At 49.8% G+C, this 128584-nt stretch overlaps 2 protein-coding genes across 4 annotated transcripts; both read right to left on the reverse strand.

Annotated features, from left to right (window-relative positions):
* Nucleotides 1-11647: 11647 nt before the first annotated feature.
* On the reverse strand, nt 11648-29717 carry SCRT1 (scratch family transcriptional repressor 1). Of its 2 annotated transcripts, XR_014225287.1 has the most exons (3): nt 27813-29717; nt 12029-13963; nt 11648-11993 (listed from the first exon to the last, which is right to left on the reverse strand). XR_014225287.1 is itself a non-coding variant. In XM_082258115.1 (2 exons), the coding sequence occupies exons 1-2, from the start codon at nt 27922-27924 to the stop codon at nt 13239-13241; spliced, it is 837 nt and encodes a 278-aa protein (XP_082114241.1). In that variant the 5' UTR covers nt 27925-29717; the 3' UTR covers nt 12004-13238. The 2 variants fall into 2 exon arrangements, 1 of the variants encoding a protein (XP_082114241.1); XM_082258115.1 differs by lacking the exon at nt 11648-11993 and having other exon boundaries at nt 12004-13963.
* A 24532-nt stretch (nt 29718-54249) lies between these two features.
* On the reverse strand, nt 54250-100526 carry LOC309556770 (F-box/LRR-repeat protein 6-like). 2 transcript variants are annotated; one of them, XM_082259267.1, is made up of 10 exons: nt 100439-100526; nt 74802-75106; nt 74562-74720; nt 73097-73160; nt 72500-72631; nt 70405-70512; nt 66210-66323; nt 55551-55782; nt 54590-54836; nt 54250-54512 (listed from the first exon to the last, which is right to left on the reverse strand). In XM_082259267.1, exons 2-10 carry the CDS (start codon nt 75104-75106, stop codon nt 54356-54358), a joined length of 1518 nt encoding a protein of 505 aa, XP_082115393.1. In that variant the 5' UTR covers nt 100439-100526; the 3' UTR covers nt 54250-54355. The 2 variants fall into 2 exon arrangements, with proteins under 2 accessions (XP_082115393.1, XP_082115394.1); XM_082259268.1 differs by lacking the exon at nt 100439-100526 and adding an exon at nt 100387-100403.
* Between the last annotated feature and the right edge of the window lie 28058 nt (nt 100527-128584).

Below are 128584 nucleotides of genomic sequence, written 5' to 3' on the forward strand. Positions count from 1 at the left end.
ACTGCAGAGATGTGTTTGTGATGTGGCATTCTTATTGTTTTACCATCTGGGGCCCTGGATATTCACAGCGGAGATGTACTTTCCACCACTGCGGGGTCCACACATACAATAAAGGGGGCAAAATCCACCCACACACAATGAAGGGGGCGGAGTCCACACATACAACAAAGGGGGCGGAGTCACTGATTGCTTCAATACTTTATTGGAGGTGCAATAAAAGGCCTATGATAATAGTACATTGTGCTTTCATACTGCTAACAGCTTCCCCCTCAAACTGCGCAAAAATAGAAGACCGCCAGGTGACCCTCCCGGGGGCCGGAGGGCCGGAATCCAAAAATCCCTCAAGAAACAAATTGCCGCAAACCTCCAAACTAACGCGCCTGAAAAAAGAGGCGGCTGAGGGACTAGACAGAGGAAGGCTGCCGGCGGCGTACAACCTCCCCCTCCCCTACAAAATCCCCAAATCCAACTTTTTTTATTCCATTTTTTAAAATTATTTTTTTGAAATCAATGAAAGAAGTGCAGAAATACCTGAAGAATTCGCCGCCCCTTCCTTGCCCGAGGCGCCTCCGGAGTCCCCGCCCCCGCTGACCTGTGTGCGTCATTGTACCTGGATACCAGATGGGAGTGCTGGCTGAGGGCCCCGCCCTGGAGGAACCGTCCAATGAGATTGGTCCCCGGTGCTCCGCGCACGCTCAGGCCGGGAAGGAGCGCCGAGGTTTATTTCATAGTCTTATTGGTAATATTTGTGCTGCGTTCACATTATTTTCTTCTTCTTATTATCGTTAGATTAAACATTATCGCTATAATAAGAGCAATACAAGTGCTAACCGTAAAAAGAGATGCGCATGGCTTTTCTGGAATACTATCAAACGCCCAAAACTCCCGCTCTTTTGTCCATAAAATTACATTTTTTTTTACATTTTTTTATTTGTTTTTTTTTTGTGAAAAATAAAAATGACTTCCAGTCACATCATCACCATCCATCGGCTTCATCATGATGCAAAGATCCGTCTGGCACTAAAAGCTAGAATCATTTCCATTAAAAATTCAGAAGTAAGTTCTATGTTCCTATCTCTAAGTTGAGCTACTATGCAGGCAATGCATTACATGGAAGAGAAGAAAAGAAGAGAAAAAAGATGGCCGCTTTCCTGGCGAGGTGGAAGGCGACAACCGCTCTGCCAGAGAAAGGGGAGCTCAGCACTTCATGTGTCCAACCGGGATCCCTGTACATGGGTGGCTTCTATTGCTAGATAGGTGATTAGATAAGTGGGTGTCCCTCCTTCCCGTCTGGGCTCTAAGAAGGCCCTTCAGTTCCAAAGAGCCGTTGAATGCAAATATTCAGTAACAACGAGGAGGACATGATAGCCATCAATCACAAAGCTACCAAACTGGGTCACTGCTTTCTGCACTAATATGTGTATTGAAGAGTTGGCCCACCCAAGAGTCAGTTCACCCAAGAATGATACAGAAGAGTCAGTCTGTCCAAGATGGATACTGAAGAGTCAATCCATCCAAGATGGATATCGAAGAGTCAGTCCACCTAAGATGGATACTGAAGAGTGAGTCCATCCATGATGGATATTGAAGAGTGAGTCCACCCAAGATGGATACTGAAGAGTCAGTCCACCCAAGATGGATATTGAAGAGTCAGTCCACCCAAGATGGATATTGAAAAGTCAGTCCACCAAAGATGGATACTGAAGAGTCAGTCCACCAAAGATGGCTATTGAGGAGTCAGTCCACCCAGGATGGATATTGATGAGTCAGTCCACCCAAGAGCCAGTCTACCCAAGATGGATATTGAAGAGTCTGTCCACCCAAGAGCCAGTCCACCCAAGATGGATATCGAAGAGTGAGTCCATCCATGATGGATATTGAAGAGTGAGTCCACCCAAGATGGATACTGAAGAGTCAGTCCACCCAAGATGGATATTGAAGAGTGAGTCCATCCAAGATGGATATTGAAAAGTCAGTCCACCCAAGATGGATACTGAAGAGTCAGTCCACCCAAGATGGCTATTGAGGAGTCAGTCCACCCAGGATGGATATTGATGAGTCAGTCCACCCAAGAGCCAGTCTACCCAAGATGGATATTGAAGAGTCTGTCCACCCAAGAGCCAGTCCACCCAAGATGGATATCGAAGAGTGAGTCCATCCATGATGGATATTGAAGAGTGAGTCCACCCAAGATGGATACTGAAGAGTGAGTCCAGCCATGATGGATATTGAAGAGTGAGTCCACCCAAGATGGATACTGAAGAGTGAGTCCATCCAAGATGGATATTGAAAAGTGAGTCCATCCAAGATGGATATTGAAAAGTGAGTCCATCCAAGATGGGTATTGAAGAGTCAGTCCACCCAAGATGGATACTGAAGAGTGAGTCCATCCAAGATGGATATTGAAAAGTGAGTCCATCCATGATGGATATTGAAGAGTGAGTCCACCCAAGATGGAAACTGAAGAGTGAGTCCATCCAAGATGGATATTGAAAAGTGAGTCCATCCATGATGGATATTGAAGAGTGAGTCCACCCAAGATGGATACTGAAGAGTGAGTCCATCCAAGATGGATATTGAAAAGTGAGTCCACCCAAGATGGATATTGATGAGTCAGTCCACCCAAGAGCCAGTCTACCCAAGATGGATATTGAAGAGTCTGTCCACCCAAGAGCCAGTCCACCCAAGATGGATATCGAAGAGTGAGTCCATCCATGATGGATATTGAAGAGTGAGTCCACCCAAGATGGATACTGAAGAGTGAGTCCATCCATGATGGATATTGAAGAGTGAATCCACCCAAGATGGATACTGAAGAGTCAGTCCACCCAAGATGGATATTGAAGAGTGAGTCCATCCAAGATGGATATTGAAAAGTCAGTCCACCCAAGATGGATACTGAAGAGTCAGTCCACCCAAGATGGCTATTGAGGAGTCAGTCCACCCAGGATGGATATTGATGAGTCAGTCCACCCAAGAGCCAGTCTACCCAAGATGGATATTGAAGAGTCTGTCCACCCAAGAGCCAGTCCACCCAAGATGGATATCGAAGAGTGAGTCCATCCATGATGGATATTGAAGAGTGAGTCCACCCAAGATGGATACTGAAGAGTGAGTCCAGCCATGATGGATATTGAAGAGTGAGTCCACCCAAGATGGATACTGAAGAGTGAGTCCATCCAAGATGGATATTGAAAAGTGAGTCCATCCAAGATGGGTATTGAAGAGTCAGTCCACCCAAGATGGATACTGAAGAGTGAGTCCATCCAAGATGGATATTGAAAAGTGAGTCCATCCATGATGGATATTGAAGAGTGAGTCCACCCAAGATGGATACTGAAGAGTGAGTCCATCCAAGATGGATATTGAAAAGTGAGTCCATCCATGATGGATATTGAAGAGTGAGTCCACCCAAGATGGATACTGAAGAGTGAGTCCATCCAAGATGGATATTGAAAAGTGAGTCCACCCAAGATGGATACTGAAGAGTCAGTCCACCCAAGATGGCTATTGAGGAGTCGGTCCACCCAGGATGGATATTGATGAGTCAGTCCACCCAAGAGCCAGTCTACTCAAGATGGATATTGAAGAGTCTGTCCACCCAAGAGCCAGTCCACCCAAGATGGATATTGAAGTTAGTCCACCCAAGATGGGTATTAAAGAGTCTGTCCACCCAAGAGTCAGTCCACCCAAGATGAATACTGAAGAGTCGGCCCACCCAAGATGAATACTGAAGAGTCGGCCCACCAGTGATGAATACTGAACAGTCCCCTCCCGACATAAACACTGAAGAGTCGTCCCAACCCAAGATGAATACTGAAGAGTCGGCCCAACCTATGATTAATACTGATGAGTCGGCCCAACCCATGATTAATACTGATGAGTTGGTCCACCCAAGATGGATGTTTCAGTGTTTGTTGGATGCTGTGTCTTGGGACTGGTTGTAAAGTCTCTGTCTTGATTTCCCCTTCTTCACACCTGCCCTTGAGGAAGGAAGGGGGTGTCTATCTCTTAGATTTTAAAAGCTCAACTCTATAGAGGTCTTGAAACTTTGGTAGAGGTCTATAAGGGCTCCCCCCAATTTAAAACACAGTACTCACCTTCTCAATGCTCCAGTGGTGCATTCCTCATTCTCCAGTTCTAGCTGCTGCTCCTCTTCTGAGTTGCATGACGCCCAGCATCATTCAACCCACCTCTGGTGAGCCAAGGGTGTCAAAGACTTGGGGAACATCATCCAGTCATCATGGATTTATGTCATTAGATGGCACCATCCTCTGACTATCCAAAGACCACTCACTGGTCACAAAAAGAAGCCTGACTCTATAGAGATTTATTTAAAATCTCCTCCCTTCCCACTTAAAAAAAGGGTCCTAATGCAGTACTTACCTTCCCGCACTCCACCTCCACAATCCTTATCTTCCTCTGACCTTCGCTGCTGCTCCTCTTCTGGGTTGCTTGATGCCCATTATTATTATTCGACTCACCTCTAGTGAGCCCATGGTGTCATAGAATTGTCTCCTTGGGAAGCATCATCCAGACATCAAGGATTCATAAGTAAATGATGCAGAGAACAGAATCCATGTCAATACATGGCACCAACCATCCTCTGCACCATTATAAACCACCCATTGTGGCCACAAGCAGAAGCCTATCTCTATTGAGGATTATTTCAAATATCTCTTCCTTCCCCACTTAAATAAAAAGGGTACCAACCCATTACTCACCTTCTCCGTTCTCCAGCACCACAATCCTCATCCTCCTCCAGTCCTGGACGCTACTCCTCTTCTGGGTTGCGTGATGACCAGCATCCTTTAACCCATCTCTGGTGAGCCCAAAGACACACCCCCTTGGGGAGCATCATCCAGTCACCATGGATTCATAGATGAATGATGCATTGAATAGAACCCATGTCATTACATGGCACCATCCTCTGCATCATTAAAGACCACTACTGTGGCCACAAGAAGAAGCCCATCTCCTTAGAGGTTTATTTCTAATATCTCTTTCCTCTCCACTTAAATAAAAAGGGTAGGGAATAGGGTCAGCCCAACCTGAAGTTGGACTTTAATGGTCATCTGTAACAGCTGGAGTGAACAAGAAAGAACCAGGAACTACGGAGTGGCAAGGAGACCTCACTAGTCCTCAAAGAGGAATAGGCCAGCCTACCCCCAAAACATCACCCTGTCTTGGAATAACAAGACCAGAGACTTTTATCCTTCCTTGGACCTCTACCAAAATTTTTATTGGAAACCTAGAAAGCGTTAAGCCTCGTACAAACGCACCGATTGTTGGCCGTGAATTTTCGGCCAACGTCCGATCGGCCGATTGTCAGCTTGTTAGTATGATGATTCCGACAACCGACTGCGACTTTTCGGCCGAACAAAATCTGGTGTGCATGCTTTAAAATTTTTGTTGGCCGTCAACACAATGGCCGATTTTCCATCAGTCAGTACAGATTTCGGCAGACAAAAATCAGATGAGCAAGACTGGGCATGCTCAGAGAAGAAAAAACACACGGAAAGTCAACCATCACATGACATCACTTCTGAAGTTGGTTGTTGTTGGCCGAGAAAATTTGTGTGCAGTCTAGAGCACATTTCAACCAACACAACAACACTCGACAAAAGACGGCCGATCGGTCGGCCAACAACCGGTGCGTGTGTACGAGGCTTTAGGCTTTAAATTCAAATTATTACGATGTCCAGTCACACGAGTCAAAGGTTCCTGAGCATCAAACGGTAAATGTGTGGCCAGCTATTCCGTATGGGGGATAAGGTTGCTATTCTGCCACTTGGGTCGTCTAGTGGTAAGGGTTAGTTTGGTGGTTAGCATAGTGTTTAGTAGAATGTAGGGTTAGGTTAGAGTAAGGTTAGGTTTCTTAGGTTAACATCTCAGGTAAGGTTGAGTTAGGTGGCAGATTTAGGATTTTCCTGCCCTTGGCTGCCGTAACCCAGGACTCATGTACCCACCCAGTTGGGGGGGGTCAGTAAACTTTGGTGTATTTCTGAAAGATTGAATTGTCTGAAGATCTGATGATACATTATTAGTTTGGGGGTGATGTTTATAGCTTCATTTTTCTTTGGCTCATCAAATAACACATGATATGGAGTGAAGAAGACCTTCTCCATCCCTATTATAGGAGGCCACACATTTCTGAAAGGCCTGTCCTGGGTTTCTATATGGTTCACCTAATTTTAATGAAAGTGCTATAGAGTGTTATTTGTAGATGAACAGGAAATTGATGACACCATTGGAGGGAGGAGTAGAAGCTACAGTAAGTGTCCAGTCCTTCCCTATGGCTCCACCAGGGTGGACCAAGGACAATACCGTTCTTCACCTATAATAGGCACATTGACCCATAACTAGCCTTCCATACTTTATGGGCTTAATGAATGCCATGTTGTCCATATTGGATGATTTATTGCATTAGGTTACTGAACATTTGCACGGTGCCCGGAGACCTCCGCTGCGGGCTTACTTCTCCCCGGGGAACATGCAGTGCTGAGCAGAAGAGTAATATTCCCCAAAACACAATATCATTCAGTAAATCCCTGATACAAGAATAATTGAGGCAGTACCTGATTACTCAGAATCGCCACATCTTCTAGAAACAGCATGCATTAATTTGTGATTATTATTATTATTATTATTATTATTGCTTTACGTTAAGTATAGGATTCCTTGCAGGAATATATTGCAACTAAGCTCTAACATTTGGCAGAAACCCCCCAAAAACCCTACAAAATTGGCATAGATTCAAAACTCTGGCATGCAAAACCCCAAAAAATAACATGACATGGATCAAAAATCCCAAAATCCATGTCCAGTCCCTAAGTTTTTTTTTGTCAAGTCATTTCTGTTTTTTTTTTTTTTTTACCATGTGACCATTTCATTTTTTTGCCTAAATTTAAAAATTTTCTGAACAAAAAGTGACTTATGCTTTGGCATAGTTATAGAATACTGGGGAAGTCCATTAAGTTTAACCCAGACCTACAACTGGTCAGCGCCTGAGGCCACCATCCACCTAGATGGTTGGTCAGCCACTGACTTTGAACACAGGTCAACTCCTGAGGTTACCATCTACCTATAGTACTGGTCAGTTACTGACCTTTCATATCCAATACTGGTCAGACCATAAGGCCACTACCTGCCTACATTATTGGACAGCCACTGACCTTCAACACAGGTCAACTCCTGAGGTTACCATCTACCTATAGTACTGGTCAGTCACTGACCTTTCATATCCAATACTGGTCAGACCATAAGGCCACTACCCACCTACATTATTGGACAGCCACTGACCTTCAACACAGGTCAACTCCTGAGGTTACCATCTACCTACAGTACTGGTCAGTCATTGACCTTTTACATCCAATACTGGTCAGACCATAAGGCCACCACCCTCCTACAGTACTGGTCAGTCATTGACCTTTTAAATCCAATACTGGTCAGCCTCTAAGGCCACCACCCTCCTAGAGTATTGGTCAGTCACTGACCTTCAACACAGGTCAACTCCTGAGGGTACCATCTACCTACAGTACTGGTCAGTCATTGACCTTTTACATCCTATACTGGTCAGACCCTAAGGCCACCACCTGACTACATTATTGGACAAGCACTGACATTCCACAACAAGGTCAACTCCTGAGGTTACCATCTACCTACAGTATAGTACTGGTCAGTCACTGACCTTTCATATCCAATAGTGCTTAACCCCCTAAGATCTCAATCCACCTAGATTATAGCAGTCACTGACTCCTAGAACTCCTACAGAGGTCAACCCATCTAGAACATTGATCATTCACTCACCTTCAGGCCTCCTACACTGGTTATCCTCAATGGTCACATTCATCTACAGTACTGGTCAATAGCTGACTGTACACAGCCAGTACTGGTCAGCCCCTAAGGACACTCCCATCTATAATGTTAGTAAGTCACTGACCTCTAAACCTCAAATACTGGTCAACCTCCAAGGTCACCATCTACATAGAGTACTAGACATCCACTGATCTCCTACACAGGTCAACTGCTGAGGTTACCACCTACCTACAGCACTGGTCAGTCACTGATGTTTCACATCCGATACTGGTCAGTTTTTAAGTCCACCACTCACCTAGAGTATTTGACCTCCTACAAAGGTCAACTCATTTTACAGTACTGGTGAGTCACTGACCTTTCACTTCCAATAAGGTCACCACCCACCTAGAGTATTAGACAGTCACTGACTCCAAGAATTCCTACATAGGTCACCACCTGTCTAGAATATTAACAAGTTGCTGACCTCCAGGCTTCAACCCCAATGGTCACAGTACTGGTCAATAACTGACCTCAAAACATTCAATACTGACCAGTCTCTGATGCCACCCTCTATCTAGAATATTGGTAAGTCATTGACCTTCAGACATCAAATACTGGTCAAGCCTTGGGGTTACCACCCACCTACAATATTGGTCCATCACTGACTTCCACACCTCCAATACAGGTCAGATTCTATATTTTACTTCGGTCAGTCACTGCCCAAAACTGTAGCTGTGGTCTGTTATACATGGACATGCAGATTAGTCAGACTGACCCCCATATCTGCAATCATGGGCAATCCCTGCACCCCCCCCCCCCCCAATACCTATAATACTGGCCTTTCCAGGCCTGTAAAACTGATCAATCACTGGTGTCCCCAACACCTGCCCAGACACTCCCCAGCATTGCAGTATGGGTTTATCATTGGCCTCTGCAGATCTGCAGTACTGGTCAATGCTGCATTCCTTCAATGATGGCCAATCATTAACAGTCTGACCAATAATTCCTACAAGATTTTCAAGGAGATAAAATAAAGAAGTCACTGTTTGCTGACATACAGTATAGTACTGGCCAACAACAGTATTTAAATCCCAACGACTCTCCAGATCCACAGACTATAACACTGATAAGTCATGACCTCGAAGCCTAACCAAACGCTGACCTAAGGACTGATGTTCTAGACACGATTATCCAGTCTGCATCAGATATTACCCCCCCACAGCAAGCAGCACGTTTAAGACTAAAAGAAAGGACTGGGAGTCAAGAAAACATCTGGTCACCATGCTATTGTTATGACAATGGATGGATTTATATGTTATTATTGAAAATGGAGCGTAACCTACTTGCTGCCACTTGCATGCAATGTTCCTGTGATATTTGGAGTTTTTCTGCTGTACATGCAATGTAGACTGAGGTCAACCCCTCCAAACACTTAGAATAGAATTGTGGGAGGTGCAGGAGGAGGCAAATCCCTGATGCTTTATAGCCTTACCTTGACTGTGCCAATCCCATGATCCGCTGACTTCTTCTGCATCGCACCTCTGTTTGGATGGAGAGATGGTCAGGTGACTCTGAGGCCATCTGGAAATTGTCTCTCTATACAAGCAGAGGAGATAAGCAATGGAAGTCCTCACTAGGAATGAATTAGAACTGCTTGGACCGGTGATGTAACTGCCTCATTGTGAGAGGTAGTCATGACCCTACGATGGTGGGATGGAGGTGACAGATTGTCTGTGTGGAGGTAGAGGATTGCTGTGGAGCAGGTGGAGGATTGTCTTGGTGGAAGAAGAAGAAATGAACATGGCGGAGCTTGGAGGTAGACTGACATGAAAGACGAGCAGGCTTGTAAAATTCGAGGTAGACTGACACCAAGGAATCCATGGTGCTCCTGACGTTATAAAACAAATATCTCCATTTATTGGTAAAATGACGTAGCTCTGCATTTAGGGGTCGGGCTTTGAATGGGATCCCAATTATCCCCCAACAACAAAATAGCTGTCAAATGCAGAAAAATTAGACATATACCAATAAAGAAGGATTTCTGCTCAAGCGTATTTAAACCCAAGAACAAAAATGTAATCTATTTCAGTTTAGCAATCCTTAGATGTGGTGGCATTCATTTTCTTTTTAAGGCTAAATTATTTTATTTTCCCTGGTGATTCTCAGGGCTGTCTTAGTAGCATCATGGGCCCCTGGGCAAAGTAATGCACTGGGGCTCCTACCAGCCTGCCCCACTTCATGCAACTACTCTCAATAATAAATAAAAAGGAGCAACAAGGGCGGAGGTAGAGGGGGGAGAAATGTCATTCCATTAGTAGATTTAGCCCTGTGACAGGTGGCTGCTGTCCCCACAACCCAGGTGCCAGAACATGGCCATCCCAGGCCAGCTTAGTAAAAATTGTGATTGTCCCGGCAAATCAGGGACAGTTGGCAAGAATTATATAATGCAAGATTATTATGGGGCCCATATGCACCTGGGGCCCCTGGGTAGTGCCTATGCAATAAGACAGCCCCGGTGATACTACCAGTAACACACTTCTTGTCCTAGGATGACAACAATCTATGTCTTTATCTATGGAGGAATCCATGATGGTCACCCAGGCTGAACTCAAAACTTGTCTGCCATTGTTCATCTCCATTACATTTCTGGCAGGATAAACTGGTATTTTCTGTCATTGTTGAATGTTGAAATATTCTTAGCCTGAAGAAAAGTCAACCGAATGCAGCCACCACATCGAAGTACTGATAAGCGGCAACGTATTACATTTTTGTTCTTGGGTTTAGTTGTGATTCTTCTGTAACCCTCACAGACTCTGATCATGAGTACTGGTCAGAAATGAGTGCTCTACACTTGGTTTGCATTCAACCCATATTGCAGCCCCTCTCAACCAAAATTAAGTGGGACCCCAGGGTTCCTCCATAGGTTGTTGAGGGGTTCCTTAAGCTGTGGTCCCACCAATTGATGGTGCCTGCAAAGTTCCTGGGTCAGCAGCATGACCCAAATGATCTTTGAAGCTGTCTGTAAGGGACCCCATTGGGCATTTTTCCCAATGACTCTCACTAAATTGGTTTTAGTAAGGGTTCCTCAAAACCTGAAAATTAGGGGTTCCTCTGGGGTAAAAGGGTTGAGTAAGGCTGCCTTAGAGAGTCAAACTTGTGTTCCTATCTCTATGTGTTTCCAACTTTAAATGGAATTATTGTGTTTTCACCAATAGACTTGAGTGAACGCACCCCCAGGGTGTAAAACACAAATATGCAATGGAATACATAAACTGGGGCTTATATTAAGAAGACACCCCAAACTGAACTGTGACATATGTTTCTCTAATGGTTATTTATGAGCCTCCACCAACATGACTGGAAACATCAGCAAAGATTTGGGATACAGAATCTAAAGCTCAGCCTGGTAATATGTGGATCTTGCTATACCTAGATGGTCAGCGATGGAAATAGAGAGCTCCAACTTGATGGACAGCTATGGAAATAGGGGGTTTCAACCTAGATGGACAGCTTTGGAAATAGGGGGCTCCAACCTAGACTGACAGCTATGGAAATAGTGGGTTCCAACTTGATGGACAACTATGGAAATAGGGGCTCCAACCTAGATGGACAGCTATGGAAATAGGAGGCTCCAACCTAGATGGACAGCTATGGAAATAGGGGATTACAACCTAGATGGACAGCTGTGGAAATAGGAGGGTTTAACCTCGATGGACAGCTGTGGAATTAGGGGGCTCCAACCTAGACTGATAGCTATGGAAATAGTGGGTTCCAACATAGATGGACAACTTTGGAACTAGGGGGCTCCAACCTAGACTGACAGCTATGGAAATAGTGGGTTCCAACCTAGATGGACAGCTATGGAAATAGGGGGCTCCAACCTAGACTGACAGCTATGGAAATAGTGGGTTGCAACCTAGATGAACAGCTATGGAAATAGGGGGCTCCAACCTAGATGGACAGCTATGGAAATAGTGGGTTCCAACCTAGATGGACAGCTATGGAAATAGTGGGTTCCAACCTAGATGGACAGCTATGGAAATAGGAGGCTCCAACCTAGATGGACAGCTATGGAAATAGGGGGCTCCAACCTAGATGGACAGCTATGGAAATAGGGGGCTCCAACCTAGATGGACAGCTATGGAAATAGGGGGCTTCAAACTAGATGGACAGCTATGGAAATAGGGGGCTCCAACCTAGATGGATAGCTATGGAAATAGGGGGGTTTAACCTCGATGGACAGCTATGGAAATAGGGGGCTCCATAAATATAATTAGAAAACATGGATGTTATGTAAAAGATTGGCAACTGGATCTCCAGATATGTAGCTCCTATCATGAACTTCGAGCTGTCCTCCAACAACATATCTGGATATGGACTCCACCAATGACTGGAAATAACATTAAAGTCTAAGTGTTCTGTTTGAGGGTGGATATGACTGTGTTTCCTCCTTTCTGATCTGTAGAGTTATGTGTGACAGTATGTAATGAAGAAAGATGAACCAGACTTGTACAGTGCCAACAGCATAAGGTTACCGCTAAAAAACTATTGTTCAGACTTCTGGCAGATACAATCACTTAATGGGCCAACATAATGCTGCTCTAGACACGCCCCTCAATGACTAAAGACGAGGAGGTGTCCAGTGTGCGTAAAAAATAAATAATATTGTATATAGTATGTACAAGACACAACTGGGCCCATTGGCCACCGGTAGTCATGTGACTCAACCATAAAACCCCTCCGCTCCATCACCGATCTACAACTCCTGGAGTGAGATTCTTATTGCTCCTTAGAATCCTTCAACCTTCCATTTTATTATTCCTTCCATATCTCATACTACCCATTTGTCTTATTGCTGCAGGTAGCATATGTATGTACGTTAGGATGAATGGTTCATCTTAATTCTGATATCCCACATTGGAAATTAAAACCTAGCTGTGGAAGTAAATGCTGAGAACGCGGGTCTATTCAACCCTACAAAATGGGGACCTTCTAGACCACCCAATGAAGGCCTCTGAACTGCCTGTTCCCCCACACCCTAAAAACAGGAGTAGCACATGACACCTTGCCCCGTCCCTTTCCTAGCTTCCATGACTGATAGTTTATACTTAAAAATGATTGGATAAATCATAAGCAAATATTAATCATAAGAGTTCTGTGCGTGACTTTGTAAAAACAATTGCTTGGGATTTCTCCACACTTCACCCGTGAGAAGTTTCCATCAGCCTTGGAAGAACATTTGAATAAAACCAACTCATTTTGGTGACCAAAAGTGGAATAAGAGGAACGATCATCATCCAATTCTTGCGAAGAATGAATGGAAGTGGGCTGCATGAGATCTGGCTCGTTGCCACTGAAAGGGGAAAGGATGCAAGAAGAAGCCAGAGACCAGAGGGTGCCATAACGGTGTTGAGTGTGGAATGGTGATGTCGGTACCATCCTCAATCTTCCATTGGGCTGAGCGGAGGCGCTACCCCCTTGAAGCAGGCTGACTCGTAATGTTTGTTGAGATATGACTTGAGTGCGAAGGTCTTGCTGCATCGTTTGCACTTGTAGTGTTTGAAGGCGGAGTGCGTCTGCATGTGCGCGCGGAGGTTGGAGCGGTCAGCAAAGGCTTTTCCACAATGGGCGCAACCAAAGGGCTTCTCTCCGGTGTGGGATCTCATATGGCCCTGGAGAAGCCATGGTCGGCTGAAGGCTTTGCCGCACGTATCACACTTGTGCTTGAGGTCATGGGTGAGTAGATGCATGGCCATGGCCGGCATGGACACGTATACTTTGCCACAGGTGGGGCACTTCTTGGCGAGCTTACTATCCAGACTGCGGTGAGTCTGCTTGTGCCTGCTTAAATTGGAAGACGTGGCATAACTCTTCCCGCACTCACTACAGCTGTGCCTCTGGATGGCACGACCCGCAGCCAAAACCTTACGACGTGACCGGCCATCGGTGATGAAGAAGGCATCCACTGAGTAACCCTCACTGACCGCTGCGTCTCCATTGATGTAGCCCCCATTGATCTCTGAGCGCGGGCTGTCCGGTGGTTCTGAGTCAGGAGCTCCATATTCACTGTGCACTGCTGTATAAAGGGTGTCTGGAGAGGGGACTTTAATAGCTCCATCGCTGTCCCCGTCATATACGGAGGGGGTGATATATTCAGTGATGTAACCTGGAATAGAAAATTGCATGAGGGTCATTCCAGCAAAACAAGAATTACTGGACATCATAATTAGATCCTTCTTCCCTCCCCCACCGTTTCTACTGGACATCGCTATTAGATCCTTCTCCCCTCCCCCACCACCCGTACTGAACATCATTATTAGATCCTTCTCCCCTCCCCCACCACCCGTACTGAACATCATTATTAGATCCTTCTCCCCTCCCCCACCACCCGTACTGAACATCATTATTAGATCCTTCTCCCCTTCCCCCACCATCCCTACTGGACATCATTATTAGATCCTTCTAACCTCCCCCACCACCCCTACCGAACATTATCATTAGATCCTTCTCCCCATCCCCACCACACCTACTGGACATCATTGTTAGATCCTTCTCCCCATCCCCACCACCCCTACTGGACATCATGATTAGATCCTTCTCCCCTCCTCCACCACCCCTACTGAACATTATCATTAGATCCTTCTCCCCATCCCCACCACCCCTACTGGACATCATTATTAGATTCTTCTCCCCTCCCCCACCACTCCTATTGGACACACGTACCCCCAGGGTGTAAAACAGATATCCAAGAATCCAATGTAAGGAGCATTCTTCCCACTGACCCCCAATTTAAGGAGCATTCTTCTCACTGACCACCAATGTAAGGAGCATTCCTCCCACTGACCACCAATGTAAGGAGCATTCTTCCCACTGACCACCAATGTAAGGAGCATTCTTCCCACTGACCACTAATGTAAGGAGCATTCTTCCCACTGACCACCAATGTAAGGAGCATTCTTCCCACTGACCACCAATGTAAGGAGCATTCTTCCCACTGACCACCAATGTAAGGGACATTCTTCCCACTGACCACCAATGTAAGGAACATTCTTCCCACTGACCACCAATGTAAGGGACATTCTTCCCACTGACCACCAATATAAGGAACATTCTTCCCACTGACCACCAATGTAAGGGACATTCTTCCCACTGACCACCAATGTAAGGAACATTCTTCCCACTGACCTACAATGTAAGGGACATTCTTCCCACTGACCACCAATATAAGGAACATTCTTCCCACTGACCACCAATGTAAGGGACATTCCTCCCACTGACCACCAATGTAAGGGGCATTCCTCCCACTGACCACCAATGTAAGGAGCATTCCTCCCACTGACCACCAATGTAAGGGGCATTCCTCCCACTGACCCCTAATGAATCAGTTTTATTGGGATTCCCTAAGACAATTATTTCAAAGGTCCCTCTGTGGGTAAAAAAGTTGGGAAAGGCTGATCTAGTGTTTAAATTGTGTCCAAAAGAAGAGAAAACCTTAAACACGATCACAGGGCATAGTGACCGGAAATTCTATCTGGAATAGGGAAAGGAAGGGCCTCATTATTGGGCTTCCAAATTCTTCTACAGACTAATAGAAGAGACACAGATGAAGAGGACCACCATGGGCCACACCAGTCACACCGAGAGCCTCCATGGGCCACAGAAATCGCACAAAAGGCCTCCATGGGTCATACCAGTCATACCAAGGGCCTCCATGGGTCATACCAGTCACACCAAGGGCCTCCATGGGTCATACCAGTCACACCAAGGGCCTTCATGTGTCATACCAGTCATACCAAGGGCTTCCATGGGTCATACCAGTCACACCAAGGGCCTCCATGGGTCATACCAGTCACACCAAGGGCCTTCATGTGTCATACCAGTCATACCAAGGGCTTCCATGGGTAATACCAGTCACACCAAGGGTCTCCATGGGTCATACCAGTCACACCAAGGGCCTCCATGGGTCATACAAGTCATACCAAGGGCCTCCATGGGTCATACCAGTCACACAAAGGGACTTCCTTTACAACAATAATTTCCTCTATATATATATATATATATATATATATATATATATATATATATATATATATATATATAGAATGCCCACAAGATAAAGGCCTGGTCTGTCTCCATGGATGGTGGGCTTCATATCTTTTTCTCTGATGAGGAGAAGGAGGGGCGCAGGCTTGGGCTTTCTCTCCATGGGGGAATCGAACATTTGAGTTGTGTACCTTCTGCTTGCTTACAGACTGTATCACCACCCTCCACTATAACCCCCTCCCCCACTATCAACCGCAATAGAGAAAGTCTTCAGATGGGGTATTTGCGTTATTTTTTTTTTTTCAGGCTAAATACATTTTCTGCAAGTACAGAAAATACATGTTGAGCCTACCAGAAACCCAGCGTCCGTCCATGTACCTTCATGTGGACTGAGCTGAAATCCCAATTAATGTTATCAGCTATCTGCTGAGAACTACACCTCCATATGTTATGGAGATGAGAAGAGGAGGAAGTGTTCTGCAGTCCTTCCCAAAGGTGACAACGCTGCTCCTCCATAGATACATTACAGCGAGTGAGCGTTGTCACCCCAGGGCAGGAAGTGTGTTACTGGCAGGATCACCAAGTCAAAAGGAAAGAAGCCTGGAAAAGAGAGAACTAATGCGGCTATCATATCGAAAGGTTGAAGTACACCATATCAATAGAAAAGTCTATCCACTGTGACAGTACGAGGCTCTGGCAATATAAGAATGTAGGAGAAAATGACGCAGGATTGGCATTAAGCCGTAATGTTAGGTTCCAGACTATCGTTTCTGAGAAAGCTGTGTTTTTGGCTTTCTCTGGATTTTGTAAACCTGGATTAGTGCCTGGAGCTTGAAGGCTCCTAAGTGTATTGGGTGGGACAAAACCTTCAATCCTGTGCCTGGATTTTACTGAATGCCGGCAGCCTGCAGGGTCGTTATATGCTCAAGCCTGAGGATAGTTCAGAGCTCCCAGTATGGGAGGCAAAATGTCTCACCCAGGGGTCAGTGGAGCTCCAGCCAGGATTTAAGAGACAGGAGGACTCACCCCGGGGTCAGAGGAGCCCCAGCCAGGAGTCAGGGGATAGAATGTCTTACCCAGCGTTCAGAGGGGCCACAGCAACTAGCCAGGAGACAGGAGGCCTCACCCAAGGGTCAGAGAAGTCCCAGACAGGAGTCAAGAGACTAACGGTCTCACCCAGGGGTCAGTGGAGCCTCAGCCAGGAGTCAAGAGACAGGAGGTCCCACCCAGGGGTCAATGGAGCCCTAACCAGAAGTCAAGAGACAGGAGGTCTTACCCAGCGTTCAGAGGAGCCCCAGCCGGGGTCAGGGGAGCCCCAGTTAGGAGTCAGGGGATGCAAGCTCTCACATAGGGGTTAGAGGAGCCCCAGACAGAAGACAGTAGGTCCCACCCAGTGATCAGAAGAGCCCCAGCAAGAAGACTAGAGACAGAGGGTCTCACCCAGGGGTCAGAGGTGCCTCAGCCAGGAGTCAAGAGACAGGAGATCTCACCCAGGGTTCAGAGGTGCCCCAGCCAGGTGTCCACAGACAGAGGGTCTCAGAGGTGCCCCAGCCTAGAGTCAAGAGATAGGAGATCTCACCCAGGGGTCAGGGGAGCCCCAGCCAGGTGTCAAGAGATGGGAGGTCTTACCCAGGGGTCAGAGAAGCCCCAGCCAGGAGTCAAGAGACAGAGGGTCTCAGAGGTGCACCAGCCAAGATTCAATAGATGGGAGGTCTCACCCAGGGATCAGAGAAGCCCCAGCCAGGAGTCAAGAGACAGGGGGTCTCACCCAGGGGTCAGAGGAGCTCCAGCCAGGGATCAAGAGACAGGAGGTCTCACCAAGGGGTCCGAAGAGCCCCAGCCAGGATTCCAGAGACAATGGTTCTCACCCAGGGGACAGAGGTGCCCCAAACAGGAGTCTAGAGACAGAGGGTCTTACCCAGGGGTCAGAGGTTCCCCAGCCAGGGGTCAAGAGACAGGATGTCTCACCCGGGGATCACAGGTGCCCCAGCCAGGAGTCCAGAGACAGAGGGTCTCAGAGAAGCCCCAGTCAGAACACAGGAGGTCTCACCCAGGGATCAGAGGAGCCCCAGCCAGGAGTCCAGAGACAGAGGGCCTCATCCAGGGGTCAGAGGTGCCCCAGCCAGGAGTCAAGAGACAGAGGGTTTCAGAGGTGCCCCAGCCAAGAGTCAAGAGATAGGAGGTCTCACCCAGGTGTGAGAGGAGCCCCAGCCAGGAGTCAAGATATGGGAGGTGTCATCCAGGGGTCAGAAGAGCCCCAGCCAGGAGTCAAGAGACAGAAGGTCTGACCCAGGCTTCAGAAGTGCCCCGGCAAGGAGTCCAGAGACAAGGGGTCTTACCCAGGGGTCAAAGGAGCCCCGACCAGCAGTCAATAGACAGGAGGTTCAATCCAGGGGTCAGAGTAGCCCTAGCAAAGAGTCAAGAGACAGGAGGTCTCACCCAGGGGTCAGAGGAGCTCCAACCAGGAGTCAAGAGACAGGAGGTCTCACCCAGAAGTCAAAGGAGCCCCAACCAGGAGTCAAGAGACAGGAGGTCTCACCCAGGGGTCAGAGGAGCTCCAGCCAGGAGTCAAGAGACAGGAGGTCTCACCCAGAAGTCAAAGGAGCCCCAACCAGGAGTCAAGAGACAGGAGGTCTCACCCAGGGGTCAGAGGAGCTCCAGCCAGGAGTCAAGAGACAGGAGATCTTACCCAGGAGTCAGAGGAGCCCCAACTAGGAGTCAAGAGATGGGAGGTCTCACCCAGGGGTCAGAGGAGCCCCAGACATAGGTCAAGAGACAGGAGGTCTCACCCAGGGGTCAGAGGAGCCCCTGCATAGAGTCAAGAGACAGGAGGTCTCACCCAGGGGTCAGAGGAGCCCCTGCATAGAGTCAAGAGACAGGAGGTATCACCCAGTGGTCAGAGAAGCCCCAGCCAAGAGTCAATAAACATGAAGTCTCACCCAGGGGTCAGAGGAGCCCCAGCCAGAAATCAAGAAATCGAGAGAGGGGGTCTCACCCAGGGGTCAGAGGAGCCCCAGTCAGGAGTCAAGAGACAGGAGGTCTCACCCAGGGTTCAGAGGAGCCCCAGCCAGGAGTCAAGAGGCAGGAGATCTCACCCAGAAGTCAAAGGAGCCCCGACCAGCAGTCAATAGACAGGAGGTTCAATCCAGGGGTCAGAGTAGCCCTAGCAAAGAGTCAAGAGACAGGAGGTCTCACCCAGGGGTCAGAGGAGCTCCAACCAGGAGTCAAGAGACAGGAGGTCTCACCCAGAAGTCAAAGGAGCCCCAACCAGGAGTCAAGAGACAGGAGGTCTCACCCAGGGGTCAGAGGAGCTCCAGCCAGGAGTCAAGAGACAGGAGATCTTACCCAGGAGTCAGAGGAGCCCCAACTAGGAGTCAAGAGATGGGAGGTCTCACCCAGGGGTCAGAGGAGCCCCAGACATAGGTCAAGAGACAGGAGGTCTCACCCAGGGGTCAGAGGAGCCCCTGCATAGAGTCAAGAGACAGGAGGTCTCACCCAGGGGTCAGAGGAGCCCCTGCATAGAGTCAAGAGACAGGAGGTATCACCCAGTGGTCAGAGGAGCCCCAGCCAAGAGTCAATAAACATGAAGTCTCACCCAGGGGTCAGAGGAGCCCCAGCCAGAAATCAAGAAATCGAGAGAGGGGGTCTCACCCAGGGGTCAGAGGAGCCCCAGTCAGGAGTCAAGAGACAGGAGGTCTCACCCAGGGGTCAGAGGAGCCCCAGCTAGAAGTTAGGGGACAGAACGTCTCACCCAGGGGTCAGAAAAAGAGACAGTAGCCAGGAGGTCTCCTCCCAGGAGTCAGGTGGGCTCCTTTTGGGGTGTCAGAAAAACCCCTATCCAGAGTGAAATTGAACCAGGAGAGCTAAGCTTCTTGCTCTAAGCCCTCTCATTGGGTTCCCTCACTGGAATCTCATCCATTCATTGTGCATACCTTGCTTATGTGACCTATTCATTTTTATAAAAGTCAATAAATATTGAACCAGGGCAGAGTTTAATTTTTTGTTGGCATGTTTCTCTGGCACGCTGTTGTTTGGTCACTCAGGCTCCAGTGACCGACTCCCTGTAGAGAGGATTGCAATGTACTGAATAGGTAGTTAGTGGTAGGTTCAAGACCACCTTTGATGAGTGGACTGATCTTCGTGTCAACAACTGCAGAAGAAGCTGACTGTGGAAGTTAGGGATGTAGGATGAGAAGGTCCCCCCCGAGGGGAGGGTCTTTTCATCATTCAAAGAGTTCAGGTAGCAAAAATAACAGTGTATTTGTGAAAATGCCTAAACTTTTCTTCTTTCTCTTGCAGGTAACATAAAGTTTAGAGATAGTCAGTCAGGTTGATCAAATTACTCACCAGAGCAGGCTTTGCTTGGTGGGGGCTGCATTGCTACAAATGCACTTGAAATGTATTATATTGTATAAAGAGCTACCTATATTTTTACACTTAATTTATTGGCTGTACATTTGTTTATTTCCCTTTTCCCCCTTTCCAGGTTTGTGGGATACTTCTGAAGTTTTGATAGGATTTTTGTAGTGGGCGGCTGCCCCAGAGCCAATGGGACGTGGCTCAATTTTGGTGGGGGGTGAATGTAGACCCCTCCTAGGTAGGTAGGTGCTAGGCAAAAGCATCTATCGCTCCTTCTGCTTATCAGGGGAGCTTGATCTATTAGGTTGCCTGCCACATGTTTCCAGGTGTGATTCACTGGTTCTGAGGGAGTGTCCCCACTGTATCCAATGAGGGAGCTTGTTGGACAATGGAGGAAACCCAGCCAGTGACACATTGGCTTCTGTGGGAATCCCAGTGGGAGGACATTCTTGCAATCCTGGGATTGCTCATAAAAACCGGGGGGGGGGGGGGGGGGACATGTGACAGGGAGTCTTTGGCGGGAAGCAGAGTACCAGGAGGAGGCAGACGGCTGTCTCTCCACTCCAGCAAAGTCAGGGGATCAGGGAGCCAGATCACACAGAGAGAGTTACAGTAAAGGGGGTGCCATGTAGAGAACCCTGAAGATCAGGGTCAAAGGGGGTGCCTAGTTGGGCCCTGAAGAGTGATTCACAGAGAAATACAAGTTCATTAAATTCTTCTTCACTGCTAGTGACAAGGTGAAGCAGCAGCCTTGCCGCACTCAGCTATATCTAGACGTCCCAGCAAATTGTGCATAGTTCATTCAAGTTGGAGTATCCCACTCATCCCTTCTCCTATCCAAGTTCTCATTGAGAAGAATGCCCCTCTTACATTGGTGGCCATTGAGAAGAATGTCCCTTACTTTGGTGGCAATTGAGAAGAATTCCCCTCTTACAGTGGTTGTCATTGAAATTAATGCCTCCCTTACAGTGGTGTCCATTGAGAAGAATGCTACTATTACATTGGTGGCCATTGAGAAGAATGCCCCTCAAACAGTGGTGGTCATTGTGAAGAATGCCCCTCTTACAGTGGTGGTCATTGAGAAGAATGCTCTCTTACAGTGGTGGCCATTGAGAAGAATGCTCCTCTTCTATTGGTGGCCATTGAGAAGAATGCTCTCTTACAGTGGTGGCCATTGAGAAGAATGCTCTCTTTACAGTGGTGGCCATTGAGAAGAATGCTCTCTTTACAGTGGTGGCCATTGAGAAGAATGCTCTCTTTACAGTGGTGGCCATTGAGAAGAATGCTCTCTTTACAGTGGTGGCCATTGAGAAGAATGCTCTCTTTACAGTGGTGGCCATTGAGAAGAATGCTCTCTTACAGTGGTGGCAATTGAGAAAAATGCTCTTTTTCAATGGTGGCCATTGAGAAAAATGCTCCTCTTATATTGGTGGCCATTGAGAAGAATGCCCCCTTACAGTGATGGCCATTGAGAAGAATGCCCCTCTTACATTGGAGGCCATTGAGAAGAATGCCCCCTTACAGTGATGGCCATTGAGAAGAATGCTTCTCTTACATTGGTGGCCATCAAGAAGAACGTCCCTTTACAGTGGTGGCCATTGAGAAGAATGCTTCTCTTACATTGGTGGCCATCAAGAAGAACGTCCCTTTACAGTGGTGGCCATTGAGAAGAATGCTTCTCTTACATTGGTGGCCATCAAGAAGAACGTCCCCTTACAGTGGTGGCCTGTCAAATGGAGGGCTCAAGATCACCAGCAAGCTGCTGGTAAACGTAAACAGTCTTTATTGGTCTCTCAAGACAGGCAAACACAAATAGCTTTCTTTAACAAAAGTAAAGCAAAGAGTTCATAGTCCTGGTATTGAAAAATTCACACAAGGCGCTCACCACCAGACTCTCAGTCCCACACTAGGTTTAGAGTTCCCAATTGCCTCAAGGTGTTGTAAAGACTGCAGGGGTTTAGCCATAAATGCCTCAGTAACCAGAGGGTTCACATTTGCTCACAGCTTATAAACCATCCACTCTGTCTCAGTGACACAGGTGTTGCTCCTTCCTGCTGCTTGTCAAGACTCCCTTGCCTGTGGCTTAAACCCCTTCAGGACCAGATTTGGAGGTTTTTACTACCCCAAAACTCTTCAAACCTGTGAAATTCTGGGTTGCTAAAAAGGACCTAACAGTTTTGAGAGTACTTAAAGTCAGTCCTCTCTAGCCAGACTCTCTGGAACACCTCACCGTGCATGGGTGAGAACCTCTGAGTACACAACCATGTCTTCAAAACTATCCCCCTTAAAGGGATCACAACTCAAATACTAGGGGAGTATACCTGCTGTCCAGGATGGATTCTCTGTGTCCTGTATTGGCCATTGAGAAGAATGCACCCCTTGCAGTGGTGGCCATTGAGAAGAATGCACCCATCACAGTGGTGGCCATTGAGAAGTATGCACCCCTCACAATGGTGGTCATTGAGAAGAATGCACCCCTCACAGTGGTGGCCATTGAGAAGAATGCACCCCTCACAGTGATGACCATAGAGAAAAATGCCCCTCTTACAGTGGTGGCCATTGAGAAGAATGCCCCTCTTACAGTGGTCGCCATTGAGAAGAATGCCCCTCTCACAGTGGTGGCCATTGAGAAGAATGCACCCCTCACAGTGGTGGCCATTGAGAAGAATGCCCCTCTCACAGTGGTCGCCATTGAGAAGAATGCCCCTCTCAAAGTGGTGGCCATTGAGAAGAATGCCCCTCTCAAAGTGGTGGCCATTGAGAAGAATGCCCCTCTCACAGTGGTCGCCATTGAGAAGAATGCCCCTCTCAAAGTGGTGGCCATTGAGAAGAATGCCCCTCTCAAAGTGGTGGCCATTGAGAAGAATGCCCCTCTCACAGTGGTCGCCATTGAGAAGAATGCCCCTCTCAAAGTGGTGGCCATTGAGAAGAATGCCCCTCTTACAGTGGTGGCCATTGAGAAAAATGGGCCCCTTACATTGGTGGCCAGAATACCACCCTTAAAGATAGCTGAAAAGATCATTGATGTCATGCAACTGACTCTGCCAAGTGGTTTTGGCCCAGGAACTATACAGGCACCATCAAATTAAAGACCAAGCAGCCACAGCTCAAGGAACACCAAGAAACCTCTGGAGCAGAAGTGGACAACTGTGGCCCTTCTGCTATTGTAAAACTACATGTCCCATGAGGCAGTTTAAAGCTGACAGTTGCAAGCATGACTCCCAAAGGCAAAAGCGTGATGGGACTTGTAGTTCTACAACAACTGGAGGGTAAAACAGCTGAAGTTTCCCACCCCTGCTTTGGAGGAACCATAAGGTCCTATGGAACCTAGGTTTACAATAGCTGCTATAAACTATAAACTCGCTCTGGAAATCCCTCTTGTGGGGTATGTTTTATGGGGTAGTTATACCTTTTCCCGGGAATTTTTTAATAATTGAAATAAAGTGACTTCTAGAGGGACCCGGTCCCACCTTTTTAGAGTTGTTTTGGTCATCTCAGAGGGTTGGTGGTCACCTTTGAAGCTGTTATATGCTTTTCCTTTGAGTTGCTTCTCCCATATTCTATCAATCCAAGACACGAAGTGTAACCTAGACCCAGATCCTGCCTCGTGCTCCTCTCCGGGGACAGTTCTGGGACAGTTCTCCTATCATTGTCACAGTCTTGTGATGTCCCTGTGTGCTCAATGACCTTAATGATGTCCTTCCTGCTGATGATGAATCCTACAGATCCAGCTGTGTGGACACAGCGCATGGCAACCCCTACTGTGGACAAGTGGCCAAGAAAGCGTGGAAGAGCTGAAAATTGTTATGGCTGCATTGCAGTAATGGAGAGCCACCTGCATGGATGGTATGGCCCAATACATGGCAGTATTATCCCTAATATGACATCCTATGGGAGGATAGACATGGAGGGGGGTCCATGTGATACAAGCACTGCACAGAATATTATTTGGCTGAACATTCTGTATGGTTTTCATACATTCCTGGCCTGGATGACCAGTGTTATGCACCTTTATGTAATGCATTCAGTACTGCCCCCTTGTGCCCTCTCTCAGCAGATGTTGGCTCCCCCCCCCCCCCCCATTGCCTCAGTCTCTCTGCTGCTTCTCGATTTCCCTCACCTCAGCAGATTCTCTCCGCCGTGTAGCCTACCGCTCCTCTCACTGGTGTCAGCACTCCCCTCCTTCATCCCACCACCGATTCCATGACCCACTTCTGCATGTACCCCCCAGATGTGATGAGGGGTGCACCGTATGGCCAAGCTGTGTGAGATATCCATGCATTATGTGATGTCCATCTACTGCAGAGTGGAGGATTCCTCCGCATAGCAGAGGGCAATCAGGACATACACAGGCAGCAGCTGGGGAAGGGGTGACCTTGGCACCGGGGGGGGGGGCAGGAAGAGCGGCTGCCGGCTATGGAGTTGAGCTAAGCCCTGTTGCTTGCCTTGGCATCCATCTTTGTTCCTTCTTCATAAAAGACACAAAAGAAATGACTTCTCCCCCTTTCTATTTACCCCCAGCGGGGGGTTGGAGGGGGGGTGGAGGGGGTCTCGGCGCTGGGATCTGAGTCGTGATGTGATTCCGGCAGCCCGCCGGCCAAAAACAGGTTAAATTTTGTTCTGCAATGCCCAAAGCTGCGCAATCAGCGAATTTCCCAAAATAGCATCTCGCCTGAGTCTTTTTTTTTCACTCCAAAACAATGAAATTCCAGCAGTTCTGAGCCCCCTCTCCCCCCCCCCCTCCTCCGCCTCCCTCCCTCCTCTCCCTCCGGAATATCTCAAGGTCAGAAGCAGAATGGTGGGACCCCCCATGTCCATGCACAACATCTGGGACAGGGACATTGGTCAGGAAGTCATTTGATGTGATTATCCCCATTATAATTAGGGGAAAGGATCCGGCCCCCCCCCCTCACTCCCGGTGCCCTTGAATGGATGCAGATAGCGGGGGCTGCAGATAATATTCTCCCCCCACCTTCTCCTCACCCAGCTGCCGTTCTCCCCAAGCTCTAAATATAGTTCTGCATTCAAAACACAGGCCGCAGATCCGCTGCAGAGCATTCTGTGTACATGTCAGAGGCTGCAAAGCATTGCAATGTATTTAGGACCCATATCAGGGCATTCTCTGTATAGGTGACCCATTGCAGAGCATTGCATGTATATATGACCCATATCATAGCATTGCATTTATAGATAACCCATGGCAGAGCATTCTCTGTATAGATAACTAATTGCAGAGCATTATATGTATAGGTGACGCATGGCAGAGCATTCTATGTATGGGTGACCCATTGCAGAGCATTCTATGTATAGGTAACCCATGGCAGAGCATTCTATGTATAGGTGATCTATGGCAGAGCATTATACGTATAGGTAACCCTTGGCAGAGCATTCTACGTATAGGTGACCCATGGCAGAGCATTCAATGTATAGGTGACCTATGGCAGAGGATTCAATGTATAGGTGACCCATGGCAGAGCATTCTATGTACAGGTGACCCATGGCAGAGCATTCTATGTATAAGTGACCCATGGCAGAGCATTCTATGTATAGGTAACCCATGGCAGAGCATTCTATGTATAGGTGAATTATGGCAGAGCATTCTACAAATAGGTAACCCTTGGCAGAGCATTCTACGTATAGGTGACCCATGGCAGAGCATTCAATGTATAGGTGACCTATGGCAGAGCATTCAATGTATAGGTGACCCATGGCGGAGCATTCAATGTATAGGTGACCTATGGCAGAGCATTCTAGGTTTAGGTGACCCATAGCAGAGTTCTCTATGTATATATGACCCATAGCAGGGCATTCTCTGTATAGGTGACTAGGTGACGCATAGCAGAGCATTCCATGCATAGGTGAACCATGGCAGAACATTCTACGTATAGGTGACCCATTGCAGAGCATTCTACGTATAGGTGAACCATGGCAGAGTATTCTATGTATAGGTGAACCATGGCAGAACATTCTACGTATAGGTGAACCATGGCAGAGCATTCTACGTATAGGTGACCCATTGCAGAGAATTCTATGTATGGGTGACCCATTGTAGAGCATTCTATGTATAGGTGACGCATGGTGGAGCATTCTATGTATAGGTGACCCATTGCAGAGCATTCTTTGTATAGGTGATGCATGGTGGAGCATTCTACGTATAGGTGAACCATGGCAGAGCATTCTACGTATAGGTGACCCATTGCAGAGCATTCTATGTATAGGTTACCCATTGTAAAGCATTCCACGTATAGGTGAACCATGGCAGAGCATTCTACGTATAGGTGAACCATGGCAGAGCATTCTACGTATAGGTGACCCATTGCAGAGAATTCTATGTATGGGTGACCCATTGTAAAGCATTCTATGTATAGGTGACGCATGGTGGAGCATTCTATGTATAGGTGACCCTTTGCAGAGCATTCTATATATAAGTGATGCATGGTGGAGCATTCTATGTATAGGTGACCCATTGCAGAGCATTTTAAGTATAAGTGATCCATGACAGAGAATTCTATGTATAGGTGACTCATATCAGAGCAATCTCTGTGTAGGTGATCCATATCAGAGAATTCTATGTATAGGTGCCCCATTGCAGAGCATTCTTTGTATAAGTGATCCATGGCAGAGAATTCTATGTATAGGTGACCCATGGCAGAGCATTCTATGTATAGGTGACCCATTTCAGAGCATTCTATGTATAGGTGACTCATATCAGAGCATTCTATGTATAGGTGACCCATTGCAGAGCATTCTATGTATAGGTGACCCATTGCAGAGCATTCTTTGTATAAGTGATCCATATCAGAGCATTCTATGTATAGGTGACTCATATCAGAGCAATCTCTGTGTAGGTGATCCATATCAGAGCATTCTATGTATAGGTGCCCCTTAGCAGAGCACTTTGTGTACAGGTGGCCCATGGCGGAGCATTGTATGTGCGGTGGTGGAACACTGCGGAGGACTGTGCTGGGGTAGGAGTGACTGTAGATTTTTGTATGTGTCAGGGATTGCAGGGCTCTGCGTGTGTTTGCAGCGTAATATCTTTGGAGCACATGGTGTGTGGATCCCGGGACATGCTGCAGTCAGCTGTTTGCTGGGTACTGCAGAGTTGTGTCCTCACATGTGCAGTGCAGGGACTTTAGGAACACAGCCATGAGTGATCAGCACTGTTGGCTACAGTGGGGGCGATTTTGCCAACATCGATGTACTGTGCAATGGTCCGTAATGACCAATCAGTGATGGAGGGCCTAGGGGGAGATCAACTAATGAGAGCACAACTGGTGCTTGGGGTCACTGCTGCTCCAAGGGGATGACCCCCAATTATCGCCACATGGGATAAAAGCTGTGTCAGATATCTGCCCCCCCCCCCCACCAACCCCGCTGTCTGATCTCATGTTCCTTCATGTGTGTGAACTCAGTTTACCCCTTCGCTATGTATGTGTCATCGTGTGTTTGGTTGGGTTCTCCCAGTTGATGTGATGCGTTGTCTACTTGTCTTGGCCATTTTAGGTCACATACATGTAAAGCCATGTGCCCTGTGAGGGTCTCCCATCTACCAATGCCCAGTACTGGCCCCTGGGGGTTTATAGGGTTTGGGGAGTGGAGATGGCGCTCACCTTTGTCGGAGATGTGTGCAGTGAAGTCTGACCGATGCCTGACATAAGCACTCTCGCTGTCAGTCGAGCAGAAGCCGTCCTTTACCTTTTTCACCAGAAAGGACCTTGGCATTGTTCCTCTTCCCCTCCAGAGGTGAAAGGTCAGAGCAGGGTCAGGGAGGAGGAGGAGGAGGAGAGGGTTATGGAAGTGAAAAGAAGAATGAAGAAAGATACTGAAGGAGGGACATCAACTGCAGTTCTCCTCCACACTCCCCAGCACGGGACACCAAATGTTCTGTTGGGTCAGAGAGATGGAACCAGTGGAGGGAAAGGGGTAGAGTCCCAGCCCTCAGAATAAGGAGAACCTCTGCTGGGCACCATCAGGTCTCTGGAGGTTAGCACTGGACAGTAGTTTAGATGTTGCCCCAGACACCGGCAGGAGCTTGGATGGTCCCCCAAATTCAGCCACAGGACAGTAGTTTGGATGATCTCCCAGATTCTGGCACTGGACAGCAGCCTGAAAGACTGTCTAGACTTCAGCACTGGACAGGAACTCGGATGGTCCCCCTGATTCTGGCACGGGACAGTAGTTTGGATAGTCCCCCAGATTCCGACACTGGACAGCAGCTTGAAAGACCCTCTAGATTTTAGCACTGGACAGTAGTTTGGACAGACCCCCAGATCTCGGGAAGGAATAGCAGCTTGGATGATCCCCCAGATTCCAGCACTGGACAGCAGCTTGACGATTCCCCAGATTTTAGCACTGAATAGCAGCTTGGATGATCCCTCAGATTTCAGCACTGAACAGCGGTTTGGATGATCCCTCAGATTTCAGCACTGAACAGCAGTTTGCTCGATGATTCCCCAGATTTCAGCTTTGGATGCAACCTTGGATTAACTCTTAGATTTCAGCAGTGGACAACAACTTGATGATCCCCCAGATTTCAGCAGTGGACAACAACTTGATGATCCCCCAGATTTCAGCATTGGACAGCAGCTTGGATGATCCCCCAGATTTCAACAATGGACAGCAATCTTGATGATTCTCCAAATTTCAGCATGGGACAGCAGCTTGGATGTTCCCCCCCAGATGTCAGCATTGGACAGCAGCTTGGATGTTCCCCCAAATGTCAGCATTGGACAGCAGCTTGGATGTTCCCCCCAGATGTCAGCATTGGACAGCAGCTTGGATGTTCCCCCAGATGTCAGCATTGGACAGCAGTTTAGACATGTCCCCAGATTTCAGCACTGGACAGCAGCCTGGATGACCCTCCAGGTTTCAGCACTGGACAGCTCCCAGGACCAGCATGTCCCGCATTCCTCTGTACCTGTGCTTTCTTTCTAGCTGTGTTGTCCTGGTGGTCTCCCAGGTGTCTCAGTTGGGGGGTCTGTCTCTCTTGCCTTGCTCTGTATCTTCTGCTGTCTCGGTATCCTTGTCAGTCTGTTGCTATTTGTGCCTCTCTTCATCAATTCTGCATCATTCCTTTTTTTTTTTTGCTGTCTTCCTCCCTCCTGGTTTTCTGTTTTCTCCCAGCTCCTCCTTCTTCCACTGATCTCTCCTTCTATAGAGCTGTCATCCCCTCACACGGCTTCCATCCCTCCTTTCCGAGGCGTTTTCCTCTGCTACCTTCCTGCTTCAGTGCTCAGGATGTGTGAAGGCTTTCCACTTCAGCTGGTCCATTTAAAGGGCTGTGATCAGGTGCTGCTGCGGGATGGCCTGCCATAATATCCCAGAATTCCCGGGGGAGCCCCACATCTTTATTACTGCTGCTCACATCTTCCTCCCTATCTCTGCAGACGGATTTTCCCTGAAAAACAGAAGGGGAAAAAATGAGCCCAAGGGAGGAAGAGGAGCTCCAACGGGAGGGGGGGAAGATTCCCCCCGAAAAACCATTCCGTCTCTTTGTCTTGGCTTTTCTCGTCTCCCCAGTGTGACATCTGTCTGTCCTTCCCATCACCACATTCTCCAGATGATTATTTGGTGCATTGTAATTAGGATAAAAAAAAGCTTTGCAGTGAATGAAATGAAGGCCTCTGGATGATACGTATCACCATCAGACTATGGCCTCCATCACTTCAGAGTTAGTCTATGGGACTTAGTTCACTTTAAGGGTTAAGTTGGCCAATCTCCGTACGATGCCCTTTAGATTTACAAACCATGTAATTTTTGGCCTACCTCAACAGTCTGATGATCTTCAGTCAGGCCGGCCCTTCCGTAGATCTAAAAGGGATTGTACAATTAGATTGCAATGTGAGTGGTCTGGGTTAGGCTGGCACGGTTGCATGCCGCCATTTCAATCAGCTTTTATTAGGAAAAATGGCCAAAGAGATGAAGACGAGGGAACGCCAGCAGCTTCTTTTTGGATAATACGTATCACCATCAGACTATGGCCTCCATCACTTTAGAGTTAGTGTATGGGACTTAGTTCACGTTAAGTTGGCCATACACATTACAATCTCCGTACGATGCCCTATAGATTTACAGAAGATTTACAGACCATGAAATTCTGGGCCTACCTCAGCAGTCTGATGGTCGGCCCTTCCCTAGATCTAAAAGGGATTGTACAATTAGATTACAATGTGAGTGGTCAGCCTCAGTTTTCTGGGTTAGGTTGGCGTGGTTGCATGCCAACATTTCAATCAGCTTTTATTAGAACAAATGGCCAAATAGATGAAGACGAGGGAACGGCAGCAGTTTATTTTTGGATAATACGTATCACCATCAGAAGATGGCCTCCATCACTTTAGAGTTAGTCTATGGGACTTAGTTCACTTTAAGGGTTAAGTTGGCCAATCTCCGTACGATGCCCTTTAGAGTTACAAACCATTAAATTCTGGGCCTACCTCAGCAGTCTGATGGTCTTCAATCAGGCCGGCCCTTCCGTAGATCTAAAAGGGATTGTACAATTAGATTGCAATGTGAGTGGTCAGCCTCAGTTTTCTGGGTTAGGTTGGCGCGGTTGCATGCCACCATTTCAATCAGCCCCCACTACAATCCCTCCCCGCTACAATCCCCCCCCACTACAATCCCTCCCCGCTACAATCCCCCCCCCACTACAATCCCTCCCCGCTACAATCCCCCCCCCACTACAATCCCTCCCCGCTACAATCCCCCCCCCCTCCCCTCTACAATCCCTCCCCGCTACAATCCCCCCCTCCCCTCTACAATCCCTCCCCGCTACAATCCCCCCCCACTACAATACCTCCCCGCTACAATCCCCCCCCACTACAATCCCTCCCTGCTACAATCCCCCCCCTCCCCACTACAATCCCTCCCCGCTACAATCCCCCCCCCCACTACAATCCCTCCCTGCTACAATCCCCCCCCTCCCCACTACAATCCCTCCCCGCTACAATCCCCCCTCCTCCACTACAATCCCTCCCTGCTACAATCCCTCCCCACTAGAATTCCCCCCCCCCCCCCCGGCTACAATCCCAACACCAATTTCCATATATATCTGGCTTATGTATCATTTATCATCTGCTCTCATATACACTACATGACCCCCTGACCATCCCACAGATGAGCTTATCAGACATCCCAATCCAGAACAAGGACATTCATGGGGAGTAGACCCCCCCCCCAATAGCCAGCACCTTTGGGATGTGGTGGAGATTGGTATCATGGATGTGCAGCCGACAAATCTGCAGCAACTGTGTGATGTTATCATGTCACTATGGAGCAAAATCTCTGAGGAAAGTTTCCCGCACCTTGTTGTATCTATGCCACCAAGAATGAAGGCAAAAGGGGGTCCAACCCGTTATTAGCAAGGTGTACCTAATAAAGTGAGCGGGGAGTGAATGGGGGGGGGGGGGGTGAGTGTATATTTGAAAGCATTTGTACTTGACATTATTTCTTCATACCTGATCTGTCACGATTCGACCACGCCCACGGCGACTAGCTAACCGAGACGTGGTTTCGTGACTGGGATTTATACGGGAATAAGGGAAAATTCCTACTAAGTAATAAGATTGACTGTGATACTTTCACAGCCTGCACTGCCTTTGGTCACCACTAGAGGGAGACTCCACTCCAATCCAGCTGGCTGACCACACACAAATCTTACATACAATCTGGTGCACTCTAAGGGTTGGGGAGCAGTCTAGCAATTACCACACACTACTAGGATTCCTCCAGCTATCCTACAAGCTAGAACCCCGGTGTTAATCACTCTTCCCACTGTCCCCACACCCACACACCACAAACGATAGCCTGCCACCACCCAACAGTTTGTCCGCAGACTGGTCTGCTGGGACACCACACACACGCAGATCTCCATCTGGTTTACAATCTGCATGCAATCTGCCAACACACAGTGCAATTGCATACAGATTGGCATGTAGCGTAGACCAAGCAATTAGGCAATAAAATGCAACAATTTCTTCAGAGATATGAGTCCTAGCTTAGTACACAGAAGTCACTTATTAATTTTATAATTTAATATCCCATAAGTGGGCAGTGCATAAGAAATATATACAAAGCAAAAGGAGTTACAAAAAAATACACAAAAAGATAAAAAGACACACAATTGGCAATTTACTATGAAAATAAAAAGGAATAAAACAGAAATAAACTTTACCGAAGCTTATCCCGTTGGCAGAAGCATGCCGGAAATTGTGCGGGAACTCCTCAGTTCAGAACTGGCTTCAAGGAAGAACAATGAACCAATCTCAGGTTTCCCAATTTATTGGAATATGAATCTGGGCTGGACTTTAGCCCTTGGCCAATCAACCCCAGGGGGTTGTCCCCGTCTCAGCCCACAGGAGGTTTTGTGTTCTGAACTGACCAGAGATGAATTAGCCCAGAACGGCGCTGACCGATGGGTCAGGGATAGGAATTCTGACACCAGCGCATCGGTCTGATCGCGACAGTACTAAACACTGCCTGCCTGCCGCAATCAGGCGCCATAGAACGTTTTTTTGCAATTTTCTAGGATTCGACACACACTACAGACACAGATTTACATGTACTTGTAGCCCAACACGTGAGCTATAAGAAGGAATTATTTTCATCTCTCTGCCACTAATATTTTAACTTTTATGAGAGATAAAATACATTCCTCAGATCTGATGATAGTAATAAACGCTTGTAATAATGTTTAAGTACAGCGCCACCTGAAGAGAAACCCTAGATCTGAAAGAAAATAAACAGAGTCCATAAAGTCCGTCTGAGGCTGATTATTCAGGTGTAGAAAGATGTGCTCGTATATTCCAACACCAATCGTGCAAATATATTCCTGACGATCACCACGTGCAAAAAATGAATGGTTGTCTCCTTACCAGAAATTTAGACCCCCTGTTAAGGAAGGTCCGCCAAGCATGAAGTGTAAATGGTCATCAAGAAAAACCCGCACCAAATCTTCCTCCAATCCTCCACGGAATATTCAGACAGGACCATGGACTCAGTCAACTTCATATACCCCAAGTATTAAACATTGGTGTTCCTCCAAAGATACAAATGGAGGCGCACATAGTGAAGTATGTACAGATTTATTGATAAAACAATGGTAAAAGCACTCACATGTTAGCTGCTTGATACAGGCATGTAGTAATAAAGATGATGGCCGTGGCTACAAACGTGTCTGCATGGGGGCTGGCTTTTCTGACGCGTTTCGTCCTGCTATAGGCGTTGTCAAACGCTTGTAGACTGTTTGGAGCCTATGGCCGCCCCCTGCTGATTTCCGCAGCCAAGGTGACCAGCAGTCTTCTTTTGAAGCTTCCGGGAGGGTGACAGCTTTTGTCCATTTGTCTGGGAGGCTTCATTGGCATTTAGGTGTCAACTCTATCCTAGAGAATGGTCCTGTCTCTTTCAGATGCTAAAACCAGGACATATGTGTGTGTGACTGATACTACATTAATTAACCCAAAATGACACTACATCTACAATTCACTATTTCTACAGATCACTTCATATTTCGCTAACGCAAAGCTACCCTATATCTGACATTTATGTTACACCTGCCTAAGACTTTTGCACAGATGTACAGCAGAAGTTTGAATTCCGATATTTCCTTTATAATACGGAACATTTCACATATTTGAAATAAATTTAGTGATACAAATGTAAACAAATCCTCCGAAATAACGAAATTCTAATTTAAATGCCAATTTGATTATTTTTGATTCGCTTGAATTTTAACCACTTCAGCCCCGGAGGATTTGGCTGCTCAAAGACCAGGCCCTATTTTGCGATTCGGCACTGCGTGACTTTAACGGACAATTGAGCGGTCGTGCGACGCTGTACCCAAATTAAAATGACGTCCTTTTTTTCCCACAAACAGAGCTTTCTTTTGGTGGTATTTCATCACCTGTGCAATTTTTATTTTTTTGCGCTATATAGAAAAAAAAAGAGCGAAAATTTTGAAAAAATAACATTTTTCACATTTTTTTATATGAAATTCCCCCCAAAAAATGTAAAAATCTGAATTTTTTAACATTTTAGGCCAATTTGTTTTCTGCTACATATGTTTGGTAAAAAAAATCGCAATAAGCGTATTTTGATTGGTTTGCGGGACTGCGACATTGCGGCGGACAGATCGGACCCCTGACTGACATTTTTTGACACTTTTGGGGGTACCAGTGACATTACTACAGTAATCAGTGCTAAAAATATGTAAACTTGCTGCTAAAAATATGCACTGTCACTGTACTAATGACACTGGCAGGGAAGGGGTTAACTTTATTAGTGATCCAGGGGTTAAGTGTGTCCCTAGGGGCGTGATTCTAACTGTAAAGGGGAGTGGCTAATGATGTAACCACAGAGACATACGATCTTACATAGCAGGACCGTATGATCTCTGCACTTACACCAGGGAGAATGACAGACGGCTTTGTTTACATCATCCGCCTGCCTTTCTCCCTCTCCAGCGGGAGATCGCGGTCACACGCGTAAGAATGTCGCGCGCTCGCCCCCTAGAGGCTCGTGGGTGAGCGATGTACCGGTACGTTGCTTTGCCCAGGAGGGGCTGACTGCCGCAGTAAATAGTCGTGCAGTGGTCGGCAAGTGGTTAAAAAGCATGTCGGGGAACTGGAGAAAGTGCAGAGAAGGGCAACCAAACTGATAAGAGGCATGGAGGAGCTCAGCTATGAGGAGAGATTAGAGGAACTGAATTTATTCTCTCTTGAGAAGAGGAGATTAAGGGGGGGATATTATCACCATGATCTCCATGTATAAATACATAAGGGGGGATATGATCTCCATGTATAAATACATAAGGGGGGATATGATCTCCATGTATAAATACATAAGGGGGGATAGGATCTCCATGTATAAATAGATAAGGGGGGATATGATCTCAATGTATAAATACATAAGGGGGGATATGATCTCCATGTATAAATACATAAGGGGGGATATGATCTCCATGTGTAAATACATAAGGGGGGATATGATCTCCATGTATAAATAAATAAGGGGGGATATGATCTCCATGTATAAATAGATAAGGGGGGATATGATCTCCATGTGTAAAGACATAAGGGGGGATATGATCTCCATGTGTAAAGACATAAGAGGGGATGTTATCTCCATGTATAAATACATAAGGGGGGGATATGATCTCCATGTATAAATAGATAAGGGGGGATATGATCTCCATGTATAAATAGATAAGGGGGGATATGATCTACATGTATAAATACATAAGGGGGGGATATGATCTCCATGTATAAATACATAAGGGGGGATATGATCTCCATGTATAAATACATAAGGGGGGATATGATCTCCATGTATAAATACATAAAGGGGGATATGATCTCCATGTATAAATGCATAAGGGGGGGATATGATCTCCATGTATAAATACATAAGGGCTCCATATAGTGATCTTGGTGTTGAGTTGTTCACTTTAAGATCATCACAGAGGACAAGGGGGCGCTCTTTACGTTTAGAGGAAAAGAGATTTCGTCTCCAAATACGGAAAGGTCTCTTCACTGTAAGAGCTGTGAAAATGTGGAATAGACTCCCTCCAGAGGTGGTTCTGGCCAGCTCACTAGATTGCTTTATAAAAGTCCTGGATTCTTTCCTGGGTGTACATAATATAACTGGGTACTAATATTTACAGGTAAAGGTGATCCAGGGAATATCCGATTGCCTCTCGGGGGATCAGGAAGGAATTTTTTACCCTGCTGTAGTAAATTGGTTCATGCTTTGCTGGGGGGTTTCACCTTCCTATGTGACTCTGTATCTATGTATGCCACTATGTAACTATGTAACGGGGTAACTATGTATGTAACTATGTAACTATGTATACACGTCCCGGGAAACGGCTTTATACCGTAGACAGGTTGTGATAGGTTTGCCGTATTGGATGTGAAGTGGGAATATTTTATTAGGAGTTTTCCTATGCGCAGACTATAGTGGGATCCTTTGTTATGGGGGTCCCGGGTGGGTCAGAGGTGGGGAGCAGATGTGACAGGAGGACATTATCACACACAGAGGACACAGGCGGCTGCTCCCACATGCTCCCCGCTCTATAATGAGCCCCTCTCCCCCCAGGCTGATTAACCCCCCCCCCCATAACATCAATCACACATTCCTGGGACAGGAGACATCAGGGGGCACCACAGGAGGGGGGCTCAGCCAGACACAACAATGGCGGGAATAAAAGAGAAATCTCCGTCCTACAAAGTCAGATCAACGTCCCACCAAACATCACCACTGACACCCGGGGAAGATCCGCCACCATATCCTGCAATCCTCTGAGGAGGAGCTCACCCATTGGACGAGCCAATCGCCATTCCAGCAAATACACAGCGAGCGACGGCTTCCCCTAATCCCAGATCGCTCTTCAATGAAACAACGCAATCACCTCCATCAACTAAACATCAACCGTATCCACCTCTTAACCCCTTCAATACCGGACCCCCCCCCCCCCCCCCACACACACACACACTTCCTGCCCACACCAATACTCAGCTGTCAGCGCTGTCACATTTTGAATGACAATTGCGCGGTCATACAACACTGTACCCATATCACACTTTTTGGGCTATCTGTCTATTACACTTAGACAGATAGAGCTTTCTTTTGGTGGTACTTAATCACCTCTGGGTGGTTTTATTTTTTGCGCTACAAATTAAAAAAGACATTTTTGGGGAAAAAATGCATTTTTTTTAGTTTTTGTTATTAAATTAATTTTGCAAATCAGTAATTTTTCTTCTTCACTGATGGACACTAATAGGCTGCACTGATAGACTGCACTGATGGACACTGATAGACTGCACTGATGGGCACTAATAGACTGCACTGATGGACACTGATAGACTGCACTGATGGGCACTAATAGGCTGCACTGATGGGCACTAATAGGCTGCACTGATAGACTGCACTGATGGGCACTAATAGGCTGCACTGATGAGCACTTGTAGGTTGCACTGAATGGCACTGATAGGCTGCACTAATAGGCTGCACTGATGGATACTGATAGGCTGGACTGATGGGCACAAATAGGCTGTTCTTAGGGGTGTACTCACTTTTGTTGCCAGCGGTTTAGACATTAATGGCTGTGTGTTGAGTTATTTTGAGGGGACAGCAAATTTACACTGTTATACAAGCTGTACACTCACTACTTTACATTGTAGCAAAGTGTCATTTCTTCAGTGTTGTCACATGAAAAGATAGAATAAAATGTGAGGGGTGTACTTACTTTTGTGAGATACTGTATGTATATATATATATATATACATATATATAAATATATGTAGCACTGCCCCCTAGAGGACTGCTGAGAATGACACTTTCTGGAATCTCCTGGGTTACCCTTAGCAACTAATAGCAGATAAACAGCAATGAAAGTCCTTGGCTCAGTCAATAATCAATCCGGGGGATTTGGTTTTCGTGTTTTTATTGAGAACTTGGATAGGAGAAGGAATGAGTGGGATACTCCAACTATTAACTATTCACAGTCTTGAGGACAGCTAACTATAGAATGCGGCAAGGCCGCTGTTTCACCTTGCCACTGAAGTGAAGATACTTTAAAGGTTCCTATTCTCTTCAGGGTTCTAAACTTGGCACCCTCTTTACTCTCACTCTCTGTATGCTGACACCCGTCTGCTGACTCTAGCCTCTGGAGTGGTCCCCTTTCTGACAGACCCTTGGGCAAGTTCCTCTGTACTCACGGACACTGTTTTCCAGAACAACCGTTGCCTCCAACTCCACCAGTCAGCTTCCACCGGACCTCTGTGTCCAGCCACACTTTCTGGTTCACTAGGCCAACTGCCTGTGACCACCTTCCACAGCTTCAGAAGAGGAGACAGCCGTCACCCTCCTATTGGGACTTGGCTTCCCGCCCAAAGACCCCCTGCCACATGTGTCCTCGGCTTTGATAGCATGACACAGTGGGGACACTCCCTCAGCCCAGATGAATCACACATCAGACACACTGAACAGGCCTAACTAGTGATCATGCTCAGCTATATTTTGCCTGCTTCTCTCCTGATAGGCAGGCAGAGTCAAAACTGCTCTCCCTACCTAGCACTTATATAGGAGGGTGCTACATTCACCCCCACACCAAACAAAGCCGTGTCCCCATTGGCTCTGGGGAAGCCGCCCCCTACAAAAATCCTGTCAATATTGACAAGGAGTATCCCACAAAACCTGGAAAGGGGAAAAAGGAAAGAACAAATGTTACATTTCATAAATGACGTAGAAATAATAGACATATATCTTTGCTGTACATTATATACATACTAGGTGCATTAATGGAATGTACCCCCCCACCAAACAAAACTTTGTTGGGGTGAGTAACAGAACATCCTAACTGACTATGGCTATGTCAGCCCTAAACAACCTGTGAAGGAGGGCGCCTAGGAGGGTGCTACATCTATAATACATTATACGGCTGCTAAACAATCAATATTCATCATAAAGCATATCTTCTGCATAAATCAAACTAAATAAAACTCTAAATTACACTCTCACCTAAAACTGATGTCTTAAATCCACATGACTATATAAAGCATTCTATAAAATCTGTTATATTATAAAGAAAAAAAAAGAAAAAATGATTAAAAATGTCCATATTAAAATCAATAATGTTAAATCCTCCCCCAGCCCCAAACTATGAAAACTACATTTACCCTCTTTAAACAAAGCTAACGAATAAATACCTATTTACTCCCTCTAGTGGTGTCTAACAAAACTGGAACTTAAAATCCTCAATAAAAACTGTAAGGGCTCTTTCACACGGGCGGTCCGATCAGATCCGCCTGTCAGTTTTTTAGGCAGATCTGATCGGATGCCCCATTCAGCCCTATGGAGCAGCGGATGTCAGCGGTGACATGTCCGCTGACACCCGCTGCCATCCGTATCCGATCCTGTCCGTGAAATCCGGATGGATGGAAACCCTATTTTCCATCCGTCCTGGGGATCGGATCGGATGAGAGTGGACAGGCGGTCCGCTCTCATCCGATCCCCCATAGAGAGCAGCGGGGGCTGTGACACCTCCCTCTACACATTGCAAGCGGAGACGGAGCTGTCATCCGCCGGCTCAGCGGGGATCGATCCCCGCTGAGCAGCACGGATCCGCCTACGGAGGCGGACCGTGTGAAAGAGCCCTAATCCTTCTACTCGGTTGGAGGCTGCGGTATTGAACTCTTTGGAGGCGCTCCGGTTCCTTTTATTTAGGGGTTCCAGGGCACCTTATAACTTAACCACTTAAGCCCCGGAAGATTTGGCTGCTCAAAGACCAGGCCCTATTTTGCGATTCGGCACTGCGTGACTTTAACGGACAATTGTGTGATCCTGTGACGCTGTACCTAAATGAAATTGACGTCCTTTTTTTCCCACAAACAGAGCTTTATTTTGGTGGTATTTGATCACCTGTGCGATTTTTATTTTTTGAGCTATAAACAAAAAAAAGCGACAATTTGGAAAAAATAACAATATTTTAAACATTTTCTTATATGAAATTCTCAAAAAAACATACATATTTTTGGTAAAAAAAATCTCAATAAGCGTATTTTGATTGGTTTGCGCAAAAGTTATTGCGTTTACTAACTATGGCAAAGATTTATGTAATTTTTATTGTTTTTTTTTAACTAGTAATAGCGGCGATCTGCGATTTTTTTTTGCGGGACTGCGACATTGCGGCTGACAGATCGGACCCCTGACTGACATTTTTGACACTTTTGGGGGTACCGGTGACATTACTACAGTAATCAGTGCTAAAAATATGCACTGTTACTGTACTAATAACACTGGCAGGGAGTAAGTGACGTACCACTACGTCACTTTGCCAGCAGCGGCTGCCTGCCGCAGTATATTTGCGGTGGGCGGTCAATATGTGGTTAACTCCTTCTTTGCTTACCACTATTCGTGTTTGGGATACGGGCTTGAGATGTGAGTGTTATCCGAGGGGGGGGGGAAGTTTCCCCGAATACCCCTTTGAGGTTGAGTCCCGCCCTTCCCCAGTTTTATACGTTTCCAGACCCAATAGTATGGACTAAATATAATATCAAACTGGTTTTGCAGATTGTCGATGGTCGGGCTTTATTACCTTGGTGTTCACTGAGCCAGACCTTTAACATACCCAATTCAATGATTGCGCAGTCATCACTGGAGACGGATGTGTGGTCTCATTGCTCGGAGAGATCCACCTCCAGACTGTAGTCTCACCTTCTTTCGTTTTCTCTCCCGCCGTTGGAGAGACTAAGGACTAGATGGCAGTTGGATATACCTTATTTGGACAATGATGACTGGGATGATGTGTGGGATTCCCCCTTTCGATCCTTGGTCTCTTTAGGGGGCCAGTTAATTAAATTTAAAATGGTGCATCGTGCATATCTTACACCATATGGACTCCACAAAATGAACCCCACACTCTCTTCTGGGTGTTGGAGGTGTGGTGGGATCCCGGGGGATTTCTCACACATCTTTTGGACTTATCCTTTGGTGGTGGGATTTTGGGAGGAAGTTTGTAGCCTTTTGAACCCCTTTGTTTCCAACCCCTTGCAGGTTTCAATTAGAGATCGACCGATTATCGGCAGGGCCGATATATCGAGGGGCAATATGCACTTTCCCCGATATATCGGAATCGGCCTCTGGATTTACCGAAATTGCCGAGACGTCATCGCATAAGTTGCGCCACACGCCTCCACGCACTGGGCAGCTACTGCGGCCTTCTTAGGCCACCTCCCTTAGCCTGGTTACAGTATGTTTTCCCACCGCAGCCACACTGGAGTCTGCTCTGCATGCTGTGTTGGTTGGGACAGTGAGTGATCTAGTTCTATCAAAGACCAGTCACAGACACAGACATAGTGCACGTTTGTAACACAGCTGCCGCGGCCACCCACCGCCTACAGCTGCCCGGTGCCAGCCAGCCACCCAGTCCCACACACCCACAGGCCTACCAGCCAGCCAGCCACAGGCCCTGCCTGACTGTAACTGCCAGCCACCCACCGGCCCTGGGCCTGTAACTGCCAGCCACCCACCACACAGGGTGCCAGCCAGCCACCAAAGGGTGCCAGCCAGCCAGACACCAAAGTGTTCCAGCCACACACCCACCACAGGGTGCCAGCCAGCCACCAAAGGGTGCCACACCACCCACGCATCAAGGGGTGCCTGCCAGCCACCAAAGCATGCCAGCCAGCCACCCACCCACCACAGGGTGCCAGCCAGCCACCCACCAGAGGGTGCCAGCCAGTCACTCACCACAGGGTGCCAGCCACCCACCAAAGGGTACCAGCCAGCCACCCACCACAGGGTGCCAGCCAGCCACCCCTGTGAAAGCCAGCCATCCACCACAGGGTGCCATTCAGCCACCTACCACAGGGTGCCAGCCAGCCACCAAAGGGTGCCAGCCAGCCACCCACCCACCACAGGGTGCCAGCCAGCCACCCACCAAAGGGTGTCTGCCAGCCACCACAGGGTGCCAGCCAGCCACCCACCAAAGGGTTCCAGCCAGCCAGCCAGCCACCAAAAGGTGCCAGCCAGCCACCCACCCACCACAGGGTGCCAACCAGCCACCCACCACAGGGTGCCATTCAGCCACCAAAGGGTGCCAGCCAGCCACCCACCAAAGGGTGCCAGCCAGCCACCCACCACAGGGTGCCAGCCAGCCACCCACCCACCACAGGGTGCCAGCCATCCACCCACCACAGGGTGCCAGCCAACCATTGTTTTCAAGCCTATGGTGTCTTTCAAGTTTCATTGGAGTTGGATGGAGATAGAAAAATTAAAAGTGTGGTCTGAGAGTATTTCTCTTCTCCATTTCCAGGAAAATCAGCATCACTGTGCAACACTTGCACAAACAATGTATACATGGGATCAATAACTGCAAAAACTAAAAATACGTCTAATCTTTGGGCCCATCTAAGAGTTCATCATCTTGAATTGTATAATGCAGCACAGAAAAAAACAAAATGAATCACAAGGTGAATCATCCCTATCCCAGGCAACAATAACAGATATGTTTCAGAAAAAAAACAGGTGGCTAAAATCTGATGGAAGATCTCAACTGCTGGACAGAGTAATCACTAAGGTGATGGTAACTGATAACCAGCCATTTACAATGGTGTCTGACTCTGGATTTCAGCGGTTGATGTCCATAGTTGAGCCAAGCTACACACTGAAGAGTGACAAATTTTATCGTACTGAAATGCTGCAAAAGATTCACCAAAAGGTCATTGACAAAGTAAAGACTATGCTGCACCCAGAGAATGCCGGCAACTCACTCTCATTCACGACTGATTGCTGGTCAGGACAAACAGAATCACTAATGAGTCTTACATGCCACTACATTGACAGCGGATGGACAAGAAGGCATTTGGTGTTGAATACAAAAGTGATGCAAGGATCCCACACTGGGGAGTAGATTAAAGAAATGTTTCTAGGCATGCTAGAAGAATAGGGAATCACCAAAGACTGAGTGATGCTTGTGCTGCGAGACAGCGGAGCGAACATGGCTAAAGGTATGAGACTTGTTGAAATGTCAGACCTCAGTTGCATGGCACACACACCCTCCAACTGGTGGTAAATGATGGTCTGTCAAACCAGAAAGCTTTGCTGGACATTATTAGCATGCTGAAGAAGTGTGCAGGCCATTTCCACCATTCTGTTCTTGCCAAGCAGCGACTGAGGTGCATTCAGGAAGACCTTGGCCTACCCAAAAACAACCTGATACAGGCTGTTCCAACACGATGGAACTCAACGCTACACATGTTACAGAGGATGCTGGAAGCGAGCTCTCACCATATATTCTGGTGAATATGGACTTGGAGGACATTCTTGTCCTACTGCAGATCAGTGGGACATAGTAGCCAACATCATTGAGACCCTCCTAGCCATTGAGGAAGTGACACTGGAGGTGAGTCATTACGACCAGGGCCGGCGCTACCACTAGGCAACTTAGGCAGTCGCCTAGAGCGCCTGGCCGCTGGTTTCCCCTTCTTAGTCACTCCCTCTCCCAGTCCCACCGCTGTCTGTGCTGTGCAGCCGCTCTGAGCGTGTAGTTACGACTAAGCGGACGTCTATCCGTGAAACGCGTCAACTACTATGCGTTCATCTCTTGTCTCTGACTATATTATGGATGCACTTTGAATCAGTGAAATACAGACAGGTGACAGCTTGTATCTCTCACTGCTCCATCCACTCCAGCATGCCTGCAGCCTGCCCTGAGCTTCACACATCTCCCCTCCCCCTCCTGTGTGCTCCATCTGTGAGGGAAAGGTGGGCGGGAAGATTAAAAAGAAGCAGCCGAGCCGACAGCCACACTGAAAAGCTGCTGAATGAGCCCAAGGATCATTCCAAGTGAGTGATCGCTGTCACTGACCAGACCCTCCACACCTTGCTCTCCCCTCTCTCCTTGCCCCCCCCTTCTCTCCCTGTTGCCCCTCTGTCTTCCTGAACTCCCCCCTCTGTCTCCCTGAACTCCCCCTCCCCTTCTGTCTCCCTGAACTCCCCCCCTCTGTCTCCCTGACTCCCCCCCTCTGTCTCCCTGACTCCCCCCCTCTGTCTCCCTGAACTCCCCCTCCGTCTCCCTGAACTCCCCCCTCCTCTGTCTCCCCCTCCTCTGTCTCCCTGAACTCCCCCCCTCTGTCTCCCTGACTCCCCCCTCTGTCTCCCTGAACTCCCCCCTTCTGTCTCCCTGAATTCACCCCCCCCTGTCTCTGTGGACTCCCCCCTCTGTCTCTCTGAACCCCCCCCTCTGTCTCCGTGAACTCACCCCCCCTCTGTCTCCGTGGACTCCCCCCTCTGTCTCCCTGGACTTCCCACCCTCTGTCTCCCTGAACCCCCCGTCTCCCTTAACTCCCCCCCTCTGTCTACCTGAACCCCCCCTCTGTCTCCCTGAACTCCCCCCCACTCTGTCTCCCTGACCCTCCCCCCCTGTCTTCCTGAACTCCCCCCCTCTGTCTCCCTGAACTCCCCCCCACTCTGTCTCCCTGAACCCCCTGTCTCCCTGAACTCCCCCCCTCTGTCTCCCTGAACTCCCCTCCACTCTGTCTCCCTGAACTCCCCTCCCACTCTGTCTCCCTGATCCTCCCCTTCTGTCTCCCCGAACTCCCTCCCCCCACATTGTCTCTCTGAACTCCCCTCCCACTCTGTCTCCCTGATCCTCCCCCTCTGTCTCCCTGAACTCCCTCCCCCCACATTGTCTCTCTGAACTCCCCCCCCACTCTGTCTCCCTGAACTCCCCCCCTCTGTCTCCCTGAACTCCCCCCCCTGTCTCCCTGACCCCCCCTCTGTCTCCCTGAACTCCCCCCCACATTGTCTCCCTGAACTCCTCCCCCTCTGTCTCCCTGAACTCCCCCCCACATTGTCTCCCTGAACTCCCCCCACTCTGTCTCCCTGAACTCCCCCCAATCTGTCTCCCTAAAGTCCCCCCTCTTCCTCCCTGACTCTCCCCCCTTCTGTCTCCCTGAACTCCCCCCCTCTATGTCCCTGAACCCCCCCTCTGTCTCCCTGAACTCCCCCCCTCTGTCTCCCTGAACCCCCCCCCCCCTCTGTCTCCCTGAACTCCCCCCCCCCCCGGGAGTGCGAAGCTCTACCCGAATAAAATTGATGTCCATTTTTCCCCACAAATAGAGATTTCTTTTGGTGGTATTTGATCACCTCTGCGATTTTTTGCGCTATAAACAAAAAAAGAGCGACAATTTTGAAAAAAAAATTGAAAAATTTTTCATCCTTTTAGTCCAATTTGTTTTCTGCTACATATTTTTGGTAAAAAAAAATCCAAATAAGCGTATATTGATTGGTTTGCGCAAAAGTTATCGCGTCTACAAACTAGGGCAAATATTTATATCATTTTTATTTTTTACTAGTAATGGCAGCAATCTGCGATTTTTAGCGGGACTGTGACTTTGCGGCGGACAGATCGGACCCCTAACTGACATTTTTGACACTTTTGGGGGGACCAGTGACATTACTACAGTAATCAGTGCTAAAAATATGCACTGTCACTGTACTAATGACACTGGCAGGGAAGGGGTTAACACCAGGGGCGATCAAAGGGTTAAATGTGAGCCTGGGGGTGCTTTCTAACTGTGGGGGGGCGTGGCTTGTGAAATGATCATAGTGACCTGTGTTCCTATATAGAAGGATCACAGGAGCTCTATGATCATTCCAGAGAGAAGAACAGTCAGCTATGTTTACATCAGCAGACCATCCTTCTCTCTCAGTGGGTAGCGATTGCAGGTGTCCATCGGCATTTGCGGCTGCATGCCCCGTGGATCGGCATCCCTGCTACCTAGTGGGGAGCATGCCAACGGCAGTGCGGGCTTGCCCCCCAGCACCACGCGCACGATTGACATAGAGCTACGTCGTTTCGCGCAGCCGAGCCAGCCTGCCGCAGTAAAACTGCTGCGGGTGGCCGGCAAGTGGTTAAAGCAAAGCAAAATATTTATTGTACTGCAGCTTACTAGTTCTTAGATGGGTGGCTGCATTCGTTTTTCTTTTTAGCTTTTCTCACTTTTGTTTTCACATACTGATCCTGCTAGTAAGTCAATTGTTTTTTAAAAGAACAAGCCGTCTTGCAGATGTAGCAGTTAGAGGGTTGAATAAAACCATTTAACACTGACAAAGGGGGTGGAGTCAGGGGGCGGCAAAATTAAGTTTTGCCTAGGGTGTCAAAAATCCTTGCACCAGCCCTGATTACGACTCATCTGTGTCCTCTGTCATCCCATGTGTGAGAGTGCTGAAGATGCTTCTTCAACGGGAAGGACCCAACACACGTGGGATCAAAGCATGTAGGCAGGCCATGAGGGACAGCCTCGCCAAACGGTTTAAGAAGCATGAGGAGAAGAAAAATGTTGTGCTTGCATGTCTTTTGGATCCTCGATACAAGAACCATCCCTTCTCTTCTGATGATGTATTGGCCAAGGCAAAACAATGGCTGATAGAAGGAACGATGGAACTCAACAAGCTCTTACCATATATTCAGGTGAATATGGACTTGGAGGACATTCTTGTCCTACTGCTGATCAGTAGGACATAGTAGCCAACATCATTGAGACCCTCCTACCCATTGAGGAAGTGACACTGGAGGTGAGTCATTACGACTCATCTGTGTCCTCTGTCATCCCATGTGTGAGAGTCCTGAAGATGCTTCTTCAACAGAATGAAGGACCCAACACACGTGGCATCAAAGCATGTAGGCAGGCCATGAGGGACAGCCTCGCCAAACGTTTTGAGAAGCATGAGGAGAATTAAAATGTTGTGCTTGATGTCTTTTGGATCCTCGATACAAGAACCATCCCTTCTCTTCTGATGATGTATTGGCCAAGGCAAAGCAATGGCTGACAGAAGAGATTCAGCAGGAGGTTCCTCCTGAGGAAAAGAAAAGTCAAGAAGAGAAGGTTTCTGATGTGGAAGAGCAGGATGCAGGAGAAATACGTCCAAAAAGACAACCAGAAGAAGAGAAAATTCATCGTGGTCAAATAGATGCAATGTTCAGCGTTTTATTGGGGCCTCATGCAGAGGATTCGTCAGAATCGGCAATAATGAGCCTGGATGATGAACTTCATCTCTATTTGAAGGAACCAGTAATGGACAGAAGAAGTGATCCTCTTCAGTGGTGGAAAGAAAATGAGGCACGCTACAAAAGACTTTCTTCTCATGCTAGAAGATACCTTTCTGCTCCTCCTTCCTCGGTACCAAGTGAGCGTGTTTTTAGTGGAGTGGCAGCAATTTATGAAAAGAAAAGAAGCCGTTTAATTGGTGAACATGCTGAAATGTTCTGCTTTCTGCACTATAATATTGTTCTACTTAACTGGGAGTATTGATTTGAAAGTGTAGCTAGTCTATAGTAGTGTCTGTCCACCACCAGTCCACTGAGTCTGTCCAATCCACTGTCTAGCTATTTTTTCTAGCAATTTTGCGCTGCACTGCAGTCAGTGCAAAACTGCTAGGATAAAAGCTAGACAGTGGATTGGAGTCAGTGGACTACTGCTGCAGTAGTGATTTAAAACGATTGCAGTGAGTGCCCTACTGCAGCAGTAGTCCACTGACTCCAATCCACTGCCTAGCTTTTATCCTAGCAGTTTTGCACTGACTGCACTGAAGTAGTGAATTAAAATTATTGCAGTGAGCGAGTGCAGTACTGCAGCACTTTAATATACATTAATGCACAATCAGAATGATGTGAAACTAAATGTCCCTGGAAGTGAAGTTTTCCTATCAGTTCTCATGCAGTTAAGGTGTGAAGTACGAGACATTAATGTTAAAAATGTTAATAAAGTTTTACATGTTCAGTAACGGATTTGTGTCAAAATTTGTGTTTATTTTACAAAATTTTAAATGTGTGAAAATATCGGCCAATACCGATATGCCAAAATATCGGTATCGGCAATGAAAAAACGATATCGGCCGATCACTAGTTTCGATGTCTATATGCCTGTTGAGGTTGGTAGATTCTATCTTGCCCACAAGGGTGGGGCGTTTGTTGGCGACTGTTGCGTTATTTTACGCTAGAAAGGCCATTGCTCTCTATTACAAAAAAACCTACGCTTCCGCCACTTGCATTTTGGAAACAATTGATAAATAATAATCTGCCATTATATAGGGACACCTATGCCAATAGGGGGTGCCCTCGTAAGGTTAATAAGATTTGGTCTAAATCATGGGTGTCCAACCTTTTGGCTTCTCTGGGCCACATTGAGTGTAGAGAAATGTTCTCGGGTCGCATATAAAATATATACTATAATTAAGGTATATAAGTAAGAAAATGCCGCTGCGCCATTCCCGCGCCGCCGCGCCCCCCGCACTAATATAACACAACTAGAGGATGATCGAATGAAATGGAATCAGTATACAGAGATTTACTTCTTCTGAGAGATAATAAAGGAACACTCTAACCACCACGACCACTTCAGTGATTTGAAGTGGTCATGGTGGTAGGAGTCAGAAACACTGCACATGCTCGCCCCCCACTCCCCTCTGAGGCAGCCTCTGTCTATCGTTAGTTGGAAGCTGCTGTGGCCGTGCCCCCGACGCGACTTCCTTCCTCCCCAGCAAAAATAAAATTGTCAGGGGGCAGTGGGCCGCATTGCCTGCGGTTCCGGGCCGCATGCGGCCCTCTGGCCGCAGGTTGGACATGCCTGGTCTAAATGGTTGGCAGAGCCCTCCACGGCTTAAAGCACCCCCACACATCCTAATTCATAGGCATTTTATTTTTTAGAGGACATTACCTAAGTGTAGATGATGCTTTGATTTCATTGAATTTAAATATATTTGGTATGGTGTAGCGGGTATTTGACTATGTGTATGCTTCTGTACGAATGTAACTCTATGTGTCTTCTCATTAATATGATATGCTCAGCGTGTGTTATGTGTTGTTTATGTTTTTTTTGTTATTATATATAATAGAGATTCATAAAAAAAAAAAAAACAGTTTAGGTCCAATACTTTTTTTAAACCTTCCAGGACAAGACAAGACTTTTGCCCCGTACACACGTACCGATCGGCCGTCTTTTGTCCCCGGGCTGTCGGTGTTGGTTGAAAACTGCAAAAGACTGCACAAGAATTTTGTCGGCCAACAACAGCCGACTGCAGAAGTGATGTCATGTGATGGTTAACTTTCCGTGTGTTTTTTCTTTTCTGAGCATGCCCAGTCTTGCAAATCTGCTGTCTGTCGGCCGAATTCTGTACTGACTGGCGAACAATCGGCCGTTCTGGTGTTGGCCAACAAAAATTTTAATGCCTGCACAACAGATTCTGTTCGGCCGAAAATGCGCTGTCGGCTGTCGGAAGCATCATACTAACAAGCCTACAACAAGCCAACAATCGGTAGGTGTGTACGGGGCATTTGTAGTGTGTGTACTGTGTACTTTGTCATGGATCCACTTGGACTCTCGCAGTTTGTTATTACTCCTTCGTTTGGTAAACTTTTTCAACCCCCAAAACTGCATCCCTGGTGGAATTCTGTTATGGTGTAAAAAGAAATGTTTAGATTATTCATGTTTTTCTACAATCTTTAATATAATATATGTAGCACCCTCCTAGGTAGGTGCTAGTGAGGACATGGCTCGGTTTGGTGGGGGGTGAGTGTAGCTCCCTCCTAGGTAGGTGCTAGTGAGAGAGTATAGTTTTTGGCTCTGTCTGCCTATCAGGGGAGCAGCAGGGAAATCTATATTGCTTTCTGCCTACCAGAGAGCAGGATCTGCGAGTTAGGTCTGCGCATCTGCTCAGTGTGTGATTCATTGGGTCTAGAGAGTGTTTCACACTGATCCAATAGGGAGGCATATTGGACAGTGGGAGGAAACCTAACCAATGGGTACATAGGCTTTGATACAGTCCTGGGGATTGGTAGAGACAGGCTGTCTCAGGGCATTCTGGGATACTGTATAAAAGGCAGGAGCACATGTGCTGTGGGGTCTTTGGCTGGCGAGCAGAGTCCGGGAGGGAGGGTGGCGGCTGCCTCCTCCTCTGTAGTGGTGGCACGTGGGCGCAGGCGGTCGGCCTGAGGATCAAAGGAACGGAACTGAACCCAGAGGTCCAGGAGAATTGACTAAAGGGGGAGAGACACTGGAGACCCTCAAAAAAATAGTATGGTGAGTAGAGAGGATCGTGTCAAGGGGCCTGACCTGAGGGGGGCCACCCCGGAGTAGGATAGTCAGAGAACAGGTGTCAGTGTGTCAAGTGAAAGGGGATACTAGGAGAGTATCCTGAAGAGAATTAGCTTGTCAAGTCTTCTGGATAGAGACTTAATCCAAATTCACATAGTGGCAGGGTGAATCAGCAGCCTGGCTGCATCATCAGACAGGAGTCCTCATATCTTGTGAATATTTCTGGAGTTATTCTGGAGTATCCCACTATTCCCTTCACCCATCCCTATTTAAAACAAAACACCAAAAACAACTACAAACCCCTGGACTGATCATTGAGTGAGCCAAGAAGTAAAGTGTTAAATTGTAAATACCAGAATACGGTAATCCAGGGGGACCCGAACGTGTAATATCCAGCAGTCCTCAAGTGGGCAGTGCTACATTTGGGGGCGTCGTCCGGGATGCACCCCTGGGTTACCGCAACAGTTGTTAGCGGCAAACGCATAGCAGTCCCGACAAGTAACGTTATGCGGTCCCAAGTGATGTGCTGGAGTGTCAGTGAAGAGGATAACGTCTGCTTTACAGTGATCAGTGAAAGTGTGCTGACAAGTCAAGCTAGTAACGGTGGATACCCTGGGCAACGAATGGACATTTACCCAAGAAACAGTATGTGTTTTTAAAGCGGAGTTCCACCCTACAAAAAAATTTTTCACCGTCCACTAGCTTAGATTACCTGAAAAAGAATTGGATAATTAAATTTTTTTTCCCACTTACCTTGTTTTTAAAGAAAATATACTTACCTTCCTTCCTCTGCGGCCGTGGCTTCACTTCCTCCTTGCATTGACTCCTGGGAGATGAGCATCATCGATCCCAGGAGTCAATGCGCCTGCACTGGCCCCGCTCGTCACTTCCAGTGCAGGCATGTAATTCCCCGCTGAATAGCTTCTGGGCATGCCCAGAAGCTGTGCAGGGATGATGTGCCTGCACCGGAAGTGACGAGCAGGGCCTTCTGCAACTCCGACCTCACCGAAGAGGAAACCAAAGAGGACGCTCCGGCTTCAGCCTCCCACACCTGAGATGGCAGCGCTGGACAAGACATTTTCAAGGTAAGTATTTCTTCTAAAAGGTAAGTGAAAAAGGGTACAGTTCAGAGGCTATGGTTGCTTAAATGCACTAGCCCTGACTGTTCCAGGGGTATTTTTAGGTAAAAAAAAAATTTTAGGTTGGAACTCTTTAAGTAAGGTGCAGGAGAGTTGATGGAGAAGAAATGCACTGTATTGTACAAAAGCACTGTGTCTGCTTTACAGTATTTGGTGTGGATGAGGAGTATGGATGAGAGTGGTGACCCAGGACACAGGGATCAGTGTGGATGAGGAGAGTGGTGATCCGGGACACAGGGATCGGTGTGGATGAGGAGAGTGGTGATCCGGGACACAGGGATCGGTGTGTCGTGTCGGGGGTCATGTCTGTACAAGTACTGTGAAGAAAAATGTTGACTGTGCAATTCATGACAGCGGGACAGTTTTCCTAGACAGTGTGGGAGGTCAGCTGGCCTGGGAAAAGAGGTGCAGCTGAGGCCCAGGTACAGACGGAAAGGACGGATGTATGTGTCGGTGAACACAATCGACCACGCAGTGACATTCGTGCTGGCTAGGCAGAGTTGAAGCAGCAGCGAAGAGATTACTGTGCCGCGCGGGAAAGCGCACGCTGAAGGGATCTGCCTAACAGGAGGTGCCACCGCCGAAGAGTCAGCTAGCCTGGAGTTGTGGGCGGGGTTGGCACCCATAGACTGCCAGTCTGAAAGAAGGAAGAGAGTTGAAACATCACTTCCGCCTTCGGGTGTAGCTGAGTAGCAGACACGTGTAGAAGAGCAAGATGGCGCTGGCCGGAGTGAGCCAGAGCACAGGGGCTATCCCACATGTTGACGGAGTACCTGAGAAGCTGATGGGCACCAACCGAACTCCGGTGTCCCACAGGACTAACTCTGGTGATTCCAACAGAAGACTGGCGCTGTGCAGTTGAGGAAGCAAGGAACATCTCGGGCTGGTATGTGGCGGGTGCTTGAATGTGTCCTTGCGGCTGCAGGCCTGGAGTCAGTGTTGACGCTGCGTTGAACTACTTGTGCAGGTGGTGCAGAGTGATTGTCGGCCCAGGAAGCTGTGTGTGAGTTGGGAGACAAGATTCACTCAGGAAGCGCTGGTGCCTCTGAGGATCTCTGTGGGCAGAGGAAGGGTAGTATTAGGAGCGTTACTGGAGTCGGGGCCAGTGGGGCAGACTTACACTACCATATGCCAGACCAGGGAGACTCCCACCTCGGAGGTGAAATGTACCCAGGTGATACAGGCCGAGTTGCGGCCAGGAAGAGGGCTAGCTATACCTGCACAGGCAGAATCCACGGCTTCAATCAAGGCAGAGGAGAATCAATGGACTCCCGAGAGAGAGGCTTCCAGTGTGTCCAGTGGGGAGGAGGCCGGAGCCATTGATGTAGGGTCACCCAGCTTCCAGCATTGGTTCGGGTCCTTGGAAGAAGGAATAGATGTGTGGAAGTCGGAGGAAGAGAAAGAGTGGGACTGGGGAGCAGATGAAAGGAGCAGCTCTGCAAGTCCCAGCTTACCTGATGAGGAGACAAGGGATTTTGTGGTACGCATGCAGTGTGCCAGGAATTTGGGGTTCTGTGAGGCCTATGCTACGAGGTTTCCAGATTTGTCCCCACCTCATACCTACACCCGGGATCGGGATCAGAACGAGAACTACTCAAAGCTCATCCGGAGAACAGAGACCCTATACTCCCCATCTGGAAGAGGAAATCGACAGACCCTTCCCAGGTTCTCAAGATGTCAATGTTTCATACAGAGGAAGGTGGCCCTGGATTAAAGGTACAATCACCCCTACGCTCCTTGGGAGATTGTTGGAGATCGAGGGCAGAAGAGAAGAGTGTTGCAACGATGCGATTAGGGAGTTCCTTTACATCCCCTAGCCTTATCAGAACAAAGAAAGGCCTGAGCTATGGGACAGCTTCTGCTCTGTAAAGACCAATTGGAACCTAGGGAGGGCCATCTACATATACTGTGTGTAGGTCCGCCGCCCAAACAGAACTGGCCAGGCTGGGTCTGTTTGTGTCCAGGACTTTGAGAGGAAGTCTTTCCGGATCCCTCATCCTGACCGTTACTGCTAAAGATGTAGGATCTCGCCCTTGCAGAGATACTATTGTTACAAAGCTGGCTAGCCTAAAAGTTGTTGAAAGCAAAGGGGCTGGTGAGCCCGAAGTTCAAGTGCAAGTTCCAGCACAAGTTCAAGCTGTTGTTGCCAGGGCCAAAGCCCTATTCCCATATCCCCTTTCCCTTCTATCCTTACAAAAGGGATTAGGAAATCAGCAGAAATGCTACCACTGTGTAGTACCACCAAAAGACGGCCGACCCTCTAACGCACAACAGACTTTCTGTTCGGAGGACTTCAGTAGTCACTTGGTGTCATGCTTCTGTTACTATCAGAAGCCAGCTTTACCAAATGTTTTAACAAGATCCTTTGGGCCATCAGGCCGAGATCCCTCATTTGACTGGTGAGCAGAGTCTCAGAGGGAGGGTGGCGGCTGCTTCCTCCTCTGTAGTGGTGGCATGTGGTCGCAGGCGGTCGGCCTGGGCATCAAAGGAACGGAACCCAGAGGTCCAGGAGAACTGATTAAAAGGGGAAAAGGAGGGGATCGTGTCAAGGGGCCTGACCTGAGGGGGTGCCACCCCAGAGTAGGATAGTCAGAGGATGGATGTCAGTATTTCAAGTGAAAGGGGATACTAGGAGAGTATCCTGAAGAGAATTAGTTCATCAAGTCTTCTGGATAGAATCTTAATCCAAATTCACCTAGTGGCAGGCTGAATCAGCAGCCTGGCTGCATCATCAGACGGGAGTCCTCATATCTTGTGAGTCCTCATATCTTGTGAATAGGTAATCTGGAGTATCCCACTATTCCCTTCCCCATCCCTATTTAAAATAAAAACACCAAAAAGAACTACAAACCCCTGGACTGATCATTGACTGAGCCAAGAAGTAAAGTGTTAAATTGTGAAAACCAGAGTTGCTAACGGTAACCCAGGGGGACCCGAAAGTGTAATATCCAGCAATCCTCAAGGGGGCAGTGCTACATATATTTTGCATATGTTCTTGTATCCTCTTATATAGGGGTCTTTTGGTTCTTTCTACGTATTGTAGGCTGCATGGGCATTCCACTACGTACACCACACCCTCCATATTGCAGGATATAATATCTTTTTTTTTTTTAATTAAACAGGTTAACTTTATTAAAACTTTGTACAAATTACAACAATAGGGCATCAAAACATTCAAATAAAAGGTGCATAAAACAGCAAATACAGATTTAGCCCTCCACACAACAATGAAGATGAAAGGGCCCTAATAAACGAATGAACCTGAGGTGCGCAAGTTTCTGCGCAGGATATCAAATCTTTTATTTGCTAACAGTTGTTCTTGCTTAAAATGTAATTCTCTTGCTCCAGTTGGAGAAGATCTTGGAATGAGCACAGGAAATCCACTAAATACTTTAGTTCAATGGATTGAGTTCTTAGGCTGGGTCACTGCTCTTCTGCCTCCTGAAGTTTCTTGGTCAGATCAGCCAGACACAGCTCAATGTCTTCTCTGCCACGGTAGACACGTTTCAGCCCTCGAGGAATGTTGCGGCAGGAGGACAGGTCAAGGTGGGTGAGGGACCGGCAGCTGAGGAGGACATCTCTGCAGAGAAAGAAGGGTCAGTACTCTGCAGGGTGGGAAGAATATCACTACAAACATCTATATTGTGGAATGATCACCTGACAGCCTGGCACGTGGATCTAGTTCCTGAGAGGTTCAAGGATCGGAGTGTGTCATTTCCTTCACCACTTCCTCTGGTGAAATTATGCAAGGCTTCTGCCAAATCCTCTTCTGTGTATCCCTGACTTGTTAGGTCCAGTTCCTGCAGGCTGTGCCCCCATTTACTGGTCAGTAGATGGGACCCAGAAACCATTGATGACGACAACCTAATGCTGCAGTACAAACCCAGGAAGAGGTGCTCCACATCTGATGAAGATAATCAAAGATTAGATTCAGAGATCCCAACTGAAGGAGGGAGAAGGAGGGAGAGAGAGAGAGAGAGAGAGAAAGAAAGAGAGAGAGCGAGAGAGAGAGAGAGAGAGAGAAAGAAAGAAAGAGAGAGAGCGAGAGAGAGAGGGGGGGGGGGGAAGAGAGAATTTCATAGAGAATTGTCATCAACTGAAGGAATGAAATAAAAAGATTTTTGTACTTCCTGTGAAATCTTTCTTAGGGGACACGGGAATTCAGACACAGAAAGGGATATTTTACCCCCTATAGAAGGGGGGACGCTGGCAGCCCCGGGTGCTGATCAATGTGCAGCGAGGATCTGGCTGTGATTAATCCGGGGACCCGCAGCTGTAGGAAGAATTGGCTGCAGGAAGACAGCGCTGGATTCCAGGCAGTAAATAGATTAATTTATTATTATTTGTAGCTGCGGACTTCACCTGAAGTTCCTCTTTAAAAAACCTGAAGGACACCTCCTGAGCCTGTACATGCTGAGCCCCCACAGGCAGCCAATCAGGGTGCTACAGACAGACCTACAACTCCAGGGAGAACAGACCAGCAGTGTGACCACGGGGGCCCTGGAGGATGGGGCCCACTTCATACCCCCAAAATCCCCCCTGCCACCTCTGCAATTATTAGGCGGACACTCACACCAGGAATACGGGGGATGGGCTCTGGAGTTGCTCAGATACTGACCAGTACATGGGAGGTCCCACAGTCCCCTTGGCGAGATCCTGTAACATCCCCGCAGGTCTAGAACTCGCAGCTTGCTAGAACCTTTCAGCAGCCTCTGGCAGATGCCATCATCGACCCAGGAGGAGCTGGAAGTGGCGAGGCACAGCTCCTGCAGCTCAGGAAAACCAGAGGCACCAGTGGAGGTTCGAGGTACGGGTTTTGCCTTCCACAAGACATTTAACAGTCTCAGCACCTGCAACAGAGGAAGAAGCAAGCTCATCATATGACCATCCCAACAGTACCAACTATAGAGGACCTGTCACCTACACCTCAACACATTGCATAGAACTGACTTCCCCCAATCAGCTGATCCCTCCATCAGTCACATGACTCGGAGCGTTAGGATTCCCAAGCAACACTTTCTATCTTATAGAACAGAATTTCAGAAAAACTTTTCATAGATTTGAATTTAACCACGTAAGGACCGGGCTGATTTCTGACATTTGTTGTTTACAAGTTAAAATCAGTATTTTTTGATAGAAAATTACTAAGAACCCCCAAACATTATAATTTTTTAATAATCCTAGAAAATAAAATGGAGATCATTGCAATATTTTTTGTCACACCGTATTTGCACAGTGGTCTTACAAAAACAATTTTTGATGAAAAATTCACTCCCCCCCCCCCCCCCAAAATATTTTATTGAGGTATAAAAGTGTACAAACATCAGCAGAATACAGGCATAACAGAACACATATGCATAAAGAAAATGGGGGAAAAACAGAGCTAATATAGGACAACTATCCAGCTTGGAATATGTGGAGATTCAGTGGGGACCTGAAGCGTACAAAAGGTGGCAGGAGAAAAAACATTATTTTGGAAAAATAATCAGCATGATAACCAGCAAGCACTAGAACAATTATGAAGACCCAGTGTCCGAGAGCAAAGCCAAGCCCAAGCTTTCTACTAATCCCAGAAAAAAGAGAGAAAGGGAAGGCTCAGAGGAGTGAAGAAACCCCAAATGGAGAACCTCTATGTGGTCTGGTTAGGTCCTGGGTAGGGCCCATACTCTGGGCGCGTAGCATCCGGGAACGGGAAAGAGGGAGTTGTCAGTACGGTAACGGCCAAGCTACTGATGTGTAGAGGACATGAGGGGTGCTTGCCTATCGGGCCCGCCCGGAGGCAAATATGCACCCAGCAGGAACAGAGATGAAAAGGACTAGGGGGGTAAGGGCAGGTAGGGGGGGGGAGGGGAAGAGTAAGGAAGAAGAGGGGGGGGGGAAGGAAGGAAGAAAAAAAAGAAAAAAGGGGGGGAGGGAATGGGGGAGTGTTAGGCAGGCCACACGGAATAAGAGAGGGACGAGGCAGAATCTAGGAGAGGAGGTCGACTTCAGTTAAAACATTCGTAGAACGAGAGAGTCCAAAAACAAAGATCCTCATTGGCAGAGACGGGCATATTCAGGCGTTGAGGTATAGTGAATCCAACAGGCCCATTTTTTATGATACTTAGAAGGGGTATCTCTCGCAATGTAGATAAGTTCTTCCATCTCAGCCACTTTTTTAATGCGTAAGAGCCATTGTTTGATGGAGGGGGCTTGTGTAGATTTCCAAAGCGCGGGGATACATTGCCTAGCCGCGTTTACCATGAGTATCATGAGGGACTTTCGAGTATGTCCTGCTGGAGGTAGGGGAATGGTGTAAGAGGTATTGGGCTGGCGTGAAAGCTAAATCAAACGTGGTCACCTGCGTGACAATCCGGTTTTACTTCTTGCCAGAAGGAAGATAAGCGTGGGCAGGACCAAAGGACGTGCAAGAGCGTGCCAGGCTCAGCCAAACATCTCCAACAAGTCGGCGAAGCAGAGGGGAAAAGTTTGTGTAACAGTGTAGGAGTGCGATACCAATGGGATACTATTTTGTATCCACTTTCTTGTGTAGTAACGTTAAGGGAGCATTTGTGGTTATTGGTGAAAATATTTTCCCATTCCTCCAGAGAGAATGAGATAGCAAGCTCCGCTTCCCATAGTTCGCAACGTTTGAGTTTTTGCTGGTCAGGGCTATCTAATAGAAGGGAGTGAATAGTGGAAATAAGCTTGCGAATCGGCTCGTTCTGTTGACAGAGACAGTCGAACGGTGTAGTGGATGGCAGGGATATTTGCGGGCCAGAGATTTAAGATACTGCGTGAGCAGTAGGTAGGACCATTGGGGTATGGGGGTTTACCCGTTTTCTCAGCCACGGAGGAGGCAGAGAGCACTGAGTCATCCCCCCACAGGTGATGGACGCGCATTTGGTCAAGGGACCAATTGGCGGCCAAGTAGTTACGGTGCATACCTGGCGGGAAGTCAGGGTTCAAACAAATCGGGGTCATGGGGCCTGGAATCATGGAAACGTTCCATTTTGCACACAGCGACCGAAAGACACGAAGAGAGGGGCCGATGAGGGGGTGGAGCTTAAGTGTGCTAGGGACATGAGTATCCATGAGCCAAGGTAAGGAGCGAAGATCTAAAGAGGTAAAACCCCCTTCGATGGTCACCCAGTCTTTGTGAGATTTGTGTACGTTCCAGTCCACTATTCTAGTGAGGTGACAGGCAGCATAGTAATTACCGATGTCCGGGAGTCCAATTCCCCCCTTGTGTTTAAGCAGTGTTAGGTGGTCATATGAGATGCGCGGCTGCTTGTCGTGCCATAGAAAAGCAGTACTGATGCGTTTGTAAAGTTTAAAAAAGGACAGTGGGAGCAAAATGGGGATTGTCTGCAGAACGTAAAGTAGATGTGGCAGGATGTTCATCTTCAATATTGCCGCCCTACCAAACCAGGAGAACATAAGTTTGGTCCAAGACCGCAGGTCCTTTGAGATTTGGGCGATGAGCGGGGGAAAATTACGGTCGTATAGATGTTGGAGGTTGGATGGGATTTTAATTCCTAGGTAAGTAATCGAGTCCGAATTCCAGGTGAAGCGGTAATTTGCTTGACAGCGTATCACATCTTGTGGGGGTAGGGTAACATTTAGGGCGAAGGATTTAGAAAAATTAATCTTAAAGTTGGGGAGGGAAGCGTAATCATCGAATAATTTCAGAAGTGCGGGGAGGGTCGTGACCGGATCTGATAGAAACAATAGGAGGTCATCTGCGTAAGCAGCAACCTTGTATGTTCTGTCGGCGAACTTGACCCCGTGAATCGTGTCATTATGCCAAATGCTGTGTAGTAAGGGTTCTAAGGTTAAAACAAAAATCAGGGGCGACAGGGGACATCCCTGTCTGGTACCGTTGGAAATACCGAAGGCATTCAATAGGGTGTCGCTCACTCGGACCCGGGCCTGCAGTTTAGCATATAAAGCCAAAATGAAGCTAAGAATTGGGGGGCCCAGACCCCATGCGGAGAGCGTAGCCACCATGTATTCCTATGAGACCCTATCGAATGCCTTCTCGGCGTATAAGGAGAGCAAGAACCCCTTCTGTTTGGGGACCGAGAGGACGTGGTGTAGATTAAGTGCTTTGATGGTGTTATCCCTGGCCTCACGGCCAGGGATAATACCGACTTGGTCAGTGTGGATGCCTTTGGAGGGGAGAGGAAGCAATCTATTAGCCATTATTTTTGCGAAAAGCTTGACGTCCACATTGAGCAACAAAATCTGCCTGTAATTAGCTGGGGATATTGGATCCTTCCCATCTTTCGGGATAACTACAATGTGGGCCTCAAGCATACGAGAAGACAAGGGAGTTGAAGGCTGCCAAAAATGGGGTGACTAGGAGATTGGGGAAGGGTTTATAATATGCCACCGATAGACCGTCAGGGCCAGGGCTTTTGTTTGGTTGCATCTGTTTAAGAGCCTTTTACCATTCCAATTGGGAGATTGGGACATCTAACTTACTCCGAAAGTCAGGGAATATAGCATAAGGCATGTTAGAAGCCAAGAAGTCAGAGATGGCTTGAGATCTGGAGGGACCAGAAGGGGGATGGGGATGAGCAGAATCTAGGTTGTATAATTTGCAATAAAAGTTTTCAAATTCCGCGGCGATGTCTCTATTATTGGACACCAGCGAGCCAGAGGCCGAGCAAAGAGAGTGAACAACAGTTTTTGCTTTCTTTTGTCAGAGAGACGTCGCGAGGAGCCGGCCATTCTTATTAGCCTGTTCATAAAAAAGCTTCTGCGACAAAAGTAAGCTACACTTGGTTTTCCTGTCTAGTTCCTCTGTAACCTGTGCAAGTGCGGCATTGAGAGCGGCTAGGGCGTCTTGTGCAAGGGTTTGTTTATGAGCAAGTTCAAGGATACGGATGCGCGTCAGGAGATCGGAAATGAGGGCTTCCCTTTGCTTTCGAACAGCTGCCGAGACCACGCATTTGTGGGCTTCCCACTGAGTGAGAGCGGAGGTGTCAGGAGTAGCATTAATTGCAAAATAGTCTTTTAGGGAAAAATTCACTTTTATTTAATTAAAAAAAAGAAAACAGTAAAAGGTAGCCCAAGTTTTTGTATAACGTCAATGATGATGTTACGCCGAGTAAATACAGTAGATATCCAACATGTCATGCTTCAAAATTGCGCACGCTCGCGGAATGGCGACAAACATTGGTACTTAAAAATCCCCATAGGCGACATTTTAAAAACTTCTACAGGTTACCAGTTTAGAGTTACAGAGGAGGTCTAGGGATAGAATTATTGCTGTCGCTCTAACGATCGCGGCGATACCTCACATGTGTGGTTTGAACACCATTTACATATGTGGGAGCGACTTGCGCATGCGTTTGCTTCTGTGCGCAAACTAACAGGGACAGGGCGTTTTAAATTTTCTTTTTTTCTTATTTATTTATCCCTTTTAAAAAAAATGTTTTGGTCACTTTTATTCCTATTACAGAAATGTAAACATCCCTTGTATTAGAAATAAGCAGGACAGGTCCTCTTTAATGTGAGATCTGGGGTCAAAAAGACCTCACATCTAAGGCCCCATGCACACGGGGCGTTAGAAAAAACGTACGTCAAAGTTAGTTCTGACGCCGGAAAAAGCAGCTGTAAAAACGTGCTTTCAGTAGCTTTTTCCATTGGCGTTATTGCACGTTTTGCCACGTTGCTTTTAGCAGCGTTTTTTTTTCTTCCATTCAAAATCAATGGTTCCCTATGGGAGCCTATTGATTTGAATGGAGGTCGCACCGCAACACCGCAAGTCGGATCCGACTTGCGGGGCGACTTGCGCTGTGAGAATCTTGAGGGGGAACTCCACGCCAAAATGGGAAAAAAACGGCGTGGGGGTCCCCCCCAGGGTTCCAAACCAGGCCCTTCGGGTCTGTTATGGAATTTGAGGGTAGCCCCATGCCGAAAAAACGGCATGGGGTCCCCCCCAGAATCCATACCAAACCCTTATCCGAGCATGCAGCCCGGCAGGCCAGGAAAGGGGAGGGGACGAGCGAGCGGCCCCACCCCCCCTGGACCACACCAGGCCACATGCCCTCAACATGGGGGGGTGTTGGTGCTTTGGGGCAGGGGGAGCTCTGCACCCCCCACCTCAAAGCACCTTGCCCCCATGTTGATGAGGACAAGGGCCTCATCCCCACAACCCTGGCCGGTGGTTGTGGGGGTCTGCGGGCAGGGGGCTCATCGGAATCTGGAAGCCCCCTTTAACAAGAGAGGAGAGGAGAAGACAAGAAGGGCGGACAGCAAAAGAGCAGAAGACCCCGGAGAAGACCCCGGAGAGGAGAAGACAAGAAGAGTCGGATGAAGATTTTTAATAAACTTTCCAAAACGTCTCTTGTCGTTATTTCCATACACTGCCTTTTATGGGGTGAATGGGTAGGAGTACAGTGTACCCCATACCCATTCACATAGGGAGGGGGTCCGGGATCTGGGGTGCCCCCTTGTTAAAGGGGGCTTCCAGATTCCGATGAGCCCCCTGCCCGCAGACCCCCACAACCACCGGCCAGGGTTGTGGGGATGAGGCCCTTGTCCTCATCAACATGGGGGCAAGGTGCTTTGAGGTGGGGGGTGCAGAGCTCCCCCTGCCCCAAAGCACCAACACCCCCCCATGTTGAGGGCATGTGGCCTGGTGTGGTCCAGGGGGGGTGGGGCCGCTCGCTCGTCCCCTCCCCTTTCCTGGCCTGCCGGGCTGCATGCTCGGTTAAGGGTCTGGTATGGATTTTGGGGGGGACCCCACGCCGTTTTTTCGGCATGGGGCTACCCTCAAATTCCATAACAGACCCGAAGGGCCTGGTTTGGAACCCTGGGGGGGACCCCACGCCGTTTTTTTCCCATTTTGGCGTGGCGTTCCCCCTCAAGATTCCCACAGCGCAAGTCACCCCGCAAGTCGGATCCGACTTGCGGTGTTGCGGTGCGACCTCCATTCAAATCAATAGGATCCCATAGGGAACCATTGATTTTGAATGGAAGAAAAAAAAACGTATAACGTGGCTTAACGCACGTTAAGCAAAGTTATTCAGCTTTTAGCAGCGTCAGGCGTTTTTAACGCTGTAACGCTGGTCCTCAGAACGCGCAGGTGGTGGGTTCTTGTTGCAGCCTAAAAACGCCTAAGCCACTTACAGCTCAAAAACGTCTGAGTGTGCATGAGGCCATAGAATAACATGGAGGGGCGTTTTTAGGCTGCAAAAAGAAAACGCCTGACGCTGCTTACAATGGACAATTGCGCCGTCGTGCCACACTGTACCCAAATAAAATGGATGTCCTTTTTTCCCCCACAAATAGAGCTTTCATTTGGTGGTATTTGATAACCTGTGTGATTTTTATTTTTTGCGCTATAAACAAAAAAATAGCGACAATTCTGAAAAAAAAAAAAAAAACTTTTTCCCTTTCTGCTATATAACATTCCCAATAAAAATAATTTTAAAATCGAGTTTTTTCATAATTTTAGGCCAATTTGTTTTCTGCTATATATTTTTGGTAAAAAAAATCCCAATAAGTGTATATTGATTGGTTTGCGCATAAGGTATCGCGTCTACTAACTACGGGAAAGATTTATGTCATTTTTATTTATTTTTTACTAGTAATGGCGGTGATCTGCGATTTTTAGCGGGACTGTGACATTGCGGTGGACAGATTGGACACTTAACTTACATTTTTGACACTTTATGGGGGACCAGTGACATTACTACAGTAATCAGTGCTAAAAATATGCACTGTCACTGTACTAATGACACTGGCATTGAAGGGGTTAACCCAGGGGTGATCAAAGTGTTACATGTGTCCCTAGGGGGTACTTTCTAACTGTGTGGGGGATGGGCTTATTGAATCATCACAGGAACCTGTGTACCATGTTAACACCGGGCCGCCGTTCTCTCTCTACGGGGAGTGATCGTGGGTGACTGGTGGCAATTGCAGCTGCCGGCTCCACGCCTCAGCTTCCCCGCTGGCGGAATGCGCGCGCATGTCCATGATCACTTCCGCGAGTCGCCATACAGGTACGGCAATTCGCGGAAGCCTGCAGACCTGCTGCCGTATATAGACAGCGACTGATCGGCAAGTGGTTAAGGCCATTGAGCGGAAGTGACGTTCGATGTTGCTCTGGTCCTCCAGGGGCATAGAGATGAGTGGGGGCCATCTTACCCTCACTCAACTTCCTGCCCATCAGCACAGAGGATCGGATCGTTTTCCCCGCTACCGACGGCTCCGGTAAGCAGGGGAAAACGTCAGGGAAGTGGCGGGCAGGGGGTGGGCACCTCTCCTGCTGCTCTTAGAAGTGATCTCGTGGCGAATCCCCCGGCCGGGGCCACTTATGTGAAAGAAGATCGCCTGCTGTATAAAAAAAACACAGAGGTCAAAGTAATGACGTATAATATATATATATATATATATATATATATATATATATATATATATATATATATATGAACCGGGGGGGGCTCGTCCGGGAACTGAACCTGGACCTCTCACAACATCAATTATGAATATCTGGCTCTGTCCTTCAGTAAACTCTGAGACAAAGACTTTACGATGAGTTCCAATTTTTCAGTTTTTTATTTGTTAACAAAGTTTGAAATATCCAATAAATTTCGTTCCACTTCATGATTGTGTCCCACTTGTTGTTGATTCTTCCCAAAAAATTACAGTTTTATATCTTTATGTTTGAAGCCTGAAATGTGGCAAAAGGTCGCAAAGTTCAAGGGGGCCGAATACTTTCGCAAGGCACACACATACAGTGGGGTGTCCGGAAGTGGTTAAAGTGAGTAAAAAGGCATTGCTGGCCGACAGGCTTTTATTTAAGAAAAGACTCATACATTAACTCCTGTGAGAACACAATTAAGGTGGCTGAACGAAGATGCTAAAATCAGAATGAGACCTGCAGAAGAGGTCAGCAGCAGCCACAGAGAGAGAAGGAAAGATTATGCATGCTGCATTGCTGGAATGGGCACTTTGGGAAATCAGTTCAACAAACTTTTTAGTTCTGCCTTAAGTTGGCAAGAAGGTAAAAGTTACATTGTGGAACTCATCGTAAAATCTTTGTGTCAGTTTACTGAAGGACAGAGCCAGATATTCATAATTGATGTTGTGAGAGGTCCCGGTTCAGATCCCGGACGAGCCCCCCCGATTCAGATCCCGGACAAGCCCCCCGGTTCAGATCCCGGACGAGCTCCCCGGTTCAGATCCCGGACGAGCACCCCGGTTCAGATCCCAGACGAGCTCCCCGGTTCAGATCCCAGACGAGCTCCCCGGTTCAGATCCCAGACGAGTTCCCTATACAAGTTTCAAGCAGTGAACATCTCGAAACGAGATCTGACAGTGTCCTTCAATGAATGGAAGAGAAAGGCTACTTTAGTTTAACAAAGCAAATTTGAGGAGCTATGGGTTCCCTGGAGTGAGCCAAATATCCCACATGGGAGTGTAGGCTGACATCGAAGGTAATCAGTAGACAGCCCTCCAGTCTGCACAGACCATGGTTTGGTTTCTGTGGATAACCAAGAGCATAAAAAAGAGATCCAGGCTATTGAACGGTCCAAATATAGTTAATCATTTGTAGCATCCTTTAACCACTTTAGCCCGGAGGATTTTCTTGCTCAACGTCCAGGCCACTTTTTGCAACTTGGCACTGCGCGACTTTAACTGACAATTGCGCGGTCATGCAACGATGTACCCAAACAAAATTTACGTCCTTTTTTTCCACAAACAGAGCTTTCTTTTGGTGGCATTTGATCACCTCTGCACTTTTCATTTTTTTGCAATATTAATAAAAAGAGCGAAAATTTTGCAAAAAAATTGACATTTTCTACTTTGACAGTTAAAAAATATCCAATATATTCAATTTTTGTCATATATTTAGGCCAAAATGCATTTAGCTACATGTCTTTGACAAAAAAATTCTCAATGAGTGTATTTTTAACTGCTTTAAGACCGGAAGATTTTACCCCATTCCTGACCAGGCTATATTTTGCGATTCAGCACCCAAATTAAATTGATGTCCTTTTTTCCCCCCACAAATAGAGCTTTCTTTTGATGGTATTTGATCACCTGTGCGATTTTTATTTTTTAGGCTAAATAGAAGCGACTATTCTGAAAAAAAACAACATTCCCCCCAAAAAAAACAAAGAAACGTAAAAATCTATATTTTTCATCATTTTAGGTCAATTTGTATTCTGCTACATATTATTGGTAAAAAAAATTCCAATAAGCGTATTTTGATTGGTTTGCACAAAAGTTATCGCGTCTACAAACTAGGGGAAAGATTTAGGTTGTGTTTATTTTTTTTTACTAGTAATGGCGGTGATCAGCGATTTCTAGCGGGACTGCGACATTGCGGCAGACAGATCGGACCCCTAACTGACATTTTTGACAGTACTAAAGTAATCAGTGCTAAAAATATACACTGTCACTGTACTAATGACACTGGCAGGGAAGGGATTAACCTAGGAGTGATTGAAGGGTTAATTGTGAGCCTAGGGGAGTGTTTTCTAACTGTATGGGGGAGGGACATAGAGACCTGTGATCCTATATAGAAGGATCACAGGCGCTCTGTGGTCATTTCAGAGAGAATGGTCAGCTGTGTTTACAACTGCAGGTTGTCCTCTCTCAGCGGGGAGCAATTGCGGATGGCTGGCGGCAATCTGTGCCACTGATCCCATGCATCGGCATCCCTGCTGCCTAGTGGGGGGCGAGAACGGGCCGCCCCCAGGGGCGGTACGGCGATTCGCACAGCCGAGCCAGCCTGCCGCAGTATATATGCGGTGGGTGGTCTACAAGTGGATAAACAGAAGCTACAAAAAGACTACTTTTTTAACCTTTCGTTCATCTTTTTATACTCTTGGATACTTCAGCTGGCTGCTATCACACTGCAAAGGCCTGGAATCTGCCAGTATAGGATGGAATTCCCCGTAGGTGGTACTTGCTGAGATCAGATCCACTCCAATTTGTCAATATTTTTGGCCCAACCACTCAATTTCAGCAGATCTCAGGTATAAGGTGTATTGAGGGTTGTACAATGTGTCATTACTGATAGTAAATACTTCCTATTCAGTACAGACTGTGCAATTATGACACTCTGAATGTAGCGATTGTGAAATTCTGTTGACTCCCCGGGCAAGATACAAAACTCAATTTCTAAGCTGATATCCCGTCTTCACGCTGTTCCCGCTGGTGGAAGTAATGGACCATTAATGGAGGTTTTTCTGTGATTTTACAGAAATAGAAAGGATACAACTCTGACAATACTTCAGCCCATATAAAGGGTACCTGTATTATCCTCACTCACCTCCAGCTTGGGGCAGGAAGCCTGTAACCCCTCAATGGGTACCTGAAGGTCCATGATTACCGACTCTAAAGGAAGATCCACCTCCAGATGCCTCAGCTCCGGGCACCAACCGCCCTGTAACCAAAATGTACAAACTATCAGAGGTATGTAGGTGGGGGAAGGCAAAAGGGAAGGATAGATCTGAGGCGGAATATACAGCGCCTTGAAAAAGTATTCACACCTCTAACATTTCCCACATTTTCTCATGTTACAACCAAAAACGTAAATTCATTTATTGGGATATTATGTAATACCGACACAAAGGGGCACATAATTGTGACGTGGAAGGAAAATGATACAAATAAATCTGTGAAAAGTGTGGCTGCATTTGTATTCACCCCCCAGAGTCAATACTTTGTAGAACCGCCTTTCCCTGCAATTACAGCTGTAAGTCTTTTTGGGGATGTCTCTACCAGCTTTGCACATCTAGAGAGGACATTTCTGTCCATTCTTCTTTGCAAAATATCTCAAAATATCCCAAGCTCTGGCCGTTCAATCAGCAGGGATGCAGTCTTCCACAAACCCCCCAGGCTGCGGATCATCTCTCCCTTTCATCATGTGAAGTTGCCCCTCGGGCAGTTTCCACTCCATCAAGCCTTTCTCATCCACTTGAGACTTAGGCGATGTCCTCACCCCGCAACTCTGGCTCCCACCTCAGGTATTGCCATCTATCTGGGTGTTTAAACATTTTTTGTCCACTGATGACCGGTGTTTATGCCAAGACTCTTACAATAAATTGAGATATTTTATCTGTGACTCCTGTGCCAATTTATACCTGTTGTGGGGAGCGCTCATATTCCCATCTACTTGTTGTTATTGGAAGTGTAGGTGGGACAGAACGCACAGGGGTAGTCCATAACAGGGAGCTCCCGATAGAACGGGCAAAGTCTTGGCCAGTGAGGGATTGGGCCACACACGGGTCGAGGCAAACAATGAGGTGACAAAGTCCAGGCAGAATTCTGGTAGGCCCAGGGTTAATCCACTCACCAGCAGGCAGGTACAGGATTAATCCACACTCCAGGTTGGCAGGCAGGGACAGGGTTATTTCCACACTCAGGGTTGTAGGCAGGGACAGGGTTAATCCACACTCAGGGTTGTAGACAGGGACAGGGTTAATCCACACTCTTGATGGCAGGCAGGGACAGGGTTAATCCACACTCATGATGGCAGGCAGGGACAGAGTTAATCCACACTCAGGGTTGTAGACAGGGACAGAGTTAATCCACACTCAGGGTTTTAGGCAGGGACAGGGTTAATCCACATTCATGATGGCAGGCAGGGACAGGGTTAATCCACACTCATGATGGCAGGCAGGGACAGAGTTAATCCACACTCAGGGTTGTAGACAGGGACAGAGTTAATCCACACTCAGGGTTGTAGGCAGGGACAGGGTTAATCCACACTCAGGGTTGTAGGCAGGGACAGGGTTAATCCACACTCAGGGTTGTAGGCAGGTACAGGGTAAATCCACACTCAGGTTGGCAGGCAGGGACAGGGTAAATCCACACTCCATGTTGCAGGCAGGGACAGGGTAAATCCACACTCAGGGTTGTAGGCAGGGACAGGGTTAACCCACACTCCATGTTGCAGGCAGGTACAGGGTAAAGCCACACTTCAGGTTGTAGGCAGGGACAGGGTAAATCCACACTCAGGTTGGCAGGCAGGGACAGGGTAAATCCACACTCAGGGTGGCAGGCAGGTACAGGGTTAATCCACACTCAGGTTGGCAGGCAGGGACAGGGAAAATCCACACTCCATGTTGCAGGCAGGGACAGGGTAAATCCACACTCAGGGTTGTAGGCAGGGACAGGGTTAACCCACACTCCATGTTGCAGGCAGGTACAGGGTAAAGCCACACTTCAGGTTGTAGGCAGGGACAGGGTAAATCCACACTCAGGGTGGCAGGCAGGTACAGGGTTAATCCACACTCAGGGTTGTAGGCAGGGACAGGGTTAACCCACACTCCATGTTGCAGGCAGGTACAGGGTAAAGCCACACTTCAGGTTGTAGGCAGGGACAGGGTAAATCCACACTCAGGGTGGCAGGCAGGTACAGGGTTAATCCACACTCAGGGTGGCAGGCAGGGACAGGGTAAATCCACTCCTGGGGATTGGCTGCAGGATTAAAGAGGCCCGCGGGAACCAATAGGAGAGTCTGTGTTCTTTGGCCGAAGCCCAGGTACACACAGTCTGACAAACAACAGAGAGGAACAACCCAGGAGGGACTCTCACTCTGCTATATATATTAGGAGCTGCGCTCCAGCAGGTGGCCGGGCAACTTCCAGCAACCAGCCCCGCCCTCCTCTACTCAAGCCCACACAAGGAGTGTGTTCTTTGTTCCCAGGGAGCATGAAGATGGAGAACCAGACTTTGTGGCACCTGGCCGGGGAGGGGAGAAGGAGAGCACAGTGGGGGGGGGGGGGGGCAATGGAGTGTGCAGCCAGGAGGGAGGGAAGAATCCCATGCTGGGGAAGATGGCAAAGAACTGGGGGTGCGGGGAAGAGGAAAAGAAGGGCGGGGGGGGGGGGGAAGTAGGGCCCGTGACATTGTGCTTTTCTCATTTGGGTCTGAGCATGAGACAGCTGCACCCCTGACATGAACTAGATGGCCATTTTTTACCCACATATGGTTGTTCATTCCATTCAGCCTCACCAGACAGTCCTTTGGGTTATCGGACTATCCAACTCACAGCGCCAGGATCTTTGGGTGTTTCCTGCTGAATAAAATCATCCCCACACCATGATGCTGCCACCACCATGTTTCACGGTGGGGATGGTGTGGTCAAGGTGATGTGCAGTGTTAGTTTTCCGCCACACAGAATTTTGCTTTTAATAAAAAAAGTACAATTTTGGTCTCATCTGAGCAGAGCTCCTTCTTCCACATGTTTGCTGTGTCCCCCACATGGCTTCTCCCTGCAAACGAGGCTTCTTATTCCTTTCTTCGACCAATGGCTTTCTTCTTCTCACTCTTCCATAAAGGGCAGATTTGTGGAGCGCACGACTAATAGTTGTCCTGTGGACAGATTCTCCGACCCGAGCTGTGGATCTCTGCAGCTCCTCCAGAGTTCCCATGGACCTCTTGGCTGCTTCTCTGATGAATGCTCTCCTTGCCCGGCCGGTCAGTTTAGGTGGACGGCCATGTCTTGGTAGGGTTGCAGTTGTGCCATACTCTTTCCATTTTCCCATGATGGATTGAACAGCGCTCCGTGAGATGGTCAAAGCTTGGGAGATTTTTTTATAACCTAACCCTGCTTTACACTTCTCCACAACTTTACCCCTGACCTGTCTGGGGGGTTCCTTGGCCTTCATGGTGCTGTTTTTCACTAAGGTTCTCTAACAAACCTCTGAGGGCCTCACAGAACAGTTGTATTTATACTGAGATTACATTACACACAGGTGGACTATTTACTAATTAGGTGACGTCTGAAGGCAATTGGTTCCACTAGATTTTAGTTAAAGGTATCAGAGTAAAGGGGGGAGAATACAAATGCCCCCCCACACTTTTCACACATTTATTTGTATCATTGTCCTTCCACTTCACAATTATGTGCCACTTTGTGTCGGTCTATCACATAAAATAAATTTATGTTTTTGGTTGTAACATGACAAAATGTGGAACATTTCAAGGGGTGTGAATACTTTTTCAAGGCACTGTATAATAGAGATGAGATAATGGAAGGAGGAGGATAGAATTGGGGAGGGATATATAATGGAGATGAGATAAGGGAAGAAGGAGGATAGAACTGTGGAGGGATATATAATGGAGAGGAGATAAGGGGAGGAGGATAGAACTGTGGAGGGATATATAATGGAGGAGATAAGGGAAGGGGGAGGATAGAACTGTGGAGGGATATAGAATGGAGAGGAGATAAGGGGAGGAGGAGGAGGATAGAACTGGGGAGGTATATATAATGGAGATGAGATAAGGGAAGGAGGATAGAACTGTGGAGGGATATAGAATGGAGAGGAGATAAGGGGAGGAGGAGGAGGAGGAGGATAGAACTGGGGAGGGATATATAATGGAGAGGAGATAAGGGAAGGAGCAGGATAGAACTGGGGAGAAGTAAATAATGGAGATGTGACGGAGGAGGATAGAGCTGGAGTGGAGATGAATATATGACCAGGTTGAGTGAAGAGAAATAACTGCAGAGGACACACCGCTATTCCGGCCAGAATGGCATTTATCTGAACGCTATATGACATCAACAGTCGTTTGAGACGGGCACCGTACATCTCCAGGAATCTATGCAGGGCATTGAGCTGAACCTATGGAGACAACACAACTGTCACTATGAGACAAGGCAGTGAGGGAAGAATCAGATGACAGTCAAGCAGTTCCCCATGGCCTCATCCATTGAGGGATTTGAATGGAAAATAGAGTCAGGTTCATAAATATTGGGACATCGACACAATTCTAATTTTTTTAACAAGATGTGCTTTACCTGCAGACTTTCAGCTTTAATTTGAGGGTATTTACATCCAAATCAGGTGAAAGGTGTAGGAATTACAACAGTTTGTATATGTGCCTCCCACTTTTTAAAGGGACCAAAAGTAACAGGACAATTGGCTGCTCAGCTGTTCCATGGCCAGGTGTGTGTTATTCCCTCATTATCCTATTTAAAAGGAGCCGATAAAAGGTCCAGAGTTAATTTCAAGTGTGCTATTTGCAATTGGAATCTGTTGCTGTCAACTCTCAATATGAGATCCAAAGACCTGTCACTATCAGTGAAGCAAGCCATCATTAGGCTGAAAAAACAAAACAAACCCATCAGAGAGATAGCAAAAACATTAGGTGTGGCCAAATCAACTGTTTGGAACATCCTTAAAAAGAAATAACGCACCGGTGAGCTCAGCAACACCAAAAGACCCGGAAGACCACAGAAAACAACTGTGGTGGATTACCAAAGAATTTTTTCCCTGGTGAAGAAAACACCCTTCACAACAGTTGGCCAGATCAAGATCACTCTCCAGGAGGTAGGTGTATGTGTGTCAGATCAGGAACACTCTCCAGGAGGTAGGTGTATGTGTGTCAGATGAAGAACACTCTCCAGGAGGTAGGTGTATGTGTGTCAGATCAGGATCACTCTCCAGGAGGTAGGTGTATGTGTGTCAGATCAAGAACACTCTCCAGGAGGTAGGTGTATGTGTGTCAGATCAGGAACACTCTCCAGGAGGTAGGTGTATGTGTGTCAAAGTCAACAATCAAGAGAAGACTTCACCAGAGTGAATACAGAGGGTTCACCACAAGATGTAAACCATTGGTGAGCCTCAAAAACAGGAAGGCCAGATTAGAGTTTGCCAAACAACATCTGAAAAAGCCTTCACAGTTCTGGAACATCCTATGGACAGATGAGACCAAGATCAACTTGTACCAGAGTGATGGGAAGAGAAGAGTATGGAGAAGGAAAGGAACTGCTCATGATCCAAAGCATACCACCTCATCAGTGAAGCATGGTGGTGGTAGTGTCATGGCGTGGGCATGTATGGCTGCCAATGGAACTGGTTCTCTTGTATTTATTGATGGTGTGACTGCTGATAAAAGCAGCAGGATGAATTCTGAAGTGTTTCGGGTAATATTATCTGCTCATATTCAGCCAAATGCTTCAGAACTCATTGGACGGCGCTTCACAATGCAGATGGACAATGACCCGAAGCATACTGCGAAAGCAACCAAATTAGTTTTTTAAGGGAAAGAAGTGGAATGTTCTGCAATGGCCAAGTCCATCACCTGACCTGAATCGGATTGAGCATGCATTTCACTTGCTGAAGACAAAACTGAAGGGAAAATGCCCCAAGAACAAGCAGGAACTGAAGAGTTGCAGTAGAGGCCTGGCAGAGCATCACCAGGGATGAAACCCAGCGTCTGGTGATGTCTATGCGTTCCAGACTTCAGGCTGTAATTGACTGCAAAGGATTTGCAACCAAGTATTAAAAAGTGAAAGTTTGATTTATGATTGTTAATCTGTCCCATTACTTTTGGTCCCTTAAAAAGTGGGAGGCACATATACAAACTGTTGTAATTCCTACACCGTTCACCTGATTTGGATGTAAATACCCTCAAATTAAAGCTGAAAGTCTGCAGGTAAAGCACATCTTGTTTGTTTCATTTCAAATCCATTGTGGTGGTGTATAGAGCCAAAAAGATTAGAATTGTGTCGATGTCCCAATATTTATGGACCAGACTGTATGTAGAACAGTCCCCCATGCGAAGAGCTGATTCTTCCAGAGAGGTGTAGAGTAATGCACATTGTACCTTGGAGTTCTGCAAGTTGAGGCTCTGCAACTGGGGACAGCAACATCCTATAGACAGCAGGTCCTTCACAGTCACCTGATTACAATGTGACAGCGTAAGAGACGACAGTAGTGGGCAGGACTGCGACAAATTCTAAAGAAAAACAGAAAAGATAGTGAGGAGGAGGATAAAAGGCACAGATTTCAAGGCAGAAATTTGGGGGAGAGGATAAACTCCCTTTTGAGAGTAACGGACCGGATGGAGGTTCAGTGATATCTGGAGACAGGCAGAAAATTGCCCTGGCATCAAGGGGCCCTCATGGCATCTGGGCACAAGTGAGGAGCACCCATGGCTTTAGGGGATATAAAGGAAGTCCTGTGGCTTCAAGGTAAAGGAGAGGAGAACCCTGGCTTTTCAGAACAGGCAGACAGCCATGACGGCTTGCAAGGACAGACAGGAGGTCCTTATTGCATCCAGGTACAGGTGCAAGGGCCCAGTGGCATCTACAGAAAGAAGGAAGGCAACCAAGGCTCCAGTGAGAGGCATCCATGGCATCTGGGGATGGGTTGTCGGGAACCCCTTTGCCCCTGAGGACAGAGTGAAAACAACTGCACTTACCTGTAGTACGAAGGAAACAGAACTCTTCCACTGATGAAGGGAAAAATCAGCGACCTGAGGAAGCCTAGAAGAGACAAATTGGATTACAGATGACAGCAATGAAGGGGACTTCTACAACTGGTTGGTGTAAACCCTGGACATAGCTACAGAGATGACCACTAATAAAGTTACAGCAAAAAAGTTCACTGCACAACACTCACCATTATATATACAGTATATCAAGGGGAGATGCAAACTGGTGGAGCCCACTACAGGGCAAGGGGACAGAGTGTTGCATCGGAAGCTGGGAAAAAAGGTTGGAACCCAAAGTCAAAATGGCAGCCGGAACAGCCTGCCCCAGGGTCCACCCCTATAGCACCACCCATCAGAAAGCATGGCACTGGCTCACCAGTAAAATTGGCAACAGGGAAGGGCGATTGCCCAAAGGCAAGATGACGGGCACTGCAGACCAATCCAGTAGGCAATGGCTTAAATTTCCAGGCAGCCTAACTAGTGGTGCAAGCATTCATGGGAGGGCCCATACCAGAATCTCCAGCCAGGAGAGAGGAGCTGAAAGAATCTCCAGCCCACAACAGTTTAAAAAAAAAACACATCTTTAGGGCGCAGGATGAGATAGAGGTCTTGCATGGTCCCTAAAACTTCAAGGTTGTCAACTCTTGAAAAAAAAAAAAAGGGGGGGGGGGGCACAGGCAAACAGAGCTTTTTCTCCCCACAGCTACACCCCCTGACACAACCAAAGCATGAAGAGACTAGGCACCCAATCCCACATCAATTCACCAGAATGGACATGGGGAACCTTCAAAGGGACCCAGGCCTATAGGGGAGGAGGACACCCTGCAATACAGACAACCCCAGGGAGTGTACGCGCCCCACACCATGTCCAGGGTGGTATTTCTATGTACTGACCCAGCAGAGTGTGTGGGTAAAGTTCCCTATACAGATCTTACTCTTTTTTTTTTTTTTATGTTTTTGTATTATTTAGGATGGTTTTTGGAGAAAATCCTTGTTTCTCTTTGTATGACCTTTATTTCTCTCAATAAAATAAGATTGTAAACAGATCTTCCTCTCAACCAAAGTGGGGGGCTGTCAGCCAGGGTAACACAGACTGTAGTCCCCTGGCCGTATCTGTCCCTGTGAGACATTTAACCCGCTGGTTGCCCTGATCCAGGACATGGCCATCACATAGCTAAAGGTCTGCATGCACTAATTTGCCGGGTGTGACCACAGAATCTAGATTATCCAGCCTGATTGTAAATTGGAGATCTCCATAGGAAACCCCCCCTCAAAAAAAAAAAAAAATACTAGTGACAGGTCCCAGCAGGGAACTAGGTCCTTACTCCTGAAAAACTAGGCAGAAATTACTGGCTTGCCTATGGCAAAGAGGGGGTTTATACCAGCTAGGACACACTTCCTGCTGCCCAATTCTACAACCTGTTTAACAAACATCTACAAGACCTGGACTGACCTTTGTTGGATGAGTGCCTCCATTGTATCTGTCACCCTTTTCTGGCTTCTGGGTTGATCTTTGGCACCTGGAAGGACCCAGCAGCGACTCACTGTGACACGACGCCAGAGGTCCAGACTGGAAGCTACCTGCCGCCATAACCTACACACCTGGGAGAGCCTGCAGATAAAAAGGGGACAAAGGAGATAAGAGATGAAAAAGGATGACACCCAGGATACACCCGTCATCTTGTGTCCTCACCTGCACAGAGTGGGCACCGCACCCTCACTGTCCACCAGGAACCTGAAGACCCGATGTAAGATCTCCACTGGGATGATAGAGCCCCAGCCAAAGTCAGTGTGGACAGCCCCCTTGTCCATCAATGCCCCCACGCGGCATCTCTTCCGCACGCAGACAGTTTCATCCAGATCATGGTTGCTGGAGATGAGGAGCAGCATGTCCTTGTCTGTGTGGTGGATGTAATAGGAAGGTGCAGCATTGTGGGATTGCTGCCTCTTCCTGGAGCAACCACGCTTTGCAGAGCGCTTCCCGCGGGTGGACGACATCTAAAAGGAAGAGGCCATAACGACATATTAAAAATATGCTACCTTCTGATGGAGGCAATAATAATATTAATATAATTAATAAAATAACGGAAAATTCCTTTCTCTGAGTCCTCCGACAGTCGCCGCCCATTCACACAGTCTTCACTTATGGGGTATTGACTTTATCTCCCCAGGAGTTTCTAGGCATAAGACTTGTAAAAGAACAATAAATCTACATAGTCACATCCATGGGGGCTGCCCTTCTAGTCCAATACCCCCCTGCAATAGCCATCCCAAATCAGTTTGGTCGCAAGCAGTGAAAGTGTATAAAAAAGACCCCAAAAAGAGGGGCGGGGGCGGCGAATGTCGGAGGACTCAGAGAAAGAAATTTTACGGTAAGATTTTACAAAAATTCAGTTTTCTCTTACGTCCTCCGACAGTCGCCGCCCATTCACACAGTCTTCACTTATGGGGATGTCCCAAAGCAGTGTAGACATAAGGGGTGGGCAACGCAACCACCAGAAAAGCAACGCAGTACCCACATCAGAGAAAGGAACCTTACAGGTAAAAGAAGGTAACCTTCTGGGTAACAAAAGAAAAGGGCTCAACATGAGCAACAACCCAGGAAAACAAATAACCAAGGGGAAAACACCCCCAACAGCTAGGGACCCATACAAAACCAGGGTTCCCTATGGAACTGCCGCACAGAGAACTTTGCGGCCAAAGGATGCATCAGCTGATGCCAGAACATCAATTTTGTAGAACTTTGAGAAAGTGTGCACCGACGACCAAGTCGCAGCCTTGCACACCTGGGCCACCGAAGCCTGATGCCGATAGGCCCAGGACGTACTCACCGACCTGGTAGAGTGCGCCTTGACAGGGAAGGGTGGAACCCGTTCCCACAACGAATAGGCCTGTACAATGGTCTGTCTGATCCATTTGGCAATGGTTGCTGCAGACGCAGCCATACCCATCCGAGGTCCCTCAGGAAGGACAAAGAGAGAATCCGATTTTCAAAAGGATTTAGTCGATGACAGGTAAACCCTGATCGCCCGGACAACATCCAAGGAATGTAAGGCAACCTCTCTTGGATGCTTAGGATTCGCACAAAGCGAAGGTAAAACAATGTCCTCATTCAGGTGGAATTCCGAAACCACCTTTGGCAAAAAGGACGGATTAGGTCGCAAGACCACCTTATCCCTATGAACCACCAGGTAAGGGGAGCGGCAAGACAACGCCGCCAACTCTGACACTCTGCGAGCAGAAGTGATCGCTACCAGGAACGCAACCTTCTTAGATAGCATGGGTAACGAAAGTTCCCTGATGTTTTCAAAAGGGGAACGCTGCAACACCAAGTTCAAGTCCAACGGAGGTAAGGGCTCCCTTCTAGGAGGAGCCAGGTGACGCACACCTTGAATAAAGGTGCGAATCAAGGAATTAGACGCCACAGGGCGCTGGAAAAGAATAGCCAGTGCAGAGACCTGGCCCTTAATCGTGGCCAACGCAAGACGCTGGTCCACACCAGTCTGGAGGAAAGCCAACACTCTCGCCACCGAGTAGTAACGAGGAGAGAAACCCCTGCTGGACTCACACCAAGCAAAATAAGCTTTCCATGTACGGTAATAAATCTTACCAGAAGAGGCTTTTCTAGCCTTGAGCAAAGTAGGAATGACCTCTGAGGAGAGACCCCTGTCTCTCAGGACCTGGCTTTCAACAGCCAGGCCGTTAAAGCCAGTGACTGTAAAGCAGGATGGAAGATCGGTCCCTGGGACAGCAGATCTTCTCGCATCGGCAGCCACCACGGAGGCTCCACGGCCAGGTGAACGATGTCCGCGTACCAGGAACGGCGAGGCCAGTCCGGCGCCACCAGCGATTGTTCCGAGGCCAACCTGCGAAGGAACCTGAATAACTGAATCAGCGGAAAGGCATATATCAGTCGATACTGACGCCAAGGTACCACCAGCGCATCCGAGGCGTCTGCCAGAGGATCGCGTGTTCTTGCCACTAACCTTTCCACCTTGTGGTTTAGCCGAGATGCGAACAAATCCACATCCGGGGATCCCCACTTCGCACACAGCATTTGAAACACCTCCGGGTGTAGGGACCATTCCCCCTGGTCCAGGGTCTGGCGGCTCAGATAGCTGGCCTGCCAATTCTCCACACCCGGAATGTGAACTGCCGATATCGCCGGGACATGAGTCTCGGCACAAGACAGAATACCGGTCCCCTCCTGGGCCGCCCAGGCACTCCTGGTGCCCCCTTGGTGGTTGATGTAAGCCACCGCAGTGGCATTGTCCGTCTGCACCCGTACAGGATGGCCCTGAAGACAATCCGACCAATGGAGCAGGCACAGCCTGATCGTTCTCAATTCCAAAATGTTTATCGGAAGGGAGGATTCCTCCACCGACCAAGTGCCCTGGGCAGACAGGTTGCCCAGAACGCCACCCCAGCCCGACAGGCTGGCATCCGTGGTGATCACCGTCCACAGAATTGGCCGGAAGGATTTCCCGTCCGACACAGCTGGGGACTGAAGCCACCACAATAGATCCATTCTGGTCTGGTGACTCAGAGACACCCTCAGGTCCAAGGACTGAGGTATTCTGTCCCACCTGGCGAGGATCTCCGCTTGGAGAGCTTGCGTGTGAAACTGTGCAAATGGTATCGCCTCGAAGGAGGACACCATCAATCCCAGGGACCGCATACAGGTCCGGAATGACGAGGATTCGTTGTCCCTGAGGGACCTGACCTCGTTCTGAAGGGTCCGGAGCTTGTCCTCCGGCAAGAACACCTTTGCTTGAGCAGAGTCCAAAACCATTCACAGATACTGGAGACGAACCGAAGGCGACAAGGTCGACTTCTGAATGTTGATCGTCCAACCAAACTCCTGAAGCGTCTGGACCGTAGTGGACAGATCGCGCAGCAGGCTCTGACTGGCACTCGATCTTAACAGGAGATCGTCCAGATATCCCAGGACCGCAATGCCCTGTGCCTGCAACAGGCCCAGAACAGGCGCCAACACTTTGGTAAAGACCCTTGGAGCCGAAGCGAGACCGAAAGGTAACGCCACAAACTGGTAATGATCCTCCGCGATAGCGAATCGGAGGTACCTCTGATGACCCTCGAAAATGGGGATGTGCAGATACGCATCCTTCAGGTCTATGGAGGCCAGGAACTCTCCCGGATTCAGGGAGGCCACCACTGAGCGGAGTGATTCCATGCGGAACTTTCGAACGCGCACGAAGCAGTTCAGGCTTTTAAGTCCAGAATCGGACGCACTTTGACCTCCTTTCTGGGCACAGTGAACAGATTCGAATAGAAACCCCGAAACCTGTCCCGATGAGGCACCGGGACAATCACCCCCTGAGCGAGAAGATCCTGCACCGCCTGATGTAGGTCCTGTAACCGCCCTGGGGTCAAATGAAGATTTGAGGGAAAGAATCTGTTCGCCGGCCGTGAAAGAAATTAGATCTTGTACCCTGACCGAATGATTTCCTGAACCCACCTGTCCGTGATTCAGAGCAGCCAAGGTTGGAGGAAACCGCGCAAACGTCCCCCCACCCCTGTAACGGGTGAGGGCGCCCCTTCAAGCAGAGGCGGACTGAGCCGCCGCACCGGCTTGGCCGGATTTTTGTTTGCCAAACCAGGGCTTTTTCTGGCCACCTTGGCGCTTGAAGGGTTTACCCTTGTTCTGCGCCTTGAAGGCACGAAAGGACCCTTGAGTAGGTTTAAAGGACGGGCCCAGCTTACCGCGGAAAAAACTGCCCTTAGGATTCTGGGGCAGCAGAGTGCTCTTACCCCCCGTGACTCCTATAACCAATTCGTCCAAGGATTCCCCAAAAAGACGAGACCCCACATAGGGGATGTCAGCCACTGTCTTCCTGGATTTTTGGTCAGCCGACCAGCATTTTAACCAGATTAAGCGACGGTTAACCACAGCGACACTGGACAGGCGTATCGCCAAGGGGGCCTCATTCAGAGCCGCATCGCACAAATACATGACCCCCACGATGAATCTGCTCCACCATCTCCACTGTAGTGAGAGGGGCAGAGTCGGCCACGAGGGTGCGTTTGAGCACCTTGGTCCAATCCGCCACAGCCTGAGCCACCATCACAGAGGCAAAAATAGGCTTGAGCATGGAACCCGCCACCATGTAGGAATGTCGGGCAAGAGATTCCAGTCTCCTATCAGTAGGATCCCTAAACACCGGTGAGTCCTCAGTGGGGAGCAGGGTAGCAGCCGTAGTAGCTGCAAAAGGGTAGAGAAGTTGAAACTTCTTAGGCACCACGAAGGTGTGTTTTAAATTACGCCATAGCTCATTCACCTTATGGTGAAACTCTGCGGGGCAAGGGAAAACCTGCGCCGTCTTGTGGGTCCTGTGTGTACCAAAAGAGGACACGACGCCCGGAGGAGTGGGCTCGTCCTCCAAATGTAGTGTTTCCTTTACTGCTAGGATCAACTCATCCATAGCTGCGCGTTCCTCGGGTGACCCAGGGGGGGATTCATCCACCCCTGCGACCTCCGCCTCCCCCTCAGACTCTTGCGGGTCCTGAGAAGAGCGAGACCCTGAAAGGGCCATGCTACCTACAGCAACCATGTCACATTCAGAATCAGAAGAAAAGGAAAGTCGAGGCCTTTTCCTAGCAGCACGTTCAGACATCAGCACATCCATTTTTGACACCAAAGTTACCACAACAGCAGCCAAATTAGTGACGGCGGAGGATTCAGAAGACCCTGAATCCCCCACCAAAGCTGGCGGGAATTTGCTGTCCTGGGATTCCATAACAGAAAAGAAAAGTTTTTTTTTTTTTTAAACTGGCCCTTTAAGTGCGCTGTGGACCCCCACAGCACACCGCTATAAGACTGTGACACACAGACCTCCCGCAGGGACAAAACTGACCAGGAAGATTGCACAAGGCAGGACAGGAAAAAGAACAGCAGGACAGAAGCCCACAAAGTGTTACCAGCTTCTTCGGTCGCTCCTGTGAGAAAGGAGGAAGTGATGTCACCGCTGGAGGCTGAACCAGGCTGCAGGCCAAGGGAAAATGGATGCCCATGGAAACTAATGGGAGGCTTTGGCAAGATGGCCGCCGACATGTGCTCGGAACGATCGTTTGCCACACACAAGATGGCGCCGCAAGGCGCGAAAATACACTACATAGCATGCTGTATGAGCGCCCACAGTGAAGCCAGAAGACATGCTGACCACACTTAAAACAGCGGACCGGCGGTTTTTAACCCCGCAGCGGTCACCACATGTGTCTGTATCCCCAAGCACCCCAAAGTGACATTAGGAGAGGGACCCCCAAAACCCCACAAAGCGCTGCTGTGAGAGAATAAAAACCCCTGCAGGGACTGGGACCAGGGAGCCCAAAACGCACAGACACAGGGGACACCACAGACACACATTAACTGCCGACCCCAGACAGAGGCCCCACACAGAATGTACTCACCTGTACCCGATGGCGTGGGGTGCCTCATATCAAGCGGGAAACCGCCCACCCTCAGGTGGCAGGGGAGTGCCGCCAGCCAAAAAGAAAGGACACTAGTAGCGCACGGACGAACCTATGCTGTGTCCAGTGAGGTAGCCACCTCACATGGCTGCATCCCTGATGGACAGGGATGGGTCGTTTGTGAGGCCAGGGCGAACACATAGCCTGCGAAACGCTCGATGGCGGGCAGGGATTCCATCTGACCTTCTGTCCTGGAGAACCAGGACTGTCAGTCCGATTCCCGTCTCCGCAGACGCCGTCTGCATCCAAAGATCCACTTACTAGTGCTGATAAAATAAACAGCTAGCAATGTAAAGAAAAAATTACAGCTTTTGAAAAGAAATCATAAAGAAAAAGAAGAAAGGCTGAGACTGTAGCCTCAGCACAGGGAAGCCTATCCACTCCTGAAGCTAGGCAGAAGACAAACTGATTTGGGATGGCTATTGCAGGGGGGTATTGGACTAGAAGGACAGCCCCCATCGGTGTGACTATGTAGATTTATTGTTTTTTTACAAGTCTTATGCCTAGAAACTCCTGTGGAGATGAAGTCAATACCCCATAAGTGAAGACTGTGTGAATGGGCGGCGACTGTTGGAGGACGTAAGAGAAAATAGAATATTTGTAAAATCCCTTTCCTGGAGTCCACTAAGGGACACAGGAAGTCATATACTGTTGGGTTATTCTGCTGTCTACAGAAAGATTAGACCAGGGTTTCTCAACCAGGGTATAATAGAACCCTAGAGTTACTCCGGAGGTTGCTAGGACTTCCTTGAGCAATGAGCAATTTTTGCCCCTCGGCTAAATTCCTACTGATAGCATTGATCTATCCAGCTATCTGTAGATATCCCATTGACCACAAGTGTAAGGAGCATTCTTCCCACTGACCATCACACTATTGTATCGTGAGTTGTAGATATTTTAAGTTTTAGCAGGGGTTCCCTGAGACCGGAAAGTTATTTCAAGGTTTCCTACCACTAACACTTTATAAAACTCTGGTCCGACCGCATCTGGAGTATTCTGTCCAGTTCTGGGCACCGGTCCTCAGGAGGGATGTGTTGGAGCTGGAGAGAGTCCAGAGAAGGGCAACTAAACTGATTAGGGGATTGGAGGACCTTAACTATGAAGAGCGTCTGCAATCGCTTGATTTATTCTCCCTTCAGTCGCAAGGATTGTATGAGGACACGAGGACATACAATGTGATTAGTGGAGAAGCGTTTTGACCTCAGGCAACGCAGGGGGTTCTTTACCGTTAGGGCTACAAGATTGTGGAATTCTCTACCACAAGAGGTGGTTTCTGCGGGAAGTATGGCAACCTTCAAAAGACTCTTGGACGTACATCTCAAGGATCAGAACATTCAGGGGTATGAGAGATGATTACAGCCACACACACCTACACAGGGGGAACTGGATGGACTATTGTCTTTATTCAACCTCAACTACTATGTAACTATGATGAAAAGCCTGAGAAAGGCTGGATTAGACAATGACCAATTAAAAAATTGTGGGCTAGCCCAGGATAACCCCTCCTGCTACCAGCATATCTCACTTTTGTTGAAAAGCAGTACCAGCAGTACGAAGAGCTTGGCTCTAAACACAAAAGGGAGGGACGTTTTCCACTCTATGGACTACAGCAAATTTTACTGGAAATTAAAAAAAATTGGATTTTTTGACTTACCGTAAAATCGTGCGTTCGTGCGACGCTGTACCCAAATAAAACTGACGTCCTTTTGTTCCCACAAATAGAGCTTTATTTTGGTGGTATTTGATCACCTGTGCAATTTTTATTTTTTGCGCTATAAACAAAAAAAGAGCGACAATTTAAGAAAAAAAAAAAAAAACCTTTTTTCACATTCTGCTATATGACATTTAAAAAAAAAAAATATGTAAAAATAAATTTTTTTAACATTTTAGGCCAATTTGTTTTCTGCCACACATTTTTTTTTTTTTTTTTTACCAAAAAATCGCAATAAGCATATTTTGATTGGTTTGCGCAAAAGTTATCGTGTCTACAAACTATGGGAGGTTTGCGCAAAAGGTATCGCGTCTACTAACTATGGGAAATATTTATGTCATTTTTATTGTTTTTTTTTTTCTACTAGTAATGGAGGCGATCTTTGCGGGACTGTGACATTGCGGCGGACAGAACGGACCCCTGACTGACATTTTTGACACTTTTGGGGGTACCAGTGACATTACTACAGTAATCAGTGATAAAAATATGCACTGTTACTGTATTAATGACATGGTAGGGAAGGGGTTAACATTTTGGGTGATCAAGGGGTTAAATGTGACCCTAGGGGAGTGATTCTAACTGTGTGGGGGGCGTGGCTTCTGAGATGACCATAGAGACGTGATCCTATATAGAAGGATCACAGAAGTTCTGTGATCATTCCAGGGAGAAGGACGGTCGGCTGTGTTTACAACAGACCAGCCGCACCAGATCGGCGTACCAAGCCCGGCAAGGCCAGTGCGGAGCCACCAAGATGACCGGAATCCCTTCTGCCTTGATCCTGCATAGAAGTCTTGGCAGAAGCTTGAGAAGAGGGAAGGTGTAAATCAGACGATACTGACCCCATGGGGCCACCAGCGCGTCTCTGGCGTCCAGCAGAGGATCCCATGACCGAGCCACAAACCTCTGCATCCAATGGTTCAGACACAATCTGATCGCTCGGAGTTCCAAGACATTGATCGGTAGTCAATGTGTCTCCAGTGACAATGTCCAGTGCCCAGATCCCTTGAGCAGAATGTTTTCCAAGGATGCCTTCCCAGCTGGACAGGCTGGCATCCGTGGTGACCACTGTCCAATACAAGGGGAGGAAGGATTTGCCCAGACGAGGCATCGGAGAACGAAGCCACCATATCAGGGACTCCTTCATTCCCCAACTCAGCCAGATTTGATTATCCAGAGACTGCAGAGTCTTGTCCCATTTGGCCAGAATCTCCCTTTGCAGGGATCTTGTATGGAACTGTGCAAACGGAACCGCCTCGAAGGTAGACACCATCAGGCCTAGCACCCGCATGCAAGTCCGGAGGGATGACCATCTGCTGGACAGCAGGAGACGAATTTCTGGAGTTTGTCCAGAGGAAGGAGCACTCTGGCTAAGACCGAGTCCAAAGTCAGACCCAGATAGTCCAGTTTTGTGGACGGAACCAGAGCAGACTTCTGAAAATTCAGAATCTCGCCGTACTTCTGCAGAGTTTGTATGGTGATCTCCAGGTTTTCCACAGAGCAGTAGGAGACTCCGCTCCCAGTACCGCGATCCCCCATTGGCGTAACAAAGCTAACACCGGTGCTAACACTTTTGTGAAGACCCGAGGAGCAGAGACGAGACCACCCCAAACAGACCCTGTACGTGGTCCAGGGACAGACGCAAATTGGAAGGAAAGAACCTTGCCAATGAAACTTGATTTTGTAGCCAGACCGAATGACTTTGAGGACTCACTTGTCTTGCACCAGGGAAGTCCAAGGGTCTGTAAACCAGCGAATATGTCCCCCCATCCCCGATACGGGTGAGGGCGCACCTTTATGCTGAAGGAGCCTTGTCCACGGGTCTGGAGAAGCCCGCTCTCGGCTTTCCATACTAGGTTCATTTGGATGCTCCCGAGGAGCCGCTGAAAGGCTTTGAGCCCTTGTCAGTCGACCCTGAGGGACGAAAAAACGTCCTATGAGCCGAGAAGGAGGGCCCACGTCTATGATGAGGTTCTTTGCTCTTAGTAACATGCAGAAAAAAAGGTACTCTTCCCCCCTGTGAGACCGTTAATGATTTCATCCAGGGAAGCTCCAAACAGGCGATCTCCTTGAAAGGGTAAATCAGACAATGTCTTTTTAGAAGTCTGATCCGCAGACCAGCATTTGAGTCAAAAGACACGCCGAAGGACCACTGCCGAAACTGAGAGCTGAGCTTCTAGGGGAGCCGCATTTAAAGAGGCATCACAGATAAACTGCAGCCACTGGACCAGCTGGTCCGCCAGCTCAGCAAAAGCAGGCGGGAGTGGTTCTCCCTCCAGGTAACAGCGTACAAGCTTAGCCCACTCGGTCAGAGTTTGCGACACCAGGGCAATGGTGAATACCGGCCTCACTGCCGAACCAGCCAGAGTGTACATATTTTGGGGCACAGCCTCCGCCTTCCTGTCAGCCGGATCCTTAAAGGCCGGGGATTCTTCAACCGGAATCATGGTTGCTTTGTTCAACCTGGAAACCGGAGGGTCCACCACCGGTGGAACAGTCCACTTCTTAATAAGGGACTCCTCATAGGGGTAACACCTAGAAAATCTCCTAGGGACCCCAAGGGGACGATTTGGTTATCCCCACTCTTTAGCAACAATTTTGTCAAAATAGGCAGGGAAAGGAAACACCTTTGCCGCTCTGGATGGCTTGTGAGTGTCAAAGGAAACCTGCAGCTGTGTCTTCCATCTTCAAGGTCTTACGCACATATACAATCATTGCTTCCACCAGCACCTTTTCGTGCGCGGTTCCAGATGCGGAGGAATCATCCTCACTATCAGAGGATTCCAGGCACATGCTCGCAGACCCAGCAGGGTGACCCACGTCCATGGCAGCCGAATCAGATTCAGGATCTGATGAGACAGATGAGGCAGGGGCACTTTTTGCGAGCCTGTCGCCCGAAAACCACCTAAACCCGGGACACAAAAGACTCCAGGACTGCCGTTAGTGCATCAATAGATAGTTGGGACCCGGAGGGCCCCGCAGCCTCAGAGAAGGGATCAGGTGGGGAGATGTGCTTCAAAGACTCATGAGTCACCAGGTGGACCCCACGAAAAAGGTGTAAAACACTGCAAGGGACAACCCCCACCACACTGGCAGCACCAGCTGGTTGCCAGGCACAAAGCACCAAGGGATCCTCAGCAGAAAGGGAGAGAACCCCACCAGACTCTCCACCCAGCAGAACATGCAGCCACCAGGATAATCTGCACTGCATGCGCGGCCATCAGGAAGTAAAAAGATCCAGGAGTCAGCACCAGGGGACGAGGAGGGCTCCCACCGCTCTAATCGCCGCCCACAGGGCTCCACTGTCATGGCCGCCGCTAATTTCAATGGCAAGCCACCGGACTACACAAACATGGCTGCCGTGAATAGAAACACACAGGGTTCAACAAAATGGCGGCACCACTAGGCTATCAGGGACCCAGGAGGGATCCCTACGCCTCAAAGACAGACCCAGGCAGAAAGGGGTGGCCCTGGCAGGAGCCCCCACCAGGTACAACTCCCCCCCCCACACAGCTGATTGTCTGGTCCCGGCGGCGCACCCCTCCAGCCCCCATTGCCAGTATAGCACCCTGCCCCCCCCCCCAGGAGGTGGACCAGACCACCAAAATAGCCCCAGCATAAGTAGAGGGGGTTAGGATGGGGTAAAGGTGAAAGGGGGATGCCTGATGGGAGGGAGGGGAACCCGTGGGTCCGACCGTCCCAAGGAGGTGCCCACGTCCACCCCAAAACCCTCCAGGGGAAGAGGGGGGGGGAGCTACTCACCATACCAGGAACCGGTTGGGCACCTCTCCAGACAGAACCCTCTTCATTGAAATGGGGGGGGGGGGGGTGTCGGCCAGGAGAAACACTGCGATTCGGGCCGAGACCCGGCATATGCGACCTCGTGAGGCATTTAACTCGCAGGCCAGCCCCGTCTGGTGGGGCTATGTCGCGGCCAACCTAGCGCGGCGCTTGCTGGCCAGACTTGGGTGACCACTGGATCTAGATTTTTGAGCCTGTCACCCAGTCCGGCAGTTGATTGTAGATTTCACAGGAAAAAAAGTGGATAAAAAATTCCCAGGACCAGTGATCCCATTAAGGAATCAGGTCCTTACTTCTGACTAGGCAGAAAAAAACTGAGAACCTATAGCAGGGAGAGGGAGTATACCCCCTGGGACTGCCCATAGGAGTAGCCAGATTCTTTTTATGCCTAGTGTCCTTCTCCTGGATGGGGCAGTATAACCCAATGGTTATGAAGATCAGGAGCTGTATCTGTCAGTGAACAAAAGAGAAATCCTATTTTGTTTCTCATCCATCAAGGGACACAGAATGTCAGCTTCTATCTGTAGGCCCAAAACAGTCCAACTGAGGGTTGGGGGAACACAGAAAACAACACACAAATAACTTTACAAAAAAACAGAACTGGGGACTACCTGCAGCTCAAGGAGCCACCTTAAGGACCTTATGCCCAAAAGGTGGCATCAGATGAGATCTAAACATCCACCTAGTAAAGTTTTGAGAACGTTTGAACACAACTCCAGGTGCCAGCCTTGCTAATCTGATTCTGAAAAAAACTTACGGATCTAGGAGACATCAAGAATGAGAAGTTCAGTCTTTCTGAAGGAAGAAACACTTATCCAGTCATTGGAGGGAGATCTCTTTTTGAGGAATTATATCCAGTCAGAGGAATGGAAGAATGATGTCCTGGTTGCGGTGAAAAGACAAAACTACCTTAGGTAAGAAGAAGGTTCTAGGCCTCAACACCACCTTGTCCTTGTGTAGGACCAGAAAAAGTTCTTTACAGAAGAAAGGCTGCCAGCTCAGAGGCTCACCTAGAAGAGGTGATGAGAACAAGAAACCCAATCTTATCAGAGATTGGAAAGGTGAATATCCCTAATGGGTTCAAAGGGCACTTTTTGAAGAGCAGAAAGAACTAAATTCAGATCCCGGGAGCAAACAGCCACATGAGACACCTCACACAAAGCCTTTGATCAAAGAATGAGAAGCCAGCAGTTTGTAGAAAAAGATCAAATGACCCCCTAATAGTTCTGAGGGTCAAATGCTGATCCAAGACCATCTATTGTATAAGGAGAGAATTCTTCCCAAGATGGACTTCCTGGGGGAAAGCCTCTCACCTCTCACCAAGCAAAACATGCCTTCCATATACCGAGACAGGTCTCGTGAAAAGCAGACTTTCTAGGTCTTAGCATGGTGGGAATCATTGGTTCAGATGTTCCTGTAGGTTAGATCCCGGCCCTCAACATGTTGTTAATAAGGGTGATAAAGTAATCCTTGAGAAACAAGCTCTGGATTACCCAAACCCACAAAGTGTTTGCCAGGATTCGAATCCAGTCCGAGTACCGCATCTGCTGGGCTAATCCAGAGGATCACTGGAATGGTCTTCATTTTTATTCTGGGAAGCAGATTAGGAAGGAGGTTAATGGAAGGAAAGGTGTAGATCAGGGTGTGCCAACACCACTGAGCCCCCCGCAGCATCCACTGCTTCTGCTAAAGGATTCCTGTACCTGGAAAACACCTATCAAGTTGAACAGGGAGGCCAGGAGGTCCACATCCAACGTCCCCGACAAGCCCTTTCACACTGCTCCATTGTAAAACGTGGCAAAAACGCAAATGCGTTTTTAGTGCATTTGATGGTTACCATGCACCTGTAAAGCATGTACATGTGATTTAAAATATGCACCAAAAATGCAACTGCCATGCGTAATTACTGTATTCTTTATTTATTTCAATGGAAGATGCGTTTTTTTGGCCATTTTTAAACAGGGCACCAAAGATGCAGCAGTCACCCGCAGCACACCGGTGTGAAGAGTGCGATGGGACTTAAAGCGGAATTTTTTTATTGCTTTTTTCTTGCACATGTAGCCAGGTAAAAACACTGCAAAAATGCATCCGCGGTAAACGGTCTACCTGTGACACAGGTCCTGGCACACCTTCCTTCTGGTCCAGGCACTGCTGGCTGATGAAGCCTGCGTGCCAATTGTCCATGCCTGGGATGTAAACAGCAGACAAGGCTAGAGATTGGAGATCTGCCCAGGACAAGGATCCACCCCTCTCTGTTCATGGAGAGACCTCTGGTTCCACCCTGATGATTGATATATATCCAGATTATCCTTCATTCGGGGAGGTCCAGCATTGCAGAAACAATCAAATTGCTCAAGGATCCAGAATGTAAATCAGGAGATGAGATTTCTTCAAAATCAAAGTCCCCTGCGCTGACAAGGACCTCAGGACTTTTCCCAAGTTCTACAGACTAGCATCTGTGAGGGCCTTCGAGAAGACTGGAAAGGACTTTTCCAACTTCAGATCACGATTCCTGAGCCACCAAGTCAGGGACAACCTGGTGTTCAGTGCCAGACAAAAGTATCAGTACAAAGATTGAACTGACGAGTTCCACAATGAGAGAATGTTGTGTTGTAAGGTTCTGGAGTAAAACTGGGCAAATAGGACTTCCTCGTAGTACTCCTATGCACAAGCGTAGAGTCGATGACTCCTGGATTGAAGAGTCTGGGAACAGAGTCTGAAATTTCTCCTGGGGAAGAACAAGTTTGGCTTGAGCTGTGTCTAGGATTACACCCAGATATTTCAAGTAATGAGTCGGTTTCAGTGCTGATTTCTGAAGGTCCAGGACTCAGCTGAACCTCTGCAGGATCTGGACAGTCAAGGCTACGTTGCCCGCCAGAACCTGTGCCAACTATTCTCTCAGCACGAGGTCATCTACATATCCCACAATGAGGATGCCCCGGGAGCACAGTAGGGCTAGCACAGGTGCCAGGACCTTGGTGAATACCCTAGGTCAGTGATGGTGAACCTTGGCACCCCAGTTGTTTTGGAAATACAGTTCCCGTTATGCTCTTGCAATCTGTATTGTAGCTGAGCATTATGGGAAATGTAGTTCCAAAACATCTGGGGTGCCAAGGTTCGCCATCACTGCCCTAGGTGCAGAAGATAAGTAAAAAAAAAGGATTTTAAACTGAAAGTGCAGAGGGCCCACAGTAAAAGAATCGCTGATTAGCTGGATAAATAAGGTCATACAGGAAATCATCCTTGATATCCACAGAGGCCAGAAAGTCTCCCTGGTGAAGGGAGGAGATGACAGACATTGTAGATTCAATGCAGAATTTCTAGGTCTGAATGAAGGCTTGTAGGGCTTTAAGATCCAAGATGGGGCAAATGCCTTCTTTTGGTTTGGTAACTAAACAGATTGAAGAACTCCAAGAACTGTTCTGCCACAGGGACCGGGCCAACGACAATCTGCTACAGGAGACCTGTTGGGGCTGCATAGAACACCAACAGGCTGAAATTAATGAACCCGGAAGGGGGCTAGGAGTAAAACTAGCTTGTAGCCCTTGGAAACTACCTCTTGCAACCAAACATTTGAGATACAGGTTGCCTAAATGTCAGTTGTCTCCCCACTTTCGAAAGTGGAGACGCCCTCTCATTTTTACGAACATTTAGGGGGGCAAATCCAAGATTTTTGGATTTAATAGATGCCAGACCTGGCACCTGGGTTCGGCTTTGGAGGATGAGGCAATGGAGTTATGAAAGAGAGTCTTTTTGGCCTCCATAAAGGGCGAGCCATAGGCTTGTTTTGCTGAGAAAGATAGATACTCTTTCCGCTGGTGATATCCTTTACATAGACCTTGTCCAATGAACGGCACTTTTGCATGCGGGTTCTCCAATGAACGGCACTTTTTGCATGCAGGTTCTGTAGCTCTAAACTTAGTCAGAGAGTCCTCCTCATATCCACTGCCAGGAAACCCATACAGTAGATGAGGCAGGAGACACCTGTTCACATTATAGTACAAGGCTAGGGAGATGATTCCCATTGGCCTTAAACCAGAGGTTAGACACAATAAGGTCATGGCCAAGTCAAACTGCAGAGAAGGGTCTGTCAGCAGGAACAGAGTTCTGGAAAAGACCTCCAGGCTCCTTTTCTGAGCAGTCCTCAAAAATAGGTGCATCCTCCAGTGGGACGGTAGACCCTTTAAGTCAGGATACCGCCAGATCAACAGAGGGGGCAGTCCACTTTTTTTAAAAGTCCTCTTCAAATTGGTAGAAAGCTGGTAGAAGCTTGGGAGAGACATAAGATTTTTCCAGTCTCCAAAAAGGAAGACTATAGACAGTGGGAGGTGCAATGATATCCTGCACTGGATACGAAAGCTGTCGCAAGCAACCATTTTGTTCAGAGCGGCCATGACAGGCAGACCAGATGTACTCAGTGATATTTCCCCCCCCCCCTCTTCCTACCTAAATTAACTCAAGGAATGCAGGGGGCTGGGCCCATCAAAGGAACCGTTATCTCAGCACAGACAGGAAACCTGGCCAGATGTTGTTCTTCCATAACAGGCCGGTCGTAAAACTGAGCAAATCCATCAGGCTCGGTTCACATTTGTGCGATGCGGGAACGCTGCGAACATGCAGCGTGATCCCGCATCGCATCCGCACATCTGGCAGTTCACACTGCCATATGCGATACGCAGGGGGTGTCAATTAGAAGTTAAACGACACCCCCAGTTTGATTGCATATCGCAGTGCGATCTACAAGCACGCACAGAATCGGCTCGCACAAGTGTGAACAACTGTGCGATCCAATTTTGATGCGGCTCAAAAAATGCCTCCTGTGCGTCTTTGGTGCGGATGCAGTGCGAATTCAGCCATACAAAGTGTATGGCTGAAATTCGCACCGCACATGAGATCGTATGTAATGAAGGAGCAGTGTGCTCCGAATTACATGCGATCCCCGCAGCCGCACAAGTGTGAACCGGCACTTAACCACTTGCCGACTGCCTAACGCCGATCTACGTCGGCAGTCAGCCCCTCACAGGCAAAGTGACGTAGGGCTACGTCACTAGCTTGTGAGGGTCTAGGGAGCGAGCGCGCGCCCCCGGAGGCGCGCTCCCGCGTGGTCACGGACCCCCCCGCGCGTGTGACCAGCGGACCCGATGTCCGCCGGTCACTCGGCGATCGGCGGGGGAGAGGGAGAATGTCAGGCAGCTTGTGTAAACAAGCCACCTGTCATTCTCCTTGCTGTTAAGACACTGATCACTCGGATCTGGTATGTAGATCCGTTGATCAGTGTCCATACAGCTCAAGCCACAGCCAATCACAGTAGAAAGCATGCCCCTAGGGATACACACAGCCCCTCCCTCCCAAATAAAGTTAACCCCTTCACTACCAGTGTATTTTTACAGTAACAGTGCATATATATAGCACTGATTACTGTAGAAATGTCACTGGTAACCCCAAAAGTGTCAAAAATGTCAGTCAAGGGTCCGATCTGTCCGCCCCAATGTCGCAGTACCGCAAAAAAAAAATCGCAGATCGCCGCCATTACACGTTAAAAAAAAAAAAAACAACAAAAATGACAAAAATCTTTCCCTTTGTTAGTAAACGCGATAACTTTTGCGCAAACCAATCAAAATACGCTTTTTGCGATTTTTTTTACCAAACATAGGTAGCATAAAACAAATTGGCCGAAAAAGTAAAAAAATTTTGATTTTTACATTTTTTTTTTGGGGAATATCATATAAAAAAATGTGAAAAATATTGCTATTTTTGCAAAATTGACGCTCTTTTTTTGTTTATAGCGCGTGATCAAAAAATCGCACAGGTGATCAAATACCACCAAAAGAAAGCTCTGTTTGTGGGAAAAAAAGGACGCCAAATTCGTTTAGGTACAGCGTCGCATGACCGCACAATTGTCCGTTAAAGTCACGCAGTGCCGAATCGCAAAATACCCCCTGGTCGGAATGGGGGTAAAATCTTCCGGGGCTTAAGTGGTTAAGGCTGACCAGAGCTGTGTCATAAATACCACGCAGCCAAGCTGTTCATTAGAAAATGTAACAATACACACACAATAATGCAGACAGGAACATGACACATTCACAATAAGTATATATTTGGATGAGAAATGTCATACTGATCGAATTAAAACCATGCATGATCACCCTATCACATATAGAATAGAAGATAGCGATAAGATCTTCCCTGTGTGATCATGTATTCATGTTTAGTATCTTTTGATGGCAAATGACATGCTGAATGATAAACTAGCAGTTTAAAGAATGTAACCATTACATATTTTGAGATATTGAGAGTGGCATGACTCTGTCCACTAAGGAGATCTTGATATTTGTCATAAACCCAGGACAGCCCATTGCCACTCTGTTGTAATTGGTCAGGGGTATCCGTCAACGCCCTTTGATCCTAGAGAAAAGCTTGCTCAAACTTTGTTATCAGGAGTTCTCATGGTAACATCAAGAAGGAACATCTGTCAAGTTTGAGAACCGATCACAACTAGCTCAGCTATTGAACTCTGATAACACTCAGGACATTGAATGCAAGTATTCTTACTTTTTCTGTAAATATTTTATTTGCACCAATTTTAACCTTTTTATTATTAAACTTTATTTTGAAAAGTGTTAACCTTGTCCCTAAGCTCTTAATGCAAACTAACAACGAACCTGTCTCTTGAAGAGCGCTACTGTATAGAATCAATCCTCTGAACATTCCTGTCTGAGGTGACAGTGTGTGTGACAGACGATTATTCTAAAGTCATAATTGGTATTTCAAAAGTTACGAGCGTCCGCTGGGCTCAAACGTAGAGGCGTGACAGTGAAAGGGTTAATTGCTTAATTAGCCCGGTGACAATCGCTCTCAGGCTGCTGGCATCTAGATTGTGGTCCCGCAAGCTGGGAGAATCTATGTGCCGGGTGCAGCTGAGAGTGGCATTGTTACGTAAGTGACGGCAGGGTGTGAGATTGGCTGGTCCTTGGTCACGAGTTAGTGAGAAGGGCAGGGATCCGATACCGGCCACCGTCACAGGAGGAACAGGTCTTAGTGGTCTTATGGGACATAAAAGAATCTAAACTATAACTAAGGACAGTATTAGAGTCTACAAGCCGTTCTGTGAGTATTAAAGAGGGGCACTGCATCACAGTCTCCTTAAGTTTGGGAGTAATGGTAGAAGAGGTGTCACCCATCCAGGTGGAGAGATTCGGCATCAGGCAGGTCTTATTATCTGAAGGTCAGAGGCCATTAATGCTAAGGGAAGATTTGGTCTATAACATCCAGCATGTCCGCCATGAAATCCCCTCAGAATAGAGCTGAGAAGCCAGCCATGCCTGATGGAGCTAAGGAAGACACAGAGGGGGGGGGGGGGGGTGGGGGGGGTGTAGACTCTATGACAGGGGAAGATCCCAGTCAGTCGGTGTCAGGCACCTCATGGGATGCACTGTAGTCAGTAGTGGAACGGATAGTGGGGTGTGAGATGGAGGCACTTGGTACAGCAGGACTGTCCCCCCGTGTATCTATGTTCAGGCAAGTTGCATGGCAAGGGGGAAAACAATGAAGCAAGGGGTATGAAGATCACAAATCCAGAAGGAAGAGGAGGCTGAAGGTGACCGGAGATCCCTGTAGAAGGGACCGGAGATCCCTGTAGAAGGGACCGGAGATCCCTGTAGAAGGGCAGCAGAGATGAACTGAGGAGAGTTCCATGTCAGGAGCAGCCGGAGCTCCCGGTGCTCAGCACACATGGCCGGCTCACTGAGTCTTAGGAGTCACATCTGGGGCTGTGTGATGACCCCCAACACCCTCCATTCCTAGTGATGACCCCCAACACCCTCCATCCCGAGAGATGTCCCCCAACACCCTCCATTCCGAGTGATGACCCCCAACACCCTCCATCCCGAGAGATGTCCCCCAACACCCTCCATTCCGAGTGATGACCCCCAACACCCTCCATCCCGAGAGATGTCCCCCAACACCCTCCATTCCGAGTGATGACCCCCAACACCCTCCATCCTGAGAGATGTCCCCCAACACCCTCCATTCCGAGTGATGACCCCCAACACCCTCCATCCCGAGAGATGTCCCCCAACACCCTCCATTCCGAGTGATGACCCCCAACACCCTCCATCCCGAGAGATGTCCCCCAACACCCTCTATTCCGAGTGATGACCCCCAACACCCTCCATCCCGAGAGATGTCCCCCAACACCCTCCATTCCGAGTGATGACCCCCAACACCCTCCATCCCGAGAGATGTCCCCCAACACTCTCCATCCCGAGTGATGACCCCCAACACCCTCCATCCCGAGAGATGTCCCCACATCCTCCATTCCGAGTGATGACCCCCAACACCCTCCATTCCTAGTGATGACCCCCAACACCCTCCATTCCTAGTGATGTCCCCCAACACCCTCCATCCCGAGAGATGTCCCCCAACACCCTCCATCCCGAGTGATGACCCCCAACACCCTCCATCCCGAGTGATGACCCCCAACATCCTCCATCCCGAGTGATGACCCCCAACACCCTCCATCCCGAGTGATGACCCCCAACACCCTCCATCCCGATTGATGACCCCCACACCCTCCATCCCGAGTGATGACCCCAACACCCTCCATCCCGAGTGATGACCCCACATCCTCCATCCCGACTGAAGACCCCACATCCTCCATCCCGACTGAAGACCCCACACCCTCCATCCCGACTGAAGACCCCACACCCTCCATTCCGACTGAAGACCCCACACCCTCCATTCCGAGTGATGACCCCCAACTCCCTCCATCCCGAGTGATGACCCCAACACCCTCCATCCCGAGTGATGACCCCACATCCTCCATCCCGACTGAAGACCCCACATCCTCCATCCCGACTGAAGACCCCACACCCTCCATCCCGACTGAAGACCCCACACCCTCCATTCCGACTGAAGACCCCACACCCTCCATTCCGAGTGATGACCCCCAACTCCCTCCATCCCGAGTGATGACCCCCAACACCCTCCATTCCAAGTGAAGACCCCCAACACCCTTCATTCCAAGTGAAGACCCCCAACACCCTCCATTCCGAGTGATGACCCCACATCCTCCATTCCCAGTGAAGACCCCCAACACCCTCCATTCCAAGTGATGACCCCGCACCCTCCATTCCGAGTGATGACCCCAAATTCTCCATCCCGAGTGAAGACCCCCACACCCTCCATTCTGAGAGAAGACCCCCACACCCTCCATCCCGAGTGAACCTCCATCCCGACTGAAGACCCCCACACCCTCCATCCCGACTGAAGACCCCACACCCTCCATCCCGACTGAAGACCCCACACCCTCCATCCCGACTGAAGACCCCACATCCTCCATTCCGAGTGATGATCGCACATTCTCCATCCCGAGTGAAGACTCCCAACACCCTCCATTCCGAGTGATGATCCCCAACACCCTCCATTCCGAGTGAAGACCCCCAACACCCTCCATTCCAAGTGATGACCCCGCACCCTCCATTCCGAGTGATGACCCCAAATTCTCCATCCCGAGTGAAGACCCCCACACCCTCCATTCTGAGAGAAGACCCCCACACCCTCCATCCCGAGTGAACCTCCATCCCGACTGAAGACCCCCACACCCTCCATCCCGACTGAAGACCCCACATCCTCCATCCCGACTGAAGACCCCACACCCTCCATCCCGACTGAAGACCCCACATCCTCCATTCCGAGTGATGATCGCACATTCTCCATCCCGAGTGAAGACTCCCAACACCCTCCATTCCGAGTGATGATCCCCAACACCCTCCATTCCGAGTGAAGACCCCCAACACCCTCCATTCCAAGTGATGACCCCGCACCCTCCATTCTGAGTGATGACCCCAAATTCTCCATCCCGAGTGAAGACCCCCACACCCTCCATTCTGAGAGAAGACCCCCACACCCTCCATCCCGAGTGAACCTCCATCCCGACTGAAGACCCCCACACCCTCCATCCCGACTGAAGACCCCACATCCTCCATCCCGACTGAAGACCCCACACCCTCCATCCCGACTGAAGACCCCACATCCTCCATTCCGAGTGATGATCCCCAACACCCTCCATCCCGAGTGATGACCCCACACCCTCCATCCCAACTGAAGACCCCAACACCCTCCATCCCGAGTGATGACCCCCAACACCCTCCATCCCGAGTGATGACCTCCAACACCCTCCATCCCGAGAGATGACCCCCAACAACCTCCATTCCAAGTGATGACCCCCAACACCCTCCATTCCAAGTGAAGACCCCCAACACCTTCCATTCCTAGTGATGACCCCACATCCTCCATTCCGAGTGATGATCCCCAACACCCTCCATCCCGACTGAAGACCCCAACACCCTCCATCCCGAGTGATGACCCCCAACACCCTCCATCCCGAGAGATGACCCCCAACACCCTCCATCCCGAGTGATGACCTCCAACACCCTCCATTCCGAGAGATGACCCCCAACACCCTCCATTCCAAGTGAAGACCCCCAACACCCTCCATTCCGAGTGATGACCCCACATCCTCCATTCCGAGTGATGATCCCACATTCTCCATCCCGAGTGAAGACCCCCACACCCTCCATCCCGACTGATGACCCCCGCACCCTCCATTCCAAGTGAAGACCCCCCACACCCTCCATCCTGACTGAAGATCCCCACACCCTCCATCCCGACTGAAGACCCCACATCCTCCATTCCGAGTGATGATCCCCAACACCCTCCATCCCGAGTGATGACCCCCAACACCCTCCATCCCGACTGAAGACCCCACATCCTTCATTCCGAGTGATGATCCCCAACACCCTCCATCCCGACTGAAGACCCCAACACCCTCCATCCCGAGTGATGACCCCCAACACCCTCCATCCCGAGAGATGACCCCCAACACCCTCCATCCCGAGTGATGACCTCCAACACCCTCCATTCCGAGAGATGACCCCCAACACCCTCCATTCCAAGTGAAGACCCCCAACACCCTCCATTCCGAGTGATGACCCCACATCCTCCATTCCGAGTGATGATCCCACATTCTCCATCCCGAGTGAAGACCCCCACACCCTCCATCCCGACTGATGACCCCAACACCCTCCATTCCAAGTGAAGACCCCCCACACCCTCCATCCTGACTGAAGATCCCCACACCCTCCATCCCGACTGAAGACCCCACATCCTCCATTCCGAGTGATGATCCCCAACACCCTCCATCCCGAGTGATGACCCCACACCCTCCATCCCGACTGAAGACCCCACATCCTTCATTCCGAGTGATGACCCCCAACACCCTCCATCCCGAGTGATGACCCCCAACACCCTCCATCCCGAGTGATGACCCCCAACACCCTCCATTCCAAGTGAAGACCCCCAACACCCTCCATTCCGAGTGATGACCCCACATCCTCCATCCCGAGTGAAGACCCCAACACCCTCCATCCCGACTGAAGATCCCCACACCCTCCATCCCGAGTGATGACCCCCGCACCCTCCATTCCGAGTGATGACCCCAAATTCTCCATCCCGAGTGAAGACCCCCACACCCTCCATTCTGAGAGAAGACCCCCACACCCTCCATCCCGAGTGAACCTCCATCCCGACTGAAGACCCCCACACCCTCCATCCCGACTGAAGACCCCACATCCTCCATCCCGACTGAAGATCCCCACACCCTCCATCCCGAGTGATGATCCCACATTCTCCATCCCGAGTGAAGACCCCAACACCCTCCATCCCGACTGATGACCCCCGCACCCTCCATCCCGACTGATGACCCCCGCACCCTCCATCCCGACTGAAGATCCCCACACCCTCCATCCCGAGTGATGACCCCCGCATCCTCCATTCCGAGTGATGACCCCAAATTCTCCATCCCGAGTGAAGACCCCCACACCCTCCATTCTGAGAGAAGACCCCCACACCCTCCATCCCGACTGAAGACCCCACATCCTCCATCCCGACTGAAGACACCACATCCTCCATCCCGACTGAAGACCCCACACCCTCCATCCCGACTGAAGACCCCACATCTTCCATCCCGACTGAAGACCCCACACCCTCCATCCCGACTGAAGACCCCACACCCTCCATCCCAACTGAAGACCCCCACACCCTCCATCCCGACTGAAGACCTCCAACACCCTCCATCCCGACTGAAGACCCCACATCCTCCATCCCGAGTGATGACCCCCACACCCTCCATCCCGACTGAAGACCCCACACCCTCCATCCCGACTGATGACCCCACACCCTCCATCCCGACTGAAGATCCCACACCCTCCATCCCGACTGAAGACCCCACACCCTCCATCCCGACTGAAGATCCCACATTCTCCATCCCGAGTGATGACCCCCGCATCCTCCATTCCGAGTGATGACCCCAAATTCTCCATCCCGAGTGAAGACCCCCACACCCTCCATTCTGAGAGAAGACCCCCACACCCTCCATCCCGACTGAAGACCCCACATCCTCCATCCCGACTGAAGACCCCACATCCTCCATCCCGACTGAAGACCCCACACCCTCCATCCCGACTGAAGACCCCACATCTTCCATCCCGACTGAAGACCCCACACCCTCCATCCCGACTGAAGACCCCACACCCTCCATCCCGACTGAAGACCCCCACACCCTCCATCCCGACTGAAGACCTCCAACACCCTCCATCCCGACTGAAGACCCCACATCCTCCATCCCGAGTGATGACCCCCACACCCTCCATCCCGACTGAAGACCCCACACCCTCCATCCCGACTGAAGACCCCACACCCTCCATCCCGACTGAAGATCCCACACCCTCCATCCCGAGTGAAGACCCCACACCCTCCATCCCGAGTGAAGACCCCACACCCTCCATCCCGACTGAAGACCCCCACACCCTCCATCCCGACTGAAGACCTCCAACACCCTCCATCCCGACTGAAGACCCCACATCCTCCATCCCGAGTGATGACGCCCACACCCTCCATCCCGACTGAAGACCCCACACCCTCCATCCCGACTGAAGACCCCACACCCTCCATCCCGACTGAAGATCCCACACCCTCCATCCCGACTGAAGATCCCACACCCTCCATCCCGACTGAAGACCCCACACCCTCCATCCCGACTGAAGATCCCACATTCTCCATTCCGAGTGAACTGAAGACCCCACACCCTCCATCCCGACTGAAGACCCCTACACCCTCCATCCCGACTGAAGACCTCCAACACCCTCCATCCCGACTGAAGACCCCACATCCTCCATCCCGACTGAAGACCCCACATCCTCCATTCCGAGTGAAGACCCCACACCCTCCATCCCGACTGAAGACCCCACATTCTCCATCCCGAGTGAAGACCCCACACCCTCCATCCCGACTGAAGACCCCCATACCCTCCATCCCGACTGAAGACCCCACACCCTCCATCCCGACTGAAGACCCCCACACCCTCCATCCTGACTGAAGACCCCACATCCTCCATCCCGAGTGATGACCCCCACACCCTCCATCCCGACTGAAGATCCCACATTCTCCATTCCGAGTGAACTGAAGACCCCACACCCTCCATCCCGACTGAAGACCCTGCATTCTACACTGGGCCCCTCAGTCCCCTCCCCACCAGAGAAGTACTATGGACCTCAATGTGCTGGATGCTCAGTTTGGGTTTCATCCCCCACATAGGGCCCTCAGGACCCCAATCATACCAGCAGGGGTACTATACAGCCAGAGGGTGAGAATGAAGGCAGAACAGGAAGTGAGGAAAAAACTTCCACTGGGGGGACACCAGTTCTGATCACTTCCTGTTGTGTCTCTGGGACAGGAAGTGAGGGAAATCTCCTGTATGGGGGACACCAGTTCTGATCACTTCCTGTTGTCTCTGGGACAGGAAGTGAGGGAAATCTCCTGTATGGGGGACACCAGTTATGGTCACTTCCTGTTGTGTCTCTGGGACAGGAAGTGAGGGAAATCTCCTGTTTGAGGACACCAGTTCTGATCACTTCCTGTTGTGTCTCTGGGACAGGAAGTGAGGGAAATCTCCTGTATGGGGGACACCAGTTCTGATCACTTCCTGTTGTGTCTCTGGGACAGGAAGTGAGGGAAATCTCCTGTATGGGGACACCAGTTCTGGTCACTTCCTGTTGTGTCTCTGGGACAGGAAGTGAGGGAAATCTCCTGTATGGGGACACCCATATCCCTCCCTGAAATCGATTCTGCAATCAGTGGGGGGAGGGTCCTCATTATCATAGTCCCCGCCCATCCTCCTGACAAAGGAGACGTATAAGGGAAGAATTCCTGAGGTGATATATACCTCCCCTCCCCCACACTGTACACACACCTCTCCCCCTCCCCCCACACCGTACCGTGCGCTAATCAGCGATCTCTTTCCTCTCCGCCGACTTCCCGCTTGTGGTCGGAGGGCGGGACTAAACGCCGTGTTCCTCCTCCCACACGTAGTAATCAAGGGGGAGGGGATGAATGGCGGGCGCCAGCTTAGTACACCCAGCTGTGAGACCGCCCACTCCTCCCTCACTCAGCCTCCTTACCGCGACCAATCAGGTGAACACCGGAGCTGTGAAGGCTGCTCAACAGCGCAGCTGCAGGTTTTCTTTGGTAATGACACGCTCGGCACACTATCCAGAGATGCAGTCCATCAGCACTGGTGGTGAAGGTGAAAGCTGCTCAGCAGCGCCACAGCAGGTTACTTTGGAAATGACAATCTCAGTCTAAATCTATTGATAACATCAGAATTCACAGCTATAAACTGATATTAATCATTATTATTATTATTATGTTTCTGTAAATGTTTGCTAAAGAGATTTTAAGCCATCTCGTTTTTTGATGGAGCGCCTTCATTTTGTGGTTTTATATATTTATGCTAGAGATCGACCGATTATCGGCAATACCAATATATCGGAGGGCCGATATGCACTTTCCCCAAAATATCGGGATCGGCCTTTTGATTTACCGATATTGCCGATATTTCCGTGACGTCATTCGATATGTTGCGCGCACACATTCTGCCTTCTAACACCGCCTCCCATGCTTGCGCGGCCCGTACGTGACGCCATTTCACCGCGCGCACTGCTTAAGACCTCCCACACCTCCCACAGCCAGCTGCAGTCCGGTCACGCTGCCAGCCATCCATCCATCCATCCACAGGCTCTGGCCTCAGCCACCCAACACGACAGGGTGCCAGCCCAGCGAGCAAGCAACCAGCCACCCAGATGACACCAAGCCAGCCACCCGCAGCCACCCGCCACCGTGACCAGCGTTCCAGAAAGCCAGCTACTCGCCACAACAGGCCAGGGTGAATGAGTGACACCAAGCCAACCACCCACACAACAGGGTGACCCCAAGCCGGGCCCCCACCACAGTGTTCCTGCAAGCCAGGCACCCATAAGAGGGTGACACCAAGCCAGCCACCTACCACAGTGTTCCAGCAAGCCAGCCACCCACCTCAGTGTTCCTGCAAGCCAGCCACCGACCACAGTGTTCCTGCAAGCCAACCATCCACCACAGTGTTCCTGCAAGCCAGCCACCCACCACAGTGTTCCTGCAAGCCAGCCACCCACCACAGTGTTCCTGCAAGTCAGCCACCCACCACAGTGTTCCTGCAAGCCAACCATCCACCTACCACAGTGTTCCTGCAAGCCAACCACCCACCACAGTGTTCCTGCAAGTCAGCCACCTACCACAGTGTTCCAGCAAGCCACCCACCACAGTGTTCCTGCAAGTCAGCCACCTACCACAGTGTTCCTGCAAGCCAGCCACCTACCACAGTGTTCCTGCAAGCCAACCATCCACCTACCACAGTGTTCCTGCAAGCCACCCACCCACCACAGTGTTCCAGCAAGCCAGCCACCCACCTCAGTGTTCCTGCAAGCCAGCCACCGACCACAGTGTTCCTGCAAGTCAGCCACCCACCACAGTGTTCCAGCAAGCCAGGCACCCACCTCAGTGTTCCTGCAAGCCAGCCACCTACCACAGTGTTCCTGCAAGCCACCCACCCACCACAGTGTTCCAGCCAGCCACCTACCACAGTGTTCCTGCAAGTCAGCCACCCACCACAGTGTTCCTGCAAGCCAACCACCTACCACAGTGTTCCTGCAAGTCAGCCACCCACCACAGTGTTCCTGCAAGCCAACCACCTACCACAGTGTTCCTGCAAGTCAGCCACCCACCACAGTGTTCCTGCAAGCCACCCACCCACCACAGTGTTCCAGCAAGCCACCTACCACAGTGTTCCTGCAAGCCAGCCACCTACCTCTGTGTTCCTGCAAGCCAGCCACCTACCTCAGTGTTCCTGCAAGCCAGCCACCCACCACGGTGTTCCTGCAAGCCACCCACCCACCACAGTGTTCCTGCAAGTCAGCCACCTACCACAGTGTCCCTGCAAGTCAGCCACCCACCTCAGTGTTCCTGCAAGCCAGCCACCTACCTCAGTGTTCCTGCAAGCCAGCCACCCACCACGGTGTTCCTGCAAGCCACCCACCCACCACAGTGTTCCTGCAAGTCAGCCACCTACCACAGTGTCCCTGCAAGTCAGCCACCCACCACAGTGTTCCTGCAAGCCAGCCACCCACCCACCACAGTGTCCCTGCAAGTCAGCCACCCACCACAGTGTTCCTGCAAGCCAGCCACCCACCACAGTGTTCCTGCAAGCCAGCCACCTACCACAGTGTTCCTGCAAGTCAGCCACCTACCACAGTGTTCCTGCAAGCCAGCCACCCACCCACCACAGTGTTCCTGCAAGCCAGCCACCCACCACAGTGTTCCTGCAAGCCATCCACCCACCACAGTGTTCCTGCAAGCCAGCCACCCACCTCAGTGTTCCTGCAAGCCAGCCACCGACCACAGTGTTCCTGCAAGCCAACCATCCACCACAGTGTTCCTGCAAGCCAGCCACCCACCACAGTGTTCCTGCAAGCCAGCCACCCACCACAGTGTTCCTGCAAGTCAGCCACCCACCACAGTGTTCCTGCAAGCCAACCATCCACCTACCACAGTGTTCCTGCAAGCCAACCACCCACCACAGTGTTCCTGCAAGTCAGCCACCTACCACAGTGTTCCAGCAAGCCACCCACCACAGTGTTCCTGCAAGTCAGCCACCTACCACAGTGTTCCTGCAAGCCAGCCACCTACCACAGTGTTCCTGCAAGCCAACCATCCACCTACCACAGTGTTCCTGCAAGCCACCCACCCACCACAGTGTTCCAGCAAGCCAGCCACCCACCTCAGTGTTCCTGCAAGCCAGCCACCGACCACAGTGTTCCTGCAAGTCAGCCACCCACCACAGTGTTCCAGCAAGCCAGCCACCCACCTCAGTGTTCCTGCAAGCCAGCCACCTACCACAGTGTTCCTGCAAGCCACCCACCCACCACAGTGTTCCAGCCAGCCACCTACCACAGTGTTCCTGCAAGTCAGCCACCCACCACAGTGTTCCTGCAAGCCAACCACCTACCACAGTGTTCCTGCAAGTCAGCCACCCACCACAGTGTTCCTGCAAGCCAACCACCTACCACAGTGTTCCTGCAAGTCAGCCACCCACCACAGTGTTCCTGCAAGCCACCCACCCACCACAGTGTTCCAGCAAGCCACCTACCACAGTGTTCCTGCAAGCCAGCCACCTACCTCTGTGTTCCTGCAAGCCAGCCACCTACCTCAGTGTTCCTGCAAGCCAGCCACCCACCACGGTGTTCCTGCAAGCCACCCACCCACCACAGTGTTCCTGCAAGTCAGCCACCTACCACAGTGTCCCTGCAAGTCAGCCACCCACCTCAGTGTTCCTGCAAGCCAGCCACCTACCTCAGTGTTCCTGCAAGCCAGCCACCCACCACGGTGTTCCTGCAAGCCACCCACCCACCACAGTGTTCCTGCAAGTCAGCCACCTACCACAGTGTCCCTGCAAGTCAGCCACCCACCACAGTGTTCCTGCAAGCCAGCCACCCACCACAGTGTTCCTGCAAGCCAGCCACCTACCACAGTGTTCCTGCAAGTCAGCCACCTACCACAGTGTTCCTGCAAGCCAGCCACCCACCCACCACAGTGTTCCTGCAAGCCAGCCACCCACCACAGTGTTCCTGCAAGCCAGCCACCCACCACAGTGTTCCTGCAAGTCAGCCACCCACCACAGTGTTCCTGCAAGTCAGCCACCCACCACAGTGTTCCTGCAAGTCAGCCACCCACCACAGTGTTCCTGCAAGCCAGCCACCCACCACAGTGTTCCTGCAAGCCAGCCACCCACCTCAGTGTTCCTGCAAGCCACCCACCCACCACAGTGTTCCTGCAAGTCAGCCACCCACCACAGTGTTCCTGCAAGTCAGCCACCCACCACAGTGTTCCTGCAAGCCAGCCACCCACCACAGTGTTCCTGCAAGCCACCCACCCACCACAGTGTTCCAGCAAGCCACCTACCACAGTGTTCCTGCAAGCCAGCCACCTACCTCTGTGTTCCTGCAAGCCAGCCACCTACCTCTGTGTTCCTGCAAGCCACCCACCCACCACAGTGTTCCTGCAAGTCAGCCACCTACCACAGTGTCCCTGCAAGTCAGCCACCCACCTCAGTGTTCCTGCAAGCCAGCCACCTACCACAGTGTTCCTGCAAGCCAGCCACCTACCTCAGTGTTCCTGCAAGCCAGCCACCCACCACGGTGTTCCTGCAAGCCACCCACCCACCACAGTGTTCCTGCAAGTCAGCCACCTACCACAGTGTCCCTGCAAGTCAGCCACCCACCACAGTGTCCCCGCAAGTCAGCCACCCACCACAGTGTTCCTGCAAGCCAGCCACCCACCACAGTGTTCCTGCAAGCCAGCCACCTACCACAGTGTTCCTGCAAGTCAGCCACCTACCACAGTGTTCCTGCAAGCCAGCCAGCCACCCACCACAGTGTTCCTGCAAGCCATCCACCCACCACAGTGTTCCTGCAAGCCACCCACCCACCACAGTGTTCCTGCAAGCCAGCCACCCACCTCAGTGTTCCTGCAAGCCACCCACCCACCACAGTGTTCCTGCAAGTCAGCCACCCACCACAGTGTTCCTGCAAGTCAGCCACCCACCACAGTGTTCCTGCAAGCCAGCCACCCACCACAGTGTTCCTGCAAGCCAGCCACCTACCACAGTGTTCCTGCAAGCCAGCCACCTACCACAGTGTTCCTGCAAGCCAGCCACCTACCACAGTGTTCCTGCAAGCCAGCCACCCACCCACCACAGTGTTCCTGCAAGCCAGCCACCCACCTACCACAGTGTTCCTGCAAGCCAGCCACCCACCTACCACAGTGTTCCTGCAAGCCAGCCACCGACCATAGTGTTCCTGCAAGCCAGCCACCTACCACAGTGTTCCTGCAAGCCAGCCACCTACCACAGTGTTCCTGCAAGCCAGCCACCTACCACAGTGTTCCTGCAAGCCAGCCACCCACCACAGTGTTCCTGCAAGCCAGCCAGCCACCCACCACAGTGTTCCTGCAAGCCAGCCATCCACCCACCACAGTGTTCCTGCAAGCCAGCCACCTACCACAGTGTTCCTGCAAGCCAGCCACCCACCACAGTGTTCCTGCAAGCCAGCCCCCCACCACAGTGTTCCTGCAAGCCAGCCCCCCACCACAGTGTTCCTGCAAGCCAGCCACCTACCACAGTGTTCCTGCAAGCCAGCCACCTACCACAGTGTTCCTGCAAGCCATCCACCCACCTACCACAGTGTTCCTACAAGTCAGCCACCCACCTCACTGTTCCTGCAAGCCAGCCACCTACCACAGTGTTCCTGCAAGCCAGCCACCTACCTCAGTGTTCCTGCAAGCCAGCCACCCACCACGGTGTTCCTGCAAGCCAACCATCCACCACAGTGTTCCTGCAAGCCAGCCACCCACCCACCACAGTGTCCCTGCAAGTCAGCCACCCACCACAGTGTTCCTGCAAGCCAGCCACCCACCCACCACAGTGTTCCTGCAAGTCAGCCACCCACCACAGTGTTCCTGCAAGCCAGCCACCCACCACAGTGTTCCTGCAAGCCAGCCACCTACCACAGTGTTCCTGCAAGCCAGCCACCCACCACAGTGTTCCTGCAAGCCAGCCACCCACCACAGTGTTCCTGCAAGCCAGCCACCCACCACAGTGTTCCTGCAAGCCAGCCACCTACCACAGTGTTCCTGCAAGCCAGCCACCTACCACAGTGTTCCTGCAAGCCAGCCACCCACCACAGTGTTCCTGCAAGCCAGCCACCTACCTCAGTGTTCCTGCAAGCCACCCACCCACCACAGTGTTCCTGCAAGTCAGCCACCCACCACAGTGTTCCTGCAAGTCAGCCACCCACCACAGTGTTCCTGCAAGCCAGCCACCGACCACAGTGTTCCTGCAAGCCAGTCACCCACCACAGTGTTCCTGCAAGCCAGCCACCCACCCACCACAGTGTTCCTGCAAGCCAGCCACCTACCACAGTGTTCCTGCAAGCCAGCCACCTACCACAGTGTTCCTGCAAGCCAGCCATCCACCCACCACAGTGTTCCTGCAAGCCAGCCACCTACCTCAGTGTTCCTGCAAGCCAGCCACCTACCACAGTGTTCCTGCAAGCCAGCCATCCACCCACCACAGTGTTCCTGCAAGCCAGCCACCTACCACAGTGTTCCTGCAAGCCACCCACCCACCACAGTGTTCCTGCAAGTCAGCCACCCACCACAGTGTTCCTGCAAGCCAGCCACCTACCTCAGTGTTCCTGCAAGCCAGCCATCCACCCACCACAGTGTTCCTGCAAGCCAGCCACCTACCTCAGTGTTCCTGCAAGCCAGCCACCTACCACAGTGTTCCTGCAAGCCAGCCATCCACCCACCACAGTGTTCCTGCAAGCCAGCCACCTACCTCAGTGTTCCTGCAAGCCATCCACCCACCACAGTGTTCCTGCAAGCCACCCACCCACCACAGTGTTCCTGCAAGTCAGCCACCCACCACAGTGTTCCTGCAAGTCAGCCACCCACCACAGTGTTCCTGCAAGCCAGCCACCGACCACAGTGTTCCTGCAAGCCAGTCACCCACCACAGTGTTCCTGCAAGCCAGCCACCTACCACAGTGTTCCTGCAAGCCAGCCACCGACCATAGTGTTCCTGCAAGCCAGCCACCCACCACAGTGTTCCTGCAAGCCAGCCACCCACCACAGTGTTCCTGCAAGTCAGCCACCCACCACAGTGTTCCTGCAAGCCAGCCACCTACCTCAGTGTTCCTGCAAGCCAGCCATCCACCCACCACAGTGTTCCTGCAAGCCAGCCACCTACCTCAGTGTTCCTGCAAGCCAGCCACCTACCACAGTGTTCCTGCAAGCCAGCCATCCACCCACCACAGTGTTCCTGCAAGCCAGCCACCTACCTCAGTGTTCCTGCAAGCCATCCACCCACCACAGTGTTCCTGCAAGCCACCCACCCACCACAGTGTTCCTGCAAGTCAGCCACCCACCACAGTGTTCCTGCAAGTCAGCCACCCACCACAGTGTTCCTGCAAGCCAGCCACCGACCACAGTGTTCCTGCAAGCCAGTCACCCACCACAGTGTTCCTGCAAGCCAGCCACCTACCACAGTGTTCCTGCAAGCCAGCCACCGACCATAGTGTTCCTGCAAGCCAGCCACCCACCACAGTGTTCCTGCAAGTCAGCCACCGACCATAGTGTTCCTGCAAGCCAGCCACCCACCACAGTGTTCCTGCAAGCCAGCCACCCACCACAGTGTTCCTGCAAGCCAGCCACCTACCACAGTGTTCCTGCAAGCCAGCCACCTACCACAGTGTTCCTGCAAGCCAGCCACCCACCTCAGTGTTCCTGCAAGCCAGCCACCTACCACAGTGTTCCTGCAAGCCAGCCACCGACCATAGTGTTCCTGCAAGCCAGTCACCCACCACAGTGTTCCTGCAAGTCAGCCACCCACCACAGTGTTCCTGCAAGCCAGCCACCGACCACAGTGTTCCTGCAAGCCAGCCACCCACCACAGTGTTCCTGCAAGCCAGCCACCTACCACAGTGTTCCTGCAAGCCAGCCACCTACCACAGTGTTCCTGCAAGCCAGCCACCTACCACAGTGTTCCTGCAAGCCAGCCACCTACCACAGTGTTCCTGCAAGCCAGCCACCCACCACAGTGTTCCTGCAAGCCAGCCACCTACCACAGTGTTCCTGCAAGCCAGCCACCTACCACAGTGTTCCTGCAAGCCATCCACCCACCACAGTGTTCCTGCAAGTCAGCCACCCACCACAGTGTTCCTGCAAGCCAACCACCCATAACAGGGTGACACCAAGCCAGCCAGCCACCCACTACAGTGTTCCAGCAAGCCAGCCACCATAGTGTTCCAGCAAGCAAGCCACCCACAACAGGGTGACACCAAGCCAAACACTCACCACAGTGTTCCTGCAAGCCAGCCACCCATAAGAGGGTGACACCAAGCAAGCCACCCACCTCAGTGTTCCTGGAAGCCAATCACCCACCACAGTGTTCCTGCAAGCCAGCCACCCATAACAGGGTGACACCAAGCAAGCCACCCACCACAGTGTCCCTACAAGCCAGTCACCCATAACAGGGTGACACCAATGCATCCAACCAGACACCACAGACTGTTCCTGAAAGCCAGCCACCAATAACAAGGTGACACCAGTCACCAAGCCAGCCAGCCACCCATAACAGGGTGACACCAAGCCAGCAAGCCAGTGCCACCACAGTGTTCCTGCAAGCCAACCACCCATAACAGGGTGACACCAAGCCAGCCACACTGCCAAGCGTCAGCCACCAACCCACAACAGGGTGCCAGTGCCAGCATTAGCAGCAACTTCAGCTTCAGCAAGCCATTTCTTTAATCTTTTTTGTGTCTTTCAAGTTGAAATGGAGATGGATGAGGAGAGAAAGAGTAAAAGTGTGATCTGGGACTATTTCTCGTCTCAACCTTCTCCAGGAAAAGCAGCCGTGTGCAACACATGTACAAACAACATAAGCCTGGGATCAGTAACTGCAAAAAACAAAAATATGTCAAATCTTTGGGCCCATCTAAGAGTTCATCATATTGAATTGTATCATGCAGCACAGAAAAAACAAAATGAATATCAATGTGATTTAGATTCAATACCTCCTCCACTATCCCAGGCAACAATAACCATACCCCCCAACCGTCCCGGATTCCGCGGGACTGTCCCGCAATTTGGCGGGAGTCCCGCGGTCCCGGGAGCCCGGCTGAAGTCCCGGAAAATGTGGCCGGCCATCTCTTCTCCCCCTCCTCCTCCTCCCAGCTCCGCCTCCCGATCGTGCGTCTCAGCGTCAGCCGCGATCGCTGCAGCGGGGGACAATCAGAGGAACCGTTCTGTCAGGGGAAGATAACTCAGCGGCCGCCTGACACAGTCTGTAGTTAATGCTGCAGCGAGATTCACTCCTGCACTTTTTAACTACCGTCTGTGTCGGGCGGCCGCGGAGTTATCTTCCCCTGACACAAACAGGAAGTGCCGAGTAGCAGGACCTGCGGGCGGGTGCAGCGGGACCCGGGAGTTGAGGTCTCTGCGATCCCTGTCATCTGTCTACTCTCTGGATCTCCTTGTCTCCCGAGAGGTTAGTGTCCCTTTTGGAACTCCCTACCTCTTGCTGCGGTGTTAGCCGAGGGGGGGGGGAGGGGGTTGGGTTGTATGGAGCTGGGGTGAATGGATGTAGCTGGGGGGGGTTTGTTTGGAGCTGGGGTGGATGGATGTACCTGGGGGAGGGGTGGATGTAGCTGGGGGGGTTTGTTTGGACCTGGGGTGGATGGATGTACCTGGGGGAGGGGTGGATGTAGCTGGGGGGGGTTTGTTTGGAGCTGGGGTGGATGGATGTACCTGGGGGAGGGGTGGATGTAGCTGGTGGGAGGGGTTTGTTTGGATCTGGGGTGGATGGATGTACTTGGGGGAGCGGTGGATGTAGCTGGGGGGAGTTTGTTTGGACCTGGGGTGGATGGATGTACCTGGGGGAGGGGTGGATGTAGCTGGGGGGAGGGGTTTGTTTGGAGCTGGGGTGGATGGATGTACCTGGGGGAGGGGTGGATGTAGCTGGTGGGAGGGGTTTGTTTGGACCTGGGGTGGATGGATGTACTTGGGGGAGCGGTTGATGTAGCTGGGGGGAGTTTGTTTGGACCTGGGGTGGATGGATGTACCTGGGGGAGGGGTGGATGTAGCTGGGGGGAGGGGTTTGTTTGGAGCTGGGGTGGATGGATGTACCTGGGGGAGGGGTGGATGTAGCTGGTGGGAGGGGTTTGTTTGGACCTGGGGTGGATGGATGTACTTGGGGGAGCGGTGGATGTAGCTGGGGGGAGTTTGTTTGGACCTGGGGTGGATGGATGTACCTGGGGGAGGGGTGGATGTAGCTGGGGGGAGGGGTTTGTTTGGAGCTGGGGTGGATGGATGTACCTGGGGGAGGGGTGGATGTAGCTGGGGGGAGGGGTTTGTTTGGAGCTGGGGTGGATGGATGTACCTGGGGGAGGGATTTAACCGGGGGAGGGATTTAACCGGGGGGGGGAGGGGTGAATGTAGCTGGGGGGGTTGTTTGGAGCTGGGGTGGATGTAGCTGGGGGGGGGATTTGTTTGGAGCAGGGTGGATGGATGTACCTGGGGGAGGGATTTAACCGCGGGAGAGGGGTGGATGTAGCTGGGGGGTTTGTTTGGAGCTGGGGTGGATGGATGGACCTGGGGGAGGGATTTAACCGGGGGGGAGGGGTGGATGTAGCTGGGGGGTTTGTTTGGAGCTGGGATGGATGGACCTGGGGGAGGGATTTAACTGGGGGGAGGGGTAGATGTAGCTAGGGGGGTTTGTTTGGAGCTGGGGTGGATGGATGAACCTGGGGGAGGGATTTAACCGGGGGGAGGGGTGGATGTAGCTGGGGGGGTTTGTTTGGAGCTGGGGTGGATGGATGGACCTGGGGGAGGGATTTAACTGGGGGGGGGGTGTATGGAGCTGGGGTGGATGTAGCTGGGGGGTGGATGAACCTGGGGGAGGGATTTAGCCAGGGGGGTGTATGGAGCTTGGGTGGGCATTTGGGGAGGATGTAGCTGGGGGGGGGTGGATGGACGGACCTAGGGGAGGGATTTAGCCGGGGGGGGGGTGTATGTAGCTGGGGGAGGGATGTAGCTGGGGGAGGGATGTAGCTGGGGGGTTGGATGGACCGGGCGGATGTGTGGAGCTGTGGTGGGCATTTGGGGTGGATAGAGCTGGGGGAGGGATGTAGCTGGGGGGGGGTGGATGGACCTGGGGAGGTATTTAGCCAGGGGGGGGGATGGAGCTGGGGTGGGCATTTGGGGTGTATGGAGCTGGGGGGTAGATGGAGCTTTGTTGGGTATTTGGGGTATATGGAGCTGGGGTGGGTGTTTGGGATGGATAGAGCTGGGAAGGGAGGTTGGGAAGGGGGTGAATGTAGCTGGGGGGGGGGTGGAATGAGCTGACGGAGGGATGTAGCTAGGAGAGGGGTGTATGGAGCTGGGGTGGGCATTTGGGGTGTATGAAGCTGGGGGGAGGGATGTAGCTAGGGGGGTGGATGGAGCTGTGGTGGCCATTTGTGGTGTATGGAGCTGGGGGGTAGATGGAGCTTTGTTGGGCATTTGGGGTATATGGAGCTGGGGTGGGTGTTTGGGATGGATAGAGCTGGGATGGGAGGCTGGGAAGGGGGTGAATGTAGCTGAGGGGGGGTGTGTAGCTGGGGGAGGGATGGAGCTTGGGGGGTGTATGGAGCGGGGGTGGGCATTTGGGGTGTATAGAGCTGGGGGGTGGATGGTGCAGAGTCCGACCCCTGCATTCTGTACATTACACTCCTGTCCCCTGCGCTCTGTACATTACACTCCTGTCCCCTGCGCTCTGCACATTACATACTCCTGTCCCCTGCGCTCTGTACATTACACTCCTGTCCCCTGCGCTCTGCACATTACACTCCTGTCCCCTGCGCTCTGTACATTACACTCCTGTCCCCTGCGCTCTGTACATTACACTCCTGTCCCCTGCGCTCTGCACATTACATACTCCTGTCCCCTGTGCTCTGTACATTACACTCCTGTCCCCTGCGCTCTGCACATTACATACTCCTGTCTCCTGCACTCTGTACATTACACTCCTGTCTCCTGCATTCTGTACATTACACTCCTGTCCCCTGCCCTCTGTACATTACACTCCTGTCCCCTGCCCTCTGTACATTACACTCCTGTCCCCTGCCCTCTGTACATTACACTCCTGTCCCCTGCCCTCTGTACATTACACTCCTGTCCCCTGCCCTCTGTACATTACACTCCTGTCCCCTGCCCTCTGTACATTACACTCCTGTCCCCTGCGCTCTGTACATTACACTCCTGTCCCCTGCCCTCTGTACATTACACTCCTGTCCCCTGCATTCTGTACATTACACTCCTGTCCCCTGCGCTCTGTACATTACACTCCTGTCCCCTGCGCTTTGTACATTACACTCCTGTCCCCTGCCCTCTGTACATTACACTCCTGTCACCTGCCCTCTGTACATTACACTCCTGTCCCCTGCGCTCTGTACATTACACTCCTGTCCCCTGCGCTCTGTACATTACACTCCTGTCCCCTGCATTCTGTACATTACACTCCTGTCCCCTGCCCTCTGTACATTACACTCCTGTCCCCTGCCCTCTGTACATTACACTCCTGTCCCCTGCGCTCTGTACATTACACTCCTGTCCCCTGCCCTCTGTACATTACACTCCTGTCCCCTGCCCTCTGTACATTACACTCCTGTCCCCTGCGCTCTGTACATTACACTCCTGTCCCCTGCCCTCTGTACATTACACTCCTGTCCCCTGCATTCTGTACATTACACTCCTGTCCCCTGCGCTCTGTACATTACACTCCTGTCCCCTGCATTCTGCACATTACATACTCCTGTCTCCTGCGCTCTGTACATTACACTCCTGTCCCCTGCGCTCTGTACATTACACTCCTGTCTCCTGCATTCTGTACATTACACTCCTGTCCCCTGCGCTCTGTACATTACACTCCTGTCCCCTGCATTCTGTACATTACATACTCCTGTCTCCTGCATTTTGTACATTACACTCTCCTGCACTATATACACAATACTGTACATTATATACTTCTCACCAAAGTCTTCATTGTCTCAACAGTTGCTGGTTGCTATGCAGTCTCTGACTATTTTAATGAAGTTCTTCTTTAAGGTAGGCTGAGCAATCAAAGCATATTTTATGAGTACTAGGAAGTCTGGGTTTTGTTTACCCTATCCCTTAAGCTCCTCCCACTGCTACGCAATTGGCCACACGCACAATTTGCCGCGGCACGCTACGCGCGCCGCAGGTTGTATTCCTCTTTTAGTGTCCCTCATTGCCAAGTTCAAAAGTTGGGAGGTATGAATAACAGATATGTTTGTGAAAAAAAACAGATGTCACTGTCAGTGGCGGCCCGTGCATAGGGGGCGCCGGAGCGCCGCCCCCCCTAAAAAAAAGAAAAAAAATAGAAAAAAAAAAATGACAAAAAAATAATAAAGTTTTGAAAACAAAAAAATTGGGTTCGTAGGCCTATGCGCTCGGCCTGTTGGATATGGGGGGGGGGGGGTTTACGACCCAGAAGAGGCGCCGATTGGCTGCCTTCTGTGGGTGTAACCTGGGCGCAGCAAATAGCGCTGAGCCACCCCACCTTCGTGATATCCTGGCTGTGATTGGTCCAGTCTCCAGCCTGGACCAATCATCATCCAGGACATCGCTGACTCGCAATGGGGGCGGTGCCGGTGCGTGCGTCAGTCACGCACCGTCACCGCCCATCTCCTTCCCGCCGCCCGGACCGGAACTGAAGACAGAAGACTGAACACTGAAGAGGAGGACGTCCACGCCGCTGCTCGTCTCGGTTCCCGGAATCCCGCCATCCCGCCGCCGTCAGAAGGTAAGTGATTGAAGCCGGCCTGTACCATCACCTGTGCCATCCCTATGCCATCACCTGTGCCATCCCTATGCCATCACCTGTGCCATCACCTGTGCCATGGCTATGCCATCACCTGTGCCATGCCTATGCCATCACCTGTGCCATGCCTATGCCATCACCTGTGCCATCACCTGTGCCATGCCTATGCCATCACCTGTGCCATCATCTGTGCCATGCCTATGCCATCACCTGTGCCATGCCTATGCCATCACCTGTGCCATGCCTATGCTATCACCTGTGCCATCACCTGTGCCATGCCTATGCCATCACCTGTGCCATGTCTATGCCATCACCTGTGCCATGCCTATGCTATCACCTGTGCCATCACATGTGCCATGCCTATGCCATCACCTGTGCCATGCCTATGCCATCACCTGTGCCATCACCTGTGCCATGCCTATGCCATCACCTGTGCCATCACCTGTGCCATGCCTATGCCATCACCTGTGCCATGCCTATGCCATCACCTATGCCATCACCTGTGCCATGCCTATGCTATAACCTGTGCCATCACCTGTGCCATGCCTATGCCATCACCTGTGCCATGCCTATGCCATCACCTATGCCATCACCTGTGCCATGCCTATGCTATCACCTGTGCCATCACCTGTGCAATGCCTATGCCATCACCTGTGCCATGCCTATGCCATCACCTATGCCATCACCTGTGCCATGCCTATGCTATCACCTGTGCCATCACCTGTGCCATGCCTATGCCATCACCTGTGCCATGCCTATGCCATCACCTATGCCATCACCTGTGCCATGCCTATGCCATCACCTGTGCCATGCCTATGCCATCACCTGTGCCATCACCTGTGCCATGCCTATGCCATCACCTGTGCCATCACCTGTGACATGCCTATGCCATCACCTGTGACATGCCTATGCCATCACCTGTGACATGCCTATGCCATCACCTGTGCCATGCCTATGCCATCACCTGTGCCATCACCTGTGCCATGCCTGTGCCATCACCTGTGCCATGCCTATGCCATCACCTGTGCCATCACATGTGCCATGCCTATGCCATCACCTGTGCCATGCCTGTACCATGACCTCAAAGTCATGCAATTTTTTTACCGTGTTTTTTGCCGCGAAGCAATACCTATTACATTTTTCTTTTTGCGCCCCCCCCAAAAATTTTGAGCACCAGCCGCCACTGGTCACTGTCTAGATTCAGATGGAAGATCCCAACTGCTGGACAGAGTAATCACAGAGATGATGGTAACTGATAACCAGTCATTTACAATGGTGTCTGACTCAGGATTTAAGCGGTTGATGTCCATGCTTGAGCCAAGCTACACACTGAAGAGTGAGAAGTATTATCAAACCGAAATGCTGGCAAAGCTACACCAAAAGGGTGTTGACAAAGTAAAGGCTATGCTGCAACCAGAGAATGCTGTCAACTCACTCTCATTCATGACAGACTGCTGGTGTCACGGGGTAATGTGGCAGAGCCTGACGTAAGAGGAGTGGCTTACCGGGTAACTGGCGTGGCACAGGTTCACCAGAGGCGCGGAGTCTAAGTGTTAACCGGTTTTCACCAGGGCCCCAGATGGTGGGGATGGACTTGGCTGCTTGCTAACACCAGGTCGCGACCCCCCGGATTCCCTGGGTGAGCCAGGAACAGGTCCGGGACCAATAGCCGGTAGCAGGTAAACAGATCAGGACGAGACAGGAGGATAGTCAGGACAAGCCAAGGTCAGGGCGGGCAGCAGGTAATCAGAATCCAAAGACAAGCCGGGTCAGGTAAACAGGAACAGCAGATATAACAGGCACAGGATACAGGAGAGCTGATGATCACACAGCAATGACTCAGAGTGATCATTGGCTTTAAATAGGCCGTTTGGCGCCTGCGCAGGGTATTGGGTGCCTGACATTGCCCGCCCCCTTAAGGGCAACCTTCGGGTGCCCAAAAGGTTCCTTTTGTGGGGATGGTTGCGGAAAAAATTCCGGATTAAGTCCTGGGCATGGAAATTCTGTACCGGTTCTCAGGAATTTTCTTCGGGGCCGTAACCCCTCCACTTAACCAGGTATTGTAGCTGGTTCCTCTGTCTTCTGCAGTCTAGGATGGCCTCCACCTCAAATTCTTTGTCCCCGTTGATGGCGACAGGAGCAGGTGGTTCCAAACTTCTACCTGAAAAGGAATCAGGTACTGCAGGTTGCGTAGAATGGGGACTGACCTGTAGCCGAGTGTTTGGCGTTATTGTATGCAAACTCTGCTGATGGTAGTAGCGAGACCCAGTCATCTTGAACAAAGGTGGTGAAGCATCGGATATATTGTTCGAGGGTCTGGTTGGTCCTCTCAGTCTGCCCGTTAGTCTGGGGATGGTATGCGGAGGACATTGACAACTTGATTTTCAGTGAATCACATAAAGCTCTCCAGAAGCGAGAAGTAAATTGGACACCTCTATCCGATACAACGTTCATTGGGACCCCGTGGAGTCTTACAATTTCTCTGATGAAGACCTGCGCCGTCTCAAGCGCGGAGGGTGTGCCCTTAGTGGTATGAAGTGAGCCATTTTCGACAGACAGTCTACTACCGCGAAGATTGCAGAATAACCGTCTGATGGAGAAAGTTCCACGATGAAATCCATGGCTATCATCTTCCATGGTCTGTCAGGGACTGGTAGTGGTCTGAGCAGGCCCCATGCCTTATTTCGGGTTGCCTTGCTTCGTGTGTAGACAGTACAGGAGGAAACATATTGTTTACAACACTTCTCCAAGTCGGGCCACCAGAACGTGCGCTGTACAAGATCCAGGGTCTTATGGATCCCGAAATGACCAGCCATCGGGTGGTCATGACACAGTCCTAGGATGGACACACGAGCACTTTCTGGAACGAAAATTTGATCCCCTCTCCATAGCAGTCCATTTCTGGGTACCAGTATAGTTCCAGCAGGATGGGGAGCATTTACTGTGGCTTGTCTCAGAGCGATAAGAAGGTCAGACTGTAATAGCAGAAAGTTACCTTGGGTTAAGATCGTGTCAGGTACAAGGATTTCTTTAGAACTGTCGTACATCCGGGAGAGAGCATCGGGTTTCGTATTCTTGGAACCCGGTCGGTACGTTATATGGAACGTAAATCTGGAAAAAAAAAGTGCCCACCGTGCTTGGCGAAGTCTCAGGCGTTTGGCCGTCCTCAAATACTCCAGGTTCTTATGATCCGTGTAGATGAGTATGGGATGTGCCGCCCCTTCCAATAGATACCTCCACTCCTCCAGGGCGGTCTTGATGGCAAGGAGTTCCCGATCCCCTACATCATAGTTCCTCTCCGCAGGAGTAACCTTACGGGAGAAGAAAGCCACCGGATGAATCAGGTCCTTCAGACCTTGACGCTGGGAGATGACTGCTCCTACTGCGATTTCCGAGGCGTCAACTTCGAGGATGTAAGGCAGGGTAGGATCCGGGTGGCTGAGGATAGGAGCAGAAGTAAACAGCTCCTTCAGGGCTGTAAATGCGACTTGCGCCTCGGGAGACCAGTGGAAGCGGGTACCCTGTTTGGTGAGCAGGGTAATAGGGGCGATGGGGGGGTAAGGTCTCAGCTCCCTGTTTACTGAAGACATCCAAGTATTTGTGATAAGATATTGGGACAGAGGAACGTATCTCCTTATCAGCGTCCATACAGAGTAGGGTGCTAGGAGCACTATGGCGTACTGGCAGGCAATGAATCTGCGGGTTGTGCGCTTGCAACCAGGGTAACCCCAGAATAACGGGAAACAAGGGAGCAGAGATGGCATCCAGGCAAAACAACTCCTTGTGACCTTCGAGAGTGGCCACAGGCAATGGAGGGGTTTCTTGGGTTACTGGCCCAGACTTGATGTGGGACCCATCCGCTAGGAAGATGGAGAGTCCCTGCGACTTGGGTTGAAGTGGGATGCGTTGATGAGCAGCAAAGGTAAGGTCAATAAAGCAGCTGCATGCCCCGGAATCAATAATAGAGGTGACCGGGATCGGGCCTTCTGGGAGCTGGAATGAGATAGGGAGAGCCAGGTGAGTGGTATTGTTGACAGAAACTGGATAACTTGAGGGGGATATAGAAAGACACTTACGCATCTTTGCTGGGCATGAGCGTACAAAGTGTCCGGCTTCTCCGCAGTACAGACACAGGTTGTTCTGACGTCGCCGGGAGCGTTCTTCTGTTGATAAGGAAGGGCGCAAAAGCCCGAGTTGCATCGGCTCTGACGTATCCGATTCAGGAGTAACCGGAGCTGTGCTGCTGGAACGGGCACCGGAGGAGAAGGTGTGGACGGGATTAGGAACCCGTGGCAACATCCAGACTGGGCAGGTCTGCTGCGTGGACCTCTCTTTTCTACGCCACGGAGCCGGCGATCTATCTGTATGGCCAGGGTGATTAATGCCTCCAAGGTCTCGGGTATGCCCACTCGGGCCAGTTCATTCTTCAAGTTTTCTGAAAGACCCAGGCGGAACTGATGTCGCAAGGCTGCGTCGTTCCAGTGAGTGTCCGTACTCCAACGCCTGAAGTCAGTAACGTAATCCTCCACGGCTCTACGGCCCTGTTGAAGTGCGGTGAGTGCGGTTTCTGCAATAGCAGTGCGCTGCGGATCTTCGTATAACTGCGCCATTGCGTTAAAGAAAGCCGACATGGAGTCTAGCTGGTTACTGCGCTCTTCAAGCAGGCGGTGAGCCCAGGACTGAGGTTCACCTTGAAGCATAGTTACATAGTTACATAGTTACATAGTTACATAGTTAGTGAGGTTGAAAAAAGACATCAGTCCATCCAGTTCAACCTATGATGTGTGTGTGTTTGCTGTTAACCGTACATTGTATACCCCTGTATGTTGTACATTGTATACCCCCTGTATGTTGTACATTGTATACCCCTGTATGTTGTACATTGTATACCCCTGTATGTTGTACATTGTATACCCCTGTATGTTGTACATTGTATACCCCTGTATGTTGTACATTGTATACCCCTGTATGTTGTACATTGTATACCCCTGTATGTTGTGGTCTTTAAGGTGCCCATCTAATAGTTTTTTGAAACTATCGATGCTCCCTGCTGATACGACTGCTTGTGGAAGAGAATTCCACATCCTTACTGCTCTTACAGTGAAGAACCCCCTGTGTATTTTAAGGTTAAACTGCCTTTCCTCTAGTTTTAGTGAGTGGCCACATGTCTTATTTTATTTCCTTTCTCTGAATAGGTTTTTCCATATGCTAGGGTCGCCAGTACAGTATTTGTACATTGATATCATATCCCCCCTCAATCGTCTCTTCTCCAGAGAGAATAAGTTCAGTGCTTGTAGTCTTTCCTCATAGCTGATGTCCTCCATTCCTCTAATTATTTTTGTTGCCCTTCTCTGGACTTTCTCCAGTTCCAGCACATCCTTCCTGAGGACCGGTGCCCAGAACTGGACAGCATACTCCAGATGTGGCCGGACCAGAGTCTTGTAGAGTGGGAGAATAATCTCTTTATTTCTGGAGTGAATCCCCTTTTTTATACATCCCAGTATTCTGTTGGCTTTGCTTGCAGCGGCTTGGCATTGCATGCCACTGCCAACCCTGTTGTCTACCAGTACCCCCCAGGTCCTTTTCCATCCTAGACTCCCCCAGAGGTCCCCCCCCCCCCCCAGTGAGTAGCTTGCTTTCTGGTTTCTGGCACCCAGGTGCATTACTTTACATTTTTCAACATTAAACCTCATCTGCCATGTAGTTGCCCCTCCCCCCACCCCGTTATTTTGTTCAGGTCCGCTTGTAAGGTTTCCACATCCTGCCCAGAAGACATTGGCCTGCCTAGCTTAGTATCATCCGCAAATACTGAGATTGTACTAGATATCCCTTCCTCTAGATCATTTATGAATAAATTAGACAGGATTGGCCCCAGGACAGAACCCTGGGGGACCCCACTTTCCATACCCGCCCAATCCGAGTACTCCCCATTAATCACCACCCTCTGTACTCTCCCCTGGAGCCAGTTCTCTATCCAGGTACTCACCTTATGATCCATACCTACCTTCCTTAGTTTGTACAGTAAGCGTTTGTGGGGAACGGTGTCAAAGGCCTTTGCGAAGTCCAGATACACCACATCCACAGGCCTTCCTTTATCCAGATACACCACATCCACAGGCTTACCTTTATCTAGGTGGCAGCTCACTTCATCATAGAAGGTTAATAGATTGGTTTGGCAAGAACGATTTTTCATGAATCCATGCTGATTACTACTAATAATACCGTTTTCATTACTAAAGTCTTGTATGTGGTCCCTTAACATCCCCTCCAAAATTTTGCAGACTACTGATGTTAGGCTGACCGGCCTATAGTTACCCGGGATATATCTCCGCCCCTTTTTAAATATTGGTACTACGTTGGCTTTTTTCCAATCAGCTGGCACCATACCCGTCTGTAAACTATCCTTAAAGATCAAGAATAATGGTCTGGCAATCACCTGGCTCAGCTCTTTAACCACTTAAGCCCCGGAAAATTTTACCCCCTTCCTGACCAGTGCCTATTTTGCGATTCGGCACTGCGTGACTTTAACGGACAATTTTGCGGTTGTGCGACGCTGTACCTAAACGAATTTGGCGTCCTTTTTTCCCACAAACAGAGCTTTCTTTTGGTGGTATTTGATCACCTGTGCGATCTTTTGATCATGCGCTATAAACAAAAAAAAGCGACAATTTTGCAAAAATAACAAAAATCAAAAAATCGCAAAAAGCGTATTTTGATTGGTTTGCGCAAAAGTTATTGTGTTTACTAACTAAGGGAAAGATTTCTGTCATTTTTATTGTTTTTTTTTTTAACTAGTAATGGCGGCGATCTGCGTTTTTTTTTGCGGGACTGCGACATTGCGGCGGACAGATCGGACCCTTGACTGACATTTTTGACACTTTTGGGGGTACCAGTGACATTACTGCAGTAATCAGTGCTATACATATGCACTGTTACTGTAAAAATGACACTGGCAGTGAAGGGGTTAACTTTATTTGAGAAGGAGGGGTTAAGTGTGTCCCTAGGGGCGTGATTCTAACTGTGATTGGATGTGGCTAGTGATGTAACAGCAGAGATCTACGGTTCTACATAGCAGGACCATATGATCTCTGCTGTTACACAGGCGAGAATGACAGACGGCTTTGTTTACCCTAGCCGCCTGCCTTTCTCCCGGTGTAACCGGCAATCGTGAGCGACCGGCGGACATCGGGTCCACCGCTCACACGCGTGGGGGGGGGGGGGCCATGGGCGAGCGGGAGCTCCCTAGAGCCTCACAGGCTAGCGACGTAGATCTACATCACTTTGCCTGTGAGGGGCTGACTGCCGACGTAAATAGTCGTTAGGCAGTCGGCAAGGGGTTAAGAACCCTCGGGTGCAAGCCATCCGGTCCCGGGTATTATTTATGTTAAGTTTCTCTAGTTTAGTTCTGAGGCTCGGTTCACATTTATGCGATGCGGGAAGGCTGCGAATTCGCAGCCTGTTCCCGCATCGCAAACGCACCCCTGGCAGTTCACACTGCCATATGCGATACGCTGGGGGTGTCAATGAAATCTTAACGACACCCCCAGTTTGATCGCATATTGCAGTGCGATCTTGCAGTTCGCACAGGATCGGATTGCACAAGTGTGAACCGCTGTGCGATCCGATCCTGATGCGGTTGCCAAAAAGGGTCCCTGTGCGTCTTTGCTGCGGGTGCGGTGCAAATTTAGCCATACAAAGTGTGTGGCTAAACTCGCACCGCACAGCCGATCGCATGTAATGAAGGAGCAGTGCCCTCCGACATTACATGCGATCGCCGCAGCCGCACATGTGTGAACCGGCACTAAGTCTATCTTCTGTTAGCCATGGTGGTATTTCCTGAGGTGTATTATTTAGTTCGGCCTTACAAGCTGGGTTCGTGTAGCCCCCCGATTCTTTTGTGAAGACTGAAGAGAAGAAATTATTTAACACTTCCGCCTTTTCTCTGTCCTCTGTGGCCATATTTCCTTTATCATCTTTTATGGGGCCAATGTGTTCTGACCTCGCTTTCTTACTGTTTATATACTTATAGAACTTCTTGGGGTTCTTTTTACTCTCCTCCGCTATATGTCTCTCGTGTTCCCTGATTTCATCTTTACATTTCTTATTACACTCTTTGTAATGCTTAAATGCTGCCAATGACCCCTCAGTCTTGTATTTTTTGAAGGCCTTTTCTTTAGCACTAATATACATTTTTATGTTGGAGTTTAGCCATCCAGGGTTTATTTTTGCTCTTTTAAATTTATTTCCCTTTGGAATGCACTGGCCAATCCCTTTGTTTAGTATTCTCTTGAAGCACTCCCATTTTTCCTCTGTGTTCTTTGTTCCCAGGGTTCTATCCCAATTGATATTTTCTAGCAGCGAGCGCAGTTTTGGGAAATTGGCTCTTTTGAAATTCAGTGTCCTTATATTACCCTTGTGTTTCCTATTACTGTAATTAACACTGAAACCAATTGACCTATGGTCACTGTTTCCTAAGTTGCCCCGTATTTCTATATCCGTGAGCAGGTCTGTATTGTTGGTAATCAATAGGTCAAGTACCGCATTGTTTCTTGTCGGTGCATTCACCATCTGACCCATGAGATTGCCCTGCAAAACATTTAGGAACTGCCGAGCCTTGGCTGAATGTGTGGTTCCTTCTGCCCAGTCTATATCTGGATAATTAAAGTCCCCCATTATAATGACATTTCCCATCCTTGCTTCCAATCCTATCTGTAAAATGAGATCCGCCTCCCCCTCCTCCCTCAGGTTGGGGGGCCTATAGCATACGCCCAATATTACCTTCCCCACCGTGCCTTCCCTTTGAAGCTCTACCCATAGGGATTCTGCCTCGTCCATAGCTCCATTATTAATATCATCCCTCATATTTACCTGTATACTGTTCTTAATATACAGACATACCCCTCCCCCTTTTTTACCTTCTCTATCTCTGCGATAAAGGGAATACCCCTGAATGGTCGCCGTCCAGTCATGGGAGCTGTCAAACCAAGTCTCAGTTATCCCCACAAAATCTAAGTCCTCCTCAAACATCAGCAGCTCCAGTTCTCCCATCTTGTTGGCCAGGCTTCTGGCATTGGTATACAAGCCCCGTAATTTTGACCGGTTACATTTATCCTCATTTGATGTTTTTAGGCTGCTTTCTGTAATGTTCTGGTACCTCTGGTACCCTTGTTCCATATTCCTCCTTTGCTAATTGCATCCCATCTTGTGTAACAAGAGACTCATATACCTTTAAGACCGGATGACATCATTGCCGAGCGCCGCTATGAGCGGCTATTTCAATCGCCGGCTTTCTCTCACTCATCGCTCGTTCAAACCACATGTTCACCGCACCTTCTCCTGTGAAGTCGGAGCTGCTGACATTTCCTTTGCTGAACTGACGCCGGAACCTCGCCGCTGATCCGTATCTCGCTACGGGATCACCTCTCTATCTATGGACATTGATACTACTAACCTATCTAAGTGATAAGTACCCCACAGGGGATTCCTTACTAACCAATCTCCTACTGTCATCTACTGCAATTACCAGGACTATCTATCTATCTATTCCATACCATCTGCATAGACTGTTAGCTCTTGGGACTACCTTCAACTATCCTTGCACTAGGTTACTCTGTCTAAGTATACTCAATCTGTGTCCTCTTACCATCTGCACTATACTAGACATCAGAACCTATCTGCTTTACCATCACCTGCAACTCTCCTAATATTACTCCTAGTAATCACCATACAACCTGTCTCTCATCTATACATTCTCATATGTTCTATCCCTCCACTAAAACATCTGATTGAGTATATGTATATTGCATAACAGGCTGTACACCGTGATGAAGTCCTGAGAGTTGCATAGGTTTATTCAACAGTATCTCTACAAGGCTACTGAGTGTGATAATTCTGCAGCTGAAAATCCATCCATTAACAAAAACGCATGAACGTTACAGATTGAACGAGCCTTAAAAAAAAAATATGGATTCAGCAGAATTACCCACTCATGTACTACAATTAAAACAGCAAGTAGATGCATTGATCCTTGCGCTTACAGAGGTACAAAACGAAAATCAGACCTTGAGACAGCAGGTTGGCCGTCTCACACAGCTCTCTGCTGCTCAGCCCCGTGAGCCTAAGATAAACCCTCCTCTAGTGTTTTCTCGTGATCGGAGCAAATTTCGTGAATTTAAAAACGCATGTAGTTTACTTTTTTTGTTAAAACCTCTAACCTACACCACTGACCAAATTAAAGTTTGTACCATCATCTCCTATTTAACGGGTGAACCCCGGGCCTGGGCAGACGCTCTCTTTGAAAAGGATGATCCATTCCTTAATTCTTACCCTCTATTCCTAGCACAACTCGCTAGTTTATATGAAGACCCCAATAAGCAGAGTACCGCTGACACCCAGTTATGAGCCTTGAAACAAGGAAGGAGACCTGTTGAAGATTTCGTGGCAAATTTTAAAAGATGGTCCCCTGATTCCGGGTGGAACGACACATCTTTGAGAACGCAGTTTAGACTCGGCCTATCTGAGGCCGTAAAAGACGAGCTCGCCCGAGCGGATTTACCTGGCACTCTAGAGGGACTGATACAGACCAGTATCAATATTGACCAGTGGCGGCCGGCCCATAGGGGGCGCAGGGGCGCCGCCCCCCCCCCCCCCCAAAAAAAGAAAAAGAAAAAAAAAAGATTTAAAAAAAAAAAAAAAAAAAAAAATTTTTGCCCACAAGGGGCGCCCGTCTCATTGGTGCCTATGGGGGTGGGGTTTTCCACCCGCAGAGGCGCCGATAGACGGCCTTCTGGGGCGTAACTGTAGCGCAGAGCTCTGCGCTCCACCACCCCTCTTTCGGCGTCCGCCGCATTGGTGCCGATGGGGGGTGGGGTTTTCCACCAGCAGAGGCGCCAATTGGCGGCCTTCTGGGGCGTAACTGTAGCGCAGAAAAATGCGCTACACCACCCCCTTTTGTGATGTCTTGGATCATGATTGGTCCAGACTCCAGCCTGGACCAATCATGATTCAGGACATCCATGGTGACCTCGTTGGGGGCGGTGCCGGTGCGTGCATCAGTCACTCACCGTCACCGCCCGGTCACTTTCCCGCCGCAGCCCGCGAAGAAGAGGAGTCGCGAGGAGGGGAGAAGCCGCCGCCAGGAGCCGAGCAGAAGAGGACGGACATCAGAGTCGCGAGGAGGGGAGAAGCCGCCGCCGGGAGCCCAGCCGTCGCCAGGTAAGTGCCTATTCCACCACCTGCGCCATGCCTGTGCCATGCCTATTCCACCACCTGCGCCATGCCTGTGCCATGCCTATTCCACCACCTGCGCCATGACCTTACCACCACCTGTGCCATGACCTTACCACCACCTGTGCCATGCCTGTACCATCTGTGCCATGCCTATTCCACCACCTGCGCCATGCCTGTGCCATGCCCATTCCACCACCAGCGCCATGCCTGTGCCATGCCTATTCCACCACCTGCGCCATGCCTGTACCATCTGTGCCATGCCTATTCCACCACCTGTGCCATGACCTTACCATCACCTGTGCCATGACCTTACCATCACCTGTGCCATGACCTTACCATCACCTGTGCCATGCCTGTACCATCTGTGCCATGCCTATTCCACCACCTGCGCCATGCCTGTGCCATGCCTATTCCACCACCTGCGCCATGCCTGTGCCATGCCTATTCCACCACCTGCGCCATGCCTGTGCCATGCCTATTCCACCACCTGCGCCATGCCTGTACCATCTGTGCCATGCCTATTCCACCACCTGCGCCATGCCTGTGCCATGCCTATTCCACCACCTGCGCCATGCCTGTGCCATGCCTATTCCACCACCTGCGCCATGCCTGTGCCATGCCTATTCCACCACCTGCGCCATGCCTGTACCATCTGTGCCATGCCTATTCCACCACCTGCGCCATGCCTGTGCCATGCCTATTCCACCACCTGCGCCATGCCTGTGCCATGCCTATTCCACCACCTGCGCCATGACCTTACCACCACCTGTGCCATGACCTTACCACCACCTGTGCCATGCCTGTACCATCTGTGCCATGCCTATTCCACCACCTGCGCCATGCCTGTGCCATGCCCATTCCACCACCATGCCTGTGCCATGCCTATTCCACCACCTGCGCCATGACCTTACCATCACCTGTGCCATGACCTTACCACCACCTGTGCCATGACCTTACCACCACCTGTGCCATGCCTGTACCATCTGTGCCATGCCTATTCCACCACCTGCGCCATGCCTGTGCCATGCCCATTCCACCACCAGCGCCATGCCTGTGCCATGCCTATTCCACCACCTGCGCCATGCCTGTACCATCTGTGCCATGCCTATTCCACCACCTGTGCCATGACCTTACCATCACCTGTGCCATGACCTTACCATCACCTGTGCCATGAACTTACCATCACCTGTGCCATGCCTGTACCATCTGTGCCATGCCTATTCCACCACCTGCGCCATGCCTGTGCCATGCCTATTCCACCACCTGCGCCATGCCTGTGCCATGCCTATTCCACCACCTGCGCCATGCCTGTACCATCTGTGCCATGCCTATTCCACCACCTGCGCCATGCCTGTGCCATGCCTATTCCACCACCTGCGCCATGCCTGTGCCATGCCTATTCCACCACCTGCGCCATGACCTTACCACCACCTGTGCCATGACCTTACCACCACCTGTGCCATGCCTGTACCATCTGTGCCATGCCTATTCCACCACCTGCGCCATGCCTGTGCCATGCCCATTCCACCACCAGCGCCATGCCTGTGCCATGCCTATTCCACCACCTGCGCCATGCCTATTCCACCACCTGCGCCATGACCTTACCATCACCTGTGCCATGACCTTACCATCACCTGTGCCATGACCTTACCACCACCTGTGCCATGACCTTACCACCACCTGTGCCATGCCTGTACCATCTGTGCCATGCCTGTGCCATGCCCATTCCACCACCAGCGCCATGCCTGTGCCATGCCTATTCCACCACCTGCGCCATGCCTGTACCATCTGTGCCATGCCTATTCCACCACCTGTGCCATGACCTTACCATCACCTGTGCCATGACCTTACCATCACCTGTGCCATGACCTTACCATCACCTGTGCCATGCCTGTACCATCTGTGCCATGCCTATTCCACCACCTGCGCCATGCCTGTGCCATGCCTATTCCACCACCTGCGCCATGCCTGTGCCATGCCTATTCCACCACCTGCGCCATTCCTGTGCCATGCCTATTCCACCACCTGCGCCATGCCTGTACCATCTGTGCCATGCCTATTCCACCACCTGTGCCATGACCTTACCACCACCTGTGCCATGACCTTACCATCACCTGTGCCATGCCTGTACCATCTGTGCCATGCCTATTTCACCACCTGTGCCATGCCTGTACCATCTGTGCCATGCCTATTCCACCACCTGCGCCATGAAACAAACAAAGATAAAATTCCCAGTTCAATTTGCCAACCAGTCTGCTTACCAACCAAATTGGCCTGTCTAACAGTTTGCGTCAATACAGGGGTTTAGTTAGCACACATTTGCAAACGCATGTGAAAGCTGCAGGGCCACGTCAAGGCTCCCTGTTACCTGCAGTCCTAACTCTAATGAATTTTAAAGAGTCTCCACAGTGGGAGCACATGCAAGCTAATGGATAGATAGGGGGCAGGTGAGCCTGGAGGTGGCCCATCCCTCCTGAAAGGTAATTGGGGGCATAATGGAAGCCCAGCTGATAGTATTACAGCAAAGGCACCCAGTATGTCCACTCACCAGTACACATATACAACAAAGAAAATGGCCTCTGCCCCCACCTATAACTGGCCTTCATAGCAAAGAACACATGGAAGGGCAACGCACATGAAACAAACAAAGATAAAATTCCCAGTTCAATTTGCCAACCAGTCTGTTTACCAACCAAATTGGCCTGTCTAACAGTATGCGACAATACAGGGGTTTAGTTAGCACACATTTGCAAACGCATGTGAAAGCTGCAGGGCCACCACCTGCGCCATGCCTGTGCCATGCCCATTCCACCACCAGCGCCATGCCTGTGCCATGCCTATTCCACCACCTGCGCCATGCCTGTGCCATGCCTATTCCACCACCTGCGCCATGCCTGTACCATCTGTGCCATGCCTATTCCACCACCTGTGCCATGACCTTACCATCACCTGTGCCATGACCTTACCATCACCTGTGCCATGCCTGTACCATCTGTGCCATGCCTATTCCACCACCTGCGCCATGCCTGTGCCATGCCTATTCCACCACCTGCGCCATGCCTGTGCCATGCCTATTCCACCACCTGCGCCATGCCTGTGCCATGCCTATTCCACCACCTGCGCCATGCCTGTACCATCTGTGCCATGCCTATTCCACCACCTGTGCTATGACCTTACCACCACCTGTGCCATGACCTTACCATCACCTGTGCCATGACCTTACCATCACCTGTGCCATGCCTGTACCATCTGTGCCATGCCTATTCCACCACCTGTGCCATGCCTGTACCATCTGTGCCATGCCTATTCCACCACCTGTGCCATGCCTGTGCCATGCCCATTCCACCACCAGCGCCATGCCTGTGCCATGCCTATTCCACCACCTGCGC

Source organism: Pelophylax lessonae, assembly GCF_965119305.1.
Source record: "Pelophylax lessonae genome assembly, chromosome: 5".
NCBI classification, from domain to species: domain Eukaryota; kingdom Metazoa; phylum Chordata; class Amphibia; order Anura; family Ranidae; genus Pelophylax; species Pelophylax lessonae.

What these genes read in the sequence shown, in the direction of transcription:
- SCRT1 (XM_082258115.1), bottom strand. Translation starts at nt 27,924, where the DNA reads ATGCCAAGGTCCTTTCTGGTGAAAAAGGTAAAGGACGGCTTCTGCTCG. An exon ending in TGCACACATCTCCGACAAAG is followed by an intron (nt 13,964 to 27,812) that starts GTGAGCGCCATC and finishes TTTCTATTCCAG; the next exon opens with GTTACATCACTGAATATATC.
- LOC309556770 (XM_082259267.1), bottom strand. Translation starts at nt 75,106, where the DNA reads ATGTCGTCCACCCGCGGGAAGCGCTCTGCAAAGCGTGGTTGCTCCAGG. An exon ending in GCGGTGCCCACTCTGTGCAG is followed by an intron (nt 74,721 to 74,801) that starts GTGAGGACACAA and finishes TTTTATCTGCAG; the next exon opens with GCTCTCCCAGGTGTGTAGGT. An exon ending in CTGTTTCCTTCGTACTACAG is followed by an intron (nt 72,632 to 73,096) that starts GTAAGTGCAGTT and finishes GTTTTTCTTTAG; the next exon opens with AATTTGTCGCAGTCCTGCCC.